General features: G+C 38.3%; 3 protein-coding genes across 4 annotated transcripts; 2 read left to right on the forward strand and 1 right to left on the reverse strand.

Annotated features, from left to right (window-relative positions):
- Positions 1 to 4,356: 4,356 nt before the first annotated feature.
- LOC146002551 (venom protease-like) lies at positions 4,357 to 63,906 on the forward strand. The gene is made up of 7 exons (XM_083140477.1): positions 4,357 to 4,447; positions 35,235 to 35,438; positions 37,439 to 37,554; positions 47,972 to 48,078; positions 50,493 to 50,758; positions 51,341 to 51,510; positions 60,616 to 63,906. Exons 1-7 carry the CDS (start codon positions 4,393 to 4,395, stop codon positions 60,811 to 60,813), a joined length of 1,116 nt encoding a protein of 371 aa, XP_082996603.1. The 5' UTR covers positions 4,357 to 4,392; the 3' UTR covers positions 60,814 to 63,906.
- An 8,971-nt stretch (positions 63,907 to 72,877) lies between these two features.
- LOC146002029 (cystatin-B-like) lies at positions 72,878 to 76,187 on the reverse strand. Of its 2 annotated transcripts, none has more exons than XM_083139742.1 (3): positions 75,967 to 76,187; positions 74,587 to 74,754; positions 72,878 to 73,596 (listed from the first exon to the last, which is right to left on the reverse strand). In XM_083139742.1, exons 2-3 carry the CDS (start codon positions 74,752 to 74,754, stop codon positions 73,474 to 73,476), a joined length of 291 nt encoding a protein of 96 aa, XP_082995868.1. In that variant the 5' UTR covers positions 75,967 to 76,187; the 3' UTR covers positions 72,878 to 73,473. The 2 variants fall into 2 exon arrangements, with proteins under 2 accessions (XP_082995868.1, XP_082995867.1); XM_083139741.1 differs by having other exon boundaries at positions 75,941 to 76,176.
- Positions 76,188 to 92,132: 15,945 nt separating this feature from the next.
- Positions 92,133 to 133,430, forward strand: dib (Cytochrome P450 302a1, mitochondrial). Its single transcript, XM_083140478.1, has 5 exons — positions 92,133 to 92,262; positions 109,556 to 109,762; positions 122,451 to 122,688; positions 131,306 to 131,487; positions 133,225 to 133,430. Exons 2-5 carry the CDS (start codon positions 109,576 to 109,578, stop codon positions 133,428 to 133,430), a joined length of 813 nt encoding a protein of 270 aa, XP_082996604.1. The 5' UTR covers positions 92,133 to 92,262; positions 109,556 to 109,575.
- The last annotated feature ends 6,894 nt before the right edge of the window (positions 133,431 to 140,324 follow it).

Below are 140,324 nucleotides of genomic sequence, written 5' to 3' on the forward strand. Positions count from 1 at the left end.
ACCGAAAACAAGTCAATAAGTCTCGTTTTTTTTGACTCGTCTCACCTTCCTCTGATCATGTTGATGAAGTGTTTTCTGGTGTTTCTTATCAGTTACAACATTTCAAGCATCCGCTTCCAGGTCAGTAGGAGGATTCTGGAGAAGTCTGCGTGCACCGTTCCATATGTTTACACGTAAACTGACCTTAGATTTTCCACGAAGGCTTGCGTATTTGTAGGGCGAAATGTGTGGCCAAATAAGAGAGCAACTGACACAGTTAACTTTCAAAACAAAAATATTAACATCAACTATGAGGAAGAAAACGCTAACATTTTAGTTAGCTGTATTCTGAAATTTTGTAAATTAGCAGAGCAAGTTCCTTTTACCAAGAAAGAGACGGATTACAGAGGAGAGAATTTCAGGGTCATCGAACTCCTCAAACCTCTCCTTCAAGCACTGCGTAGATTGTCAAACTTCGTTTTAAGTACACTTTACGCACAGATAGGCTAATCGCGACGGGTCTACAGTTTTAAAGTGGATGTTTCAACATTGAGGTTCGAATTCAGAACCTTTGATTACAAGGTGTGTTAATACTACACCACCCGGGAGCCCCTATTCCGTACAACGTTCGTAGTTTACATATGCATTAATCGTCAAACACTTGGCCTTCCCGATGGCGCAGTGGTAACGTCGTCGCCTTGTAATCAAGGGGTCCCGAGTTCGATACCCGGTGGTACAGTAGTTCGGATCCTACGTAAAACTGTAGGTCGAGTCCCGATTAGCTTTCTTGTGCATAAAGTGGACTTAAAGCAACAATTAAGTCGAACATCTGGAGCACACAAATGTCATCATCATAAATTGTAGCTGGTTGTTGCCAGTCCGGGGATGTGCACTAAATTTCGCATATACTTTTCTATCATTAGCAGATCCATTATGGCAACAGTGATAAAGTCAAAGTGTTTTTAGCCGATCCGGAGGTTTATTTCATGTATCAATTGACTCCTACACAGGCCTGTAGCCAGAATTTCATGTCAGTGGGGAGAGGGGGCTCAGCACTGGCGTAGCCAGAAATATTTGTAGAGGGAGTCAGGCCATACATAAAACTTGATTAGTACAAATAATAATAACAATAATAATTATTGTTATATTACAATAATAACTATTATAAGTTATAAAAATATACCAATTTCAATCCAAATTTATTGTTATTATTACATAAATGGAGAGACGTTGCTACTCGATCCACCGTATCAGTGAATATCTAACACAATTGTTGTCCATTATCTTTCTTATATTTTGCACAGTTCGTGTACTGAAAATCATAGTTATTTCATTTTGTTATTAACTTCTACACAATCGTTTAAGAAAAGGTTTTAACATTTAGTGGTAAATTTTACTCATAAAGTTTATACTCTGTGACACCTCACAAAGAAAACTGTAAGTTTTGGAAGTTGTGGATCTATTTATTCTTTGGATTAAATTGTAGAATATAAAAATATAACCTTGATCCTCTATTATACTAAACCTTTTTGGATGTAATGCTGTTTTTACTGTGGTTATAACTTTATTTATGTTATTCGCAGTAAAAATAATATTTAAATTAGATATTTGTAGGATTTCCAGGAAGGCTTCAGCTCCTTGGCCCCACTGGCTACGTGCCTACTCCTACACCAGTCCTTTATGCAAACATGTCCTACGTAGACAAAGGAGTGTAGAGAAAGACAATTTAGACGTGTTTGATTTCTCCTGTAATTCTTGCAAGTGCAGTGGAACCAGTGGCTGATCCAGAAGTTACAGTAGAGAGGCGAATTTCAGTCGTGCAACTCACCTCGCCGAGAAACCTTTCTAACCTCTTGTACTGTAAAGAAAATATCATACTGTAAAAAGGAGCCAAGCTGACTTCCATATTCTAGAGATTCGAGTATTGTTTCATAAAAATAGTTCTCCATTACTGGAATGGACGGTCATTATTGTGTTGTGTGAAAAGAAAATAAGTGTTCATGGAGTGAAAACTGGATTAGGTCTACACTGATTTATTGAACATGCGTATTTTTTTAGAGTGTAAAAATTTCTTTCTTCAGCTTGTTTAGATGGGTAATCTGGGGGTTATTGCTATTCTCTCAAGGGAGTCTCTTCCATTTTGAAGCTCATTGCATCATTGTTACGATCCAAATTTAAACTGTAGGTCCAGTTTCCATTGGCCTATCTGAGAATATAGTTGAATAAATCAAACATTGAAAAATATTCTCGACATTACACTTGGTGAAAAAAGACAGAGCATTTGAGCCTTCAAAAATATTAGGCAAAATATATCCAAAACCCTTACATTTGGAAGGGGCCATCGCCCCGATCGCCCTCCCCGTGGATCCGCGCCTGAGTGGAACTCCGATTCTACATTCTTGGATTTTACATTTTCCCGCATAATACATTCAATCTGGATGGTCTTAACATAACAAAATGTTGTAAAATTTTCCTCCACTTTAAGATTTTTCGCCTTGCTCCACTGAAAAAAGTAAAATCGGGGTTTCACTGCGTATCACAAATGCACGTGTGTGCTTTAAATAAACTAAAAGATTAAGCTCTGAAATTTAGTTGGCTTTAATTTACTTTTTTTTAAGTGAAGGGGGGTCATAAGCTCATCTTATGTCATTGTGGATTGAGAACTGCCTTTTCTTGTCCGTCCGTGTCAACTGTCGATATGGCAGAAACTCCAAGAGCCATAAAATTAAACAAACAAAAATCAACTCGATCAGTCTGGCCATGGGAAACAAAAATCCATCTAAAATAACCTGTCGCTGTCTCTGTTGATTGACAGAATTAGGTTATTATACGTCGCTTCTCTGCCACTTTCGGTTAATCGCAACGATGACGATGGGTAAGGATATGATGAAATTGCTGAAGGAACTCTCGCAAAAAGCACCCATGCCCATTCCGGGATTCGAACCCAGGACCCCTGATTAGTAACACGTTGTGATAACCAATCCACCACGGAACTCGGCCTGTCGATATCTCGGAACATAAATTGATTGTGACGTCAGTCTGTCCGGTGGTCAAACAATTGACATATTTTATGCTTCGACGTCTTCCAAACAATTGGAATGAAAAACAGTGCTGAAAATGAATGGATATGCGCGGATATGTTAACTGTACCCCCAGTAAGAAGAATTATGCAAAACATCCCTTGTTCCCATGTTAAAACATACCAGCATTCCCAGCTATACACTGTCGGGGCTATCTCCGTGCATGTAGTGATGCGAAGACGAAGATGGAGGGATAACGTTGAGATGGACCTAAAGGATATCGGTAAGAATGGAAAAGATTGGATTGATCTTGCCCAGCATAGGGACAGATGGAAGGCTTGTGTTGCTGCAACCAGGAGTGCCCACAGGGGGTATTTATGACGCGGCCGCGTCATGGGATTTTGGTGGGGGACAACATTTTATAGTTTATCTACCAATTCTATATATCTCCACACACAAATTAAAAACAGACTACGTTCGTGTATGGCTGATAGGTGGTTAATATCTACCTGAATTCCATCCTGGGAGTCTTGATATTTTAAAAATGGTGCAAAATGAGGAAATTATCAATAGGTTTGCTGCAACAACTTGCAACGTCAGAAGTTATTATCATTTATGTAAAATGTTATTTCAATCAATGTCAAAGTAATATGCAATATACAAATAAATGTCTATATTGTAAACAACACTTAAAGTAAACATATATTGCTTGTATATGTTTGTATGATATTCTTCCGCAAATTTTATCTGACCAAAAAGCGCCCCCCGTGGCGGAGTGGTTAGCACATCTCGCTACGATGCCAGGGGTCCCGGTTTCGAATCCAGGCTTGGGCATTGATGTTTGTGAGTTTCCATTCATCAATTTCATCATGTCATCACTCATTCCCATCTTCGCAATTAGCCAAAAGTGGCACAAAAAGTGAAGTAAAATAAAGCAAATCAATCAATCAATTGTCTGATCAAAATAATTTGAGTAAATAATTTGGCGGGGGGTGCGGGGGAAATGTTCTACCTTTTGGGGGGAGTGCGTCATAGGCCTTGGGGGGGGTGCCTCTGGCTGCAGCCATGAACCTTCGGGTTTAAGAAGGCTAGAGAGTTAGTTACTTAATATTTATTTACATTTTACGTATTTCTGTTCAGGTGGGTAATGCCCCTCCCCTTTTTGAAGAATTTTCGTTCAAACCTAAGGTTCTGCTAGGTCAGGACTCGACTGGATGACTTCGTTGGAATTCTCCGTAACTGGAAGTCGAGCGGAAAATTCGTGACGTAATGGGAAAAGGGGCGGAGCGAAATTTGGATCAGCGCGGAGGTTGTTGAAATACGCTCAGCCGACGGAGCGCTCGGCAGTGTTGCTTGTGTAGTGTGTGAAGGAGTGTAGGTAGCATAGTTATCAATGGAGTTGCGTGGAGACTGGTTGTGGGCCGTTTTTATTTTGGTGCTTGGAGCAGGTGAGTGACACTTGTCAAGGTCATACTGTGTGCTTGCGGTGTTCTATTTTAAAAAAGGAAAACGAAGAAAATAAATTTTGTAGTGGTGTCAGTACGGTAAGTGATTTTTATCATGCAACATTATTTTGTTTTGGAAACACAAAGGGAAGTAGTCCACGACATGTATTCTTGTTGGCTTCTTTCGCTTGGTTTGTTTACGTTTCTCCAGTTTCAAAACTGTCATTGCATGACTTTGAGGGAACTGCTTCGAATCTCGACTGTCGCATGTTTGTTTGTTCTGGCACCCAATTGCTCAGAGTGGAAAAATCTTGAGCAGTAGACGCTTGATTTTTGACGTGATTTTCGTTGCTCAAATCAAGATTGTGAAAGTAATGTGACGAATGTTTAGAGAAATCATATTTTGAATATGTATGCCACAAATATACGAATATGTGCATTGATTTTTGAATACTAGAGAAATGGCAGAAAATTATATGGAAAAATATATACTCCAAACGGGGAAAATGTAACAAACCTAAACAGTGGCGGCGATTGGGTGTCAAATCTGGGGGACAAGAACTCAAAACTGTATGGTCAAGAACAGTTTACTTTCTCTTGGTAGGCAAGAGATTATAGTGCGGGGCAAAAAGTTGGGCGGGAGGGCAACTGCCTCCTAATCTCCGCCACTGTAACTAAGAAATATGAAACGTTGCCCCGACTTTGTAATATTTGTTTGCCTACATAATATGGAAACAAATATGATTATATATAAAAAATATTCTTATCAGTATTGCCTTTTTCGAGTAGCAGTAACTGTACTTAAAAATATTTAAAAAGAGGGTAACTGCAAGTCAGTTACTTTTAAAAATATTTTTTCAAAAGGCCGACCTCCATGGTGGAGTGACTAGCACAGGGTGCACCGGGTTGGACTCCCGGCCTGGGCACTTTGTGAGTGTCCCTTCATCAATTCAATCATATCATCTCACATCGTCATCGTTGCAATTAACGAAAAGTGGCGGAAAAGCAACGCTAAATAACAAAAATCAAATCAAATCCATGAGAGATGGTTGCGGTGGGAAGCTTAGCATATCTGATCGCAGTGTCATCATGGGCGTCCGGAAGGGGGGGGGCAAGGAGGGGCCGTGCCCCCCCTGGAAAACGAAAGTCAACCAAAAATTACATATTTCACACATATAATTTAATTTCAGCCACAATAATGTGTGTTAATTATTGCACGAACATGATAAATTCAAATTTAAGCGGGGTGTAAGGGGTGCTCCTTCCAATTAGTGCACCCAATAGTCAACCTCACTTCCACGTTAGTACACCCTGGACTGCAGACTAACGAGGCTCTGGCGACTGGCCCCATGGTCAGTATAATTTTGTTTGTGTTGTCCTGTGTTTTGTCCTTATTCGTGCTGAGTGCTCCTTTACAGCCTCAGCTTTTAACGAAAGTCAGAAGATTTTAATATTTTATGATTTTAGTTATGCAACGTTAGAGTTGTTATGTGTAACAATAAGGGGCTGGACCCCGTATAATGTGACGGGTGCAAAATAGCCTTAGTGCTGACGCACCCAAAATTTTAAATTCAAATTCAAAATTCAAATGTAAGCAATGTTTTTTGAGGGGTGAACACTATTATTGGGGAAAATATGCCATGTTGGTCCCCCTGGATAAAATACCTTCCTTGCCCCTCCCTGGAAAAAAATCTTGCGGACGTCCATGAGTGTCATTAATGCTCCATTTCAGTTAGACGCGATGAGATTTTTTTGGGTCATCAACTTCAGAGCTCTAGTAGGTATGCGTTGCCATCTTATTAATACAGTGCAAGACCACAATTCCTGGAACTTTTTGAGCGCCCCATTTTGTTAATTGGGACGGGGGTAGAATGCATCCTTTGTGTTCCCTCACTTCGAGCACTGCTCCCATTAATTTTCGTTCTTTGTCATTCTCATAGAATCTAAAGACTTGGGAATTTATTAAAAAATAGTACCCCTTTGTGAGTGTCCCTTCATCAGTTTGATACAATCATCACCATCAATTATCATCGAATACAGGAAGTCCATAGATTTACACACACTCTATCTAGGGTAGTAGTTCCAAAACTATTTCGTTTCACGGCGCCCTTAGTGTTTCAAGATTTCTCCGCGGCGCCCCAGTCGGAATGTAGACCTATCTAACATTTGCAACGCTCAGTTACTGTGGTTAGTAGGGACACAAATTTATGGTAAATAAAAACTGAGGAGAGCGGTAAATAAAATGTTAGATCAGCGGTATATACCAGCGGTGAAAAAAAAATTGCACACTCTTTTTCATTATGAGAGGAGCAACATACAAAAGAGCTATAAATTGATAAACTACTTCATTTTTATATACTGTACACATGCACAAGTACTTAGCTGTCCAACCAAAAAGAAAACATCAACACAAAATCACTTCATTTCTAAATTGCATATCTCAAGTGATTTATTCATTGTATGTATTTAAAGGATATCCTTGCTGTCCAACAAATAAAATAATCACTACTGCACATACACAAACACATGTTGAAAATCACATGATGATAAACAAAATTCATTCATGACTGAACACAAATTACACCATTGTCTCCCTTGATGTGCGGGAAGATACTAATCTTATCGCTGCTACAGCTAGCAAGTTCAATGAAACTGGAAGTTGAGTAGACATTCGGGGGAAGAAAGGAATGCAGCTTGACAGGGAGCGAAGTTTTCGAACTGAGATTATGTGCATGGGAAATCCCAATTTGCAGCGTCTTCCTGATGTGATCGAAGATAAAACGTTCTTCAGCTGCAAGTTGTAGGAAACTTTAGGCAAACGTTTCGTTACAAATCGACAGTTCGCGCGCACAACCTCGATTGCCGGTTTTTGCGTGTTTTCTTCTTAATTTGATGATATTTCACGGTTATTTCGCGAAAAAGCGTTCATTTCGTTGAAAAGCACACATTTCGCATTACTTCGCGAATAAAACTCATGAATATTTCATCATTGGGGGTGTAGTTACGTGCAGAATGTTCAAAATTGAATCTTTTTTTCACATTTCGCGATTTCGCGCATCGCGAAAATTCAATGTCCCTAGTGGTTAGGTTGATTGCTGTAAGTTAAAAAATAAACACATGCTTCAAATTCAGAAACACGTTATATGTAAAAAGTACTAAATAAGCACACATTTGGAACAATCATATCATTTCAGTGAAAATATTGGAATATTTCGCGGAGACCCTGTGAGGCGGGGCGCCGCGGTGTACACTTTCGGAGCCACTGATCTAGGGGATATAAACTGAGTTAGAGTTTCTAGTTTAAGTTTACTTAATTGCGCAAATAGGCTAATTGGGAGTGGCCCTACAGTTTATGTGAGATCGGATTCACTGCGTGGTATCGGCAACATAGGTAAAGTTCTCGGTGCATATAGCACCGCACTATATGAAGGCACATTTAGGGGATGTGGGGGAAGGGCTCACACATTCTCGATGTTGGCATATTTTGGAGGTGATGTGATCAGCACCACTCTCCGGCCGGGCTTTATCCCCTCCCCCGGTACCTATTGGTTTGAGGCTGGGTGAGCCCCAGAGCAGTTTTATGCGGGGACAAAGCCAGAAAAATTCTGACTTTAGATCACCAACTCGAACCCAGTTTCCCGCGTGGCAGTCAGACGCCATACCGACTAGAACACCGAGGCTCTCACAGGGTATCGAACAGAGGAATATAAATGAACACATTATTATTATTAAAAGTAACAAGTAAACATCAAAATAATAAGAAACTACATATTCATTACTTTCGCAAATTTATTTCACGAGTACACACTTTCCACTGAAAAACTCAATATGCTGACCAAGGCAGAAATTTATTTTATTATAAAACATAAACTAAACGCAACGTTTCAACCTTCTAGCAAGGTCTTCTTCAGACTCATTACAAACATTACTCCCCTTAGTGTTACTTTCCACTGTTGGTCATACTGAATTTTAATGTGCCATAAATTGTGTATCGATTTTGCAATTCGTACATTAGCGAGTTTCTCATCTACAGAAAATATAGCCTTTTTTATAGAATCAATATTAACATAAGTTAACATTTCTAGTATCTGTATATGGAATTCTGGGAATGATTTTTTGGGTTTTGACGTCGATCGTACTGATGGCATTAAACGAAAATCGTATCGCTAGAAAGTATATTGGAAATATGTATGTTACAATAATTTACAAGACTATTGTCTTGTTTCTTGGGAGGGGAGGAACCATCCCTGGCAAGGACTTGGGTTTAGCGAGAGGGGGGCGGGGGCGATCCCCTTCATGCGCTGTGTCCAGTAGGCAAGGAACTGTTTTTGTTTTTGTTTCTGACATCAAACATCGAAGACAGGAGTTTGTGCTTTACGCTAGTATGAAAAGAGAACATCATACTTTCAAAGAGAGAAGAAAGTGTGGAGCTTGCCCCAACAATACACTTTCCAGAACTCATCGTGCTTTTTTTGACGTCATTGATACCTCATCAACGGACACTGGCGAAATCTGAAAAGTGGCCAAACTGGTTATGGCTGAATCTGAGAAGCGTTTGAGCCAACGCAAACTATCCCATAATTTACGGCACACGTTCTAATGACTACATTCTGTCTTACAGGAATCTCTTGTAACTAGCGTCTTTTGCAATTTTATTGCCATTGTTGGTAACTGGAAGTATGGATTCCTTTGTTTCTTGACGTATTTTTCCATTTGTTTTTCTCCAAACATTTCCACATTTTCCTCTTATTTTTTGTATCGACACAATTTGCTCGTGGATATTGAAAGAACACATCCTTGCACGATATGGCTACCTACATTGAGTTTGATATATTTAGACTAATTTACACATAAATGAAAGAGAGTTCAAATTTGGAATGTTTGTGCTTCTCGTCCCAATGTGTCACCCCATCACCAAAGATGACCGCCCCCCTTAAAACCTCCCTCACATGCACATACACACAGATTGAGTTTTAAGTCAACTTTATGCACATATAGGCTAATTGTGACGGGTCTTACAGTTTACAGTGGGATCCGACCCACTATGCGCCTCCATAGTGTATCGAACCCCGGACCTCTTGATTAGAATGCAACGACATTACCACTACGCCATCAGGGAGCGCATCACCTGCACTAATGACCGGCATTGTGAATTATGGGACCCTACCTCAACAACCCACTCAGTGCATGTTGCAATGTCCAGGAGGGAGTGTCAACTGAAAAGAAAACACCTTAATTTGTATTTGTTTCTTATCTAGAAAATTTCTGTTTGTAGGGTTGCACAAGTTTGCTGCAAGTTAGCACAGACCTATTGCTGATCTGCATATAATTTTAACTTTGAGTTAGTGTCTGTATACCTTAAGAAGAATAAGTCTTTGTGTCCACGTGCAGTCACTTATGAGCTCCTGCGAATGCTTTTCCACACATCTGCCTGCGAACTGAGGCCATTGTCGAACTACTGTATCTCCTCCATAGGTAAACTTGCTGGTGTGGTAAGCATGCACAGATATTGAATTTTCATTTGCCAAGAAATTTCTGTAAGTTTTAGGCTGACAGAGGGCAAGAAACCACTCCTCGTCACTGGTGCAAGTTTGTACATGGCGTTTTGAAGCTCACTTGATTAGTGTTGCAGTCTTGAGCTGGTTTTGTTATCATTTCTCGTAGTGGATCACACCTTACCTGAGCATAAAACAGGGGCGGCGCCAGAAATTTTTGACCGGGTGGGCAGAAGCTCCATATTGATAGATTAGGGTGGGCAGTATAAATGTAAGACCATATATAGTATATATGTGTATGTGAGACGTATGTATCCCCCCTCTCTCTTACACTCCCGATTTTCCTCTTACTTCTTTTCCCTTCACATTTCTTGTTTTCCTCTTTATTCTTTTCTAATCTATTCTCACATCTTGTTCCATTTCCTTTTGCTTCGTCTCTGATGGACACAATTATTTCAAGGAAGTGTTTAATCATGCGCAGCCATACATTCTAATCACATTCTTTCATGCATGTTAATACAGTGAATTAAATGTGAATTAGGTTTAAGCTTGTGTTGTAAATACAAGGCGCATACTTGATTTTATGCATTCGGCGGCAACACTACAAAGTGCGATGGTAGACAATCGTGAAGTCTCTCGTAATTTAAATGCATGTTACAGAGCATAGTACATAGTACATTCATCCTATGAGTTTTTGACTGAAAGAGTTTTCTTACTCCTTGAGGGGTCACTTTTCTTACAAGGTTTGTACAACTCACAAATCTATCTGAATATTTGTAGTAGCAGCGATTGGGTGCCAACATTTGAGGGGCAAGGACAATATACGTTTTCTTGGTAGCATAAAGAGGCCATAGTGCGGGGGCAAAAATTGGCAAAATGTGGCTCGGAAACTACATCCCCCACTTCCCGCTCCTCCTAATCGCCGCCACTGAATGTTTGGATTAAAATTCTGTTCAGAATTGAAAATATTATTAGCTAAGTTGCTATTCGTTTCCTGAACTGTCATGTTACTAATGTGGGAGAAGCCAGCAATACACGTATGGTAACATGAACATATTTTTTGAGGTAACAAAATGATTTAGGACACAAGGAATTCATCGAAATTGATCACCGTACCAGTAATAATTCATCTGTTTTTCATAGATGACGTGACCATTTCGAACACACTAGAATGTCAACCTCTATCCTATGCAGCATTCCCTGGAAACGTTATTCTTTCAGGGCAACGAGTCCCTGGCGCCTGGAACTACTGTCAAAGTAATAACACTGGGGAACAGTGAAATTGCGGCACAGTGTTTGAGAGCTAATTTAGGGTAATTTCATGCTGCTGAATAATGATATAATAATATATTTCCTGAATTGGCTCTAATTTATGAAATAAATGCAACTAAACCAAAATGGCGGAAACATAAGACATACATATAAATGAACTTCCTACAACAATTTAATATTTCTTTTTGTGATTACAATCATTAATATAAAAATAAATTTATATAGGCCTATGATCATAATAATTACGAAAATATGTACACAATGAAGTAACAAACTATGTGAAATGTTTTCTATACGATTTCCTGCTGTATTGCTTTTTAGGACAATCCCTCTGTAAGCTCCAACAGTGGTCGGCCATCATGTGGCGATCCCACCGTCCCTGGTACCTTTCTTCCATTATCCTTATATCCTGATGGAACCTTTCTCCCCGTTCTTCACTAAAATCACCAAGGTTCTCAGAGAATCTGTCAATGTGGCTATGTAGAAAATGTATCTTCACACTCATATTAGCTCCCAATTTCTCAAACATTTTCAACATATTTCCAACTATATCGGGGTACTTTTCTGCTCTGTGATTCCCCAAAAAGTTTTTGACGATGGACACAAACCTCGGCCAGGCCTCAGATTCGATGTAAGACATGTAAGTTGTAAAATTGGCATCATTTATAAGTGTACGAATTTGTGGTGGTCCGTCAAAGATTCCTGCCTTCAATTTTTCAATACTTAGTCCTGGAAAAGTGTGGCATATATATTTGAAACAATCACCACTTGTATGTAAGGCCTTGACAAACTGTTTTATCAACCCAAGTTTAATATGCAGCGACAGAAGGATGATTTTGTCCCTATCTATCAGCGGTTCATGAATGATATTAGCTTTTCCCACTAATATTTTCCCTGGGGGGCCAAACTTTTATCGTCCAATGCTTTTCTCTAGCACGACTATCCCACAAACATAGGATACAGGGATACTTTGTGTACCCACTTCGCTGTCCTAGTAAAAAATTCACCATCTTCAAATCCACACACACGAGCCACTTATGTTCAGCATATTCAATTTTTTTTTCTAAAACCATTTTTATGTTTTGGTATTCTTCCTTAAGCTTTGTTGAGTGTCCGATATATTGCCTAGCAATGCTTCATAAGTTGCCTAGCAACAATGTACAAATAAATAAATAAGTTTTTTAATGGGAATTTCAGACCATTATCAAATTTTGATATTACCGAGAAAAGCGTAGAGTAATTTTACCTTCTACATTTTCCATGGTGTGTTTATTTTTATAACTGGAGTCAATTCAATTGAACCAATCATACAATTGGCAATCACAGCTGTTTTGTGTGCTGAAACTGTTATTAAACTTTATGCCGCAAAATAAAATCTTTTTTTTGTTCCCCAGTGTAATTTATGAGGGCTTGTATTTTGAGTGTCAGCTGTCAGCATGTGTTTGTTTTCACCCCTTCGTTACTTTCATCTAATCACCATTGAACCTTATTGTCATCATTATCAAAATTAGCAGAGAAATTACTTAAAATAAAACAAATCAACCACAACTTATTCTTCAAAAAAATGGAGTTTCATTAGTTCATACTTCTTAGAAAGTTGAGGTGGTAGTTTCAATTTCACAGCGTTTCATTAGTGGATCAAGACAGCTAATTCCGTGAACAATGACGTTGTTTTCCGAAAGTCTCAAATATTTGTCTCAGGCAATCACCCTCTTAAAATGGACGCATCTTCTGTGGTGATAAAATGACACGTTTGGTGCGAGTTCTTTCTGTATATTTTATCCCCAAAGGCATAACGCTGTCGCATTATAATGAAGAGGTCATGTGTTCGACCTCCCCCCCCCACTCCTCTGGTGGAAGCAAAATGCACACTGGTTCGGACTACACGTTAAACTGTAGGTTTGGTCCTGTGTAGCATATCTGAGCATAAAAGTGGGCTTAGAAACAAACTAACAAAATCGTCTTCTGGATACTTCGTGACATTACTTTTTTCTTTCTTTACGTCAGCTGCATCTACATATTCTGTTGACATTTTCGGATGATTCATGTGGCAAAATTTATGTGTCGAACGAGGATTTCTAAATATGATAAGCCACTCATTAGCAATTGAATAATTCTGTAGCTTTTTCCATATATAACTGGTTTATTAACATTTATTCACTTTGGTATTGTAGTGATTATTGTGATTCCTTCTTATTAGTAGAACGAATATAAAGTTGATATTTCGCATACCATATTGATATTTGAAGATGACAGGTATAAAAGAATTGTAAAAAAAAAAGGGACACTTCTGGAATTTCAATGCAGAGCTAATTAAAATTATATTATACTCTCTAGAATACTTAAACTCGAAGGTTTATGGCTGCAGAAACACAGGCCTTCCACCTGTCCCTATCCGGAGCAAGATTAATCCAATATTTCCCATCCTTACCGATTTCTTTTAGGTCCATCTCAACGTTATCCCTCCATCCTCGTCTTATTCTTTCTACTGGTCTCTTACCATCAGGTTTCCCAACAAGAATCCTGTAAACTATTCTTTCCTCTGCCACTCGTGCCACATGGCCTGCCCATCTAAGTCTTCTTGATTAAATTATTCTGATAATAATAATTAAAAGGTCCAAATAATTTATTGTGTTGCTGGAGGAAGTAGCCCTAAGATGATATTTGCATCTGTTTATTTGGAGATTATTTTAACCATACTCAGGCCGGGATATATATACATGTACGTATGTGGAGACCCGGAGCTACAGTCCTCAAGTTCACCCTAAATTCTGATCTAATCTTGATCATACCCTGTATAATTTTGAGCCTCCTAAGCATACTAGCTGCTTTTAAACATGGAAGTATTCATTTGATCACAGTTTTTGCTTCAATAGCTCTCGTAATTACTTTAACCTTCAAATGACCAAATTGGCTTTTTATGTGTTGATAATATGTGAATATTTGTACTTATGAACACCAGAATACACTTATATATTGAATCATTCATATATCTACAAGTATATGTACTTATTTATTTTGATTGGGTGGGCAATCGGGTGGGCACAGGAATTTTTGGGTGGGCGCTTGCCCACCCGTGCCCACCCCTGTCGCCGTCCCTGGCATAAAATGAACTTAAAACAAACTTTTGACTTACTTGGGTGGATTAAGCAGTGGATTGATGCTCATTTATGTTTAAAGTAACATTAAAACATCAATCATTGTAAGAGTAAGATATGCGTTTTGAAGAATGAATGATGAACTCATAAAATATGTGATGGAACAAATGCAATGACACACCTAGAGTTCGAGACTGCAACTTTTGATTTAGGCCGTGTCCGAAAGGTACAAGACCGTACTTGAAGCGAACGCCCTCCGAGAATGATCTTTCAGTTCAGTATGGAAGTCTTGGAATGGAAGCGAAAATCTTTCGAATTGCACTTCGACTGCACCGCCAAACAACAGAACATGTTGTTTTTTCCGCTTCGTAAACACTAATTTTTTTCACCATAAAAATCACATAGCGTTTTTAAAAGTTCTTCTATTTACATTTCCACACAACAGAAGGACTACAACCAACACCTGACTGAGTTTCCAGTTCCACGATGTTAAGGAAACAAGCCAGCAAGTGTGCATTGAAGCGGCCTACGCACTGTGCACTCGATTGCTTGTTTTCCTTGGCGCTTTCGAACTGTACTATAGGTGACGTCACTTTCGACAAGACCATACTTCAAGTCTGCTCTTTGTACCTTTGGGACTCAAGCCTTTGTAACGTGTTGCGCTCGCCATTTCCAGGGTGACCATACGTCCCGTTTTGACCGGGACCGTCCCGTTTATTAAAAAACACTATTTTTCCCGTTTTATAAAAGTCTGGGAGTTATATTAAAAACCAAGTATAAATTTGAGACATTTCATGCTAAAAAAGATGTATTGTTTTTTATGTGTTCCGTTACTTGTAGAGCAGTAACATTAAAGAGCAACAAGAATTTAAATTTTCTGCGTCTTCACACAAACTCAAAAGAAATCTAGAGTTGTGTGTCTGATATGTGGGATAAGGTTTTCGGTGAGATCAATTAACGACTGTTGAGGAATGAAGCTGCTCTCAAGAAAATTAGTTCTTCTGCTAAATACTTCTGGCATTACTCAACTTCAGCATAAAGGTTGATCACAAAGGACGAGAAACGCTATGTAAGTCATACTGCGATTATAATAATTAATACCTTTGGACATTGGGAGATCATATTTCATTTATTGTTTATGATGTATCATTTATGTGATCCATCCTTTATTAAATAATAACAATACTTTTAGGATTAGACCTAACCGACTTTTCAGGTAAAAGGGGAGGGTAAACTAATCTCCTTGGGATGTCCCATAGACGGTAAACACCTATAACGGGATAAACGCATTAATGTCACCCGCCGCCGCTGTTTAAACACCACTGATATAAAAAAATAACAAATCTCAATCAACCAGATATTTTCGTATTTAACAGCAGCAAAGATTTCAAACACGCCACGACGTCATGAACTTCGATATACCGTTCCTTGCAAATATATCATGTCGAAAGATAATATTTATGGACACACACTTCTGAGAATTTCTTCCAAAGACTTCCCAGGGAAGAAGAACCCCCTTAAGCGCATTCGTAAGTTCCCGTAACATCAAAACACGCAAATGTGCTGCTCGGAAACTTTTAATACGAATATGACGTAACACGATTTTTAAGAACTTTGCAACGGGGATGGCAATTAGAGCAATTCTTGACTTGGAATATGTAAGCGATCCGTAGTTATTTCTGTACATTTTATAACCAACGGGATAACATAGTAGGAATTATTGTAGGAGGAAGATGAGCGATATTATCTAACGATTTCCGAGAATGTTTTCACACAGCTTTTTTTTAAACGTAGATATGATACTAACTGTCGTAATGGCCTTCTGGGTTTGAAGTGGGAGTGTTTGTGGCAATATTTATGTGGGAATCCTCGTTAAAGAAACACTGATACGTTCTCCTTTCGACTGTAAGAACAGTTAAAACACGTTGGAACTGTGTTTTTGCTATACATACATGTTTGAGTAATTTTATTTTATCATTCCCATCCAGGCACGTAGCCAGGGAGAGGACTAAGGGGGCTGAATCTGAATATCTAATTTAAATAGTGTATAGTGGTAATTGGCTTTACTTCCTTAACAGGATTAAACATCGTGTATAATAATGTGCAATATACTGAGAAATTCATCTTCAGGGCTTCTACCCCCACTTTTCCCCCTTTAGATGACGGCTGCTGATAAGGGATGAGCCCCTCCCGAAATAAAATCCTGGCTACAGGCCTGTTGCCATCATCTCTTGGTATTGTTCAATGTTGTTTGTTGCTTAGTTATAAAACTTTCTTATTGGTAGTGTTGGTGCCGGACGAGCTGTATATATCGTACGGTCAAAGCGCTTCCCGTATAAGATTTGCTCTGTAGAATATTTCCGGTATATTTAAATTGAACATTATGCAAGAATACAGCAGGTTAATGTATTTTACTCTCGCAATATAAATTAACACTTCTAGGATGCTATGCTATCGTGTGACATAGTATTGTCGAATGTAAGAAGCAAGCCCGGCTAGCTCAGTCGGTAGAGCAGGGTCTCCAAGGTCAAGTGCAGTTCCGGGAGACATATTGATCGTGTGGTGTCTTATATTAATACTGACCATGGAAGATATTTAATTGAATATTCTAAAGAAAATGAATTACTAATATCTTTGACTTCTGGTTGGTAACAAAAGACTTAGTCGCGATTACATACTATCTGGGGTCGAAATGGAGCGGAGTGGCATGTTCGTGAATGGCTGGAACCCAGGGGTTTATCCAGCATTTTTCCCTTGGGGGTGTTGGAAACTTTGGGAACGTCAAGTGCATATTTTGGACCAGTTTGCCCTAATTCAATTTGTTCATAGATGTTTCCAGAGATTAACCTCCTCCCTTCCCTTCACGTAACATTTCAGAAGAAAAAAGATGTCAAATGCTGGAAAAGATGGAAAATATATTTTTGTGACAACAAAAATTCACGATAGCCCCACGAACCATCACGGGGACGAGGTATGCCTACGAGGTTAGGTTAGGTTCCATTAGCACTCATTTCGTTCAATTTAGCATATACGGACAACATCGGTTTTTCTCGATGAAAGAAAATACCTACACGAACTTCTAAATACTACAGAAACTCATTTCGGTAAGTAGTTTCTTGTGTAAAAATGAAGAAATCCGTTGGGACGCTATCGAAGTTTTACCCAAATTTGCCCCGTGCCACTTGTATTTGTACAGTACAACAGAATCAAAAACCTATCTCGGGTCTCCAAGGTCAAGTGCAGTTCCGGGAGACATATTGATCGTGTGGTGTCTTATATTAATACTGACCATGGAAGATATTTAATTGAATATTCTAAAGAAAATGAATTACTAATATCTTTGACTTCTGGTTGGTAACAAAAGACTTAGTCGCGATTACATACTATCTGGGGTCGAAATGGAGCGGAGTGGCATGTTCGTGAATGGCTGGAACCCAGGGGTTTATCCAGCATTTTTCCCTTGGGGGTGTTGGAAACTTTGGGAACGTCAAGTGCATATTTTGGACCAGTTTGCCCTAATTCAATTTGTTCATAGATGTTTCCAGAGATTAACCTCCTCCCTTCCCTTCACGTAACATTTCAGAAGAAAAAAGATGTCAAATGCTGGAAAAGATGGAAAATATATTTTTGTGACAATGTTAACATTTCAGTCTACAGTTCAGTACTTATTTAATCAATCGTTAGACAAACACAAGAGATGACATTGAAAAACACAAAATTTAAAGATATTATTACCAGGGATAATTTCACGCAATTCTTAAGCTAAAACTAAACCCACAGCACTACAGCCCTTTGTAGGGCCTTGGCTTACCTACCGACTGCTGGTCTCCCTCCCACACTGTTCCTCCATCACCTGTTATAGCGTGGAGGTCTTAGACCAGTATTGGGGTGACGGGTGATCAGCCCGACGAACCCCCAGCCGTTGTTGTAGGTCTTCTTGACCGGGTTACGCTCACTCACTCGGAGCTTCCCAATTTCCTCACGATGGTGGGTTGCCACCGGCCCTATACGCAGGCCGAATAAATTCCGACCAGAGCCGACCTACGCCGTCCCGCAGCGAACGATCTCAAGACGAGTGAACGCCTTAACCCGCTCGACTACGGAGGAGGACAATTCTTGAGCTAGTTATAAAGAAATTAGGAACACTTGCGCAATATTTTTTTACTGTATTTGTGTGGTTCTTATCGTAGGTGTAACTCAGATATTATCTTGGGGGGTTTCCAATTCATCGATGAAATATCGGTGAGAATGCATTGCATGGGTGTGTGCGCTCTTGCCTGTCTGAAGTAGTAGTAATAAGTACATGTATCTGCAGATATAATATGACTCTTAAATGAATGACCACACTGCGAGCGAAACGAGTAAGAAAATTTTCAGAACTATTTACTTGCAAACTGATAATGCATATTATTAATAAAACATAGAAACAATACTTTCATTTTACAGTATCCTACAATGTGTACTATTTACAATCTTGCTTTGCTCGTTCGGTGACCTCTTTACCTCAGCACACGCCCCCTGCACCCTCCTGTTCTAGCTTCAGTTAGAAAATATGCATATATATAATTTTAATAGTTCTATGTTGCGAGTGAGTTCCAAATGCTCCTGGTGTTTTCAAATCTCTGTTTAAACAATGATTCACAAACTGAAATAAAATAATGAAACTCTATATAGAGCATGGCCATGGAGACTTTAAAATATAGTGGGAAGTTGAGATGTACGTTTGATAGACACCTGGGGCCTCCCACATGGGGCAGTGGTAGCGTAGTCGCCTTGTAATCAAGGGGTCCCGGGCTCGATACCCGGAGGAGGCTCATAGTGGTTCGGATCCCACTTTAAACTGTAAGTCCAGTCCCGATTAGCCTTACTGTGGATAAAGTGGACTTAAAACACCAACTCAATCAATCAATCAATTGATAGAACCTGGTATTGCTTTTGAATGAAATCGGTCAAGGAATTTCATATTGAAGTCTTTTTACCCTTACAAAACATTGGAAAATATGCTTGGCGCTGTTGAGAGTTTATCTTTCAAATACTGAACGAGAGACTCTAGGGCCTCTCTGCCTTAAAAGAAAATTAAATAACATGTGCAAATAAACGCATGGCATGTTTGCTGCAAAGGGAAGGCAAGGAATTTTCAATTCTTATTTGCGGTAATGCTTTATTTTAAATTATTTAAAAATTGAATAGCATTTATTTCTCTTTCCAACACAAAGAGCGCAATGAAAGAAGCTGCTTTTCTACTCGCCACTTTCGGTTTCTTTCTGTCTGGTTTCAATTTCTCTACCTTCTTCAGCCAATTTTGCAGTTAAGTTTTAGACATTGTTACACTAAGTAGAACGACAACACACGAACTGAGATGCTACACTGAGACTGACCTAAGGCATTTGACTGTTCTCTTCTCTACCACTCCAAAATCATACATCTCGCCCAAGTTACATAAAATAGTGTTGCTAACCATAGTAACACAATTCACTATAAGAGTCAAACCTGTATCTTTGAATTTTTCCCTTATTTTTATCGTAAGTACATTTTTTCACATGAAAGAATCATGGACGTCCGCAGGAATTTTTCCAGGAAGAGACAAGGAAGGTATTTTTTTTCCAGGGGGAGCAAACAAGGGACATTTTCCCCAATAATAGTATTGATCCCTCAAAATTATTGCTTAAATTTGAATTTATCACATTCATGCAATAATTAACGCATATTATTATGGCTGAAATGAAATTATATGCGAAAAATATATAATTTCTGGTTGACTTTCATTTTTCGGGGGGCGTTCCGGACGCCCATGGAAAGAATTAAAAGGAAAATGAAACGAAATGTAAATTTCATTGACTCAGGGGTTGAATTTACATACCTGTAACGTATTTAAGAAATATTTATTTAGGTATTCAAGCGCTGAACTGTCATCGCTGTGTGCGGTATGTGCTCCCTGTGCTAGAGATCAGTTTGACATTTTCCAGATGCCAGTGTCCGTTCCATAGCGAAGCCTTGTCAAGGGAGCTTGTGTTTCCAGGAAATCACCAGGGAGCTGGTGTTTCCAGGAAATCAACATGCTGAACATTCCACCCTCCTTCTTTGACTCTTTGGTTGTAGTTGATCGAAAGGTCCATTGGACTTCGCTTCTTGTAGAGCTACAAATGGTTCCTTTATGTTGAAGTATTGTCATTATATTTTTGATATAAAAATCCATATTTACACCCCCCTGCAGGGAGGGTGTTGGGGGGGGGGGTGTTAGAGGTGTGTGGATAAATCACTGCTGGAACCTATTCGTTCCGTTGTCACTGTTGTAATCGGAGACAAAAGCAAACAACAGCATGTTAATTAAGTAAATCGTTCAGTTTCGTGAAAATTCCCATTTTGAGTCCTGCTTACTTATCAACAAAGTTCAAACATTTCTTCAAATTACACGACAGAGAATAGTCAGTCATCAAGGACATTCTCGAGTAATGTAACATTAGATAGTTCTCCTCCGTGGCCGTGCTTTGGACTCCGGCTGCGGGACGGCATGGGTTTGAGTCCGCCTGGGTTCAGTCTCTGGGTTTTCGGCCTGTGTATAGGACCGGTGGCAACCCATCGTGAGGAAATTGGGGAGCTACGAGTGAGTAGCGTAACCCAGTTTCGGAAATCTCCTATAACGGCTGAGGGTTCGACGTTCTTACCCCATGTCATTCCCATTAGCGGTTGAAGTTCTCCACACCTCTATGTAAGATTGTGGGAGGGAGGCTGGCAGTCGGGAGATAGGCCAAGGCCTTCGAGGGCTGTCGCGCCATGGATTATTTACTTATTTAAGAAGGAAAAGTCTAAGGTGCTTTTCGAAATTAGCAGGTGAAATCATGGATTAAAAATGCATGTGCTGTGGTTACAGATTAAAAAAAAAAATCACTGTCTAAATGCGGATTCGAACACACACATGCCTCATTGGCAAATATATATATATATATCTGTAAACGCGCTCGAACACGCATCCTTCAGAGCGTGAAGCCGTAACACTAACCACTCACCTACACCTTTTATTGGTAGTTACTTATTTACTTATCATGTAAGTTTTCGAATTGTTTCACTACTGACGACGCGAATTTCTTTTCTCTTATTTTCTTTCAGAAGTAGCTGTTTTTCCAGACCGATACATTTTGTTACCTTCTGCCACCCATGGAGATGAATTTAGGTAAAAATGGCAAAGGGAAAAAATGGCAACGGTAAAAATGGCAAGAATAAAAATGGCAAATACAATAAATTACGATTTTTCATGAAAATTGAGAAATTATATGTCTTGCATTTCAGTTTGAAATTTAAAGTTAATATAATTTTGGTGTCATTATCACTAATTAGTGTTGCCCACGAGACGAGACTTTGGCCTGTCTCGTCTCGTGGAGCCTCGTGGAAATGCTGTCTCGTCTCGAAAATATTCGTTTGTCTTATGACACATGGTCAATCTCGTCTCGTCTCGAATTTTTAAAAGCCTGTCCCATCTCGTCCCGTGGGCAACACTATCACTAATTTGTCTTTGAATTGATACATTTTTTTTTTTGATGTTTCCAAAAATAATTATAATGCCGTTTCTTTTTTTATTTCTTCTGACAGAAGTTCCTGACGCTATAGAATCACATGTTAATAAAAGGTAACCTTTGTAAATAATTTGAAGCATGTGTGTTTCATGAAATTTAAGGGGGGGGTGTAGCATAGCATGGATTTTCATCTTGACTGAAAACACGTTTACGCCTCGCGCACATCTGCTGACCAATCACACGTGCTTCCAGCACTTATCTACCCTCGCACTAATTTGTGTCACTGATTTCTCTGAGGGAGACGAATTTGTACTTTTTATTGAATTTATTGAAACAAAAATCATGTGTGTTCTTACGACCATAATCATCCACCTGATTACGATGCTGTAATGATAGCCAAGTGTCCTAATGATATGAATATTCGAAATCAACATCCGTGCAATACAAGTGAACCTAAAAACACTAGATTCGATTTTGGACCGTATAAGAGAACAATTCATACTATATACGAGTATTTGACAACTGCCAAAGAAGTAGGATAATTTGTACAGACAGTGCTATACAACAAAAGACCAATGCACGATTTCTTACGAGGAGTAGCACATAACCTAAAGTTGCAATGCATGTAAAGTGACGATATCAAAGGTGAATAAATTGATTTGGTTAAACACAGCATCAATATTTTTCTTGTTTACAATTTACATACGAATTATTTATAACAATTATTTATCATTTTCTTTTGATTTCTGTTTGTGATTCCTACTTTCGCCATTTTTCCATTTGCCATTTACACTTTGGCCATTTTTTCCGTTTGCCATTTTCACTTTGGTCATTTTTTCCGTTTGCCATTTTCACTTTGGCCATTTTTTCCGTTTGCCATTTTCACTTTGGCCATTTTTTTCCGTTTGCCATTTTTTCCGTTTGCCATTTTCACTTTGGCCATTTTTTCCGTTTGCCATTTTCACTTTGGCCATTTTTTCCGTTTGCCATTTTTACTTGGCAATTTTTTCCGTTTGCCATTTACACTTTGGCCAATTTTCCGTTTGCCATTTTCACTTTGGCCATTTTTTCAGTTTTCCATTTTCACTTTGGCCATTTTTTCCGTTTGCCATTTACACTTTGGCCATTTTTTCCGTTTGCCATTTTCACTTTGGTCATTTTTTCCGTTTGCCATTTTCACTTTGGCCATTTTTTCCGTTTGCCATTTTCACTTTGGCCATTTTTTCCGTTTGCCATTTTCACTTTGGCCATTTTTTCCGTTTGCCTTTTTCACTTTGGCCATTTTTTCCGTTTGCCATTTTTACTTGGCCATTTTTTCCGTTGCCATTTTTTCCATTGCCATTTTTACCGGCACCATGAAGATCTTTATGGAATACATTATTGGGATGCAACTCACAGAAATATAATATTTTAGTTTAAAAAAAACTCGAGGTGGGAAAGATGTGTTCAGTCACACATTTGACCTCAAAATTTTTCATCTTTGAAGTTTTGCTTCAAACCGAGCATTTATTTCCTGGACATATAGTACAAGATATGTTTTACACATATGCAACATGGAGCGACATAAAATAAGAAAATACATATGCGACATGAAAACACTAAATTGTGTACGTATTGAAAGTTTATTCAATACATGCATTTAAATTATATGTGTTGTATATATGATATATACAACACATATCATTTAAATGCATTACAGAAAACAATTATATTGCGAGCGAAGCGAACAAGAAAATTTTTAGATCCAAATTTTGCAACTGAAAATAATATTGATTTGATAGGGCGCAAATAATTTCCTTTTATTTAGATCGCTTGGCGACCATGGCCGACTCCCACCGCCCCCTAGCTACTGCTCTGAACTTGACGAAGGTGAGAAACGCAGGCAGGAATTGCGATCGAAGCGAGCAAGAACATTTTACGAAATGTATTTTTATTTGCATACAATTTGAAATCGAGGGGGTTAATTACTCATCTGTGCCCCCCTGCAGGTGCCCTTGGCCGTCAATGTTTGCCCCTCCCTATTTTCCCCTAATAGGGCACAAATAATATCGCGGGGTGCCAAGGTATTATCTCTTTCCCAACTTTTTCATTTAGCTCATTCGGTGCCCATGGACGACTTCCGCCGCCCGCTATCGTTCTAAACTTCAGGAGACTTAAGAAACGCAGGTATTGCGAGCGAAGTGAGCAAGAAAATTTTTACGAAATGTATTTTCATTTGCATAAAATTTGAAATCGAGGGAAGCAATTGCTCCTCTGTGCCCCCTGCAGGTGCCCTTGGCCGTCAACGTTTGCCCCACTAGAATTGACTGCCGTCGAAGGTTAGGGGGGCAATGCCACCTGCCCCCCGTGGTTGCGCAACTGGTCGACATGCCATGATGAGTAAAGATAATACAAAATATAACTGATTTAAGTTTCATATTTAAATATATTTATAATTAAATCCGTCCCCTGGTCATGATTATGACCACCAAAGCATAGTTCACTTGATAATTCACTCTTCTATGTAGCAGCATTGCTTGGGGCTGATAGGGGCTCGTTATTGTTCGCCATGTAAAGTAAGGGAACTAATATTGGCGAGCTAAAAACAAAAGTCATGTTCTGCATCACTTCTCAACGGGAATCAAACTACGCAGTACAAATTTCTAGATGTTGACATTCACTAGCAAAATAAAATAAGAAAAACCCTTGTCCTTGTGGGAGTGCACTATAATTCGTGGTCAATGCTTTCTGCATTTGACCTTGGGCCTTCAGGAATAGATTCTGAATCACACTACGTAGACTGGGGGAGGGAGGATGGCAAGGTGAGGAGCAGTGACGGCGCCAGGGAAAAGTGACGGGGGGCGACAAAATATTGTTAGGGGGCAGTCACATTTAAACGCCCAAAAACACTACATATATATCATAGATATAGGCTACATATATAATAATAATTGTAATAATAATAATAATAATAATAATCGTTTACTGCCTAAATTTACTTCTTGATTTCAAGTTTATCTCCATATGATCCACTTTAATAAAGGCATTAATTCTTTTTTCTTTATTCGTGGGAACTGCCGCAAGTTGCGTTGTTTCTAGTGGCCTATTTCAGTATTGGAAGACATTTATAATTTTATAATTCATCGTCTTTCTTGAAATGAAACTACTGATATAAATATTCAAGTTAAGATAATGATATACGTAAATGACGAAAAAAAATGTTTCAAAGAGTTTAATTTTCTTGCAAAATAAACATGACGTTGGGAGAAATTAATGTTCTTGAGTATTAGAAACAACGAAAGTCACTTAGTGAAGTGCAATTCTTCTGTGAAAGAATTCTGCTGAATGTGCTTTGGAAAACACATTGCCCACCTTCGCTACGTCCAGGACTTCACATTTCTTCTCAATAACAAGGACAGCCAAATGAGGCAGCTGGCATCCAGCATCCTGTTTCGAGCAAGGCTTTTCAAAGGCTTCAGAGAAGAAAAGATTTTTTCACACGCTGCATCGGAAACTGGAATTGTTACATAGAATACAACTAGAGTGTGAACCTTGTGAAATGAGAATTTATACTTTCCTAGGATTTCGAAGAAATTCATTAAGTTGAGTGAGTACTTTCGTTCCATCTTCGTAACGTTGAAGAGTTTTGGACAAAATGGGCCTCCCCGATGGCGCAGTGGTAGCGTCGTTGCCTTGTAATCAAGTAGTCCCGGGTTCGATACCCGGTGGAGGCACATGGCACAGTGGTTCGGATACCACTTCAAGCTGTAGGTCCAGTCTCGATTAGCCTTTCTGTGCATAAAGTAGACTTAAAACAACAATTCAATCAATTTTGACAAAATCTGCGTTTCACCTTTCAGAGAAATGTTATCACAGGAATAAAAATCTGAAAAAGGTTACAGTTATCTCATACTTCAAGAAATATTCTGACCCTGATGCACCTCTCACTCTACCACTCCAACGTATGTTTGTGCTACACAATTACAGGCACCTATGGAGTTCTTGGGAAGAAGTTCTTCGATTCTGATATTTACGAGAAAGAGCGAAACTGCATCTAATGATTGAAGAGTGACAAATCCTAAAAAACGTTCTTCTACCTGCCCGCGATACAAATATCTGTCCTGTTCGTTTCTCGCAATGTCTTTTGTTTCATCTGATATCAGTGCGAATACTTTCGCCTCTTCCATTTCCTGGCTTATTTTCCTGAGAATAAGTGTGGACAATACGCAGTTCTGGAAGTTGCGCGACTTCTTTCATCTGAGATATGTAAATACAGGAGACCCAGACGCTCTCCTATCTTACAAATAATTCAGAAACAGAGCCAAAAAAGCAGTCAGAAACGCAAAATTTAAGCACTATAACGAAACGGTAAATATGAATGTAAAAAATGCTAAAAATTTATGGTCTAACCTCAGAAGCCAGAGACTTTTACCAAATAAAGAGAGTAATGCGCTCTCCTCAGATACATTTCGGCCGAATGCGGTAAACGAGTTTTTTGTTAAGCCGAGTGCACCCTCAGATAGCAATGCAGCGGTGATTGATGAAACTAACACTTATCTTGAGCAACCCAACAATGACACGTTCTTTTTTACCTCAGTAAGTAGCGAACAAGTACGTAACATTTTCAACAAAATGAAATCAAAAGCGTGTGGTTATGATGGCATAAACCTAACTGTTTTACAATATTGCATCCCCTTTTGCTTAGAAGCTCTTACGCACATTATTAATCTTTCCCTTTCCAAAGGTTGGTTCCCTCAAGAGTGGAAAAAATGCGAAGTAACACCTATACCTAAAAAATCCAACTCCACAGAAATAAAAGATCTACGACCTATTAGCATTCTATCCACAATGTCCAAAATACTTGAAAAAGTAATTTATGAACAAATACTTCCACATATTCAAGGTTTCCTACCACACTTTCAATCTGGTTTCAGAAAAATGCATAGTACTTGCACTGCGCTGGTAGATATCGTAGACAATAGATGAATAGATGAAAATGAAGTTACACTTTTAGTCTTGTTGGACTATTCAAGAGCGTTCGACTCGATCAATCATGAATTGCTATTGGCCAAACTGTATCACTATGGCGTTACCGGAAACGCGTTAAATTGGTTTCGATCATATCTCGGCAACAGGAAACAACGTGTGAAATATCGGGAACCGGAAGTCACATACTCTAAATGGTTAGTTGTTCAACAAGGCGTCCCTCAAGGAAGTATATTGGGTCCACTACTATACATGATTTACGTAGCTAATTTCGACCGCGCTGTCCAATATTGCCAATACCATCAGTATGCTGACGATTCGCAAATCTGTATTCAGTGTAATACAGAAAACTACGATAATGCGATGACCAAACTTCAATTCGATCTTGATGCTATAACAAATTGGTCACGGAGAAACTCCCTTCAATAAAATCCATCAAAATCTTGCTTCATGATCATAGGAACTCATGATACCCTTAAGAAACTTCACAAAAACGCACCTTCTCCTCCAACTCTTGGCAGTATACCGCTAAGCGAAGTATATACAAGCAAAAACTTGGGAGGCACAAGTCGAATTTATTGTGAAAAACTGTATGGGAAAACTTAAATCTTTGTATAATTTAAAACATACTCTGGACGCTAATGTTAAAGATCGTCTTATGAAAACACTCGTCCTATCCACATTAGACTATTGCGCTCCAGTGTACAGTAATATATCCCAGGGCCTAAACTATAAACTTAAAAAAAAATCAGAATTGTTGTATACATTGTCCTCCTCCGTAGTCGAGCGGGTTAAGGCGTTCACTCGTCTTGAGATCGTTCGCTGCGGGACGGCGTAGGTTCGAATCCGGCTCTGGTCGGAATTTATTCGGCCTACGTATAGGGCCGGTGGCAACCCACCATCGTGAGGAAATTGGGAAGCTCCGAGTGAGTGAGCGTAACCTGGTCAAGAAGACCTACAATAACGGCTGGGGGTTCGTCGGGCTGATCACCCGTGTGATCACCCTGAGACCTCCACGCTATAACAGGTGACGGCGGAACAGTGTGGGAGGGAGACCAGCAGTCGGTAGGTAAGCCAAGGCCCGTCAAGGTGCTGTAGAGCTGTGGGTTATGTTATGTTGTATACATTTCATATTTAACCTAAACAGAAAGGAACATGTATCTCCCTATTTAAAGAAACTTTATTGGCTAAACATTAACAATAGAAGAAAATACTTAACACTCACCTTGATGCACAAAATACTTAAGAGTGGCTCCCCAAAATACTTATCCGATAAGATCTGTTCTCGTAGAACATCAGCCGAACATAATATCCGCAAGAAGCACAATCTTAAAATCCCCAAACATAAAACCGCCACATATAACAAGTCCTTCATTGTTACAGGGATCAGGGAATGGAACAAATTGTCTGCACCATTGACTAACATTATTTGCCATCAAAGTTTTAAGAAAAATCTGAAGAAAACTTACTATTGTCCCAAGAACTTCATTAACTTTCATATGTTAACAATTGCACCTGCACTTATACATCATATAATGCATACCTAACCTAACCCCCCACACACATGAAACTACCGAAGACTTATTACTTATATTTACTCCACAGTATATATACTAATCTATTCAATGTAATATTTTATCATTGTATAAGGTGGCCGCGGTGGCTCAGTCGGTAACGCGTCTGACTACCATGCTAAAGGTCCCCTGTTCGATCCCCGGCCGGTTCAAATCCGGGAACTTTTCTAACGATGGAAGCGGCCCCGGCGCCCACCCAGCGTCGAATAACATGGGTACCTGGGGGAAACCCTGGGGGGTAAAGGCGGTCAGGGGCGTGATGCTGATCACATCACCCCCACTCACGACCGGATCAAGAAAGTGTGGGGCGTTACCCCCACACCCCCTATATGCCTTCATGGAGTGGTGCTATGCACAGGGGAACACTTTACATTTTTATAATCTTTATATTATCTTTATTGTATTATCATGATCATTGTTTTTTTTCTAATTTTTGTTTTTATTCATTTATTGTATCTTTGACAAGAGTTGGTTGTAAGAACGGCCCATGAGGCCGAAACACGCCTGCTTAAATAAAGACCATTCTATTCTATTCCATTAATTTGTTTTGAATATAATTTTGAGTGTAATTTGCATTTTAAGGTTCAAGTTCAATACATTTCCGAATAATATCCACTCACTTTGAAATTAACTTCAAGTAGTGTTGCCCACGAGACGAGACTTTGGCCAGTCTCGTCTCGAAAATATTCGTTTGTCAAAGGGACACATGATCAATCTCGTCTCGTCTCGAATTTTTAAAAGCCTGTCCCGTCTCGTCCCGTGGGCAACACTAACTTCAAGAGTATCGAAGAAATTCCCTTTAAGGTTTGCCTCAGACTCATCATCTCGAAAATCAAGTCCCTGAATAGTAAGAAACCGCGATGCATCCACAACAACTGACATGTAGCGTTAACATGATATTTTGAATATTTGTATCATATTAGAGCCCGTACACACATAATGTTACGTTCAAAATTATTCAAATAAGCGAACCACGTCGGCGAGCGCACGAGACGTGGCCAGAGGCCACGTCGAAAGTGTGCTAGTCCTGAACACAGGCCCGTACCCAAGGGGGGCAGAGGGGCCATGCCCCTCACCTTGAGCCGTGAAAATTTTTAATTTGAACATTAAAAAAAAACTACAAAAATTACGTTTATGGTTTTTCAAATTTTGCATGAATTTCGATTTTGTCCTTGCACAAATTAATAGGTTGTTTCTGGAGTTAGGGAGGCTCTAGAAGTCTGCAGTCTGCAATATTGGGCTATTTTAGTTCTACAACCATTGATGAAAGGCTATCAGACATTCCGATTTAGTCGGGACAGTCCATTCCTTTAAATCCATGTCCCGACTTGCTATAAGGGAAGAAAGACTCTTGCGCCACTACAGACATTGTACTGGTTATGCAGGACTTTCTGTAGAATACTGTGTACATTTTTAAAATTGTCTGAACTTTTTATGAGTCAAAAAAACAGTTGTTTGATGACATTCGACAAATAGGAACCCCCTTGATTATTGAATGGTTTCTTCTATTACAGTGTCACTAATGTTTCACATAATTAGAATAGAGGGGTATTTTCTATACTCTTTACATTATGGAAGAAAGGTTCCTCAATGACTGGAATTGAAAACCAACCATATAAGGAGCATTTAGCTCTCCACCCGCACCGCAAGGTCTGTAATCCCTTTTTGCTACCACTGAGCAGAAGGATAAAAAACTTTGTTCTCTTTCTCCAACATCAGGGGTTTTCTGCAACTGATGTCCATTCTGCCACTCAATGGCTTAGGGTTAATTAATATTATGTAAATAGGAGAATCCACTTCACAGCAGAATCGTTGCTAGATTTTGGGGGTAAAAAATTGTCTGAAGTACTTTAACATATATTGTTAATTGTCCAAAACACTCAAGAATTTAAGTACATTATTATTTACGAAATTCTGTCCATCAGAATTTGTTTCACTGCAACTTTTCTTCTTTTCTACTTGTAATTGTCTTGAACATAAATGCACAGTGGTGTGACCGTGCAACAGACAACTTTCACAGTGTGCAGAGGACGTCAAGGCCAAAAAATTCGATGCTACGAACCGTTGAAAATGGCATTTTCCATCCCAAATGTATGCATCCCCATTCAATAGCTTCTTGGTTGCCACTGGCATGTATCTTTACTGTCGAATAAGATTCTAAAAGCGAAAACACGACATGGAAACAATATTACGTTAGCAGACCCACTGCCTTGGTGAAGTCACTTAGCCGTTCCCTTCAGATAATTTATTTACAGGGTTCGCACTGACTCCAAAGTCCTTGACAGCTGGAGGAGTCAAGAAAACAAGGCTAGGACTGAGGTCATTGGAAACAAACAAATGATTTTTTAAAAAGCTTTCTAAACCTGGAAAAGTCAGGGAATTAAATTATTTTGCTTGACACGTTTCATTTTACCTTCCCAACAATCTTCCTTTTTGGGTAATATTGTTTATAAAAAGGTTCTTTCATTATATTTTTCATTTATTTTCAAAAATGTTTAACAAACGTGATTCATTTGATTAACTTATAAAGTTAAGTGTAACTCTTATTTTTTAGCATGTTAAATCATTACACAGTTGTGTAAAATACCTGGAAATGTCAGGGACTTTGCAAAATGGGTACGAACCCTCATCTATCAACCACACACACATATGTTGCTTTTCGTAGGCTATTTGAATTGTTTGTATTATGCATGCATACATGTAGTCTACCCGTATCATACATTTTTTTCTTTTTGCTCTCTGCAAATATTTGTCATGTGGTTGTAGAAAATGCTGTTCTTCAACATTTCATAGCAAAATGAGCAAATTTCTCTACCCACACTCTCCAATACACTCCCCCCAAACACACACACACACCCACACACACCCCCCCCCCCACACACACACACAATATTTATGAAAATTCGCCTCTGGGTCTGCCCCCCGCCCCTCAAAAAAATTCTGGGTACGGTCCTACCTGAACAACGCAACGCAGTACAGGGTCTAAGTTTCCACTAAGAAGTGATCTCGGTAACATCCCTACAAGGGGTCACAGTTGTGAGGAAATACAGGTGAAAAACGGAGAGAAAAATGACTTTTACCTTTTGCTTAGTCCCAGCACTTGCAAGCAGTTGGGCAAAACCAATGACATCACCGGACTAGGTTACGAACGGGCCCGATTACACCTCATTCTAATTCTTATGAAAATTTTCATGCCGTTTCATGCTTTCACTAATGACACATACATCGCTATATATTAGGGCTGAGCCGATACCACTTTGAACCGATACCGATACTCTCACCTATACCCACCGATACCGATACTTATATAATTTCAATTGAAAATAAAAAAGGATAATTTTATATTTTTATATATATATATATATATATATATATATATATATATATATATATATATATGTGTGTGTGTGGGGGGGGGTGTGTGTGTGTGTGGTGTGTGTGTGTGTGTGTGTGTGTGTGTGTGTGTGTGTGTGTGGGCGCGCGCGCGCGTATGTGTGTGTGTATTTTTTATTATTATTACATTTTATACGTATGCATTTCTGACGAGGGGTGATGAATAAATTAACCCACCAAACGATGCTCTCTTCCAACGATGCATCTCAACTTTGCGGTATTTTTTTTTTAGATAAGTGACAATCGATCAGATGTTTCAAATGGGGTGTAAGGGGTACCTTCCACACGTAGGCGCCCAAAAGTCAACCTCACTTCCACGTAGTGCACCCTGGACTAAAAACTAACGAGGCTCTGGCGACTGGCCCCGTGGCCAGTATAATTTTGTTCGTGTTGTCCTGTTCTTTTGTCCTTATGTGTGCTGAGTGCCCCTGTACAGCCTCAGCTTTTAACGAAAGTCAGAACATTTTAATATTTTATGATTTTAGTTCTGCAACGATAGAGTTGCTATTTGTAACGATAAGGGGCTGGACCCCGTATAATGTGACGGGTGCAAAATAGCCTTAGTGCTGACGCACCCAAAATTTTAAATTCAATTCAATTCAAAGATGTTTCAAATATGTGATAAATATTAAGTGCAGCTAAGAGCGAGGCAATCGTCATCGTCGTCCCCCTCCCCCAATGTTGAAAAATTAGATCATGCCTCTTCAACCTTCTCTAAAAGTAAGGGATCACTCTTCCCAAACTAACATTAAATCATCCGTGAATACAAGAATAATTGGAGATTTACCAGCCCTGGACACGACGTCGAAAACTAATAGTAAAGCTTTAATGTGAAACCAATCTTGTCTCTTTCTTGTCCTTTATTAAAAAGAATAAAAATTAGTAAACGAAATTTAAGGAGAGAATGAAAAATTACCAGTCTCCAGTCTCTTGCTTCTATATCAGGCGATCTACTTCAGTACAGTGATATTCCGACGTGACTTTGCTTTCGATATAATATACTATCGGAAAATAATTTCTAAAATAAATATGTGCAAAGTTATATCGCTTGGCGTGGAAGGAAATCCAAACACATCACTACACTTTCCAGAAAGTAAGTGCCATCATCTGTCGTTCAAAGAAAATTATTCCCTTGTCGAGTTCCCTGTGTCGCCAAAACACGCCTGTTTGAAACAGAGTTATCCAGGTCTGGACAAACAAAAGTCTAAAGCTGGAAAGGAAAAGGGGGTTTAGACCAGTAATATTTTGTATTTTTTGTATTTATTTACATTTTCCTTGTGCGAGCTGTACGCTGTACGCACTACATTAATTTTACATTACACACACTTTCTCTTCCCTCAAAGTTGTGTATTAATATTGTACCTTCTTTACGTTAGTATACAAATAACTCTTAGCAGTTGATCAGATACAAAAGAAAAAAATTAAACATAATTAGTATATTTTAACAATCGAAATATTGCACATGCAAATAAAGTTGTGTGTCCGGTTCATTCGTCCTCCTGTCTGGAGACTTACTTGAATTTGAATTTCTTTGTTGAATAATGTGAAAAACAAAACAGAACAGAACAAAACAAAACGCATATACATTGCACACTGCTAGACCCACAGTACACGTATTACACGCTCGGTTCACTTTGTGCGGTTTCTTCGTTCTTATCGCTGACCGCTAACGCCTTTCCTCGTCGCTCCCTCACTTCCCACAAATATCTCCCCACTCGTTGCACTATCTCACTTATGATTCCTCTTCTGTCTTCTACCACTTCCATTATTTCCCTCTCTGTTACGTTCTCAACCCACTTGTCTCGTAAATCACGCGTAGAGGGGCAGGCAGAGAGCAGATGCTCGCCCGTCTCTCCCTCCCCGCACAAAGAGCATATAGTTTCCCCTGCTTCATTCTTAATTTTTACTTGTTTCCAACCCCCCAGTCTGAACCATGCTATCCCTCCCCTTTCTTTTTTGCCTACCAAGTTTATGTATCTTGCTTTCCCCCAATCCCTTGATTTCAAATGATCTCTTAGTGAAGTCTTCGTCTGACAGTCGGCTAGTATTTCTTGTCTGTCTATGTCCATAAGTCTCCCTCTAATTTGATTTTCAACTGATGTATCTACCCTCCCTCCTGCTTCCCAAACCCACCCCATCCCAATAGAGTTCAACATGTTTTTTATATCCCTCGCCCAGTTCCGTGTATTTTCTTCTCTTACTTGCATTATCAGACATTGACCCTTAAGTGTCGTGTTACCCTCCCTTGCTAGCTGGAGCCAATACTTTAAAGTTCTCATCCTAGCTTGTACTGTCTCTTTGCTTAGACCTAATTCTTTAAGTACCCCACAATTGGCAGTACTTCTACTTACACACAACACTTTTTTGTAGTATTCTGTTTGAATGCTTGCGACTGTGCTCCCTCCTCTTGCCCCCCACAGTTCAACCCCATAGTTCAAAGTTCCTGTTATTATTGACTTGTACAAACCCTGAATCACTGAGAACGGCATTTGCGGTACTTTACTTATGGTACGTATTACTTGGTCTATTGCGAGCTTTGCTTTGCTTTTTCGTGTCTGTATATGTTGCGTCCAACTTCCAGTCATAGATAATGTTACTCCTAAGTACGTGAAACGCTTGACAGGCTCAATTACTTCCCCCCCGTAATTCCATTTTTCTTGTTTGCTGAAAGTATACCCATTTTTGAAAGCCATGATTTTAGTTTTTTTAATGTTAACTGTCATTTTGTGTTTTTGGCACCCCTCGTATATGCTATTTAGTCCCCTTTGTAGCCCCTCTATTGTCTCCGACATGATGACTATATCGTCCGCATACAAGAGTACAGGTATCTCTTGCTCCCCTATATGCTATGTACTGTGTCTGAGACACGTCCCGGGAGATCTCTAAAGAGAGAGATGTCCACAATACACCAGGTGCCTCGTCAGCTACCGGATCCTCATTGGGATTATTGTTACACGAGACCGCATCTGTAGGAACAAAGCTTGGTAGAATTCGAAGGAGCTCCTATGGGGATAATTTCAAGTTACCCTTAATTTGCAAGATACTTGACCACGAGTCTTATCTGCGTAAGGATCTTTGTGTCACGTACTTACTGTTCACGTAAACTTGAGTACAGGTTCACTTAACAAATCCACAACTATTTTTTTTCCAAATGTATATGAAGTTTAGCATAGTGCAAGAAAGTGGCGAAAAGTGGAGGGAGGGGGCAACTGCCGCCATGGTTATTATTAAAATCGTTGACAGCTGAACCCGAACTAACATAAATGTAAAAAAAAAAGATAACACAGAACAGTTCGCTAGCAATTCATGGACGAGTTAGGTATCTCTTATCTACGTAGATTAAAGCAACTGGAAAAAAGTAACTTTTAACTTTAACTCAGTTACTTTTAAAAAGTACCATTCCAAAGACTAGTACTAGTAATGAGACCCACCCCTGCCAACATAATGTTTTTTAGTTGATGCAATTTCCTCATTTCTTTCAGCTATTCCAGCAGGCAGCCAAAGAAACGTTTTCAACTCCCCATCCGCTATCAGGCTGATAAAGTGTCCTACAGACAGAGGTAAACAATATACATGCATGCCTGCGAAGGACTGTCCCTCCCTTCTTCCGAGAGGAAACAGGCATTACTGCAAATGGGATGGTCTTATACCTTATGTGTGCTGCCCACCAAGTAATCGTCCACAAAGTAAGTATATATGAATGTAACTGTGCTGTAAATGTGATATTTTATTTTTATAATTAGTACAATATGTATTATAGTTTAAAATAGTAAACTTATCTCACTTCCAGTAGCATGCGCTAACGAAAGGTGGGGCAAGCACCACTTATGTAATTTTTCATCACCCTTGTTTGCCCCAGGATTTCACACCCCATGTTAAACCATAGGAGCAGCACTCCAGCTAACCTGAAGCCTTGACTAAACATCCCCCCAGATAACATTTTCCACTTCACTTCGAATACTATAGGTAGCTTAGACAGTGGAGGCGATTAAGGGGGGGGCAACTGCAGTGGCGTATGCTGGTTATAACGAGTGGACAATCTCCGAGCCTTGATTCATCCACTCACTCCTGAAGTCTCTCTGCAAAATTCTCAGCATCCACACAGGATTTGTGAATATAATAATTATCATATTTATATGTGGAAAATTTTACCTTATTGTTGGGACCACTATCGATTAATTGTTGTGATTGCAGTTAATCTACGTTTAGAATTTCAAATAATAAAACAAGAAAGTATAATAAACCTATAAATAAAACCTGTAACATAGAATATGAAAGGAATGTGCTAGTGAAATAATCCATTTATTGGATTAAATTAATTAGGTTATTTTACGTCGCTTTTCTGCCACTTTTGGCTAATCGCGATGATTGATGATATGATGAAGGGACATTTACAAAGAACACCCATGCCAAGGCCGGGATTCAAACCATGGACCTCTGGCGTCGTAGGGAGCTGCACTAACACTCCGCAACGGAAGTCGGCGTAATTTCTTGAATTTTTAGTTTAAATTTTAATTTATTTAATTATCTTCATCTTCAATATTTAAGCTTTTTCCCTTTGTCAAATTCTGTTGAAATAGCCGAGACGAGGAAGACACAAGCAATGTAAATTGAGAACTAACATGGAATTGGTTTACAAATGTTATTCAAATTTCAGTTTTTCACGCACTTTCAGGTGTATTTTCCCTACTTCCCTTTTCAGTATGTAATATGTGAACCAAGAAGGGAGTTTCTGAGAAATTTCCCTGTCGTAAACAACACAGCTCCTACGATACAAAGGCCATCGGGGAAGAATGGCAGAAGAGGGCGCCAGCCGAGGGAACGGTAAAGACTCTGGGTTGGAGAGTGCGACTGGTGGACTCTCTCCACAAAGAGGTTACCCTGGCCACGGAATCATCCGCCTGAGAAGCAGTGTTTTATTCCCCCTCTCCCCTTCCCATCAAGGGATTTAAAAGGAGCCAGTGGAATCTCACCCTGCCGAGATTCCAGCAGCTGGAGAAAGCCTATAGGACATTCCGCGGCAAGCCTTTGAAAACATTCTCGCACTCTAAAGGAAGAGATGTATGAATCAAAGATTGGTTTGGAAGAATATTGTGAAGAACTATTTAAAACATTTTTTTAAAAAATTATAGCCGGGTCATCTCCGATTACCTAGGTGACCCAGAGTATACGCCGCTGGGCAACTGCCCACCACTTTTTGCCAGTTTTGCCCTTACAGTATGCTAAACCTTATGTACCAAGGGAAAGTAAAGTGTCCTTGCCCCTCCCACTTTTTTGGACCTTGCTCTCCTAGTTTTGGAACACAATCGCAGCCACTGGGTACCTGCAATTTAAAAAAGGAAATATTTAACCTTAGAGAGACCAATTTTACACAATCATAAGAGTTCTGAATGCTTCTAAATATGCTACTTTGTATTCCAGGTTTGAACTTGCATATCTATTGTGATGGTAGCTATAATTATTATTATTACATATTTGTTAAATTTGAAATTGAATCTTATTAAGTCACTTGCCTAACCCTAAATGCCACCGCATGGTCAGTTGTAAAGAAGTGTTTTGCCGTGTTCTTAGGGCATATTTGCAAAATTAATTATGAAAGTTCATACTGAGAAGTAACTTAAATCGATGTTAAAACTATACAACGGAGAACACGATTTTTGGATTTTTAACATTTATTATTTTTCAGAGTGTGGGCAACTAGATGAAGAAAATGGCAAGGTCATATTTCCAAAGCAGCCTCAAATCCTTGGAGCAGCTATAGGGGGAATCCCAGTCAGAACTGCCAGGAGTTCACCATGGATGGTAATTTATGCTGTTCTCGTCAGTTAGATTCACAATACATGCATAAGCTAAAAAATGTAGCAGAAGTAGAATATAATTCCTTAATATATACAGTAGAACCTCAGTTTTACGATTTTCAGGGTACGAAGGTGAAAAAACCTACAATCCAACAATTTTTTATACCATTTTGGTCTATTGGCACCATGAAGATTGAATGTATAATGCGAGGAAATGTAAAATCCAGGAACATAAAAATCAGGGTTCCACTATATTTATAATTACCATTGTTGTAAATAATAATAGAACTTTTTACTGTACTTTAATAACAGAAACATTCCTTTTGATTGTCGGATTTCTCCGATGGTGTAGTGGTACCGTCAATGTCTTATAATCAAGGGGTACCAGGTTTGATACCCGGTGGAGGCACATAGTGGTTCGGATCCCATTTAAACTTTAGGTCCAGTCCCGATTAATCTTTCTGTACATAAAGTGAACTTAAAAAACAAATCAAACGATCCTTGTGATTGCTAAAAACTAGTCTAATGCTGTATGAGATCCCACTTTAAACTCTAGATCCAATCCAGATGTGAGAATGAAACAGATTTAAATAGAAAATTAATTGGCTAATATTTTGATCCCACACTACTCCCTTGAGATGGAAATTTCAAATATCTCTCAAGCAGTAGCGAAGCGTAGTCTTACGAAGGAGGCAAGCAATGTTTCAGTACAACAAAACATGTAGTACAACGACGACATGCCGAGGGGAAAGATTCAAGGTTTATATCCTCATTTACCCAGTCGCTGGATTTGTCAAAATATCGTAATAAAGTGACTGTACTAAAAATAAACCATATGATCCGCAAACGTCACATTTACTTTTTAAAAAAAATCCAGGTAACGTTATTCATATGATATTAAACGTTTTGCATATGCGAACTTTCCGCATACGACTAAAGGGAGACGGAATTTCTTACTTACTTATTAGTACCTTTATTTGTTCATTATTATTTAATATGGTCAAACGGTGACCAAACCGATTTAGATAAAAAAAAAAATGGGAATCATTTGTTTATTTTACGCTGCATGATGTAATTTAGTATTTTTGGGCACCCTAAAAACTGCATTGGAGTAACTTAAACACTAAATAAAAAGTTAAACACAAACAATAAAAAATTCATTTCAAAGCAAAGAAACACATGCATAGACGATGTACTCACCACAATAAATTTCAAACTCTTGGTGTTGGTCGACCCCCTTCCACGATTTTCATTTTAACACTTATCTCTCTCGAGCTAAACGAAGCAATTTTCAATTGCTCAATAATACACCCGCACTTCACATCAACCGTTCCTAAATACGCGTTCATTCCGATAAATTCACAGCACAAAACACGAAGCAACAAACACTCACACTATCCCACGCGCTTTCCACAACTGCAAATGCAAGCATCCACACAAGATCACTTTGAAAATCTCTGAAACAACAGAAAGTGTTACCAACCTATTTCCTTAATTTTATCCGTCACAAAGGAGAGATATATCAGTTTGGAGATAAAAATTATGCGGAGGAATCAGAATCATTTCAGCAGAACGAGAATGTACATTAATATTTAAGTAATAAAGTGTCATTCAATGGCGTGCCCGGGGCGAAGGGGGGGGGGTGGATGGTAGACATAACCCCCTTTTGGCCCAGTATATCTAAGAAAAAACGTCAAAGGAAGGAAAAGATGACAAAATGGGGACCGTAAATAGACCCTGGGAACACCACTTGCGTCATAATAATAGAACTTAAAACATATTCGGGCCTCCCCGATGGCGCAGTGGTAGTGTCGTCGCCTTGTAATCAAGGGGTTCCGGGTTCGATACCCGGTGGAGGCACAAGTGTTTCAGATCCCATTTTAAACTGTAGGTCCAGTCCCGATTAGCCTTACTGTGCATAAAGTGGGCTTAAAACAACAAATCAATCAATCAATCATTAAAACATATTCTTGTGCTCATAATATGCAGAATGTATACGATTTACTTCTATGCCATGTACAAATATCAGTAGATAGTTCTTTCTCAGATAGCTTTATTTTCACCCCAAGTTTTATTCAAAAGCAGTCAATTTATTGATTGTAAAATTTGTGAAAGCTCACTTGAATTACTGCGTAAATAATTTGGCAGTTGCAAACACTGGTAGCGGTCAACACTTCTGGCGTAATTTGAGCTGGACCGACCAGGAAGCAGGGTGCGGGACGAAGGTCCGTCCAATCTTCCCTCCCTCCCTGAGAAAACTCTTCACGGGGGTGCAGAAATTCCACTGCCCCAACTCCCAATGTCAACTTTTTTTACGCGTTTTACATTTCGCGAAATCTAAAATAATTTGTAATATAATATGATATATATGGAATTTAGAACAGTGATAATAACTTCTTTTAGTTATTTTATGACTAACAATTATTATTATATTTGCGATCTTGTTTACGTGTTCATGAAGACAAATATTCGTTACTAGTTTTTTGCTGGCAACGTACCCATAGATGAATCCTTCTGCTTTCGGTTGAACTCGGCTATTTTCGGGAATCACGCAAGCTCGGAAAGCACAGCTTTTTGTAGAAGCTTTGTGGACGGGTTCCACCAGAATTTCACGCTTCGCCATGTGACTCCTTCGGAGGCCTTATTTTCCCGCAGAACGGCTGCAAGCATTGAGGCTGGTGCTTGCTACAGAGCTGCTGGGGGAGTTTGCGGCCGCATTTTTTCGCGAAATCGAGTGCGATGGAAACTAAATATGGTTAGAACATTAAGTACATTAAATGATATTCGAATTATGCAAGCAGTGCTTGCATTGCTTGTACTATATCTTCGCCTCTGCTCTCAAGGCATGTTGCAAAATGAGAATGGAGGTCTTCCAAAAATGTTATGCAAAATGTACTGGGAAAATCATAAAGCACCAAATTACCGAAAAATTGTGGGCAAATCCTTGCAGCTATTCAAAGGTCCCTATCCTTAAGGAATATGTCCTTAAAATGGAATCCTTGGACTCAGTGGCGCAGGAACGTTTTTCATTTGGGGGGGTACAAAATTCAGCCTCCCATATATATGTCCAATCAAGTGTCGCAATAATAATAATAATTAGGATAATTATATTTAATTAAATTAATATATTAATTAATTAAATATGTACATTAATTAATATTGTATTGCTATTATTACATGAATAGGTAAAAGATAGTAAAAGAATAGAAATATAACAGCAAGTATTCATTATCTAGCGCAGTGGTTTCCAACTTCAAAAGGTCCGAGGGTCAAAATTATATCCAGCAGTTGATTGGCGGGCCGCATTTTTTTTGGGGGGGGGGGAATTAAAAATTACAAAGATTGTAAGTACTGAACAGAAAATTGAGGCCGATCTGCTTCTTTCATTAAAGTTGGAATGTCCACTTCAATTTCTGTATTTGAAAGTCTCAGAAGGTGAAGCAGTGAAGAATCTGCCAGTCGGCTTCTGTAAAAAAAAACACTTTCACACATGTATGTACTGCCAAACTCGATGTCATTATTTGCCCAAAACTACGAAGGTTTGGAAAGCGTTCCTTTGAAAGGCATTCGAAAAACTCGGGCTCCTTTTCTTGCCTAGTTTGAAGGAGATCGCCTTGCAAATCACACAATTCAAGTAGGAGAGAAAAGCTTCTTGTTCTTCGATATTAACGCCAAGAGGATTACTAAATAGCTGGATGCTGCTTTTAAGTTCTTCAAAATCTTTAAATCTGGAGTCAAACTCGTCCATTATTTCTTTAATATTTGCACTGAATTCAGAAAAGTCCAGTGTTTCTTCATCTTCTGGTAGCCGCCGACAGCTTGGAAAATGGACCAGGTTATTCCTCTCCAAAGTAACGTTGAAAATCATCAGTTTATTACGATTCCCTGCAATTCCGCATAGTGAAGAGGTGTGAAGCGGGCAAGTTCATTCCGCATAGCGAAGGGGTTGAATGCATGGTGTGAAGAGAACGTTACGTCACTTTAGATTCTTCTGATGACCATTATTGACTGCAAAATCAATTCTACCTGTGATATTGTCTTTCTTCACAGAGCTTCCGTTCATTTAACAGCAAAAATAGAACGTATTTTAATAAAATTACATGAAATTAATGTATTTTGCAAACAGGCTTCGCGGGCCGCCAGTTGGAAACCCCTGATCTAGCGTACGTGTAGTTAAGATCGCCAAGATTTGCACAAAAACAACTGCCCTGGCAAGGAATTTAATGTCAGATAGAAAAAGAATTGAATATTTATTGAATAACAAAAAAAAAAGAGTTAGATCCAATTAACGAAGAGTAAAGTTCCTGATTAATATTTTATGGATATTATCATTAGTAGTGTGCATAAATCTTTGGAATCCTTCAAAGCCGTATGAGCCAAATTCCTTGTCTTCCATTAAGTTCAGCGGAGAAAACCATCGAGTATACAGGGTGCAGCAGAAACAACTCCCGGATTTCATTCGTGAATAACAAAGCAACGATAGATGTTATGCACAATTTTATTTCACAGTTGGAAAGAACAAGAATTACCATTTTGTTTCCCATATGTACCGAGACAACTCCATGAACGCCCCTACTTTTTTGAGGAAGACGGCACGTAGTTAATGTAACGTCTGACCGTTATGTATGGAAGTTACGCAACTTCCTGCAGCCGCAATAGAACGAACGTGGCAAATTGGCTGTGTGGTTCCAACAGGATGGTGCCACAGCTCGCGTATCGATGAACGTGCTACGTGAAATGTTTCCAGGGCGTCTGATCTCACCTTCCATGGCCAACTCGTTCCCCCGAGTTCGCACCCTGCGACTTCTTTCTGTGGGAGTACCTGAAGGCTAAAGTTTACCAAGGAAGGCCAAGGACAGCCAATGATCTGAAAGATGGTATCCGACAGGAAAGAGCGGCAATACCGACCAGACATGACTAGGAGGGTAATGCAGAACTTCAGGGCGAGAATTCAGAAATGCGTACACTGTGCAGATCGGCATTTGGACGATATCATTTTAAAACAAAGTCGACAATATCACACGAAATGGTGACTTGTGGCAATTTTGACAAAAAATAATTGGAACATTTTGTTCTTTGCAAATGTGCAATAAAATGGTAAACCTTGTTCTTTCCAACTGTGCAATAAAGTTTTGCATAACATCTATCGTTGCTTTGTTATTCACAAATGAAATCCGGGAGATATTTCTGCCGCACCCTAACTTTTAATTGTTACGCTGTTCAAGCATGGTATTGGCATTGATGGAAATTGAGTATAACAAATGCTAAACAATTATATTTTGATAAATTACTTTTACTACTTGGTAAGTCTTTCGGGGGGAGGGGGTCCGGACCCCCTGGATCCCCACAAAAACGTCCTTGATACCTAGGTATAATGTGAAGCCATGAGAAATATTCTCTTTTAGAACAGCACACACGAATGTCCTGTTATTTAATGCAAAATATGCATAAATATTTTTCATTGTTTTTGTTAGAATTTAAGTTTTCAACAACCACAAAAAAAAATTGATTTTAAAATCAGATAACAATTCTGAAATATATAAGGCTAAGCTCTGGACCTCATTCTGGGCTTATTTGAATTTCACGGAACGGAAAATCAGGAGTGAGGGGGATCTTGAGCCACCCCAACCAGGAATAATCATCTCCCACCCACTGGATATAGAAACTACATTATATAGAGTTCTACTTCAGTTCCGTTCATTCTAATTTTAAAAGTCCCATAGCTACGCATAAAAATATCTTTAAACAATTTATGGCAGATGTGTACCACATCCAATGCCTTTTAGAAGCCATGTATTTGGTATTTTCTCAGACATCTATAGGGTGTTGTATTAAAAAAGAAAAAAAAATGAGTTCAGATGGTTCCCAATCAACTCATAAGAAGTCTAACTTTGAAATATTTGTGAAAAAATTTGACAAATCATTTATTTGTAATATAATTAGCTGTACCTAATGACGCTCTTCAAGTACTGAAAGTAATACCATTCGGTACATTTACAAAACCGAAATCCTTCAGCTCTCAGAAGTAGCAAGGAAAGCCATACGCTCAAAAGTTTATTCTTTCTTTTCAATTTTTGGTGGACAATGTGAAGAGCCGGCCAAGGTTTATTTTCGTATGTAGTGGTATTAAATGCAGATACATGCGTGTGTTTTAGGATGACATGTCAATTTCTCGTTTATGTGAAAAGGTAAACTTTAATGTAAGCAGAAGCATGTGCACGTCACAGTTAAAGATTTTCGCATCTACAAAGAAAATCCAAAACACATTCCCACCTCGCCGGACTCCGTGGCGAAGCGGTTAGCATAGCGCGCTATGACGCCTGAGGTCCCAGGTTCGAATCCTGGCCTGCCCATGCGCGTTATTTTTGAGTGTCCATCAATTTCATCATATCATCATCACTCATCCTCATCTTCGAGATTAGCCAAAAGTGGCAGAAATCAGTGGCGGCTGGCCAAGTGCAACAAGTGCAGATGTTTTCACCTAATTTTCAAATTAATATTGACATTTTTAATTTGCTTGTTAAATTAAACTATTTCCCAGCAGAACGCACACGATAATACTCAAATAATACGCCGCTCGGCGCTACGCACGTGAAGAGTTCGTCGTAGCATAAAACAACCCAAGAGCAAACGCCGCCAGGTTGCGGAAAACTTAGCCGGTTGTCATGGCAACGGTGACGTCACCTAGCGTTGGCCTTGAACGGGTGTCGCCTTCTAGGTGCAGCAGTTCTCTCGTCGGAGAAAACATTGCATCCAGTGGTTGTGGCAAAATCTTTGCGTTCTCGCGAGATCTTGTTCCGCGTGTGTGTTTCGCGTTTCCTATCGTGTGTTGTGTTCATGTGTTGAGCTGTGGTTTCTACAATGAACCCAGTAAATGACTTAGTGTGTAATTTGTTGCAGACACCATTTTCCAGATGGATGGATGAAGACAAAAAAGACGTTTTAAATTGGGGGGTGGGGGCACTGGCACTTACTATTTGTTTTTCATTGCCTATGAATATACTTCTTCACCTGTTATTTTAGGCACGAGCCGCTACTGGCAGAAATGCGAAGTAAAATAAACCAAATCAATCAATCAATCAAATATTCCCATCTTACTCCCAGAGACCTTGTAAATCCAATCCAAAATATACCAATAGAACCTGCAGTGAGTCTCATTTATCTCGTGCATTCATCTGACTAATGTAATTTTCTTACAATTTGACTTTAGAGTTTAACATAAAATGGCGTTGTGTTTGTGTTGCATTCGATATCACAATTAGATTTTAAGCAATTAATGTCCAATTATAAGTATACCTAATACATAGGTAAAAAATAGTTCCCCCTCTGATAAAATCGCAATTTGCACCCTGTTTAAATGTCTAGGAAAGATTTCATGTCACCTAGGAATGATATCGTGATGCGATGAGTCGAGAATTGTTACAGCCTCATCTCGTCTCCTGTGTGGTGAGCTCCTTCTAGTTCTTGTTTGTGCTTATTTTCCTTTCGGTTTCTACTCTGAAGTTATGAAAACTTATTCCAAATTCACCTAATTCTCAGATAGGCTAATCGGCACTCTATTTTTTTAAAAATATATATCTTAATGTATAGGTTTAAGTATAGTTTTCGCAACACCCTCTTACAAATTTATGAAAAATATGGGTGAGGTACAGGAGTGCATTGTAACCCCCCGCCCCCAAGTTGGTCTGTCGTGTCTCGTCTCGTTCGTGTAAGTGTTCCGTTTCAGAAAATTCCATTATAAATATTCCAAAGAAAATGGGGTCAGTCATATACTCTTCTGATGAAGATTTGTATCTTATCTTCGAATCGACGCGACCACTGCTTTAGAAATGTGTACCCCCCTTTACGCAAAGCAGCAATAGTCTGCAGCGTAATTGTCTGAGAGTCAATCTGATTCCATCGTTCCACACACATTTTAAACAATTTTCATCTCCTTAAAGAGGTTTCCAAGAACTTAGGTCAATGAACTAACTAGTAGCAAGCACAATGTAGTATAATAAGTTTACAATTAAATGTTTGGAATTTCTGTGGTAAGGACTATAATGCTTAAAATTTATAAACAATAATACATTTTTTTATTGGGCGAATTGATAATAGGTAATTTTAACAGTTGCACCTTCCGTCTGCTGTCACATTACCAAAGGGGGGTACAGGGGGTACAACTCGATTTACGGATTTAAGGGGGTACAGTACCCCCCTTCAAAAATTTGCGGGGGTACAATGTACCCCTGTACCCCCCCGTTCCTGCGCCACTGCTTGGACTCCCGTCTGGATTTCTTCCCTGAAAACATAGTGCAATGCATCTACATGGAGCATGTTTCCAACGAGATATCTTAGTCATGGAAAACAGGTACTATGGAAAGTCAAGTGCAAAAATGCTTGGTGATTACTGCTGGACCTTCAGGAGGGATATTCCAAATACCAGAGACAGCACAAAAACAACAAACTTCGTATTTTAGATAAGATGGATAGACTCACGAATATATGTAAATACAGGGTGATTTAAAAGTCCCAGGACACCCTCTTTTCTCTGAAACGGATGCGGTAATGGCAGATCCAACTTCACCTGGGTACATCTTGTTAAGGGGTCCATGTGTGAGGGTGCTTCCGGGACATGGCCGCCATATTGGATCGAGGTAAAAATTTTCAAATGGCAAGTTGGCCATGTGGTGTATCACACATTAGAATTTTCCAAGAAATGCAATGTAATGTAATGTAAATGTGATACCCACTGGAATGTCCTAGAGGATGTGCTCATTGTGGTTCCCATCATACCGAACACACCCCCTGGACTTTTTTTATATGGGGTTACTTGAAACAGCTTGTGTACTCGGAGAAAATCTGCGACGGACACCACCTTCGCTACTGCATCATGGCGGCCAGTGATCAAATATCCCCACAAATGCTCATGCATGGATCTCATGCCTCGAATAGTGTGTGGGTACAGCAGCACGTGGTTGCCATCTTTCAGTTTGATAACTTTTGTACCGTTACAGCTATCAGAAAACTACATTGCATTTGTTTTGGCTCTGGGCCGAGATAGCGTGTGACATGGTGAAGATGCCGGAGTTTTCGTCCCATAACTTCTTGCTTATTTATGCACATATCTTTAACATGTAGACAATTATATTTATATTGCATAACGAGTACTAACCTGTGTTATAAGAGTTGTTCAAAGTTGTTCACACACTCTCTCAGTCCAGAGCCAAAATAAACGCAATGTAATTACAGCATTGCATTTCTTGGAAAATTCTAATGTGTTTTGATACACAACATGGCCCATCTTGCCATTTTAAAAAAAATACCTCCATCCAATATGACGGACTTCAAGATGGCGGCCACGTCCTGGAAGCACCCTCATACATGGGCCCCTTACCCAGATGTACCCAGGTGAAGTTGGATCTGCCATTACCGCATCCGTTTCAGAGGAAAAAAGGGTGTTCTGGGACTTTTGAATCACCCTGTATATACATTTCACTTGGGTGAAAAAAACCCTAGACCTCCCAGATAGTATCTGTCACCTTGTAATTCAAGGGATCCCAAGTTTGATCCCCGATGGAGGCACATAGTAGTCTAGATTCCACTCTAAATTGTAGGTTCAGTACCAATTAGCCTACTTATGCAAAAAAGTGAACTTAAAACAAACTTTAACGTAATAAAAAAACCTGTGTGTGATTAAGAACTCATTAGATATTTGAATTCTGCATGAAAAGTTCTATTAAGATAAGGTATTTTCACTTGTTTGAAAAAAAAAATGTTGACCAGTGTTTTTGAGAAGCGTACTCTGCTTCTGATGCAGGTGATCTCATTGGGGGGATCCCCCATTGTCTATAAATAACGTATCATTCTAAAGAAAAAAACACGATTCGGCATGGAGGAAGAGCTCCATGGCCTAGGGATATAGAGGTGAGACAAGCTGAGAGGTGACTGACTTTGGATTGCGATTGAGGAGGGAGAAGAGGTTAGGAGCGCAGTGGAGCAGAAGTGAGACGACGCGCTGGTCAACGGATAGAGAAGCCAACAGGACTTCATATATTTTATTCATCGTAATTATCTTCATTCGTCAGATAGACTGGTAACTATCCTAAGACCCAGCCATGATTCAGGTTCAAATGTTCAAAAAACTCAACGAGTGACCATTGTCTTTTCTAGCTGTTTAGTTCCTAAATCTTATTTGTACCTTTCGTATTGCCAAGCGTTAACTCGTCATGCCAATGACGAGTGCTCTCATCAGAGGATGAATGATGAATAGCTTACATCACCCAGCAATTAATTGCAAAGTGACTGGTTCTGATCCCATCATTCTTTAGAATGATATGATAAGAGGAACGGTAATGTGTTACTTTAGGAGCAATCTAAAGGTAACTGCAATTCATTCCATTTTTGAGTAATTTACCCAAGTGATTGTAACTGTGTTTCAGGTGGCAGTAGGTGAACGAGATAAGAGTGGAAAAATGGATTGGTACTGTGGAGGATCTTTGATCAGTGAGAATGTTGTGCTTACCGCAGCACACTGTGCACTACGCAGGTGAGTAAACTGCTTTTCTCTCTTAATAAACCCAACTGAAAATTCTGTCTACTGTTTTCAGTAGATCAATGGGTGTTTTGAAACATCTACTGTTTTCAGTAGATGAACTGTAATGCTACTGTCTTCTACTGTTTTTAGTAAGCTACTGTTTTCAGTAGATGAACTGTAATGCTACTGTCTTCTACTGTTTTTAGTAAGCTACTGTTTTCAGTAGATTAATTGTAATGTTACTGTTTTTAGTAGGCTATTGTTTTCAGTAACTGAACTGTACTGCTAAATGTTTTCTACTGTTTTTAGTAGCCCACCTGTTTCTACTGTTTCAGTAGATGAACTGATCTGCTAATGTTTTCTACTGTTTTTGGTAGTCCAACTCTTTCCTCTATCTTAAGTAGTTGAACTGTACTCTTAACGTTTTCAGTAATATAATTGTACAACTAACATAATTTATTCTCAGTATGTTGCTGTCTGAAAACAGTACTCTTGTCAGTAATGAAAATTTTCTTATCTATACAACTGAAAATGCAATGGAAAAATCATATAAACAACTAAAATAATTGTATAGTAAAGCATGTGGAACTCACTACTTAGGAATGTGTTCACACAACAAAGACATCATATAAAGTGAACACGATTTTAAGTGTGTAGCTTCATTGTGGTTAACGCACTTGTAGAAAATTGAAAAACATACTCTTTTGTACATAAGTTGACATATTGTTCTTCCTATATTCACACGAAAACAACAAAACATTAGTTTAAATGAAGTCCTGACCCCCAATGCTTCAAAAATCAAATCAAGCAAACACTGTTGACTACGTTGATCAAAAAGTAGATCCTTTCTGCAATTGCATTACACAGATATAATAATAACCAAGGAAATTCTATGCTACAAAAAAAATCAATGGATATGATCAGGTATTCAAACTGCTAGCTGCTTTAAGGTTGAGTTATTTCTTAAGAAAGAATTTAGTAACTTATTCATTACAATATATCCGACTTCAGTGGTATTCATTAGAAAAACAGTAGAAATTCAGTTCATGTACTGTTTTTCCAATTCACTTAAAAATCACTGAAAATATGGTGCCAAGAATTAATTTGTCTATTCTTGGAGTCAATAAATAATATTATAATATATTGTAGCAAGTATTATGCATTATTCTTGACATTGTTTTTCAGTACAGGAGTCCTACAGTATAGTACAGTAGCTGTACAGTATATCTTCAATAGGATTTCAGTATATTTCACAGTACACAGTAGAAGACATTTGAAAACAGTAGAAATTTCCAGCAGGGAAGAACCGACAAAGATGTGCATTTCATTCTTAACATTTCTTTGTGTAGCATTTATCATGAGATTAACCACCAGACTACTGAGGACAATACTCTTGCTTATTAAAATAATAATGATACAATATCTGATTATCCTGCGCTTACATCAATACATTCTTTTTTGAAATTTTGCATTTAAGCATTGTATGCAACGCTTGCCAATAAAAAGTGATATTATATCCTGGGCCTAGTACGCAATGCCAACAGAAGTGGAGTCAAATCCTTTTACTTGCTTATTTCATGAAATAAGGAGTAGCCGCATTAGCTTCAATTGAAACAGGTCCTCCAATTGAAACCCCTAAATTAGAACCACAAGTTGAGACGGCTCTGAATTCAGAAAAAAATGGATGCGACGCTGTCGACCCTCCTCCAATTTCGCATGGTGAAGTAGAATCAACGAGTAAAATAAATCTATCTGAACCTTCCTTGTGGTTAATAACTTCCGATGACACTGATTACATCATTTGCCAAAAGAATGAGACATCAATAACTTAGAAATAATTCTTGAAGCTTTCCTGGCAGCAAATGATGAAGAGGTTTTCTCGGAATATCAACCAGGTGATTGAAGCATGGCTTCAATCCATGAAGGTGAGAGTGGTGTTAGCTCTTGAAAACTCTGAAATCACTTTGTTCGTATCCCAAGAAAACCTCTTCATCAATAACTTAGATTTTTCGAATTCGAAGCACGTTTACCCTGAGCAAAGGAGGTATGCTACGAAATATATGTTTTTCAGTAAGTTGCCTGTTAATAATAATAATAATAATAATAATGAGAAGAAGAATGAGAATAATGTCAGCAGGGTCAAAAACAAAGGATAGCCTAGGGGTCTACATTTTATAAATCCTCCGTCACAACCCCCAAAATTTTTCACGAAGACCCAATTTATGGTTATTTTGGCTGTAAATATAACTTCTCACTTCTATAAACATGAACTATGAACAGGTATTCCATTTGTGTTTCTTATCATGTGTATCACCATAGTAAAACAAATAGTAAAACAATTTATGAAGGATACAGGAACCTTTTCTTCCAGAAAAAGCACTGTTGCTTGCAGATATCATTGATGATATTGCACTATATATTTTCAGAAAGGCTGAAATGGTACGAATTGGCGAGGTGGACTTTTCAAGGCACACAGACAGAGCTGCACCAGAGGACATATCAGTACAGCACGTAGAACTCAACCCCTCATATCATCCTCCAAGCTACTACCATGACTTGGCACTGCTGATATTATCTAGACCAGTGAGACTATCATCATATGTGAAGCCTGTATGCTTACCACCCGCTGGCACTACGGACACCTTTGAAGGATATAACGCAATGTTAACTGGCTGGGGGCATCTTACTTTTGGTATGTTTATTTTGTTTTTAATTGTTTATTTCTACATTAAAAAATATATGAGATTACCATATTTGCCAGTGTATAACATGCAAGTTTTTTTCTTCAAAAATTGGTCTGAAAAACAGGGTTCATCTAACTTTTTACAATCAGCAGTGAAAAAAGAATGGTTCACTTGCAATATTTCATGGAACATTGGAGATGAGTTGTACCTCATCTTGAACCCTCCTATGATTACAGCCTACCCCCCTACATCAGGAAGCAATGGTATGTGACAGTAAACATCCATACACCTTTGTCTTGCCTATAACAGTCAGCATCAAACTGTTATCTCCATGTTCATTCACCTTGTTTATGTGATGCCAAGTTTGAAAATTGAAACAGAAGTTCCAACACAACAGAATACAGAATCCAGTATCAGTATAATGAAAAGGTCAATGGATAATTTACCACTAGTTGTACCATTCTCCTAACATCTTAACTCCTCCATCCAAATAAAGGTAGGGGGAGGGGTGTCTCATAGTCACTTTCTTAAGATTTGTAAATCTCTCTGAGAAAAATACATTCTTTACTATGTTGTGTATATCTCAACAGGTGGAGAAAAGAGCCCAGTACTACAGGAAGTTAGTGTGGAAATCTTCAACAACAGCTACTGCAACCAAAAGTATTCCAACAGTGCTGTGTCACAGAGGAACTTTCCAGATGGTATCATAGAGTCTCAACTGTGTGCTGGTGATCCAAATGGTGGAAAGGATGCATGCCAGGTATATATATGGACATATAGTGTGTTTTAAATATCATGCAGGATTCTAAAAAGCTATAACTTTAAAGTAATAGGTTTATTACAATGGAATATTGTTTTTTTACACAAGAGAAAATTTAAAATTTTGTTCTGCCCACACTGCTGAATGACATGTGTGCAGATGATCACACGATTATGTGATTCCAAGATGGCGTCAATGCAGGGAAAAGCTCAGTGCATGATATGGCTTGCCGAGTTAAAATTTTGTGTTTTGTCGTGGAGAAGGTTACAAACAATATTTGGAAAAAACCCTCCAGCGGAGACAAGTATCCAGAGATGGTACAAGAAGTTAAGGCTATGGGAAGCGTAGCAGATTTGCCACGTAGTGGGAGGCCAAGAACGAGTAACGATGTGGTGTATACAGTGCAGGAGAGTATGCAACTGAGTCCAATGAAATGTCTTAAAGAAAAAAGTGAAAGCCAGGCCCTACAAGTTGAGATTTGTGCAAAATCTGATAGAAGATGACTGTGACGTGAGGAAGGAATTTTGTGAATTAATGTTAACCCAATTAAATGGTGATGGTGGCGATGCCCTTCAGTCTCTCATTCTTTTCTCTGATGAGGCCACCTTCCATGTTTCGGGAAAATTGAAGATACACAATTGACGAATTTGGGGCATTGAGAAGCCACATGAGATTTACACACATAAGCGGGATAGGCCCAAGGTCAATGTGTGGTGCGCAGTTTACATGGACCACCTCATTGGTCCATTCTTCTTTAAGGAGGACACTGTGAATGGTGCGAGCTACCTGAACATGTTACAGACATTCCTTGTCGTGGAACTTCAGAGGTTAGGCATCATCAATGAGGTCCACTTCCAGCACACTATGCCATTGAAGTTCGTGAGTTTCTTGATGGTCAATTTGGGGAGAGATGGATTGGCCCCAGAGGAGCCATACATTAGCCTGCAAGGTCACCAGACCTTATGCCTTGCGATTACTGGCCGTAGGGACGTCAAGACCCAGCTGTATGCACAGAAACAGACAGATCTTGACGACCTGAAGTTCAAGATATGTGATGTGATTCAGAATAGGGATGGCTAGATCCGGATCCTGGCTGTTCCGAAATCCGGATCCGGTTGGTTCCGGATCCTAAAATTTTTCGGATCCGGATCTGCAATTTGGAAAGTAAGAATGTGTTTATAACATATTGTTACCTGCTAATATATATATAATATACATACATATATAGGTATGTAATTAATTACAAATTGTGCGCGATTTGTAATTAATTAATACACTTACAAGGGAGGTCTAAGTCTCCCCCTCCGATTTCCATGAAACTTGGCAGGTGTATAGAGCCCCCCCCCCTCAAATGTCAAGATGAGGAGAAATTGAAGTGGGGATCTGACCCCGAAACCACGTAAATATGGCATAGGAAGAAACAGGGGGCATAGGGTCTCTCTATACACCTGTCAAATTTCATGGGAATCGGAGGGGGACACAGGGTTCAGATGATCCCCACGTCAATTTGTCCTCATCTTGACATTTGAGGCGGGTTTTGCCCCCTAAAACAGCTTTTTAGCCGAAACAAAAAAAAAAACACGTATTTCTTCCTTTGGGCCCCTCTATACACCTGCCAAGTTTCATGAAAATCGGAGGGGGACACAGGGGTCAGATCCTCACTTCAATTCGTCCTCATCTTGACAGTTGAGGGGATTTTGCCCCCTAAAACAGTTTTTAGCTTAAACAAAAAAACACGTAATTCTTCCTTCGGGCCCCTCAATACACCTGCCACGTTTCATGGAAATCGGAGGGGAACACAGGGGTCAGATCCCCACTTCAATTTGTCCTCATCTTGACATTTGAGAGGAGGTTGCCCCCTAGAACAAATTTTTTGCCGAAACAAAATAACACGTATTTCTTCATTTGGGCCCGTTTATATACACAACTGCCAAATTTCATGGAAATCGGAGGGGGGCACAGGGGTCAGATCCCCACTTCAATTTGTCCTCATCTTGACAATTGAGTGGGTTTCGTCCCGTAAAACCGTTTTTTTAGCTGAAACAAAAAAAACCACGTATTTCTTCCTTTGGGCCCCACTATACACCTGCCAAGTTTCATGGAAATCGGAGGGCTACACATACGTCAAATGCCTACTTAAATTTGTCCTCATATTGACATTTGAGGGGGGCTTGCCCCCTAAAACAGTTTTTTAGCCGAAACAAAAAAAAACACATATTTCTTCATTTGGGCCCGTTTATACACACACCTGCCAAGTATCATGGAAATCGGAGGGGGACACAGGGGTCCGATCCTCACTTCAATTTGTCCTCATCTTGACATTTGAAGGGGTTTTGTCCCCCTAAAACAGTTTTTTAGCTGAAACAAAAAAACATGTATTTCTTCCATTGGGCCCCACTATACACCTGCCAAGTTTCATGGAAATCGGAGGGACACAGGGGTCAGATCCTCACTTCAATTTGTCCTCATCTTGACATTTGAGGGGGTTTTGCCCCCCTAAAACAGTTTTTTAGCTGAAACAAAAAAAACAACACGTAATTCTTCCTTTGGGCCCCAATATACTGCCAAGTTTCATGGAAATCGGAGGGGGACACTTAGATAACCTCCCTTGTTGGTCTTACACTTTGTAATTATTTAACACTGCATATACTATAATGTTTTATTTTAATTTATAAAACTAACGTAGAACAATTGTATAATTTTTGTATAACATTTCTATCTTGTTATATGTGTTAAAGGTTTCATCCTGGAATGGAATGTCCCACATTTATGTGTGTTTTCATTTCCAATACATTCGAATGAATACATATTCGTTTCAATGGCATTTACAAAATCACCTCTGACATTTGTGCACAAGTGTGTTAGCCGATGCGTAGCAAAGTATTTTAGGAACAACACTTGAAAAAAATTGTTGTAGGACTAACGAAAAATTTATTTGTAATCGAAGATCATAATACTTTTAAGGTGTTGTAATATTATAATAGGATTGAGATACAAAACTATTGGATCCGGAACTCTCAGATCCGGATCCAGATCAGGAACTTTCGGATCCGGATCCGGATCCAGATCCGAAACTTTCAGACCTGGATCCAGATCCGAAACTTTTGGATCCGGATCTGGATCTGAATGGATCCGGATTTTTCGGATCTGGATCCGTTTGGCCAGCCCTAATTCAGAACATTCCGGATAAGCACCATCAGAATGCAATTCTCGGATTCAAACAAAGATTGCAAGAGAGTTTGGACATGAATGGTGGCCAGTTGGAGATCTGGTGATGAACCAAACCACATCAAACATTAATTTTAAAGTTTCCTCTGTGTAACAAACAATATTTTGTTGTAATAAACCTATTACTTTAAAAGTTATAGGTTTTTTTAATCCTAAAGGACTTTTAAAATGCACTGTATATTTTGTAGAAACTGATGACTTAAATTAAAAAAAAAATCATTTGCTATCTCTGTGCATTGCATGAAGACATGAAGGCACATAAGAGGTATGGAGGTAGATCCCCTGCACATACATACATTATAGATCTCAGCCATACCAGAGGTGATGCAATCAACACCATGGTCTGGCTGCCTTTTCTCCCAATGGTTTGATTGATTGAGTTGGTGTTTTAAGTCCACTTTATGCACTCTAAGGCTAATCGGTACTGGACCTACAGTTCAAAGTGGGATCCGAACCACTATGTGCCTCCACCGGGTATCTAACCTGGGACCCCTTGATTACAAGGCGACGACGCTATCGGGGATGCCCTTTCTCCCAATGGGTGCCATCAGATAGATACCTGTTAGTTATAGAGGCTGGGTGACCCCTAGTCACTGTATGCAGGCAAATAGGAAAAAAAATAGATCTTCATCAGCGGCATATTCTCCCATGTTAACTGGTGTACCGCTGGTAAACCAACTTTTTTCATATATGTAGAAATTACAGGAAAATTTTAAGTCCGACTTTTGTTTTACTTATATGCCTACATTGGTGATTTATTTCTATTATATATAATTAATATATAAATAAGAATTGTTGTGGTAAACCAGATCAAATTTTCAGAATACACCATTGCTTTCCATGTGACAGTATGCTCTAATGACTGTTATCACTGCAGCTCTGAAATATGTCACTTGATCATGAATTTATTGTTGGTAAACTGATCTCAATTTGTGCTTTTATGAAACACAAAAGATTTAAAATAAGAATGTAAGAATACACAGTAAAGATAGCTGGATGTTACAATAACTCCTTTGTACATATTTTTGACACATGTATACTGATTTGCTATTGTGCTTCAGGACATCACAGTCACTCTTATGAAAGAAGTACGTGGGTTGTACAATTAAAAGTGGCAACACTGCCAGGAAGAGATGATAATATCATGCATGTGCTATCAGGCAATGAGCATTGCCAATTGGAACTCATGCCCATGTGTGGAGTACCAAAAATGGTCTGTGCAGCGAGTATTGTTGTGTATGTACGAGGTTGAAATGAACACAATTTTGAGTACTGTCCTAAAACATGTTTGCCAAGGTGAAATATCTATATTGGATCAAAATCCATGTGACCTTTGGCAAAAATGCATGAGAATGTCATTAACACTTGCATGAAGCCTGTAGCAACAATACCTACTTGTATCTGATAGTCGCACAATGGGTAAGTGCATTTCTTGAGAAGGTTGGGATGTCAGTGAGAACATGAGGGAAATTGCATCATGTTGGGTTCCCTATATTGTCATCATTGTGCAACCATCAGATACGGCTAGGTATTGTTGCTACAGGCTTCATGCAAGTCTCGTGCATTTTTGCCATGGGCCACATGGATTTTGATCCAATATCGATGTTTTACCTTGGCAAACATGTTTTAGGGCAGTGAACAAAATGGTGTTCATTTCAACCTTGTAAATACACAACAGTACTTGCTGCCCCGACCATTTTTGATACTACACACATAGGCATAACCCCAACTAACTAACAATGCTCACTGTCTCATAGCACATACATGTTGTTATTACCTCTTCCTGACAGTGTTGCCACTTTTAAATTTACAACCCACGTATGTGTTCCTTGCATGTCTTCAATAGATATTCAGTAAGTATTTAAGAAACACCTATAACATACTATGTGATTAGTTGAAGAGGTTCAACATGCTACAAATAACATGTCATGATGGATGCGATAAACACGGTTTTAATATTGTGTACATGAAATTTCGTGTTTCCATGTTGTGAATTGGATACTTTTTTTGCTGATTAATTTCGAAGGTTTGATGCCTTCAAGCAAGCCTTCGATCACTGAGGATACGAAATCTGGGACATAGCTGGTAGTGCATCACTTCTTTGTTCCCAGGCAGTGGTAGTTCCATTTTCTCCTGTCTAGCAGTACTGGTGTGTGTTTCTTGGTTTGTGTCATCTGTTGTGCTTTCTGATGGCAGTTGTTTTGGTTTCCGTTGTCTGGTGGCGTTGCCGGGTAGTGACTGGGGGTTGGACCATTTGCTGCATTGTGTTGCTGTGTGGTGTGGTTTTTGTTCTTTGGCTGAGTGGAAGGGGATCGAGCCTGGGGACTGTGTTTCTTCTTCTTGTGGTCTGCATGGAAGACAACCTCCGAGATGAAATAGCATGCATCACAGAAATAGGACTAAACAATCGATACACCAATCACTATCAATAGCTATCAACGTGGATCAAAGCAGAAGCCCAGTTTAACACACAGCACAGAAGTAACCCAGACCAAGAGCCCAAACTGAAATGGATTGCTTTCTCATACCACCCCACCATATCAGGCAAATTATCCAAGGCTCTCAAGCCCTACAACATCAGACTTGATCAAAAACCTGTATCCCAAATCGGAAGAGCTCTATCTAACTTCAAGAGATCCTATCTACTCAAACTTGAATCCCCTGGTGTCTACAAGGCCACATGCCAATGTCATGACAACATCATCAGCAGAACCATCAGCACTGTTCAAGAACAGATTGACGAACACATAAAAAATTCCAAAAAAAGACACACCTGGCCTTTAACAACACCTCCACACCACAAACCACTCGATCTTCTCCAAATCCATACTTCACCCAATTGGCTCCAACATAGAAAACACCATCAAAGAAACTCATGCTATCATCTAACAGAAACCAGCACTGAAACTAGACAATGGACAGGTACACCCAACTTGGCACCCTGTCCTTCAAAAACTCCCAGGCCTCGAAAATAAAAAATGCAGCTCCCTTGCTCTTTCTCTTTCCACCCACGCAAGGAACATGAACTACAACACACAATGCAGCACATGGCACAACCCCCCGACCACGAGCTGGCAATGCCCCCTGACGACGGAAAGAAGAAAGCACAACAGATGACACAAGCCAAGAAACACACACCAACGCTGCCAGACAGGGAAAATGCAACTACTACCATCTGGGAACAAACAAAGAAGTGACACACTAACAGCTCTGCTGTATACTAAGTGAACAAAGGCAGTGAGCCCTCGGAAAAAAAAAACAACAACAAAAAAAAACTATCCTATCCACAATGTAGACACACAAAATTTCACGTGCACAAATAGCATGTTATTTTTGCTCATATCTCCTCAAGCAAGCAATTCAAATTGCAGCATGACTAAATAATAATAAGCGCCGGCCCCCATGGTAGAGTGCTTAGCACATCGTGCTATGATGCCAGGGGTCCCGGGGTTGAATCCCAGCCTCGGTATGGATGTTTGTGACTGTTCTTTCATCATATCATCACTCATCCCCATCTTCGCAAATTAGCCAGAAGTGGCACAAAAAGCAAAGTAAAATAAAGGAAATTAATAAATAATAATAATCAATAATTTTCTTGGTGAGATTTTATCAATCAGTGTTCCCACAAAAATGATGGAATGTACGCATTTAAAAGATATGATAAAAAAATGATGGAACTTCTATGTTACATTAATGACCAGAATAATCCTCAAATATCCTTATTTCATTCATTAAGCCAGTGGTTCCCAAATTGTGTGCTGCGGTGCCCTGGCTGGCTTAAAGGAGGGCTGTGAAATGTTCCAATATTTTCACCGAAGTGACACTTGATTCCAAATATGTGCTTATTTAGTACTTTTACACACAAAATGTTTGTGAATTTCAAATATGTATGTATTTTTTAACTTCAGGCAAGCAAGCAACCAACCTAACCACACTAACTGAACTTTAAAAGTGTTAAGAGAAGCCTAACTTAGGTGCAGAAAAATTTTGAAACAATGAGGGCACAGTGATACAAAAAAGTTTGGGAATCCCTGCATTAAGCAATAACCCCACTGCATTAACTGTAACGACCATGCTAACAATATTATAAGCATATCTCCACAAGATACATGCACTGTGAACAGAAGCGTGTGGTAAAGGAAGGCAGAGCAAGCGCCGCTTGCGTTGTTTTTTTTAAAAGCAATTTTGATATCTTAAGTTCCTGATTTTCAATTTAATTTAATTTATTTACTTTAGCATATTTACATATGTAGACATTTCATTTCCTGTCATATTGGCTGTAAACATAATGCGGCTGCAGCCTTCATGAGACAGGCAACGTGGCACAGCTGATCCGCATTAGAAGGAAGAGGACTGTTTGCCTTTCTCCCCATTTTTTGAGCGACTTATGCAGTTCTTGCATGGTCACTGTCCTTCCTCCTTCAAGGAAAAAAAAAGGTTGACCACAAACGATCTCCGGCCCACTTCGTCTTTGGTGTTAGAAACACCTCATCCACGCTGGCCACAAGTGTTGCTAACTTCCAGAATTGTCTATGCATCCGTAGCACCACCTAACTTGGTATGATTATTCATGTGTGAAACATAACAGTAATGAACAAATTAGCTTATGAAGTTGTCAATGAGTACCGGTCGTATAGTATTTATTTATAAGAAATAAAATCACCAGCCAATACTTGGACATATCCATCATGTGGTCAGTAACTCCGAAATATAGAGGGTATGTAACACTGCAAATAGATTGAGGAAGAGGGTGCATTTGAAAGCGTGGGAGCTGCAGATACGTGTTTTCTTTACTGTGGCCATCATCCTGTGTTATTCTGTTCTTTTGTGTGGTGTTTTTGCTGTCTTGTGTTAAAATATGATCTACATTGAAAATAACCACCAGGGTTGACAAACGAGACGAGCCATCGATTTGCAGTGGTGAAAGTAAGGACTCAATTAAGGATCTTCTTTGAAAAGCATTTAGTTCAAGAACTTGTACCAAAAAGTTGGAGGTGGTGAATCAAGGGAGACCGTGTCCTGAACTATGCATAACCAAACAAGTCAGAAAAACGGGAAAGTTTTCATTAAGTAGTTAAAAATGTCTCAGTAAAAAAACAATATTATGTTTGAATTGGTTTAAGTCCACTTTATGCACAGAAAGGCTAATTGGGACTCGACCTAAAGTTTAAAGCAGGATTCGAACCACTCGACCGATTATCGAATCTGAGGCCCATTCATTACAAGGCAATGAAGTTACGTAGTGCGTGGTTGTAGCAATGTTATTTATAAATTATTTTGTTGGAACATGGAACTTTACAGGCCAGAATGACATCAGTAATTTTCATAGTGCAGTGCAAAGACATGAACCTTCCCAAAATCACACTCGTGCAGTGACATACAAAAGGGGGATTGGTGGGAGTATAACCCCTATTTTGGTTCAATATTCCTAAAAAAAAGGCTAAAGGCAGGAAAAATGACAAAACATACATTGTAGGGGCTGGGTTACTGGGAGGAGTCCCCCTTCTGTGTGTATACCAGTGATTTATCCACACAAAACTTACAACCCTGCCCCCATTTTCCTCAATACCCTCCTAAAATTTTGGTTCCAAATTTATCCTTACCCCCCCCCCCCCCCATATTACATTTGAAAATGTTGTAATTAGCCAAAATTAAAAACTGACCTATCGCTTACCTATCACGAAAATTCACAGCATGCCCCTGCCTGTGAATTGATATTAACTCTACTTGGTAACTGAACTGATTGTACAGATTACAATATTGTTATTGACCCAACCATTTTAATTACATAGTTTCAAAACCTGTAGTCCTTGGATGCAAATAAATCAAATCAAATTTGTTTTCATTGAATCATAACAAGTCGTATATTTTTCATAGGGCGACTCTGGAGGTCCTTTGGTTATTCGTCGGGGAAACATCCACACGCTGGTAGGAGTGGTTAGTTCAGGTGTTGGCTGTGGTTCCAAGAACTTCCCAGGAGTATATGTGAGAGTTTCAACTTATGCAGACTGGATTCAAAACAACCTTAACCAACCATATGGAACAGTGAACAGATATTATAAAGAACGACCTTGAAGAATGACATGAATGTGAGCAATTGTCAGTGTGAGGAAACATCTCAGAACAAACGAGTGCTGCATCACATTTTGGCGCAGAGAAAACATGAGGAGGACATGTGTAATAACATTGTGTGTCTCACTTAGAATTAGACGTGACAATTTCCAGAGGCACCAGAATGGTATCCAACTCAAGGTCTCATAGAGCAAGGCCCGCTTTACACGAATGCACTTTCCTTAGCATTAGCGTTAAAAACAAAATTTCACAAGTACCGTAATAACTAAATATTAATTTTCTAAACAAATTTTCATTTCTTTATGTCATTTTCAAAATTATCTACAAATTATTATAATACTACAATTCTGCTGTCAGCAAAAGTTAATTGTTGATATGAAAAATGAATTACGTATGTACGAGGCTGCACAATATCAGGGTAGATACTCAATTCCAGGAATTACACGCGAATTATTCGCTCTGGGAACTATTCATGGTAAATGGGATGTTTTCTCTATTCACATTTTTCTTCCCGGAAACGTGAAAAATTGCAACTTTTATTAATCCAAATCCCATTAAATTTATACATGTTTATAAATGCCCTGAGGCAAGTTTCTCTCAGTTTAACTTTAATTATTTTAAGGAAGAGAAAGAAAGCTATATGGAAAATAAAACAAAGTTTTCTCAATCCATTTACTTTGTTAGTGTCTTTTGCAGAACAATCTATATGACAGATGGAAGACTATTGCAAAATAAGACATCTTGAAGTTGATTAAGTACATTTTTGGGTACATTGGAATCACACAAACCCTTTATATTGTTGATACTTTATATTGGGGGAGGGGGTAAGAGTCTGTAATAGGTAAGGTTGGAATAGAGAAAATGTCTGCTTGTATCCTTGAATTTTTGGAATTATACTTGAATTTTATCATGGTTCTAGTAACCACCATATTTTTGCATGTTATCCACAGTCAAACTCCACCTTTTATCTGTGAGGTTCATTTTAGTGCTGAAAATGATCTTTTAACAGAAACATAGTCAGTAGTGCAAATTTGAATGCTGAAACATTTCTTCGCAAGGCATGAATGCCAAAAAGGACCAAACGGATGTGAAAGTGAGCAAGGCCACACAGATCAGAAGTTTACACTTTGGACTGTGCAGGCAGTAGAGACGATTGGGTGCCAAAACTGAGAAGGAGAAGGGAGGGGGGGATAAGGAAATCGACACAGAAAACATGTTTCAAAAATGCCAGTCATTGAATTATTTCACCACCAAACCTAGTAAATACGTCTGTGCGATATAAATATCCTGTAAAACCTAAAAAATATATATATAAATCTTTAAAAAGGGTATAATTTAGGCACATAAACCTAAAATAGGTTTTAACAAGCAAAATAGGTTAGTTATTTTAGGTACTATAAACCGTCGTCAGTTGTTCCGTTTTTAATGAAATGTTGACATAACTTATTTCTTATTTACCTGCAAAGGAAAATTAGGTTAAAAACCTAAAATCCGAGGTCCATTTATAACGTATACAGTACACGTGTCGAAGTATAGTTGTTTCAATTGTAAACACCGTGCACTCACCATAGATGGTTTAACTTGGTGCACCTTTCATGCTGTACATATTATTCATTGCAATTGCAAAAGCCAACCAAAATGTTAAATGAAATGCTTCTGTGTAAAGGACTATCTGCTATAAGATTTTTGGAAGCATTTACATAGCATTTATGCTAGCAATAATGCTAAAGGAAATGCTTCCATCTAAAGTGGGCCTTATTCATTTTATAACAAAAATGCAAAGTGCTATTACATGTAAAAAAGAGGCATTTAAATAAAAATGAGTATTAATTTATCACTTTTGATAATACAAAGCCCATTACAGACATGTAAGAACACTTCTCTTAATTGCTGAATGAATAATCTTCATATTCTATAATGCAGATTTTCCTCGAAAATGCAGTGATTACATCTAAAAAAGTGTAAACATAACATAACTTGTAGTTTCATATTAATTTTGATGTACATGTGCTCAATATAGATGGTATTAATATATCGAAATGAAGTACTTATTTATCCATGAAACTAGTTTTTATGAAGTTCTATCAATTTCGGTGATCACTGCCAGATAAGAGAGTACTTCATTTCAGTGTATTAATTTGCTAGCTACTACATCATTTCTCCTCGCTGAAACAGAGAAGATGGAATGTTAAATATTTCTCACATAAATTAGTTCATCACAGTTTCTTGTTAAATTTATCTTATTAGATAAAATAAACATGAAAGAATAAAGCTCGAATGAAATGTATTTTAAGATGGTTGGACTTCAGATCAAGTGTATATGATTCATACCTACATATTATGAAAAGTTACTCTACCACAATTAAGAAAATTTAAAAAATTGGAAACAGTCACAAGTGAAGTATTCACAGTGAAAATAAACTTTATTTTCATAACTGAATCTCAATATTTTTTAAACTTTTTAATGTATTTTACACTAGAGATGGACTATTAAGAAGATTAGAAATCCAATCATGAAACACATTATAATGATAACTCTGATATTCTTGCCATGTCATTATTACTTTAAAATACTTTTGTGTAAATGGTTGAATGTAGTTATATGTGCATTTAAGAGTCTAAATTATATTAGCAAGATTGTGTACATCCTTATTGTGTTAGTGTTGGTAAATGTATTATGCATATAGCGAAAAGAAATCTAATATTGTTATGAAATACTTGTACAGTCACGGACACTTCTGGGTTGTAACAATCTCAATGACTTTCAATGGAATCATTACAATGTAGAATTGTTCGTGACTGTACATTGATCCATACTTCTTTCTGGTAGACAACTGAGGTAACAGTAAAAAAATTAAAGATTTTCAGTCAGGAATTGCAGTGTTCTTCAATGATTCTATAATACGAAATTTCTTTTAACTGTATGAAAAAAATATTTATATGGAAGTTCTTAAATGATAAATAGATGTACACAATAAAGTGAGTGAATATTTGTTATTGAAAGTATTTTGTAATCTCACAAAACTTTTGTTTCTGAATTTTACATGTGTAAAATATATTTATAAAAATATTTTTTGGCAGTTTTCTGTTTACATATAAAGGTGAAACAATAAGGAAGGTGGGAGAATTGTGAGGGGTGGGTAATAGTGTGAATTTCTTACTAAATGATCTTAACTAAATTTTTACAATAGTCTTGCGTGCTTTTCTTACACTTTTATTTCAAAGGCGAGAGTGGAGTGGTGGTGCATGATTTGCAACATTGTTTGTATGGAAAGTCGCAGAAATATTTCATACCTGAACACTACTCAATATATAGAGATAACAAGAGGTGATGTACAAGACTCATACACAGGGCTCGAAAAATCCTGGTGGCTAGGTCGCCGGCTACTAAAAATTTCAACCTGGCGACTGTGATCTTTTGCTGTAATATGTACGAAATGTTGATGATTCTAAGTTCAAATTGCAGTACAGCGTAAGTTAGCAAAATATTTTTTTAAATCAACATTGTGAACATTCCAGAGGTACGTAACAATTTTTTACCCTTTGTCTTCCAACACCCCATTTCCTGCTTTCTCAAATAATTTAGCGATGTTTTGAATACTGTGATCCTCAGCATCTTATACAGTGTGTTTCAAAAGTCGCACAACCCGAACTTTGGAAATGTATATCGTGAAAACCGTAAGAGATATTTGCACCGGGGTTTCTGCATTATAAAGCCTCATCCATTGAAATATTTTTCAATGCTTAAAATTATCAGTTCACTCCGTACAAAAAAATATATAAATTAATAACTGACTGAAAGCAGTATTAATTTTTTTCCAGAAGTGAACTTCTGAGTAAGAAAAAATATGTAAGAAATTATCGAAGGGTCATAATTAGACGTTTGATGACTGATGCCATGTCAGTCTGTCATTTGCGACCAATATTGGTCATGTGCAACATTTGATGAATTTTTGATTGGCGATTTTATGGGTTGAGTTAAAAGTGCCATTTCTGGGACATATATCCGTATATGTCAACACTAGCAGGTCGAAATATTGCCAACAGTTGCATGCAATATGTGTCTAAGTATTGGCTATTCATTTACGTGAAAAATCGTAAATCAAGAGAGAATCCTAGGCTACCCTTGGCTCACTTTGCTGATACTGTGCCTGTTTTTTTTTTTAATTAATTAAGCATGGCGTATTCATTGGAGCAGCGCATGTGCATTGCTGAAGAGTATTTTACTACTCATTCTTACACTCATGTGCAAGAGATTTTCCAATAAAAATGCCCTGCTTCTGCTGAACCTCACAAGGCAACTGTTTTACGACAAGTCAAACACCAACAAATGATACCACAAATTGTTTGAGTTGGTATTTATTGTTGAAAATTAGTTCTCAGATGTTTTCAGCAAATTAACAATGTTTTTTTAAATAATGTAATTGCTTTTATTTAGATAAATGCTAACATAAATTTATCAACCCAGTGATAGCCTACAGGATTAGTTTAGTGCAGAAAATGCAGTGTAAATATCTCTTACGATTTTCATGATATATATTTTCAAAGTTTCGATTGTGTGACTTTTGAAACATACTGTAGTATTGGTAGTAGGTGGTTTCCTGGCACCTAGCTTTGAAGAAAATTTTTCGAGCACTGCTCATACATGAGGATAGCCACGATCTCGTAGAACTTGGGGAAATTTGGTGATGAGGATGCAGATGAGAAACAAAAGGTGGTCTTAAAACAGTATATTCTTCCTCTTTTTTTTTATAATGTGGATGTTACATGATGCAGTAATAGATATCTTGAATTCGGACTCCTGATAAACAACTTCGACCCAGTGTCTTGATACTGCACACAACTACCCTCCTATGATGCAGTTATGTGCTCTTGTTTTTAAAATTAATGTTGCAAGTAAACTATGTATTTGCACAAGAAAAAGTATTAGTGGGTTGAATGCAGGGTTGGCATTTTGCCCAGTTTTTTTTTTCCCGAAAAAACCCAACCTGGGTGGGTTTTTTCAGGTAATGTTTACAAATATATATATTTTAAAAATGAAATACATTTCTCCCTGATAGTAATATATTGGAACATTCAATTTGTATTGTTTAGTTCCCTGAATCAAAAACTATTTAATATTTTCTGTTAACATACTTAAGAATTGACGATCAAGGTCTCGCACCTTGAAATGATTAAACCCAAAACATACATAACCCATGCCGCAACAGCCCATTGAGGGCCCAGGCCTACCTACTGACTGCTGGCCCCACTCCCACCTGATCCTACTCTGAGGTGGAAGATCATCCAACAAGTTACGGGGTGACGTGTGGTCAGCACGAGAAACACCCAGTCGTCGTCCTAGGTTTTCATGACCAGGTTACTTTACTTATTCGTAGCTCCCCAATTTAATCATGATGGTGAGTGTTCACCAGTCGCATTCACAGGCCAAAATCTCAGGAGAGACAAACCTGCACACCCCCATAGCCAGAACAAATGATTAAATTATCTAAAATACTATGTTCTGAAAATATTGACCAATAGTTTGATTCTACTTTTGCTGGATGGTGTAACAGTTAATAGATCTGTGATCAGTTCTCAGTGTTGCATATTTGCAATCATATACTAATACTTGATAGTTGTGGTGGTTTAGACAACCTCCGTGGCAGAGTGGTTAGCACAGCGTGCCGAAATGGCAGGGGCCCTGGGTTCGGATCCTGGTTCAGATGTGGATGTCTGTCCCAATGATAATACAGAGAAAATAGAGAGAAAAAGGGGGATACTACTGCTTAGTGGTATTACTTTTATTACAAATGTAAAAAAAAGTAGACAGACTGGCTGACTGCCATGCAGAAGACCCGGGTTTGAATCTCGGGGTGGGTGATCTAAGGTTGGAATTTTTCCGGTCTTGTCCCTGCAAAAAGCAGCTCTGGAACTCACCCAGCCTCAAATCAATGGGTCCTGGGGATAAAGGCAGTTGGAGTTTGGTTGTGATCACATCACCTCCAAAATGGCCGAGATCAAGAATATGTCAGGCCCTACCCCCATATCCCCTGAATGTGCCTTCATGGCGCGGTGCTACATGCACGGGGAACTCTACCTTTACCTACTATACAACATACGGTAGCTGCACACTAACTAACTAACTAACTCTCTAGCCTTCTTAAACCCGAAGGTTCATGAATGCAGCAACACAGGCTTTCCATCTGTCCCTATCCTGAGCAAGATCTATAAACTCTTTTCCATCCCTACCGATATCATTTAGGTCCAACATTATCCCTCCATCTTTGTCTTGGTCTTCCTACAGGTCTCTTACCATCAGGTTTCCCAACAAGAATCCTGTAAACTCTTCTTTCATCTCCCATTCATGCCACATGGCCTGCCCACCTAAATCTTCTTGATTTAATCATTCTAATAATATCTGGACATGAATACAAATTATGTACTTCTAAATTAGTAACCTTATCCACTCACCTGTCTCCTCATCCCTTTTAGGTCCAAAGATTTTCCTAAGGATCTTATTTTCAAATACTCTCAATTTATGTTCCTCTTTCAATGTAAGGGACCAAGTTTCGCATCCATATAATAATACAGGAAAAATTACTGTTTTGTATTTGGTCTATGAATTAATTCGTGCGGCTGGACAAGAGATGGCATAATGAGCGTATCATCCCACAGTTCCGTGTAGCCACACATGCATTGAAAACTCCTGTCAGCGCACATCGTTCGTAGTATAGGGCAGTTGATTGACGCGTCAACAACAGCATTTTGTAGTCAACTGAACATGGCGCAGTTCATGCCAGATAAAGTGTTTTTGCGGGGTGTTCTGCTTCATTACTTTAACATGCAGAAAAGTACTACCGAAAGTCATTGTATTTTGGTGGAAGTGTATGGTGACCATGCGCTAGTTGAGCGAACGTGTCAGAAGTGGTTTGCATGGTTTAGAAGTGGTGATTTCAGAAGACCAAGAGTGACCTGGACAGCCAATAAAATTTGAAGACGAAGAATTGAGAGCATTGCTCGATCAGGATTCGTGTCAAACGCAGGAAGAACTTGCAGAAGCATTAGGCGTTGATCAAACAACAGTTTCCAAACACCTCAAAGCCATGGGAATGATTCAAAAGATGTCACATTGGGTTCCACATGAATTGAAAGACAGAGACGTTGAAAGACGAAAAACCATTTGCGAATTGCTGCTTCAAAGACAGAAAAGAAAGGGGTTTTTGCATTGCATTGTTACTGGCGATGAGAAGTGGATCCATTACGAGAACCCGAAACAAAAAAAGGCCTGGGTGAAGCCAGGTGAACCAGGTCCATCACAACCAAAACGAGATATTCACTGTGCAAAGGTTATGCTGTGCATATGGTGGGATATGAAAGGTGTGGTGTACTATGAGCTGCTGCAACCGGGTGAAACTATTAACGGAGAACGTTATCAACGACAATTAATGCATTTGAAGCAAGCTCTGGCCAGGAAACGACCAGAATGGGAGAACAGACATGATAAACTAATTTTTCAACATGATAACGCTTGTCCACATGTCGCAAAACCGGTCAAAAACTATTTAGAAAATGTTGGATGGGAAGTTTTACCCCACCCGCCGTATTCACCAGACGTTGCTCCTTCGGACTACTACATGTTCGATTGCATGAATAACGATTTGATTGGACAGCGGTTCACTTCTTCACAAGATATCGAAAAATGGGTCTCTGACTGGATCGCTTCGAAGGATGAGGACTTCTTTCGCCACGGAATCCGTAAGTTGCCTGACAGATGGGCGAAAGTGGTGGCTCGCAATGGACAATATTTTTCTTAAGGTATTTATGTATTTTGTGTTTGAACTACAGCTTCAATGTGTGCGTAACAACCACACAAATTAATTCCTAGACCAAATTTATTTTAACTTTTAGTTTCTTAGATATTAAACGAGAAGACAAAAGTTTGTGAAGAGAGAAGTAACATGCATTTCCTGAATTAAGCCTACTTTTTATTTCCTCTTTAATATAATTTTCATTTGTTAATATTACTCCTAAGTATTTGAATTTGGAAACTGGTTCAAACGAGTTGTTATCAATAATTAGATTTTGATTATTACCTAACACTTGGTTTCGGCCTGTAAGCATATATTTAGTTTTCTCTTTGCTAACTTCCAAACCTACCTCTTTAGCTGCTTTGAAACATATTTTAGCATTATTCTTAATTGTATGTATATCATCCCCTAATAAGTCTACATCATCTGCATATGCTAACAACAGAGTCACATCATTTAATTTTAGTCCTTCGTTAGTTTCTTTTACCTTCCTAACAGCATATTCTAAGGCAAAATTAAAGAGCAATGGAGATAATGCATCTCCTTGCTTTAACCCATCAAGAATTGTAAATTTGTCAGACACATTAATATCCACACGAATTTTACTTTCTGCTTCACTTGTGTATACTTTTATCATATTAGCAAGCTTCTTAGGTATTCCAAATTTGACTAATATATTATATAATTTATCTCTTTTGGCCGAATCATATGCTTTCTTGAAATCACCACTCCTCTCCTAAATTATGAAATATAATTTTAAAAGTTTTACTGCAAAATTGAGGACCGACGGATCTTCAATGACTGAGTTTAGTTCCTCATACTCCGAAAATGCATTGTAGATGGTTTAGGGGAAAAAGAGAGAGTATGGTATAGAGCATGCGTGCAACATGAGGAAAGTCAGTTTTTCATTCACCATCTTGAAACACATTGTTCAATTTCACTCACATGTAATACCATAGCAGTCAAGTTTTCTAGCTGCAGAAACATGTTATCATGGTCACTAAATAGATGACTTGTCTTTCTTTATCCATCCAACCCAACCATGCTTCTCGTAAATCCTGCATTATGTTTCGATAATTTTATTATGAATTTACAGTGAAGTAATGTCACAATGCTCCTGAAAGTATTATGCACAAATCTCGAAATTGTAGTCTCTATAAAGGTTTGAAAATGTCAAAAATGGTCAAAATATGAAAGTATACGTATGCATTGTATTTACTTGAGTACCACACACCCCCTATTTTTAAGAAAATAAGAAATTGTGGTAGATTATGAGCATGCTCGACTTCTTGGGTATAGAGCTCCTAATCACAAATAACATTTATGCTACATGAGCAAGCAACCCATTACCTTCAATCAATGCACTGAACTGGAGGGAGGGAGGAAGGGCTCACTGTCTCGATGCATGGCATTGGAAAGAAAACGGAACATTTGCACATATACTAAATTTTGAGAAATGAAATGAATCATTTGAAAAGTGTTTGATTTAATTAAACCACAGTTAGCTATATTCTACTTTCATGACATTTCAATAAAATGTACTCAATTCTCTTTTGTAATGTTTTATACATGGAAAAAATTATTGTAAAAGTTGATCGTCACAGGTGAAAATATGTAGCTTACCCATATACGGCAGTGACTGATATCTAAGGTGCTACCACATTTTAAAATTATAAGCTTTGTTCGTTCAATGTTTTATCTAAATATTTCAGACACTTTTGATTTTTTGTTTCTTCGTTATATGTTCGTATTATTTCTGTTAAAAGTCTATTTCTAGCATGATTTGAGAAAAATATCCTGAAAAAACCCACTGTGGCTTGTACCACATTAATTATTTTGAGTATTATAAGCTTGGCTAAGCCTTTATTTTACAAGTTTTTTCAAACTGTTGACAATTCTAGAACCTCACAATCATTTAAAGCAATAATTTACAACATTTTCTGGAAAAACCCACACTTTGAGTGGGTTTTTCTGAAAAACCTGCATGGGGAAAACTCGGCTGGGCCCACCCAGGCCAACCCTGGTTGTTAGAGGTCCAGGAATTTTAAACACTTCTGGTACAGGAGAGAAAACCTACAAGTGTAAATGGGTTCTGAACCGTAAAGAACCTTGTTATCTGTAAACTATTTCAATTGGGTCCTGGAACCTTTTTCTCGGATGAATTTAAATACGGGCCAGGAACCTTTCTTTTTCTGGATGAATTTAAATACTCCGAATCAATTTAAATATGGTCCAGCAATTTTTTTTCCCAGAATCAATTTAAATATGGTTCAGAAACCTTTTTTCTGAATCAATTGAAATACAGTCCAGGAACTTTTTTTTTCAATGAAACCATATGTAACTTGGACTGAATTTAAATTGTGCAAGAAAAAAGGTTCCGGTCTTGTTGCGGAACCAAATAAAACCCATTAGAATTAATGGGTTCCCGGGCCTTTAACAACCCTGATTTTTTTTTTTTTTTTTTGTATGTACGCATTGCTTGCATTATAGAATTATTTTCTTGTAGTTTACGGTTATTACAAGCATAAGAAAACAGTTTTTCTTTGTGACGTTTCAGGAGAACACACGCTCCTTTCATCAGACATTTATTTTCATTTTGACTAAAGATACAGTTATAACAATGGTTAGTAATTTTTAAACAAAAAGAATCCGTTATATAATGGACGTTGTCAATGTTACATTGTTGTAATATAGCAACTTAACTGTGAAAAAAAAAAAAAAAGCAGTCTGTTGTATTTTTATTTGAGATTTTTTAAATTATGAATCCCAAATATCATCAGGTAATTCAAATTCATCATTGTTTTCACACAGTCTCTTGATGTTTTCTGTTACATTAAATTTCAAAGATGGTGGCTTACTCCATTTGTGAAAAAGAAAACTCCATACTGGATCTACATTACCATTTTCATTATTTAATTTATTCCAGTGTTCTTCTGCAATGAACGAAGCTTCCCAGACATTCAACTCTGTGTTTCCCGTTAATCTTTTTAAAACCCTTCTCTTTTTAATCAAATGTTTCTCTTCGATGATATGAGTTGACAAACCTGTTCTTGGGTTTAGATTTATAATGTCCAAATCGTGTTCGTGCCATCTTATTGCCATTTTCCTTGCTGTTTGTCCCACATAATCCTTTGAACATGAACAACTTATATTATATATTCCTGTGGTTTCCGCATCTGGTAGAGAGTTTCTCATTTTGAATTCATTAAATGTACATTCCAAACTTCTTGGTGATTTAAAAACAATTTTGAAATCAAAACTTCTGAAAATTTTTGCAATTTTATGTGAGAATCCCTTGTGGAATGGAATGCACACAAATTTCTTTTCAACAGATTTTTCATCTTTGTCTGTATCTCTCTTTTCCTTTAGTTTTCTTGCTACTTGTTTTTTGATTTGGTTTATTCTGTTAGTGTGAAAGCCATTTTCTTTTGCTATACTAAAAAGCCTTTCTTCTTCATTTTTGATATCCTCATTATTAGAACATAGTCTTTGTGCTCTCAGGAAAAAATTTAAAAATATGTTATCCATTGTTATACGCGAATGTTCTGAATTGGCATGGATGTATTTTTCACCCGCTAATTTTTTTCTATGGACTGATGTTTGAATTGTTGGGAAGCTTCGTTCATTGCAGAAGAACACTGGAATAAATTAAATAATGAAAATGGTAATGTAGATCCAGTATGGAGTTTTCTTTTTCACAAATGGAGTAAGCCACCATCTTTGAAATTTAATGTAACAGAAAACATCAAGAGACTGTGTGAAAACAATGATGAATTTGAATTACCTGATGATATTTGGGATTCATAATTTAAAAAATCTCAAATAAAAATACAACAGACTGCTTTTTTTTTTTTTTTTTTCACAGTTAAGTTGCTATATTACAACAATGTAACATTGACAACGTCCATTATATAACGGATTCTTTTTGTTTAAAAATTACTAACCATTGTTATAACTGTATCTTTAGTCAAAATGAAAATAAATGTCTGATGAAAGGAGCGTGTGTTCTCCTGAAACGTCACAAAGAAAAACTGTTTTCTTATGCTTGTAATAACCGTAAACTACAAGAAAATAATACAACCCTGATTGAAAGTACATTAGTTGAAGTTTGTATTGTACAAGTGTCTTCATAATTCATGTATTTCTATTCCATGCTCAGCTATGAGAATAATTATCTTTGGGTGCACACAAACCCCCACCTTCCCCTACGCCCTTTTCCAGTGTCAGTTTTCCTTGTTTATTTTATGAATTGTTACAAGAAAATAAATACTCATTTCAATATAACATATATATTTATTTGGTTTGACAGTGTTAGTTTAAGCTCTGTAATGTGTTCTTATCTCTAACATACATGTATTAACAAAGTAAAGGATCAGGTTACACAGTTTAGTATCTTTCACTGATATTCTATAACTTTTTCTTTTTTAAAACTGTACTATTCATTGTTGCAATTCAGAAGATTTCAAATTGTGTATTCACAGTTCCAATACAAAAGTTCATTCTCTCCATATACAACACCTAAATATACCTTCTCTATTTGAGAAAGGGGCCACATAAAATTATCTTTTCAAGCTTTTACAGTGTGTGAAGCCATTTCTTTCAGAATAAATATTTTGTGAGATACTGTCGCACTGTGCTATTTCAAAAAAGAATAGCTTCATTTTTATTTAAAAGATCACAGTCATTTGTCAAATCTGACATGCAATGCAATTAGATTTTATACAGAAAACTAGTATGAACAATTAAGTAATTAAAAATATATGTATATAACAAAAATATAACTCTTATACAAGCACTTTCATTTTTGAAAGTAGATATTTAATACAATGAAACATATTTCCCTCATAATACATCTCATGCACTGAGGTGCAAACTACTGGAAGTAGGCAATATCTTCAGTCTCTGTTTTGTTTTCTTGAAGTCCATGAAGGATGACTTCCTGCTGGATGTTTTTGTAAATGCGTAAATGAATATATTTGCCTTCACCAACATGAACCTTCAAACAAAGACCTTTTGCATTAATCTTAAGCACAATCAAAAATTTACACTGTATATCAAAATACTCTAAAATTACACAGGGAAATGATAATACTACTGTTGGATTAAAAATTATTATAGATACTCAAGTTTGGACTCCAATTAAAAATTAACTTATTTAATTCTGCGTTAATCTATGCTAACCAAATTCTTTTCGAGTTTGCCTTCTATTCTTTATCATGGTGAGAACAAAAAAAGTGCCAGTTTTTTGTGTTTTCCAAACGACTGCTTTCTTTAAAATTCTATAAATAAAAACCTGGTGGTCCGATCCTGGTGGTTAGAACAGTACAGGCAGAAAGGTTCTAAACACTGTTCTAAATTTACAGAATTGTAAAATTTGTCAAAAAACAGTTTTTATCAAACTTGGGAAACAACTTTTTCTTAGTTTTGGGTAGTCCTACAAATAAAATATTGATCTTGTTTTGAAGCTCTTTGTATTTGTTTTTAAAATCCATTATCATTGTCAATTTGCATTACGAACCCAATTCCCTACAGATTTTTATTCAACGGAGAAAGTTGTGTGTTGAATGTGGTGACACCGCACGCACTAACTTGCAGTGACAGCCTGCAGTTTCCACAGTTCAACAGACATTGCTGTGTGCAGTGTTGCCACATTCCATGTTTGATAGAGCTATCTTGAATCCTAATTGAATTAGAAACCTCCAATTATTTAGTGAATTTTTAGAATTGGCGTAAAAGTTGGTTTCTGACACAAATAACAGCAAATATGTAACAAACTATATGATTTAAGTCCTGGACCAAATTCATAACTCATTATTTGCTCTAGAAAATGGAATGAACCCTACTGAAAAATTAAAAAATGCAGTGACTTCAAGGTATTTGCCAACCTATACCAAGGGGTTTGGTGGTGGTCACACCCCCCCCTCTTTTGGCCTAGTATTTCTAAAAAAAAAAAAAGTAAAAGGCAGGAAAGATGGCAACAACTTACCTTAACAAAATAATTAATTCCTGCAACAACTTGTGACTTAAATGTCTTTGCAGTGAATTCTGGGAATGGCCGCCCTACTTTCTTCTCTGCATCCTGTTTGACCTGAGCACACAGTTCCTGAACTTCATCAGTTGCTGGTTTCAGATCACTAGTACCACCACATATCATCTATAAGGAACAAAATAAGATTTTTTTTATCTCCGTTTGCCTTCATATGCTGTCAATACTTCTTGGATCATAACAAGTTTTAAGACCAACAAACATGCTGTTGAAACACATACATTGGATCAAATCATTCCTCTCTGCAAGCCTTCACTCCACCTAAGTATTAGGATGATGTAAAACTGGAAATAAGTTGAAGAATATAAGTGTACTTCTAAAGTGACATATCTTCATCAAATACGAAACTCAAAAGAAATAAATTTAAATAAGCTTCAGGCGACCCCCGTGGCAGAGTGATTAGCATATCACGCTACGACACCAGGTCCTGGGTCCAAATCCCAGCCTGGGCATGGATGTTTGCGAGTGTTCATTCACTGTATAATTAACTATGTTTGCCTAACCTAACCGAAACTAACCTAACCGCGTGCCAATGGTTCGTGGGGCTAGCGCCAATGGTTCGCAATTCCTAGACTTTTCCAACAAATTTTAAATTCAGATTCGTGATTAGGAGGCCTCAATTAGTGACTATGTCAAATATGAAGAAAATCGGAGAGGGGTCCGGTCATCTCAAGTCATACCATGGTGTTGAAACTTTTAAAAATTAGTAATTGACTTCTGAAAAGTTTATTTTAAGATTCGCTTTCACCAAAGTAGTTCAGCCTTTACCGTGGATGTGTATCGATGTGAAATGCTTTTACTTTTCAGTAAAATGCATGTGCAGATGTATCATGTAACCAGAAAACACTATCTAGGAAATAAGATGAAGCACAAGCAATAAAGAATACATAAGTACAAATGATTGGGTAATTCTATTGCAAAAATTTTCTTGAAGTTGATCAAACACAAACTAGTCATGTAAGACAGTCTGTTATTCATATCTAAGATGACAGTGCTGTTCGAGTTTCTCTCCAAATATTCCGCCAAATCTAACCAGAAGTTCTCAGGTTACATTCAAATGTATATATTCCGTTTTAAATGTACTTTCAGGGGTATCTTGCAGCATTGCACTTCTTCACACATCAAGTATTATCACGTACAATAAGTAAAAATCACATAATATAAAAGGATATTGAGCCGATATTTTTTTCCATGGTATTTCTTTCACATTCTTTTAGGTGTATCATTCGACATCGGATGCCACATATGCAAAATAGAACTAACACCATAAATAAAAGAATTAGTTGATACATACCTTTGCTAGTGTGTGTTTCAGATTACCTTAATGGTAAATCAAGGCAGACGTCACAACTCAAACAATATCAGATTTAATTAAGTCCGTCACATGTACTACAACACAAAGGATCTATTTCTAATCTGTGAAAGTGAAAAGATCACGGGATCACTTTCGCTATTAACTTTGCTTGCACTTTCGTCTGTTGTTCTAGTTCTAGGGGGCGGCTCCTGGGACCAAGGATTGACAAATTGTCCACCACTAGATTCGTTCATTCTGTTTGCCGCAATGTGGGTGTACGTAACAAGAATTGAAACAAAATAGGGTAAACGCTAATTCCATAAAAACACAGAGAAAGGAGAAGTAAAAAAGAAACGACAATAGGAATAGACAATTTGCCTACTGCTTGTAAGTATAAACTGCGTTTGACTGCACCCGCGCTCAACTATTAACAAGCAATTCTACATGAGATTCTACAAAAGCCACGGTGATCTAGTCGGAAGTCGACCCCGTGGCGGAGTGGTCAGATCCATGGAGGTAAGAGGTCAGAACAGCACGCTACGAAGCCAGGGGTCTCGGATCGGACATGGATGTTTGTGTTCGTCTGTCCTGAAAAAAATGAAATAACAGTGACGTGCGGTGACGTCGACACGTGGGGTAGCAATCACAGGCGTGCTCAAGGGTGTCGGGTGGGTGTGGCTCATACCCGTCCCCCCTTTAGGACACAGTATTCCTAAAAATAGAACGTCAATAACAGGGAAAGATTGCAAAATGATGAATGAGTACTAAAAAAAGTACACGTAACCTCCACCCCCATTCGAAAATAAAAAATATTTGATTTGACTAATAAGCCAGAGATCCTGGGTTCGAATCTCGGCTTAACCATGGGTATTCTTTGAGTGTGTCTCTTCATCAATTATATTGTATCATCTTCGCGATTAGCCAAAAGTGGCGGAAAAGCGAAGTAAAATCAACCAAATTAGCAATCAATCAATGATTTGACTTGATTTTTGTTACTTAGCGCCGCTTTTTTCTCATATTTGGTTAATTGCGAAGATGATACGATAAATTAATGATGGGACAAACACAAAGAACACCCCTGCCCAGGTCGGGGTTCGAACCCGGAACTCCTGGTGTTGCAGCGCGCTGTGATAACCACTCCCCCACGGTTGGAGTAATTTGGTGTTTTAAGTCCACTTTATGCACAGAAACAAAACAGATAACAAAACACACTTTTTCTTCAATAATATTTATTTGGCTTCTTGAGTTCTGAGATACAGTTTTCATTTCAAATTATTTCATTATTCACTGCAGAGTACAACACAGGAACAAGAATGCGCGCTCATCACAGGTTCGAATCCCGGCCTGCATTGTTCGAGGTCCCTTCATCAATTTCATCATATCATCACTGATTCTCATTTTCGCGATAACCAAATGTGGCAGAAAAGCGAAGTAAAATAAATCAAACCAACAACAATATGAACGTGAATTCTCTTGCCCAAATAAATACATCCGTTGGAGGCCAAAAGATTAGTATATTTAAATAAAACACTACTAAAACGAGAGCGAGAGAGAGCCTGAGCAAATATTTGTAATTTAATCACTATATATATAATATTTGGGAAAAAAAAATAATAAAGAAAGTATGACATTATTGTCTGCAAATAACACGTTCCCATTTCATAAATAATAAAACTACATCCCATAAGGTTTTGTAAATACAGAGAACATACGTAAGTACTGCAGAAAATTTTCCCTTGAGTTCTTTAGAGGATTTACAAATAATCAAGGGAAACCAATCCCCTATCTGTCCTATAGGACATAGACTGGGGGACCTGAAACCACGGGCTTTCAACCATTGCAGCAGGGGCGAGGGACAAGGCAGGGGGTGCTATTCCGGCTTCCCGCGCTACGGCGGCACGTGAAGGTCTTCTGCTAGAGTGACGTCAAAAAGGGGATCCCTCAGCTGCGGGCCGCTTAATAACATGTAAAATCATACAAGTTTATCGCCTCATAGAGGCGATTATAACTCTTGGGAAGCAATGTTTATAACATGTAGTTCTTCTTCACTGCTTTCCCGTACCTTCTCAAGTTAACTGAGGATGGCAAACGAACAAATTCATGCTGAATTCAGCAAAAAGGGAATCAATGTCTTTGGTTCTTTAACACTATTTGTCTACACTTCTACACGCAGCAATAAAGTTGGTTGGTTGGTTGATTGGTTGATTTGGTGTTTTAAGTCCACTTTATGCACAGTAAGGGTAATCGGGACTGGACCTACATGTTAAAGTGGAATCCGAACCACCATGTGCCTTCACCGGGTATCGACCCCGGGACCCCTTGATTACGAGACACAGCAATGAAGTTAAATGATTATTAGATGAGAGTCTCATGTTGAGACGAGCACAATAGAGAACACCAGAAAAATCGTAAAGTGAAACAATTTGAAATGCCTGTGTGTGCTGGAGGGGGGGTGGGAGTAGAGTCTCGTGCGCATATTTTCATGCAAATAGTTTACTAACTTAATTAATTATAGCGTGGACATAACTGCAACGGGATCGAGAGAGTAAGATTGAACGGAAAGGATTAAGTAAGTCCCTCTACATGTATATAACGGGTCTCCATGACAGCATAACGCTTTAGGAAGCCAGAGGCCCCAGTTTGAACCATAGTAAGGCATATAGCAATGTTTGTCTCATTCTCCACTCATTAGTTCATCATTCATCCTCATAGTAGCGATCAACCCAGTATAAATTCGTCTTTAAATGAACGACACATACATACATATTGATTTATTATTATTTCGTTTTTCTGCTACTTCTGGCTAATCGCGAAGATGAGGATGAATCGTGATAAGATGAGGCGGATGAAGGGACAACCATAAAAATGTAAGGACAACACAATACGAGCCCCACCAAGGATTATAATGGCCACGAGTCCAGACGCCAGAGTCTCGCTAGTCACTAGTATGTAAAATGCAGTGGTATGAGTCCTGTCGAGTTGCATCCACGGGAAGCTCCAAAATTTCGGTGTTGTGTGCGTGTGAATAAAACTATTATTATTATGAAGTTACAGTTACGCAATAATAAACGTCTAAGCCGTATGAATGCAAATATTGCCATCAGTTTCAATAATACGAATGTCTATAACAGTATCCTTCTTATTTAATTTTTATTTAACACGTAGTGTTTTTTTTTTATACGGAAGAAACATGCATCAAATTATGTCAATATATTGTACATATATTCAGGTAGTGTTGTATTTTAAAAATTTCCAGCAGTAGAATTTCAGCAACTTCTTTGCAGGGGCGACTTATTGTTGACAAGAATTAATTGAAGTTACTGCTGCATAACATAATAAGTACGAGTAAATTGCAAAATCATAGACAAAATGCAGTGGGTGGAGGATGTCTATGCAATTTATCCTAGTGGGGGAATTTTCTTTAAGAGGATATTCTTAACTAGAGAGATAGCATTCCAAAACCTTTTCCTCTTTGAGCACTGCTGCCTCTCCTGTGAAATCATCTTGCGGGAGTCCTTGTCAAATTGCGTCATTACGAGGCAAATATTTTTTTCTTATTTTTGGGTTGCTTTCCTGTAACTTTTACCTAATTGGAAGGCGAGGATGAGTAATGAATAGATGAAATAGATGGACACCCGCAAAGGGACACAATGTCCAGGCGGGACTCGAGTTTTAAACCTTCGCTGGGTAGCGAGATCGTTACTGAACCAATTAACGTTCTCATCTATTTCTATTTTGAGGGCCTCCCGGATGGCGTAGTGGTGGCGTCATCGCCTTATAATCGAGGGATCCCGGGTTCGGTACCCGGTGGAGGCACGTAGTGGTTCGGATCCCACTTTAAACTGTAGGTACAATTAGCCTCAATGTACATAAACTGGACTTAAAACGCCAATTCAATCAATCTGTTTTATTTCACGTCGATTTTTGACATATAGAGTTGACTAGGGCAATGTAATGAAAATGAAAAACGAAATAGATAAGACACACAATGATACACACCCATGCCTCAACCAAGGTTCGCTTCTGAGTTCATAGAGCGTTACGCTAGCGATTCCTCCAGGTAAGGGATATACGATAGACGATTTGACGTACACCGAGGGGGTTCATACCTGCAGTTGGGAACATTCAAATGGAAAGTAATTGCTTCCCGTTTCCGAAAGTGACATGGCTTTCATTGTTCGGTATAAGCCAACTTCGAGGCACAGATTTCTCCCAGATGTCAGAAAAATCTGCAGGTCCAGTAGTAGCGATCAGGTATTCGTTTACAGAAGTGCTTGTGCTGTTTGTCTTGAATATTAAAGTGAGTAATTTTAGGTCGTATTACGTGTATTCGGTGTCTGTACCATGAATAAGCGTGCCAAAGGTAAACATTCTTGTGCTGTTGCAGAGTGTACCAATTGGGGCTGTAAGGAATCTGGCACCACATCTATTTCTATTTTGAGGGCCTCCCCGATGGCGTAGTGGTGGCGTCATCGCCTTATAATCGAGGGATTCCGGTTCGGTACCCGGTGGAGGCACGTAGTGGTTCGGATATGGAAAAAGTTATTCAATTTGAGATTGTGTTTGCATCCTTCCATGGGTCAACTGTATCCAAGCAACATAAAGTTATGGACACTCAAAAGACAGTACTTCAGTCAAAATTTCCTGAAGTTAACGAAAAGATTATTTCCCTGTATGTCAGAACAAGAACTTTTATTAGAATTCGACATTTGAATAAACTAATGAAACTCAAGTCCATGGAAGCAAGTGCAGCGAGAAAAAGACGACAGTGGGTAGCATCGTCTTCAAAATCATAAGTTCCAGGAAGGGTAAGTTGTAATGAATTTTTATTCTTACTGATATTTATTTCCGCCTCGGCCTCCACCGTATAGTGATTAACAAATCACATTGCTAAACCAAGACAGAGGCCAGGCCTATTGTTCATGTATTTGTTATTTGACGTCGCTTTTTTACCACTTTTGGTTAATCGCGGCGATGAGTGTTGATCACATAAAATTGATGAAAGGTCAGGCACAAAGAACATCAATGCCCACGACGTGACTCCAAGTCGGGAACTTCAGTGATGGGATTCAAAGTCGAACACGCGGTTGACCAGATTCGCCATCGAGCTGGCACGAGTTTCCTTGAATTTATTAAGGGATTACGCTTTCCCACGACATTGCATTTTATCCATTTATTATTTATTTATTAATTTCTAAAAAACATATTTTGATGTTACGGTTTTTTAAACACAAATCAGTTTAGGTAGAATATTTCTGCAATTTTACCATAGTGTAAACTTTAATGTAAGCGAAAGCATGTTTGCATCACTAGTTAAAGATTTTCACATCTACAAAAAAAATATCCAAAACCCATTTCCACCTCACTCAAGGATTATGTTAATTCAATTCAAATTGTACGCGGGTTCAGTGCCATGAATCTAATCTTTACTGAACAGAATGAGATTGGTTCATAGAATGTATCGCCGAAAATCAATTTCGCTGATATCCCGTTGTCGCTGTTCTATTTTCATTAAATACGAGCTCCAATTACCATTTTAATCCTTCGTTTTAAAAGTTATTCAAACACAAAAATAGTTATTGGGGGTCATTTTAAAGTTGTTTTTTTTTTTACTTCATTACTGTCTTCATTTGATTTTTTTATTTTCTAAGAATTTCGGCGGGCTGCAGCCCCTTAAGCCCACCCTGCGTACACCAGTGCTTGCCACACTCATCTAGCCCATCAAATTTATAATTTCATCATTCATTTTTATTGTTGCGGTTACCCTAAAAACGTAGAAAAGCGACGTCATATAACAACAGCGACAGCGACATCCTATGTATACTAGATATATAAATTATAATGAACAAATTATTAATAACAAACATCTGTGAAAATTTGAAGGTATGAAGGATAATAAGTATTGGTGTGGTAGCGAAATATTTAATACGTAAAATTGTATTTATTTACCCATACGCAACTTCAGATTTCAATGTAGGGACGATATAAGAGGATAGTCGTGATTACTTTTTGTTTGATTTGTATAACGCCATTTATTGTAAATGCGTGCTGTAAACTTCTTCATATTATTGCCTAGGTCTTATTCCTTGCGTTTTGCTTATTATTCTGCTGCAAATGGTTAATAGAACCAAGATATGGACAATTAAAAATGAAAATATTTCCCGTAAGCTTCCATTGCTACGGGAGCCACGCCCCTTGACAGATCCCCTTGGTCACGTCAGAGCTCGTTGCGGCTTCTCACCAATGGGAGAGCTCCGTGTCTCGGAATGCTCTTCCTAAAATACTTCTATATTCCTTGGGACAAGGGAGGTAGAGGCAGAAATCTTCCCTTTTCCTTCGGGCGACCGTTTCTACCTGGAACTCGTATGGCGGAAGAAGAGCGAGCTAGGCCAGTTTTGCCCGCGGATCACACCGAGGGACGAGAAGCGCGTGAAAAAGAAAGTGTTGCAAATTAACTGTGGCTTTAACAAGACAATAAATATTGTGATTTGAAAATAATTATAGATGAGAGATGGATTAATCTATCTCTGCTAGACTAGCTACTCCTCAGTGCACGTCAATGTGAAATAGTGAATTGAGTTAAAAATTATGTGAGTGAATCAAAGTGAGATGTGGAAGCTGCCGCTTTCCTTTTTATATATAATGCGGGAGACCCTAATACGATTCCCGGCCTGGGTGATCTAAGGTTGGAACTTTCCTTGCCTTGTCCCGCATAAAGCGGCTATGAGGATCACCCAGCTTCACATCAATGGGTGCCTGAGGGCAACCTGGGAGGAGGGCAACGACGGCCGGAGAGTGGTGCTGATCACATTACCTCCAAAATGCCAGATGGCCGAGATCGAGAATGTGTGGGACTCTACCCCCTAAATGTGCCTTCATGGTATAGCACTATATGCACGGTGAACTTTACCTATGCGTTACACCAAGAGGAAATCGTACCACAATAATATAATTTTTGTTAATTGCCTGTTTTTAAATGATTTGCATCACACAGGCGTAGATATAGTCCGACTGCGAAGTGGTCCGGTTGTATCGTATCAGTTTCACGCGCTGAGGGTTGTGAGATTGATTCGCGTTTGAATGCGTCTATTTTTCTTAATTGATTTTGATTGTGTTGGTGTTTTAAGTCTACTTTATGCACAGTAAGGCTAATTGGGACTGGACCTACAGTTTAAAGTGGGATCCGAACCACTTTGTGCCTCCACCAGGTATAGAACCCGAGACCACTTTATTACAAAGGGACGACGCTATTTTTTCTTAACTCGAATTATTTATTTATACTATTTAATTTAATAATTTATTGAAATGATGTTTCATTTACCTGTAATTTTTGGGGAAAATACTCCTTTTTAATTATTCTCAATTTTTTTTTTTTTTTTTTACAATACTTCTTCGATTTTCTCATTATTTCACACACACTTCCATATTAAATTATCCATGTATTATATTTGACAAAATTTTATGCATTGCGAAATACATACATTTTTTTTGAGAAAATGATCAAGATACAAACACGAGATTGCTATTCACAATCAATGCTTTTATTTACACTGTACACGATCCAGAATAGTGATGCAAAACAACAAATCTCACGACACTGCAAATTAAGTACCAATTTTCATAATAAATAAAATGCAAAAAATATTTGCCCGAGTTAATAAAAAAATATATGGGCAAACGAAAGGGAATCGATCCTAGAACCTTATATACATCAAACTGGTACGTTTCAACCTGGCCATCGTGCCACTCCACAGTCAGACAATATTTTCTCACGAGGAGCGCTTTGAGAGATTCGAAGCTTTGAACGACTTTTTGTCGAAAATGGCTGGTTAGTGAATGATACTAACTTGGTATATCAATACTAAGGCCGTGCCCGAAAGGTGCAAGACAGTACTTGAAGCGAGCATCCTCCGAGAATCATGATATCATGTTTATGATTATCTGGATGGACTTAATAATTATAAAGAATGTTGAACGGTCAAACATAAATCTACGTACCCTACCAGCATAGGCAGCGATTGGGTTCCAAAACCAGGGGGGGGGGGTGCAAGGTGCCAAAAGTTGGGGGGAGGGCAAAGACGGTATATTTCCCATTGTAGATAAGGTTAGCATAGTGCGGTGGCAAAAGTGGCGAAAAGTGGGGGGGGGGCAACTTCCCCCCTCGCCCTCCTTATCGCCGCCAGTGCCTACCAGTATACAAAGTCTCATTCCAAACTTCATTTCCAAAGCCGTAGCATCTCCTTATATCGTGAGGCCTATTCTATTTACACATTTGCTGGAAAGAGTTAATTACGCTCTGCAGCTAAAGGGTTTATTCAGACCGGAAATTGAAGACTAAAATTGTTAAACGATGTAAGTGCCACAAGAATTCAAACACCGTTTTTCACGTTAAACTGTGAAATGTGCCATGCTGTATAATGTGGCAAACGTGAAAAGTGGCTGGTAGCCCATTAAGTAGTTCAAAGGGCGTGTGAAGAGGTCACTCGTGTGAACGTTCTTACGGGCTGATGTGCGGAACGATGCGATTTCCAAACACTTTCGCTTTTGGCACTTACAACGTTTACCACTTTTAATCATTCTTTCTGCTATATTCATCGCGATTAACCCATATACGTAGGTAGAAGAGCAACGTAAATTAACTACAATAAAACACATATAATTATAATACACATTCCTTCACTTTTGAACAGACATTTTAGCCTATAGATCAATAATTATATGGATTTATAGTTCACTTATAATAATAATAACAAAAACAACAACAAAACCATTTCTAAACTCTTAAACATGGACATTAATTTCACGTGCGCTGATCTAATGCTCATAACTAGGGCCCGGGACTTTATGTCCTATAAAACTGTAAAATATGTATGTAATTATGTCATATAAATTGGAAAATATGTCGTGAAAAATTACAAATATGTCAGAAAAATGCAGAAATATTCCCAGCAAAGCCAAAAATATGCACAACAGCTCTCGAATTTCTCCCATACCCGATAGAGTAGAGTAGGGGCTGTAATGTACCTATGTTTTTGTTTTTACTTTTGACTGTTTTTTGTAAAAAGGCAAAGAAATGAGAACGAAACTTCTTTACTTCCCGTGTAACAATGAGAGAGAACATTTTTCCTCGATAATGTTTGCATGGTTATCAATTGTCGGCGGGATAAAAAAAAGTGGGGGTATTTTTGTTCTGTTCCAAGAAAAGACGGCACCTTTCTTCCTCCGTAATTTCCATATCCTGTCATCGACAATATGAAATATCCGTTGCGCTAAAGCTACGATGAAAAAAAAAAATGAAATAACCGATTATGTGCGAGAGAATTACGAAATTATACAGAAATATGTCTTTTTACAACAAAATTGAAGAAATATGTAGTAAAAACGCGAAATTGGTAAAATATGTCAAAATATGCTTTGTGAAGTTTGTCTATTTCGGCTGATTTTCATCAGATATGTAAAGATCTCTCCCCAATAATAGATCCGAAGCCAATTGAAAAATATGTTATAACTAGTGTTGCCCACGAGACGAGACATGTCTCGTCTCGTCTCGTGTCCCGTCTCGAAAACGAGACGAGACATGAGACGGGACAAGCGTTTCAAAATTCGAGACGAGACGAGACTGACCATCTGTCTTGTCTCGTTTTCGAGACGAGACACGGGACGGAACGAGACGGCTCGTGAAAAGTCTCGTCTCGTCTCGAAAGTCTCGAAAAAAATACAAACAAAATAATTAATCAGTTGCGAATATTTATTTACTCGGAGTAAAGGATATTCTTTGAAAACCCAAATCAGCGTCTATTACATAAAAAAAGGCTATCTTATTTAGTTTTTGTACTCTTTTGAAATACATTATTACTTCCATTTTTCAATGTATTCAAGCTTAGTAATTTTAAGCTGTAATAGTACTTCAGATAGAAGTACTTTACTAAAATACCGATTCAGATATCTATCTGTATAAAAATATTGTGAGACAGAAGTATTCTCAATAATTTCTTTCCTTAAAACAGCTTAAATATATTTAACGCCTTGAAAGTAAAAACTACTGCTATAACGCGCAGGATGGTATTCCCCCCCCCACTGGGTACTTGTATCCCCCCTCGGCTTGATAAATTTTATCCATGGGGGGGGGGATGTTATATGGCAAAAAGTCATTATCTCATGCTGTCCTTAGACAGTCAGTTCAATTTCCCCCACTGGAAATTTCTTAAATACCACACTGAATAGTTAAGTGAGACATACAATAGTTGTTATCTTCACAACACGATTATTCCCGCGCAAGGAATAAGGAATAATCCACATAAAATCGTGCCATCTAAGGAAGGACCTAAAGCAATTTTTGTAGTCTTCTCATGGAAGGAAGTGATATGATTTTTGACATTAACCTCCCTTGCTAATTGTAATATTTCCCCATCCAAACCCCCTCGCGGTCAGTTATCATTTTCACTAGGTATTTCTCACCTTTTAACTTTTTATTAAGCATTCTGTCTGTTTAAACATGACATTTCCCTCCCTCCCTTCAAAATAATCGGCGAAACGGGAATTCCGCTTTCGCCGAAATTTTTACTTGGATGGGAAATATGATATAATGCACCTCTGGGTAATTGGGGGAAACGGGATTCGGCAAAAAGGGAAGACATGGAAACTAAAATTGGAGCAAGAAAACACCTGAATTCTGTGGGGAAATGTAATCAATTTGTGGCATAACTTCCCTGGGTGATCGTTATCCTCTCCTGCTTGTCGCGGCACTTCGGCACGAAAGATTGCATTTATTACTGTTGGTTCGTTCGCAAGCGAGACTTCTCGCTTTTCGCCTGTCCTGTGTTGTTTGTCGCCTAGGCAGACCGAAGTAATAAGTGACCAGACCAAAGTAACAACCTATGTCAATTTCCGAACCTAAGTAGCACGACCAGCTGCACGTGTCGCTGGGAAAAGGTATTTTTTATCACTGCCCATATCAACATCTCATTTGTAATTAATTTCTTGCGTCAGTTAAGCATTCTCTTATTTCTCCATATTTCTGGATGTTCCAACATTTCTTCGATTCTTTAGCAAGCTGTTTCGAGTTATTTCTGTAAGATTCCCCCTCGCAAAACGTAATTCGCCACACGATGCCCGTAACGAATTTGCCCAGTTGAAAAATCCTGAAATTTTCTCAACAACTGCTACCCCAAGGGCTTCCTTCCATTCATCTTTGCGCCAAACGATGTGGAGGTAGCCACTGCCATTGTTTAGTGTAGGTCCTCTTCCAGCCTTATTGGGGACAATCGTCATAAAATTCTCGCCAGCACAAACAGTTCATTCATTGCGACCCCTCTTCTCAACATGAACAGCTCCATTCTCAGTACTGGTTGCAAACTCTAAGGATTTCGCACCAAAAACATGGTAATAGGCCAATATATTTTAGTTAGATACTCTGCGTTTACGTATATTATTTGAAGTCAAAGAAGTAAAAAGCGACAAGCAAAAGGCAAGAAACAACGCCCGCCACTTGTAAATGAACCCTCAGTGATAAATATAACCTTCAGAACCGAAGCGACATGACGAGCGGGACGTGTCGCTAGTCGCTTTCGTGTCGCACGGACTTGACAGTTTTCTAATGTAGTGCATGGTGTCGCCTCTATCCGTTGATAGCGCGTGCGTGGGGAAAGCCTGCTCAGAGACTAAAGGAATGTGTCGCTTGTCACTTCGGTGCGAAACCCTTGTGTCGCTTGGAGATTCCACAGATCGAACGCAGGCTTGAACGGCGTCTCATGCCGCCACGGTGTGCAATACTGCTGTTGATGGGCTAGTTCCCAAGCAGCGTGTGTCGCGTGTCGCTTCGGTTTGAACTCTCCCTTACATGAAACCTTGCAACCGAAGCGACGCAACAAACTGTTCGGGGTCGATTGTCGCTTACGTGTTGAACGGATTAGACCATTTTCAGAATACCGTGCGTCATGTTGTCTCGGACTGTCAATGCTTGCTAATAAACTGAAGTTGCCTGTGTCACACATTTAGGCATGCAGTAATAGTTTGTATAATTAGTGTAATCCCTATAGATAGCGGATGTTTTATATATAATATTATTAGTGCTAATAATAATATAACAGTAATTAGTATTAACTGTATTTTAATATCAAGGAGTAGTTTAATAAAAATATTGGCTTTGGGAGCTAGTGATGATATAATTATGTCTTCCTTGATGTTTTTAGAATTATTAATTCATTAATGATTTACAAGACCATTGTTTTTATTAAACTATAAAAACTTATGTTAAGAGTATTATTTATATTATTTATTTTATTTACTAGATTTTTATGCTTTATTTCTCAACGTAGGCACTTACTAGTAACTCTATTAAGACTTGAATTTATTGTGTTATCCTTATATTTATATATAACTTATTATTTTATTAATAATCAGGAAGAAGCTTATTTTTGTTTATTATTTATTTCGTTTTGTGTGTGTGAAGGGGCTCTTGGTCTATCTGTTATAGTGTCAGTTACACGCACTCATGGTAATGATTATTTTAATTCTTTTGTATTATTGAATATTAAGTATATCTTCTTTTAATTTAGTAATATTTGTTTTATTATGAGTTTCTACGGGTATAACAATAGCTTATAGTTTTCGATTAAATTATTATTTAGTTGGTAAATCTTATAGAGGTATATCATTTCAATTCTTTTCAGATGATGGGGGATGAGGTATATTTAAAGGTATATTAGGTCTATTATTTTTATCTATTGTAGGGGGTTCTGGATTAATATGATTAATATTTCCTTCTGTTTTTGTTATTATACCTCAAGGGAGCTTGCAGACCAAAGCGACACGCGACAGGCGAGAAGCGACAAGCAACCGCTTGGAATCGAACACTCAGTAAATGTGACCTCCCGAACCGAAGTAACATGACAAGGTGTTCGTGTTCTTTATCGCTGAAACTTAATTTCGTGCATAGTGTAGCCTCGGTCTGTTAGTTGGTAGTGCATACCATGTATGGGGTGAATATTTGCCTATATACGGAAAGGGCTCGTGTTGATCGTAACTTCGGTGCAAACTCTCCGTGCGGCTTGTCGGCTGGCGCTTGTTGCTTTGGTTTGAAAGCTCCCTTAGTGTACGATGGATAAAAGAGTTGATTGAAGGCAGAAAAACAACAAAGTAGATTTCATTCTCTACCTATTGGTAATTAACAAACAGTATCTTAAATACTAGCTGATTGCCCGTCGTTGCTCGGGTATTTATTTATCCCAATCTTCTATTAAACAGGAAAACATTGAATTCTAATCATAGTGTAAAATGAACTTGGAGTTGAACGGCATTGGAAGTGTCACTATTCATCTTAGCGACCCCGAAAAACTATGGATTCTACACTAATATCGGTCGTTTTCGATTATTTTTACATGTCACCCCCTCCGCACCCCCACCTCCAGGGCTATCTTACCCCCGCAGTATTTCTTTCGAGATTTCAAGTGATACGCGTACCAAGTTTGGTTGAAATCTCTCCAGGCGTTCGAGAGTTATGCCCGAACAAATATATATATACACACACACATACATCCATTTTTATATATTAGGTTAATGTCCTTATGGTTAACGAACCTTATTTATTCTCACTATACAGTGAACAAAATATTTTAAGGTTTTACCCACTTTCCGGAATAATATTTTGTGATGTCTTCCAGTTTTAACTTTTGTTGGCATAATATCCTGCATTACTTTTACGAGACGAGACAAAACGAGACGAGACGGGACGAGACGGGACGAGACGGGACAGAACCCTTCGAGACGAGACGGGACGAGACGGGACGAGACGGGACGACACGAGACGGGACGAGACGAGACGGGACAGAACCCTTCGAGACGAGACACGGGACGAGACAAACGTATATTTTCGAGACGAGACGGCATTTTCACGAGACGGGACGAGACAGACCAAAGTCTCGTCTCGTGGGCAATACTAGTTATAACATAAAGTCCCGGGCCCTACTCATAACACTACAATTTGACATGTAGTTTTTCTATTTCTAAGCTTATTAAATTATTAGAATGTTAATCTAGAAAAATCATAGTTTCATTATTGCACAGGTATTTCCAATGCCTTGTGCAGTTGTTATTTCAGTCGAACAATAAATGCCAGCATCTACAAGACAAATACAAATGCTCAGATAAACCACTGAGAATTATTGAAAATAAGATTAAATTATTGAAACTGTTATATCGCTAATAATTTTTCAAAACCTTTTTGAAACGTCCCAATTCTTGATTCTGGTCTATTTATTACTAGAGCCCGGAAGTTTGGCAAAGTGCCTCTTTTTATCTACTGCATATATTGATAAATTTTTTCCGGATATACGTTTCTTATGTTGTTTCGAATGTTTTGGAAACCTTTTCATTTTGCCTATTTGAGACCCCGCTGCCTATTTTTAATTACAATGCCTTTTTTTGCCTTTTTCAATGAAATTTGACCATTTTTTTATAAAAATGTGTATATAAATTATTTTTCTCCCAAAAAACGTTGCTGGCATTTATTTTTCTTCCGTTTATTGTGTGAATAATTTTCGCCTTATTTAAGTAATATTGAACTCATGCATGTTTCAACATTGCTGAAGGAGAAAAGTGTGAGAAAAATGTATTTCATGCTCAGTTAGGATATTGCCTTTCGGTTAACATTTCCTTGTGCATGATTGACTGGTTGATTTCGAACACAAATAAAATATTTCTGAAATCTCCCTCTCGAACCCGAAAATTTAAGCAAGTTGCGTCTGAGCTTAGTTTACCTCCGCAACCAGTCTTGAGCAGATGGGAAACCTGGATATCAGCGCTATATATTATGCTAACAACCTTCAAAAAATCAGTGAGGTGATAGATGCTCTTCCAGAAAATGAAGCGGCTTCAATTCTTGAAGTGGAAAAACTCCTGTGCTATTCAAGTTTATTTTTGCACATTATGGTGCATTGCCAGAGACAATTACAATTATAGCATCCATGAAAATCTACGAGGAATCTATGCAGCAGATGATGGAAGTGCCAGGAGAAAAGGGGTCAGCTATTGCGGAAAAGTGCAAACGGGTAGTGAGTGCAAATGAGGACTTGAAACAATTGAAAACCATTTGTGATATTCTAAAAGGTGAAAGTGCTGTTACCAAAATGAGTCCAGCTACATTAGCTTGTTTTATGTATGCTCCAGTAACTTCTGTCGAAGTAGAAAGATCATTTTCTATTATGAAAAACATTCTCTCTAACAGACGACTATCAATGAATGTTGAGAACTTAAAAAAACACCTTGTAGTTATGTGCAATCAAGACGGAGAAAATTGAAATGCTCTTCCCAATGTAGATTTTAAGATTTTGCCAGAAATTATAGATAAAAGTAAACGACTTCCAAATGTGCCTTTTTTCGGTTTATTTTGCCTTTTTTTCATTTTTAGTGCCTATTTTCCACATTATAAATGCCTTTTTGCCTGCCTATTTTAACGAAAATAAATGCCTAAACTTCCGGGCTCTATTTATTACATAATTAATAGGAAATGTTTACTAAACCCTTCCCTTGAATGACATGGGTACCTGGGGGAAACCCTGGGGGGTAAAGGCGGTCAGGGGCGTGATGCTGATCACATCACCCCCACTCACGACCGGATCAAGAAAGTGTGGGGCGTTACCACCACACCCCCTATACGCCTTCATGGCGTGGTGCTATGCACAGGGGAGCACTTTACCTTTTTTCCCTTGAATACACCTACGTCCTTTCGCTTAAAAACATAGAATGTGAGAGAAAAATTAATAAAAATAGTCATGGACAATTTGCACACTAATACTGATGGATCCCAGTGTACATAGTTTCTTTCTGTGGAGACCATAAAATATTTAGTACATTTAGAATTTTCTATTCTCAAAAATGGCAATCGGGGGTCATTTTAAGGAGAATTTGCATTTACCACTCTGGTTTTTCCCCGAGTTCTTCACTGCTTTTATTGGAAAATGTTGATTTTCTCAAAATTTAGGAGGGGGATGTAGCCCCATGAGCCTTCACTCTGCGTACGCCAGTGTTGGAAGACATGCGTACTGACACTTTTATTTCACAGGGTTGAACCAGTCCCCACCAAAATCCCTTTCATCTAAATCCGTTTTTCCAAGAAGCATTTATCGCTTTCCCCATCTTGCAGGCAGGAAAACTAACGGCTGTGACCTTGAACGTTGCATTGTAGAATCGTCCAGACAAACATCAGACTTTAGTAGCGTGCCCTTTTCAGGTGTAGCTGACACAGTGACACTGCTTACACGTGAACAGCCATTTCGTTAATAGAGAGAACTGAGAAGCTACATAACGCGGTCGCACAGAAACAGGTACGTGATATTCTATTATATTTATGCACGTGTAACCGTCTATACTCCTTACGCACGTCCACACTATTTGCCAGACGCTGAGTCGGGCGCGTAAGTCAAGCAGTGTTGCTAACCAACAATAACTGAAAGGTTCTAAAATATGACGCTTCAACCAAGAGAGCTGGAGGGGGCAAAGGAGCGATGTCGGCGCAGTGTGCAGAACTTTGAAAAGAGAAAAAGTCTGAATAGAGTAAACGCCGTGGCGCGCAGGGAAATAATTGGCGCACTTTATTAAATTTATATTATTGTCAGTTTGAAAAGAAATTGATCTCAAAATTGGCTTGCCAACTTCGCTCGCAAAACTACCGTTTCTGCAGGAATAATTTAAGTTAATACTTATTGCTTAAAAAAAGCAGCTTGAGTAAGTGATTTATTGAATGATGATATGTAGGATACCGAGTGATAGGCTAAAAGAATACGCAGTAGTGTTTTGAAAACAGAAGACTGTCAAAATCTGGAAAAACCTGTTTGACGTTTTGATCAAGTAATTATGAAGGTAGTAACGATATAAGGAGAGATGTAAATGACATTTATTGTAGTCGTAAGAGAAATAAATTGAAGTTAATTAATTACTATTCTAGTAGACCAACAAACCACACTCGAGGTGGGGATGTTTATATATTATAGTACAGTGGGATCCATGAGTATTACCGTTCAAATTGTCCACCACCATGTTCGTGCACTTTATTTGACCCAATAAGAGCTTCAAGAATTAAAGGGAAGCTCAAAACAAGCTTTTGACAACTTCTGCAACAGCATACATAAAAATCCATCGCTTAAAAACACACAGGATGTAAGAGAAAAATTAATGAAAATACTCATGGACAATTTGCACGGTAATACTCATGGATCCCACTGTACTATGTTAATGGTTCGAAAACTGATATAATATATACATAGTGGTTCGGATCCCACTTTAAACTGTAGGTCCAGTCCCGATTAGCCTTTTTGTGCATAAAGTGAACCTAAAACACCAAATCAATCAATCTGATATAATATAGCATAACACTTGTGTCATGTATTTATCGGGTGATTCGAGTATAAAAACATAAAATAGTAAAGAAATAAAAATACTAATAATACGAGGGCCATTTTTCTTGTAGTGGCAACATGTATGAGAAAGGTACATGAAAGAAGATACATACCTGGAATCATTTACAATCTTTCAATGTAATCTCCTGCTGTTGCCTGAACACGTTGCCAAACATCTGAGTCTGTGCAGAGACCGCCCTGTGGCCGAAATGACGCTCGGGACGTCTGGAAAGCGTTTCCACCTCAGCGATTCCTTCATCTTGGGGGGGGGGGGGGGAATCAAAGTCGCAGGGAATCATGTCAGGAGAATAAGGTGGGTGCTCCAACACCTCCCAACCCCATTGTTGCAGTACGTTCTGCACCACTTGTGCTATATGACATCTTACTTTATCTTGGAGATCTGTTGCCGTGCGAGGATGCCCGCTACCAAGTTCTTTCGCAGCTGATTCACGATCACTTTCAAATGCCTTGGCGCATCTGGCAACGGTACGATATGGTAAAGCGTGGTCCCCACATGTCTCTCATAAGCCCTTGTAAATTTGCCGTGCATTCCTTCCACGTGCAACCTGAAATTTGATGAATTTTTGCTGCTCTTCACGCGTGAACATTGTTCAGGGCGGTATTATATACACACTTCACTTTAACGTATTCTAGCTACCACACAACAGTACTCTTCACCACCAAACACCTACACACGATCCGTAGTACAAAACTAAACAAGACCCGATCGTCTCTTGTCCCAGCGACAACTGACAAGCGTATACCAACAGTGTTGCCACTACAAGAAAAATGGCGTATTAACGTCCTGATCTCTCGTACAACAAAATCTGGCGATGCACATTCATATCGCTGACATCAGTGACGTGACGTAGTTGTCAGTTGAACACGCTGTGTACCAGAAGTTCCATGTTCGAATCTTGGGTGAGGCATGGATGTATGTATAATTGTGTCATAAATTTCACCGCTCCATAAGAGAGCATACATCTTCGTCCAGTTCCTGCACCATTTTCCACAGTTCTTCCTGATGAGAGCAGAGTTGAGAACTACGGAAGTAGTGAAACCCTTCATTCATCCATTCATCCTTCCCGATTAACAAGAAGTAGAAAAGATACGTAACGTTTAAGTCCTGATATTCCAACGCCACTTTACTTCAAAGAAAGTTCCCTTTGACAACCAAATGTCAAGTTCGCGTGGAGCCCAGTATACTCCTCCCCCCTCAAACCTTTCCCACCAATAGCGTGCGTTTTAGGAACTGACAGTACTTGTCAAGTCCACGTGGAGTAAAATAGATGTTGCCAAATCATATTCTTTCGAGATTTCATAACGTGAGGTTGCGGTTGTCTTTGCTATGTTGTGTTATTGTGTTGTGCTATTTATTTTCATACAATGCGGAGAACTATGGAGTGTAACGTCGTCGTAGTTCGTGTTGGATGCCTAAGCACTGCAGGTAAAAGTGACAACAGGGCTTCTCAGAAAAACAGGTGCTGGCTCTAAACCAAATACGCGTCCGGTCGACCTCTCGAGCTATGTCAAATATAATGAACTGGCGTTCGAGTCAGGACTTCAACTATACCAAAGTAGATACGAAAAGAAAAAAACCCGGCAACATCAACATTTGACTTCGTTCTTACTCTGTGCAAATGTGCCATTCAAAGCCTTCCAGTTCTGATCATTGTCTGGAACTGGTTTGCTTTGGATGTAATGAAAGTCAAATGCTGTTCATCTTGCAAGTCGAATGAACTGCATCTCAAGTTGAGGGTGGATTGCGTTGTTCTTCGGTCGCTCCTCCTGATTGCTAAACGAGTTCTGAAAATAGCTTGTGACCCGTCGAGGAAATAACACATGTAAGTGTTTCGAGAATGTGAAATCAGTGGGTAGCATAGGATGCTAATGTTTCATTTTATAACAGTTGTAAAGGTCTCTACAGGGCCGGCGGAAGGCGGGGGGGGGGGGGGGCGAACCGTGCCACTGCCCAGAGCGGCAAATTTTCAGGGCGGCAAAATTTGAAGAGGAGAAAAAAATAAGCCTATTGAAAACTTGAAAGTTATAATTAGAGCCCGGATGTTCAGGCACTGAAAAGTATTAAGAATGGCAGGCAAAAAGGCAACGAAAAATTGAAAAAGGCAGTGTATGTCGAAAAAAAGGCAGTGATGTTTCAGAAAGAGGCATTAAAAATTGAAGAGAAGGACTTAAATTCTTCTTAAATCTTTAAAAATATATTTACAAATAATAATTTGAATAACAAGGGTTATTGAAAAACGAAATCAAATAGAAGAAGAGAAATATAATTTAAAAAAATGCCTTGTCGGAATGACAAAAGAGGCACAAAAAGGCAGCGTGAGGTGAAATAGGCAAAAAGGCAACATAATGCCTTGTCGGAATGACAAAAGAGGCAAAAAAGGCAGCGTAAGGTGAAATAGGCAAAAAAGGCAACATAAAGTATTGTTCAGAATGTTAAGAACCTTCAGATCGGTGTACTTTTGTGTTCAATTTTTGCCTACCAGCGTCGGAAACGAATAAGTATTTTGCCAAAAATTCGAGCTCTAGTTGTAATATTATATTATATAACTTGGAAGTTAATATATGCCAACCCATCGTTTTGAAGGAACATATCAGTAGTCTCACTTTAAAACCACTGAGTGCCACGGCCTCCCCGATGGCGCAGTGATAGCGTCGTTGCCAGTAGCGAAGCGTAGTCTTACGAAGGAGGCAAGCAATGTTTCAGTACAACAAAACATGTAGTACAACGACATGCCGAGGGGAAAGATTCAAGGTTTATAGCCTCATTTACCCAGTCGCTGGATTTGTCAAAATATCGTAATAAAGTGACTGTACTAAAAATAAACCATATGATCCGCAAACGTCACATTTACTTTTTAAAAAAAATCCAGGTAACGTTATTCATATGATATTAAACGTTTTGCATATGCGAACTTTCCGCATACGACTAAAGGGAGACGGAATTTCTTACTTACTTATTAGTACCTTTATTTGTTCATTATTATTTAATATGGTCAAACGGTGACCAAACCGATTTAGATAAAAAATAAAATGGGAATCATTTGTTTATTTTACGCTGCATGATGTAATTTAGTATTTTTGGGCACCCTATAAACCGCATTGGAGTAACTTAAACACTAAATAAAAAGTTAAACACAAACAATAAAAAATTCATTTCAAAGCAAAGAAACACATGCATAGACGATGTACTCACCACAATAAATTTCAAACTCTTGGTGTTGGTCGACCCCCTGCCACGATTTTCATTTTAACACTTATCTCTCTCGAGCTAAACGAAGCAATTTTCAATTGCTCAATAATACACCCGCACTTCACATCAACCGTTCCTAAATACGCGTTCATTCCGATAAATTCACAGCACAAAACACGAAGCAACAAACACTCACACTATCCCACGCGCTTTCCACAACTGCAAATACAAGCATCCACACAAGATCAATTTGAAAATCTCTGAAACAACAGAAAGTGATACCAACCTATTTCCTTAATTTTATCCGTCACAAAGGAAAGATATATCAGTTTGGAGATAAAAAATACGCGGAGGAATCAGAATCATTTCAGCAGAACGAGTATGTACATTAATATTTAAGTAATAAAGTGTCATTCAATGGCGTGCCCGGGGCGAAGGGGGGGGGGTGGATGGTAGACATAACCCCCTTTTGGCCCAGTATATCTAAGAAAAAACGTCAAAGGAAGGAAAAGATGACAAAATGTGGACCGTAAAAAGACCCTGGGAACACCACTTGCGTCATAATAATAGAACTTAAAACATATTCGGGCCTCCCCGATGGCGCAGTGGTAGTGTCGTCGCCTTGTAATCAAGGGGTTCCGGGTTCGATACCCGGTGGAGGCACAAGTGTTTCAGATCCCATTTTAAACTGTAGGTCCAGTCCCGATTAGCCTTACTGTGCATAAAGTGGACTTAAAACAACAAATCAATCATTAAAACATATTCTTGTGCTCATAATATGCAGAATGTATACGATTTACTTCTATGCCATGTACAAATATCAGTAGATAGTTCTTTCTCAGATAGCTTTATTTTCACCCCAAGTTTTATTCAAAAGCAGTCAATTTATTGATTGTAAAATTTGTGAAAGAGCTCACTTGAATTACTGCGTAAATAATTTGGCAGTTGCAAACACTGGTAGCGGTCAACACTTCTGGCGTAATTTGAGCTGGACCGACCAGGAAGCAGGGTGCGGGACGAAGGTCCGTCCAATCTTCCCTCCCTCCCTGAGAAAACTCTTCACGGGGGTGCAGAAATTCCACTGCCCCAACTCCCAATGTCAACTTTTTTTACGCGTTTTACATTTCGCGAAATCTAAAATAATTTGTAATATAATATGATATATATGGAATTTAGAACAGTGATAATAACTTCTTTTAGTTATTTTATGACTAACAATTATTATTATATTTGCGATCTTGTTTACGTGTTCATGAAGACAAATATTCGTTACTAGTTTTTTGCTGGCAACGTACCCATAGATGAATCCTTCTGCTTTCGGTTGAACTCGGCTATTTTCGGGAATCACGCAAGCTCGGAAAGCACAGCTTTTTGTAGAAGCTTTGTGGACGGGTTCCACCAGAATTTCACGCTTCGCCATGTGACTCCTTCGGAGGCCTTATTTTCCCGCAGAACGGCTGCAAGCATTGAGGCTGGTGCTTGCTACAGAGCTGCTGGGGGAGTTTGCGGCCGCATTTTTTCGCGAAATCGAGTGCGATGGAAACTAAATATGGTTAGAACATTAAGTACATTAAATGATATTCGAATTATGCAAGCAGTGCTTGCATTGCTTGTACTATATCTTCGCCTCTGGTCGTTGCCTTGTAATCAAGGCGTCCCGGGTTCGATACCCGGTGGAGGCACATAGTAGTTCGGATCCCACTTTAAACTGTAGGACTAGTCCCGATTAGCCTTACTGTGCATAAAGTGGACTTAAAACAACAAATCAATCCAATCCACTGAGTGCCACAAGGTGGGAAAGCAACTTCTATGCCTTTTCTCCGTTCAGATATCAAGTGGGAGAGGCCGCCGGGGGGAGGGGTGTGTGCGTGGAGCTTAGAGAGAGAGAAAACAGAAAAAGAGGGGAAGAAGCAGACAGACATTCTTCTCTCTCTCTCTCTTCTGCTTCTCTTTCTCTTCTTATTTTTCTCTTGCGAGAGAGAAAATGAAAAAAAGACAATCCATGCTTAGGCCGGGGAATATCTCTCCTGTTTTTACCTCTTCTCTTCTCGGTTTCTTTTCTCTCTCTCTTTCGGGGGGAGAGAGGGAGTGAGGGAGGGAGTGAAAGAGAGAGATATCCATTCTCTACCTCTCCCCTTTTTCAGAGGAGAGAGAGAGAGGACGAAAAAATCCTCCTCTTCCTCTCGGGGGGGGGGCTTTCTTTCTTTCTTTCTTTCTCTCTCTCTCTCTCTCTCTCTTTATTCCTTTCTCTCTAGGGGTGCCAGGGGTGTACTTTGTTCTCTTGTTTTTTCCCCCTTCTCCGCCTCCTCCATGGAAGAAAGGAGTTCTTTCCCCTTTCTATCCATTTTCTCTCTCATCTTTCTCTCTCTTCTCTCTCTCTCTCTCTCTCTCTCTCTCTCTCTCTCTCTCTCTCTCTCTCTCTCTCTCTCTCTCTCTCTCTCTCTCTCTCTCTCTCTAGGTCTATGATGCGCTCCTTCAAATAAATGGCGATAATAAAACTGTCCAAATGGTCGCACATGAGGCTCACTGTATTGCAAGCCAGTTGCGTGGCTTTACATTCCTTTGCTCACTAGTTATTATAATAATAATAATAATCATTCCTTTATTTAGCGGGTGAGGTTCAAGGACAAACAAGACAGGGTAAGTTTGTGTGTTCGCTAACAGCACGCACCTGCAAATCCTTTCCTTCTGGTGTTCGCTGAGAGCACGCGTTCGCTACGAGCACGGAATCTCTACCACCTAACCTATCTGGTATGACTTCTTATTCCACGTAATGTAATGAGCAAATGCCTTCAAAACATTAATCTAAAATGTGTTAGATGATTTCTTGCAAACATATCAGCGTTTTGAAAAAAGCAGGAGTGATGAAAATTTAAAATTTCTTAGATGCCAATTGGCAGCCTGGCAGGGCCTCCCTCTCTCCATTCGTGGAAGCGTCGGGGGGCGGCGACGTGAGAGTCCCGGTTGATGAGAAAGAATTGAAATCGAATTTATCGCGGCCACATTTTACTTTTTACATTTTTTGATCCAAAGATAGGCAACACTGTACAGGGCCGAAATCGAAAGAAGAAGCAGTTTCAGTATGATGAAACTGTTGAAGATCCACAAAAACGGTACAAAATTGATTTTTTTTACCAGGTACTAGACGATTAATTTAGCTCTAAGAGAAAGATTTAAGCAGCTTAAACATCATAGTGAGTTTTTCAATTTTTTATGATATTAGTAAGCATAAAGACATGCCATCTGATCTTTTGTCTGAAAAGTGTAGAAACCTTTCCGGAATGTTAACACATGAAGGCTACTGAATTAAAAGATGATCTAAAAGTGCTTTCGGCTATAATAAAACAATCACACCAAAGGAAAGGGTCATGATTTTGCACCTAATGTGAGTGTAGAACTTCGACTTTATTAACTTTGTCGGTAACCGTGCCCAGTTGAGAACAAAGTATTTTTTTTTTTGGAAATTAAGACTAATAAAAATACTACCTTGGGTCAATCATGTCTGAAACACGCTTGTTTCCATTTTATGCAAGATAGCTTTATACGAAAAATAATATTACATTCGAAGGTAAAGATAAAGTTTCCTGTGCATATGGCACCATGTCATGAAGGCACATTTAGGGGATGTGGGGCCACACACATTCTCGATCTCGGCTATTTTGGAGGGATGTGATCAGCACTACTCGCCGGCCGCCTTTACCTACCAGGGTTGCCCCCAGGTACCCATTAATTTGAGGCTGAGTGAACCCAAAAGCCGCTTTATGCGGGGACAACACAGGAAAGAATTCAGACCTTAGATCACCCAGGCGGGAGATCCGAGAATATTACATGTAATTCTTTTAAAAATCCAATCATATATCACAGAACTACAACGGTAAACATATGAAGTCAAACCTTCGTTTCTTTCCTAATATTTGTTACATTTAAGATACGTCTGAGAGAGAGAGAGAGAGAGAGAGAGAGAGAGAGAGAGAGAGAGAGAGAGAGAGAGAGAGAGAGAGAGAGAGAGAGAGAGAGAGTTTTCATAAAATATAATAATACAATAAAATTAGTGTCGCATTTTTTAAAGTTTAACTGTGGTCTAGCGAGATATCTTTCTTTTGTACTTTTTGCACTTAATAGTATTGAAATACGTAGCGTAACAAGTCTCATTATTTATTTTATAGTTTGATGGTTTACTTAGGAATATATTAATTTTCAATTTCCCGTTGCTGCGCAATGACAGCGAGGGGGGGGGGAAGCAGCAGTGCACAGATTTTCCAAAGAACAATGGATCAAGTACTGTTAGATTATACATTTGCCAAATGATACCTGGATGATTTGATTATAACAGGCCGTGGAGAAGTATAATGTTTCAATAACACAAAACTAGTTTTGGATAGATTGACACATTACAATATAAAAGTTAATCTCGATAAATGTCAGTTCTTCAAAAAAGAGGTAGACTATTTAGGGTAGTGGGATCCATGAGTATTACCCTACAAATTGTCCATGACTATTTTTATTAATTTTTTTCTTACATCTTGTGTGTTTTTAAGCGATGCATTTTTATGTATGCTGGTGAAGAAGTTGTCAACAGCTTGTTTTGAGTTTTTTTTAATTCTTGAAGCTCTTATTGGGTCAAATAAAGTGCACGAACATGGTGATGGACAATTTGAATGGTAATACTCATGGATCCCACTGTACAGGATATCTAGTAATGGTTTTCAACCTTTAATCAAGAATAAGGCAGCAATATTGAATTGTCCAGAGCCAACAAACGTTAAAGAGTTGAAGTCATATTTAGGAATGATTTCATTTTATCATAGAAGCATGCCAAAGTTCGCTATGAAGATAACACATCTTTATGAATTGCTAAAGAAAGGAGCAGTGTGGTCGTGGACAGATCGACATAAAGCGGAATTTCTTGAATTCAAAGAAGCATTGCGAAAATCTGAGATATTAACTCCATACAATCCAGATTAAGATATTGTATTGATTATAGATGGAAGTGGTGTAGGAGTTGGGGTTCAGTTGTGTAATAAGATTGAGGGTGCATTGAGAACTATTGCCTGCACTTCGGCGACACTAGCGCCTTCAGAGAGAAAAATTACAGCCAATTTGAAAGGGAAGCGTTAGCTTTAGTGACCGGTATAAAGAAATATCATAAATATCTGTATGGAAAACATTTCATAGTTTATAGTGATTCTTTACCTGTAAAATATATTTTTAACGAGACAGCAGCAATTATATCGTTAGCATGTTCACGTTTACAGAGATGGGCCTTGTTATTATCACAATACTCATACACAATTGTTTACACAAAACGTGTTGATGTAGCAGATGACACAGGTGATGCTGAGGAATCTTTAAATTATATTGACACCTTTGAAATGGAATCTCTACTGTTAGATAACATAGTAAAGCAAACAAAAGAAGATGACATTTTACAAAAAAAAAAAAAGTGCAATGGGTTGATGTTGGGTGGCCTAATTCACTTCCAAAAGAGTTTCAAAATACTGTGATCTTACATTATTACAGAAGGAAGAATGAGATAGCAAAGAATAAAGAATGCCTTATGTGGGGAAGACGCATAATAATTCCGAGAGAATGCAGAGAAACAGTTTTGAAGTTGCTACATGCAGAACATGTAGGTACACTTAAAATGAAGATGATGGCTAGAGAATTCTACTGGTGGTCTTTAATAGACGAGGATCTCGACAGATTGGGAAATCAATGTGTAGAATGCAATAGTTTTAAAAGAAATACATCCAGAAACAAATATGTCGGGTGGAAACAAACAGAGATTCCTTTTCAGAGAATACATGTTGATTTTTTTGAATACGGAGGAAGGAAATTTGCTAGTTGCTCTAGATGTACAGAAATGTGGCAGGTGCGATCGACAACAGGAGAAGAAACTATAGAATGTTTAAACAAAAAATTTCCAGATCTTTGGTTATCCTTCTGTTATTGTGTCAAATAATGGACAGCCTTTCAGGAGTAATCAATTTGAGAGATTTTGTGAAAAGCATGGAATATGATTGGTACATTCACCGCCTTGGAATCCAGAAAGTAATGGTTTAGTGGAAAGGTGGGTGCAGACTGTTAAAGGCTTATTAAGAAAAAATATTTTCAAAGTAGAAATGAGGGACGTAGAATTGACTGGGAAAAAATGATAGATAGTATCTTATACTATCTAAGATTTTCGAAGTGGCAACGATTAGGAATGTCTCCAGCAGAAAGAGTTATGAGTTATCAGCCGAGAAGTATATTCAACTTACCAAATTGCCAAATAGATGAAAAGATAGACAATAATAAATATGAGACAGAATCTTGGATGCCTAGATCAGGAGAGTTAGTTTGGATAAAAAAAATCCATCCTTAGTGCCTAAATTTATAAAAGCTCAGGTGATTAAGAGAGTAGGAGCAAGGCTTTTAGAAGTGAAACTCAGAAATGGATTGACAAAAAGAGTGCACAGACATCAAGTGGGAAAGCTTAAGAACAACTATAAAGGTCAGAGATTGGAGGTTGAGATGAAAGAAGAGGAGTTGGATGATTTTTGGACGTTTCCAAGGTATACAGGGGCAGCACCAGGCCATGGAGAACCGGAGGCAGCTGTAACTACACAAACGAGGAACATAGAGAACAGAGAATTTCGAAGATCTTGTAGATACAAGAAAGAACCAGATAGACTACAACTTACCTTTGGTAACAAGACCTATGAATGATTTTTTTTTTGTTAGAGGGGGAGAATTGATAGAAGTTGAGAAAAAGATAAAGGATTTAAGAAGATATACTGTGAACAAGGCTAGTTGGAGATAGATTGTGTTTTGTCTTTGTTGAATGTCATTCATGTAGTTTTTATAACATGAAGTTATAAGTTAAATAAATGTTTTTTTTTCTGTTAACGGTTTGCTTAATTGAAGGTCATTACACATACGTCTGTTTTTCTCAGTTGTTTCCATTAGCTTGTTTGTACAGTGTTTGAGTGCTTTGAGTACTAATGTACACTTCGCAACATCTTATTTGACCGCCCCGAAAGAATTCTAAGTCCCAAAATCGTAAACTTAGCAACATTGCACTTCAGCTCCAGGTGAGAGTAGCCAACTTTGAGTTAGTCCTTCCACTAGACGAAAAACGCTGCGGTGATAGGTTTTCAATTTAACACTTTCCATGAACTTAGAAACTATAAACCGCTATTATAATACGCAATCAAACAGAAATAATAAATTGGAAAAAGAACCTTGAAGGATATTTACGATTCTGCTTGCTCGACTTGAAATTTGGGGGGTTTGAAACACTGAATAGAGTTTTTCTCCACCTGGAGGAAATTGCCATCACGTTTGTGCAGAAAGAATCAAATTTGTGAGGAGTTTATGCGACATTTTATTTACAATACCTTGCATACAGTTCTCAAAAACATATATTTTGCACGACTTGTCGAGAAAATGAACTTGAAACACAGGATGGTGGGAGTCTTCATAAACGTCAACATGTTTTTAAGGGTATAACGTCGCTACGTTAACGTAGAGCAGTCGGTTAGGCGCTGCTATCCTTACTTTTCATCAAGCGTAAAAGGTAACGGGTTCAAATCCCACCCTCTCCTCTTTCTTTTTTTTCTTTTTTTGTTTGCTGAACAGATACCGTTGATATTAGAATATTTAAAAAATGAATCCGATGCACACTTGAGGGACGTCCCTTCTGCACATATTTCCCCTTAGAAGTTGGAGATTTCCAGGATTTAAAGTTAAAACTTTTCTTTTTTAGTTATTGTTCATATGTTGTGTTAACACACACATCATGATTAATTCACACATCACATATATGTATTCAGGATGCAAAATGTAATGTTATTTAAGTTATGTTATTGTTTGTTTTTCACTGACACCTAAAATATTGATTATTTGATTTCGATATTAAGTAGTGATGTAGTGCAGTACTGTAACGAAGGAGAGCGTTTAATGAGTTCAAATTGCTAAGATTTGTAATTTTATGTCCGTTCCTTCTTAATGACTGTTGTCAATCCCTTCACCACCATCTTACCATGCGTCTAAAAATAATAGTAAATCGCCAATTAACATAAGTAAATGGTTATTGCGACGGAGGCCGATTCGATAAGAAACTACTAATAAGTATTTATATAGTGAATGACAAACAAAAAATTCAAAACCTCATAATTATCGTTAATTCCTCACTGCTTTGTATCTAAAATGTTTGTCTTCTTTGAACAGAAAGTACGAGTATCAGATATAACAAACTTTCCGCACTAGCTTTGCAATATTCGAAACCACCATTACAGACTTAACTCTATGTAACTTGATTCTGCGCATTCCACGTGGCATGTGAGTTCCTCCTATCATCGAAATAACTTTCTCTTACTATTTCCTTTCACCTCGTGAAATACAGAGACCAATGTTAACTTCTTAGCACGGTGGATAAACTTTACACCAAACGATATACTCCTGAAAAAAATCCTGCCTAGGATGAGAATCGAACCTACGACCTCCCTCGTAACAATCAAGCACGTTACCTCTTCTCCAGGCAGCTCATGTTGAAATTTGCTACCAGTTTGAAGAAACCAATTCACACATAATGTCATATCTATAATTTCCTCATGGCAACGAATTCAGATAAAATCGAGAAACGCTGAAAGGGAAAAATGATGAACATATCTATTGTTGTTTTGTCAAATTTTGTAAATTGTGTAAAAATTCCGTGTTTTGAGAAGTATTTTGTTGTTTGTTTAAAGTAGGAACAGGAGAGCGGAAAGGAGTCATTTGAACCAGACCCCGTTTGACAAGAAACTTCAGCTTTTTTCCAAAGACTGTATGAAAAGAGAGAGGAACGTATGAAATATAAAATATGTGTGAAATTAAAACAATGGAAACCTTGAAAGATAATACTAAAACTTCAAACTATGAAAAACTTTTCGTGGTGGAAAACTCCAAGTTATTTTCGAAATATGAACTTGATGTTTTTCTATATTATGAAGTGGAGATATGGGACGATACGATCCCTCAGCAAGAAAATTTTAAGTAAGCTACCTCCAACATTTTCAATGGTCATAATTACTAATTAGAGTCCGGAAGTTGATGAAAAATCAACTTTTTTTCTGACCCTTAAAAACAATGCTAAACCTGATATCATGTCCGTTTCCCTTCAGTTAGAGCCGGAAAACACTTTCTATTTTACATTTTTGTTTTGCATTTCTCGGACATTTTTGGCTTTTAGTTTATTTGTCAGTATTTTTAACAGTTTTTGTTGCATTTTTACTTATTTTTTTTTTATTTTTCTCTTCCCCTGTTGTTTCGTTCATTTTAAATGCATTTACTAGTAAAACTTACATATTTAGTTTTCTTGACATGGTCCATTTAGCAAATTCACCATGAATCGAAAATACGGTCAATGGAAAAGCATAATATTATTCTTAACTGAAATGTTTGGCAATGGATTAAAATACTTTGTGTGAAGATCTACTTTGAGGTTCTTTTTCTGGACACTATTATCGCTTTAATCTGTAGTTTTAAAGTAAAATTAGTCACAATATTAAACGCAATTACACTCTGGTATACGCGAAGCAGAACTGTATTTTCGGATGCTGGCCTACTACAGTATCATAGAAGGAGATGAATTGGTTGATTTGGTGTTTTAAGTCAACTTTATGCATAGTAAGGCTAATCGGGACTGGACCTACAGTTTAAAGTGGGATCCAAACCGAGTGCATAAAATAACGTGAACCGTGTGGTGTAGGGGGATCGTTTGCTTATGGAATGGAAAGTCATGGGTTCAAACCTACTTCTTTGCAAAATCTTTTTCAGGAAGTAAACGGCTTTGGACGAGAATGCTTATCTACGTTTCTTGGATATTTCCGTTGATATTTATGCGATTTATGTCCAGCATTTCTGGATGGAGAACGTTGACATGTAAGTTCTTAATATGTGTTAACTTATAACAGCTGAAAGAAAGGAAAAGTATTTCCTAAAATCCTGCCAATCACTGAAAGATTAAAAAAAACATTAGTAGAAGCATTACTTGAGGCATGCACGATTATGGAGTGTGGATGCTCAGATGACCCAGCATTATGCTAAACATTATCTACCAAGGGAAAGAAACTGTCCTTGCCCTCCCCCTCCCCCACCGTACCCCATCAGTTTTGATACCCAATCGCCGCCTCTGAGCATGCATCGCATAAATATTTACAGTAATATCATATAATATTATTAGAGCACTTCGTACTCGGTAAATAAAAAGGAAAAAATAATAAGGAAAGGGTGGGATTTGAACCTACGATGTTTCTATCTTGACGAAAACAGTAAAAAAAAGAACGAAAGTGCTGTCATCTAACCAACTACTCCAGGAGATTGCTAACAGAAAGCTCAGTAAAACACGTTAATCTCAGTTGAAGCAACATTGTGCCGGAGTTTCGAACCATTTTTCGCCAAGAACCAAGGAAATGTCACACTTTGCAGAATCGTTTGGTGTTATGCAAGGTATCTTTACTAAACATTTCGCATAAAATCATCATAAATTTGCTTTCTTGCATTCAAATGTGACCGAAATTCTTTTCAGGTGGTTGAGAACCTGTTCAGTGTTTCACAATGCACATACATTTTCCTATTTTCAAATTCAGAACGAAGAATCTTGAAATATTTTCAACATTCGTATTTCTACTTAACATTTTTTTGTCTACTCATATATTTTATTACTGCTTTAGGGTATCTTTACTTTATGGAATGTGAAAGAATGAAAAAAAAATCACGAGCGTTTTCATTCAGGAAGAAGAAATGTTGCAAAGTTGGCTACTCTTAGTTGGCTCTGAAGCGCTAGGCTGCCAAATTTACGAATTCCGGACTTTAAAATTTTTCAGGGCGGTCAAATAAGATGTTGCGAAGTGTACAACTCTTATCCAGTAAACGCGCTGATCAACCATCTCCCGTTTTGTGTACCCGACGCTCGCTCGAAAATGCCCGATGTCAGTCGAAGAGAATTCAACTGATCGCTGATTCGTTTTTTCCCAGCCGCCAGCTGGAAATTCGATCAGTATAGTGTATACACATTATAATTGCAAAACAATCAAATTAATGTCTGTGAAGCTAAAGGTTCCAGGTTTGAACCGTAGTAAAGGCATGGATGCATGTTTGGGCCATCGTCCATTTCCTCTCTTCACCATTTACTTCCACTGTAGAGATTAAACCAATACCACAGATAAACTTGTGCCAATATAACCAAAGTAGAAATAGAAGAAAGAAGCAAATTAAACAATTCAAATTTGTTAGAACACAACGGTTTTTACATAACTCTGTTCTGTTTACCTGTATATTTGTAAATTCAAACTGTTATGAAAATCCTTACTTTTTGTCATGCACTAAGTGCGCTTAGTATTGGCAGTGGTCGGTGGCGGCGATTGGGCTCCAAAACTGGGGGGGGGAGGCAAGGTGCCAAAACTAGGGGGACAAGGACAGTTTACTTTCCCTTGTTATATAAGGTATAGCTATAGCATAGTGCAGGAGCAAAAGAGTTGCAAGAAGTTGGGGAAGGGCAACTGCCCCCTCGCCCCCTAATCACCGGCACTGGCGGTGGTTGTTGTTTAGAGGGTTTCCACTTCTCTTATTGATAAATAACATAACACCTCGTACACAATCCTCAAAACCTTCACAGAAACAACTGAGGAACGGAGGGCTTTTCACATAGACCTACGGGCAGTGGGCCCTGAGCATATGACATGACATGGCTCTAATGCTTATTATGGATACAGCTACTTATGCCGTCGTGACACAGGCAACTTGTGTAAAATTCAACATGGTGTTCTCGCATTTGTTAACGTGAAAAACAAGCTCTCTTCTTCATGTGTTAAACATTTACAAAATATGTTTCTATGGTTGGGTTTTTTACACGTTGACTGCTTCGTGGTTAGTGGGGATCTCACGTCTTCCTTCATAGTAGTGAGTGAAGTTACTAGTAGGACCTACTTACTTGTAGAAACCTTTAGGATATTATCATTTTTTTGCGCATGGTATGTTTACATGTTCGAAAAACATAGATCATAAGGTGTTTGAACAGTTGGGTTTGTTATACGAGTGATAACCATAAATGCATTGGTTGATTTGGTGTTTTAAGTCCACTTGATGCACAGTAAGGCTAATTGGGACTAGACCTACAGTTTTAAGTGGAAACCGAACCACTATGTGCCTCCACCGGGTATCGAACCCGGGACCCCTTGATTACATCGGGGAGGCCCAACCATGAATGCAATTGAGTGTTGAAGTTTCAAGTGTTCGTAACCTGAAGCACATTTCTGATTGTTGGTGACATATGTTAATAATGTGTTAAATGGAATTCATGAGGTTGGTTGCTTTATATAACGTCGCGTTGGTTAAGGGTATCAAACCAGCATTTATCTAGATTTGTTGAGGGAAATTCCTGGAAGAATTCGATTAGTGCTCCGTATACGACTAAAATAGGTTCGCTAATCTACCTTTTAATATAGTCACGTGCACTGGCGTGCGCAGAGGGGGACCTGATGGGGCAGCAGTCCTCTCCGAAATTTTGAGAAAATCAACATTTTCAAATAAATGCAGTGAAGAAATATAAATTCAATCAGTCCATCACAAACCATCACTAGACTAGAAAAAGACAATTATTAGAAAATCACATTATGTATGACTGATCCTCCGCCTCACAAAATTTTGCGTACTCACTTTCATTTTGCTGGCAACATTAACATAACAACTTACATATATTTCTCACGCTGAAGAGAAGAACATATATCTTGTAGCATTTGTTTTTCATAAAAATGAGAGCCGGACCCCGTGGCGGAGTGGTTAGCACATCGCTCTACGCCGTCAGGGGCCCGGGTTCGAATCCCGGCCTGGGCATGGATGTTTGTGAGTGTCCATCAATTTCATCACTCATCCCCATCTTTGCAAATTACCCAAAAGTGGCACAAAAGTGAAGTAAAATAAATCAAATCAATAAATCAATCATGAAAATGAGAGATGTAAACAAAAAATAACTTATTTTGTTTGTTTTAGATGTGTTGATACGAGGTTCGATGTCACTACATTCGATGATGATTTCACTGAGAGCCCGAACTGTCACTTCGCAGCTCGTGAGGTCCATAGGTGGCGTTGTTCACGACCTGAAGAAAACAGAGGAATGCGTGAAGCCGTTTGAGGAGATCCCAGGACCCAAGTCTCTCCCATTGGTTGGGACTCTTTGGAAATATTTACCAGTCACAGGTAAATTCAAATGCTTATTTTTATCATGACTTTGTGTGAATCCCCGAAAGAGTTCTCCCACTTATGCAACTCCATCAGATTTTGTCCTGATATGCAGCTTTTACCACAAGAAACAATTGCACTTGTCGACATGGGTCGACAGATGACTGTCGTCTCTGAATAATTTCAGCATGCTGATTCCAAAAATGAAATATATTTTTACCCACCACGTCTAGTTTTTTCAGTAAAGCAGCAACTGCCCAAAAAAATGTGTACTTCCATTATTTCCCCAAGAGATGGCTTTGTTTAAATGGTGGCAAAGTATTGATTTTCTACAATAGAAATCCTCCAATTTTTACCAATAAATGATTTAGAATTGTAAACATTTAATCCATCTTCACGTGACAAATTGTTATAAGAATTGTATGGAATTCAATTACCTAAGTTTTATTTTCGAAATTCCTCATGAAGAATTTCTTTCACAAAATGTCCAGAACTCAATGTTATAATATGGTGGGTTGATTGAATTTGGTGACGTGGTGAAAATCCTGACCTAGGAAAAAATCCTGACGGAAGAAATGGATGTCATTTCCGTGATCAACATTCAATATACTTCCAGAATCACCTATTTGTTTGGAAACATCCGATTTTTATTTCAAAATGTCGACCAGTATTATAAAACTCCGTGAACTTGATTTGACTACAAGGAAGATAATCCTAAAGGCATTTGTCTGGTGCATGGCAATGGACGCGAAACATGGTCAGTGTCTGAAGCTGAAAGCTGGTTCTGGAATTTTTGTGTCTTATGACGACGGGAAGTAATAAGAATCAGTTTCCTTGACTTACTATTTATTCGACAGAAACACGTAATTGCAGGTATTACACCCCGTACAAACGTCAAGGCACTGCTCGATTCCCAGTCCGACGTCAAGCGATCTGCCGTTTCAACTACTAGCACCGCCCCCTTTCCACCTCGCTCGAGCCACGAGGCATGAGGAGTTCTGAGGTAGTCTACCACGTCACAGCGACGTTCCTACCTCAATACACTCGAGTACAAAATTAATCAAATAATACAACTGTCATAACTCCCCTCTCTTGGGAGAAAAATTTCCTTCAAGTGAAATTTTTACAAAATAAAATACCCATTTATAATTTACACATTGTTATCTTATCTACACTCATACTTTGTGTAGTTACAGTTAAACTGGTATACATCATGATCAAATATACTGGATATAATCAATACAACAACATTTATGTTAAAGAAAATATAAAAATAGCAAATAAATATAAATAATTTGAAACAAAATCTAAATCTTTCTTTGATCTACCCAAAACAAATGTTTGTACAATTTTGGATTTAGTTTTTCCAATTGGCTTAAATAACAACTTCTCTTTTCAATGGTACAATTCCAGATTTTTAGATTATCACTGTGATGGTTACCACTGATTTTGCCAGTTTTCAAATCTATTACAATGTATACATTAGTTGCTTGTTTGTCAATTACCATATACGGACCTTCATAGACCTCGCAGTACTTTTTAGTGCGATTTTCTAGGAGGCTGCTAAGATAATGTGTTTTTACAAATACCAGGTCTTTTATTTTAACTTCAGGTCTATTTTCTTGTTGTAAGTTGTACTTGTCATTTTTTTTCTTCCTTGCTTGGAAACCTTTTACAAAAGCCATGTATAGTTTGTCTTTCCACAGAGAAATTTCATTAGGCGGTAAATTAAAATGATTCAAAATACATGAGTTAAGATCTCTGTTTAGTTGTAACTCTGAGGGAGCAAATCCTAGCTGTGTGTGTACACTATCATTTAATAAGCTTACAACTACATCTATATATTTCGGCCAATCTTTGTGGTTGTTTTTACAAAACACACGCATAAGCCGGTTGAGTTCAGAATGAATTCTCTCAACTAAATTAGAACTAGGGTGATATATTGGGGTATACGCCAATTTTATACCTAAGCTTGTTAAAGTGTCCACATATTTGTTAGAATGAAACACCGTGGCGTTATCACTAACCAACCTGTGTGGAATGCCAAAATGCCTGACATATCCTTCTAGCAAGGCTTTTACAATACTGTTGGCTGTACTTGACCTCATTGGATAAGCAAACAGATATTTAGTGTTAGCATCTTGTAAGGTTAGAAGAAACCTTTCTCCTTGCGAACCTTTAATTAATGGTCCTTGTATATCTAAAAACAAAATAGTTTCACCTTGGTTACAATGTTGTTGGAATATGCCCTTGGGCGGATGTCTACTCGGCTTCGTTCTCATACATAGTTCACAATCTTTGATATAACTCAGAATACCTTTTCTCATACCAGGCCAAAAGTACAGTTTCCTAACTCTTCTGAGTACCTTTTCACAACCAAAGTGGCCCATATTGTCATGATAATTCCTCAGTATTACCGAAACTAAAGATTGAGGTATACATATTTTCCAGATGTTCTCAAAGTGAAAATCTCTTATCATCAAAATTCCATTGCATACTTTATAAAACTTTTTCCAATTTCTACACCTTTGAGGTAAACTTACATTTACATTTTCACAATTGTTCAAATAATCAATAATAGGTTGAAATAACTTATCATTGTACTGTTCTTGGACTAACAACTCTACAGGTATATCTAATACTTCATTTTTAAACCTTACATTATTGTTGATGTGCATCAAAATCGGCTCTGATTCTGAAAATTGTCTGGACAATAAGTCCGCTAGGCCATTGTCAGATCCTTTGCAGTATTCTACAATGAACTGGTATTTTTGAAGTTGAAGGGACCAACGCAATAAGCGAGGGTTCCAATTCTTCGAATGGTTCAGCCAAGTGAGACACTTATGACCACAAACTAAAGTAAATTCTTTACCCAAAAGATATTGATTACATTTCTCAATACAAAATAAAAGACTTAAACATTCTAGCTCGGTTATGGTGTATTGTTTCTCATAACCTTTCAGTGTACGACTTACATAACTTATTATTCTTTTCTCGCCATCAATTATTTGATACAAATATCCTCCGATGCCAAGTAAGGAAGCATCTCCTTGGACATAAAACCTTTGATTAAGATCAGGATGAAATAGTTTAGCATCATTAGAAATTTCTTGTTTGAGCAAATCAAAACTCTCTTGTTCCTTCTTAGTCCATATCCATTTCTTACCTTTCCTTAACAATTCATATAAAGGTGCACATATGGTAGCAAAGTTTGGAATGAATCTTCTCATCCAAGAGAAACAACCTATTATTTTTTGAAGTGTCTTTACATCCTTCGGAGTAGGAAGATTGAGAATAGCCTCTACTCTTTCTGGATTTACTCTTATACCTGTTTTGTCAATGATGTGACCCAAGTACAATAACTTTTCTTTACAGAGGAATGTCTTTTTGAGACGTACAGTCATACCAGACTGTCTTAATTTAGAAAATACACTTCTTAAATGTTCTATGTGACTTTCTAAAGATTCACTTCTAATGCATAAATCATCAACATAAATGATAACATTCTCTGACAGAATGTCGCCTAATACCTTGGTCATTGCCATCGTAAATGCTTGTACTCCATTACATGTACCAAATACTAAACGTTTGTATTGGTATTGTCTACCTTCAAACAAAAATGCAGTATACTTTTTAGATGACTCTGACAACAAAATCTGGTGAAATCCAGAGGACATATCGATCAGTGATACATATGGTCTACCAACAAATCCTTGTAATGCCTCTTCAATATTAATTAGTCTAATTTGACTAACTTTTTGGTGTTGATTAATATTCCTGAAGTCAGTACATACCCTTACACTTCTATCAGACTTAGGAACTATTACTAGTGGATTTAAATAAGGTGAATCAGAAAGTTCTATAATGTCCCACTCAAGTAATTTTTGAATATGATCTCTAACATTTTGTCTGTAATGATAAGGTATTCGATATGGCTTAGAAACTAAAGGTTCTGTTGTATCTAATTCAATATGATGTTCATATTTAGTACATAAACCAGGTTTTTCATCAAACAACATCCTAAATTCAAGTAACAAATCAAACAGTTGCTTCTTTTCATCTTCACCGAGTATTTCAGCTTGCATAGCTTTTAATTTAAGATCTTCTACACTAGCAACAGTTATTTCCTCCTTTGACTTTTGTGTTACATTAAGACAACTACTCTCTGCCTCTTCACTCACATCAAAAGTTCGACAAGATATAGGTAATAATTTAACTAACCTTTCACCTTGTTTGGTGTGTAACAATAAAGAATTTTCCTTAAAGTTTACAAGAGCCTCTACATTATACAAAAAATCTAAACCTAAAAGAATGTCTACTGTCAAATCTTTGACGACAACAAACTGAACAAAAAACATAATATCTTCAATTTCTATATCCACACAAAATTTTCCAAGTACTTTCTGTTTTCTTTTTCCAGAATAGTCAACCAAAATAATATCTTCTATTGGCTCTAATTTAGGTCTGGTGACTTCGCTAGTAATACGTTTCCATTTGTTCTCTGACATCAAACAAATGTCACTACCACTATCTACTAAGCATTTACTCTCTATCCCATTAATATTTGCAAAGATAGAAGTTGTATTCTTGACTTTGTTCCTGAGGTTTACGGGTAACATTAAGTTATTAGAACTATATTTCGCTTCATCTTCTAACAAGTCTTCATAAAAATTAATATCTACCCTACATACATTTTTAAGGTATGATTCACAGTTTGATTTACTAGAATTTTCATTACAAAGTTTGTTTCTTAAATCTTCAGTATTAAGATTGGCTACTGACACAATATTCTCATCTTCGTCTATGCTATTCTGTGTCACAATAACAATAGACTCACTATCTAGTTTAAAGTTTGTTCAGGCACAAACCAGGGCGCAGACCCACCATTACCATTTTCTATTTCTTCCCTAGTACTAGATCTAGGTTCACTTCTTTGAGGATTGTTTTGAACATCATCGTGTGACACAGTGTTTGTACTAGTATTTCTATACCTAGGTCTACTATTATCAGCATTTATACGATTTTGGTTACTATAATTGTATCTACCTCGAAAGTTACTATTTCTATAGTTATTACCCGAATATGGAAAACGGTTTATTCTCCAAGACCTTTGACCAGATCTACTATCATTACTACTATTATTACACTGGGGAACAGTGAAATTGCGGCACAGTGTTTGAGAGCTAATTTAGGTCGATTTCATGCTGGTGAATAATGATATAATAATATATTTCCTGAATTGGCTCTAATTTATGAAATAAATGCAACTAAACCAAAATGGCGGAAACATAAGACATACATATAAATGAACTTCCAACAACAATTTAATATTTCTTTTTGTGATTACAATCATTATTATAAAAATAAATTTATATAGGCCTATGATCATAATAATTAAGAAAATATGTACACAATGAAGTAACAAACTATGTGAAACGTTTTCTATACGATTTCTTGCTGCATTGCTTTCTAGGACAATCCCTCTGTAAGCTCCAACAGTAGTCGGCCATCATGTGGCGATCCCACCGTCCCTGGTACCTTTCTTCCATTATCCTTATATCCTGATGGAACCTTTCTCCCTGTTCTTCACTAAAATCACCAAGGTTCTCAGGGAATCTGTCAATGTGGCTATGTAGAAAATGTATCTTCACACTCATATTAGCTCCCAATTTCTGAAAATTTTTCAACATATTTCCAACTATATCGCGGTAATTTTCTGCTCTGTGATTCCCCAAAAAGTTTTTGACGACGGACACAAAGCTCAGCCAGGCCTCAGATTCGATGTAAGACATGTAAGTTGTAAAATTGGCATCATTTATAAGTGTACGAATTTGTGGTCCGTCAAAGATTCCTGCCTTCAATTTTTCAATACTTAGTCCTGGAAAAGTGTGGCATATATATTTGAAACAATCACCACTTGTATCTAAGGCCTTGACAAACTGTTTTATCAACCCAAGTTTAATATGCAGTGGCGGAAGGATGATTTTGTCCCTATCTATCAGCGGTTCATGAATGATATTAGCTTTTCCCACTGTAATATTTTCCCTTGGGGGCCAAACTTTTATCGTCCAATGCTTTTCTCTAGCACGACTATCCCACAAACATAGGAAACAGGGATGTTTTGTGTACCCACTTTGCTGTCCTAGTAAAAAATTCACCATCTTCAAATCCACACACACGAGCCACTTATGTTCAGCATATTCAATTTTTTCTAAAACCATTTTTATGTTTTGGTATTCTTCCTTAAGCTTTGTTGAGTGTCCGATAGGAACTGAAGGATGTTTATTACCATTGTGTAGTAAAACACATTTCAAACTTCTTTTAGAACTGTCCAGAAATAAACGCAAATCCTCTGAGTGATATGTTGATAGACCTAACAGCAGCAAAAGCTGAGGAATATTGTTACAATACACAAGATCATTCTCTTCGCTAAAGTAAGGAAGCATATTGTGTTCTCTTGTTCTATATGATGTTACAGTAACACCAGGTTGAAGACAATGTTTTTCTCTTAGTCGCGATGCTAGAATCTCGGATGATTTTTTTGACAAATTTAGGTCACGAATCAAATCATTCAGTTCGCCTTGGGAGAATGCTTGCGGTGTAGAACTACATCCTTCAAAATCACTTTCGTTTTTATTGTCACTAGCACTTTCATCTGATATCTCAACGTCATCGTCGATATTTTGCGAAAAGGTACATACTGGTAAAGGTAAATTTTCGCTGTGCAGTATTGGCGGCTTTGCTGACTCTACATTAGGGTACACCCAATTACGCTTTTTGAATCTATTCATGCCTTTAACATTCACAGCACAAAAATAGCAATCATTAACATGATTTTTTGGTTCACTCCATGTCATGGGCACTCCAAATTTGAGTCCCTTTCGTCCGCCTTGGCCCCAATAACGAAGTGATTCCAAACAAGTTTTGCAAACTATATGTGGGACCCATTTTTTATTCTGTTGTCCCAGATTTTTGGCAAAATAAGCCTCATACAAATCTCTCACTACATCTGTGATATTTCTTCTCTGTGATGGTAGACAATATATTCCACATATATAGCAAAAAACATTTGGGTTATTGAAACACTTACTACGTGAGGAACACATATTTCCAATATTCACATTAAACGCATTTCGTTTAGTTATACTACAAAATTCAACATTAAGAGATATATTGCCTAGAAATGCTTCGTAAGTTGCCTAGCAACAATTTACAAATAAATAAATAAGTTTCTTAATGGGAATTTCAGCCCATTATCAAATTTTGATATTACCGAGAAAAGCGTAGAGTAATTTTACCGCCTACATTTTCCATGGTGTGTTTATTTTTATAACTGGAGTCAATTCAACTGAACCAATCATACAATTGGCAATCACAGCTGTTTTGTGTGCTGAAACTGTTATTAAACTTTATGCCGCAAAATAAAATCTTTTTTTTGTTCCCCAGTGTTATCAGTGGCATATCTCCTGAAATTACCAGAATTCCTTACATTAGTCTCATGGCTTGTATTAGAATTTTGCATATTGCTTACTCTAGATTGATTATTTCTTTTAGTTTCATTAACAACTTGTACTTGTCTAATACCAACAGGCCTTCCATCTCTCCTACTTTCACCTTCAGCACTTGCATACAAAGCTTCATGACGCGCAACCAATTCCGCAGCGGTACCAAGACTAATATTAGGTTGATTTAAGATTGCTTCTCTAACTCTATTTGGTAACTGTTGGGCTACTAAAATAGTTTTTTGCTGTTCTGGCATGTCTGGCTGAATGGAATTTAGTAAATTAATCTGTGACCAGAAATAATTTAACAGAGTTTGTCTACTTTCTTTGCTGTATCTCTTGCACAAGACATTTGCAAGACATGTTGACTTCCACGATGCACTTTCAAAGGCATTAAGGAAAAGAACCTTAAAAGAACTATAATCTACAATGTGTAGTTTCTCTTGAGAGAACCAATTTTTAGCAACACCTTTCAAAAGCATTGGTACATACTTCATGTAATCTTTTTTGGGAACATTTAACATATCCAGGCGATCCTCAACCTCTTGAAGAAATTGTGACGCTAAATAATCCATCCTAGTTGCAGTAAATTTAGGTAACCTATCTAGATCAGAGTACTTAAGTGTACTAGGTACAAACTTCCTTCTGTAACTACTACTTTTGTGATCAGTTCCACTTTCCGAACTACTATCATGAAATTTATCTCTTGACATGCTTTTCGCAACTCTACCTGTCTTATAGCTACTTACAGATTTACGTTTAAGCCCCCTTAACTGAACTTTAGTTTCAGAGCTAGAAGATTTTACATCTGAATCAGATTCTCCTTTACGTAATGGTCTTTGCTTTCTAAACGTGATATATTCAGTTTTTTCAATGGGTAAAGAAGCTTTCCTTGCTTCCCTTTGCTGTTCAGACAATCTAGGAACATCAGGACTAACTAAGCCTTGTACTCTAGTTTCTAATCCTAAAGAAGATTTTACAGGTTCAGCACTTACACTTAACATGGAAAAATCATTCGTTAAATCTCTAACTTGATACCGAATATTCTCCAGCTTATCACCTAGAACCTCATATTTGTTAGTAATCTCTGTAAGTTGTTGTAAGCAACCCTTAACAGTAATGTCATTACTAGATATTTTCTGTTGAACGGTTTGAACGCTCAAGTTTAGATCTTGAATAGTTTGTCCAGACTTAACACTAATTTCGTTAAATTTACTATTCAACTCATCAATAGCAACTTCATGTCCACTAATGTTATTAAACAACTCCTTCATACTACTTTCATTTCCATGTACAAGGTTGACTAAACTTTCAAACTTCTTTTGATTTATTTCGAGTGTTTTCTTAATTTCTACACATTCATTTTCTACCTGTTTTACATGAGAATCGAAAACCTCTCTCAATTTTTTATGTTGATTTACACACGTAACAGAAACCTCGTTTATCTTCTCTTCCAATTTCGTGCTCAAGTTGACCACTTGTTCCTTTAGTTCATGGGCGCTTTCTTTTGTTTCGACCAAATTATCAGACACTTTCTTTTCGACTCGTGCTTCCAATAATTCGAAGTCTTGCCTTAAGAGACCTATACTGGTGCCTACATTACTTACACTGGCCTCAACACTATTAATATTCGCTTTGACGTTCCTTTCAACACTGTTAATATCAGCTTTGACATTAGCTTCAACACTATTAATATCAGCTTTGACGTTAGCTTCAACACTACTAACTTGTTCCGCGAGTCTAGCTTCAAATTGTTTAAAGAGAAACTCCAATTCCTTTTTTGTAGCCATTTTCAATTTCAGTTACTGCTAGCTAAGAATTTTAGTCGCCGTATTCAGTAGAACTATTTTATAATTTCGGTGCTACAATCACAGCGCGATAAAGTTATTCGTCACTCTTCTTTTCCACATAGAAAAAGTTCAGTACTTACGTTCCAACATCACAGACGAAAAAGTTGAATTCTTCCATCTAACAGCTACAACCAGATTCTAACGACGTAGACGATCGAGTCCTCCTGTTCGTGCGCCATACTTATGACGACGGGAAGTAATAAGAATCAGTTTCCTTGACTTACTATTTATTCGACACAAACACGTAATTGCAGGTATTACACCCCGTACAAACGTCAAGGCACTGCTCGATTCCCAGTCCGACGTCAAGCGATCTGCCGTTTCAACTACTAGCACCGCCCCCTTTCCACCTCGCTCGAGCCGCGAGGCATGAGGAGCTCTGAGGTAGTCTACCACGTCACAGCGACGTTCCTACCTCAATACACTCGAGTACAAAATTAATCAAATGATACAACTGTCATAGTCTCCAGCAAGTGCACTCCATCGATCAGGATCTGTTGCACTTTGTCTCATAGTTTGGGGCGTGTGTGGAGGAATTTCACTTCTAGGTGCCTTAGCATTTGCCGAGCTAGGAACAGTTGTGCCCTAGTCGGGAGCAGAATGCACTTATTTCCAAGAATCATTTGGGTCACTACACAAAGATTCTGGGGGCCGCTTCCTAGTTCCATCTGTTCAAGGATCTACGTCGTTGTGCTGAGAGACCAGCAGAAGTAGCAGTCATCACCCTTACATTTGCAGAATACGTCTGCCAACCATATTCTTATTGCCTTCAATCTTCAGGCCCTAGCACGGTAGTATCCCGGTGTATCCCGGTGTCAGGCTGGTGCAAGGAAATAACGTTCAACCAAGTAGACGGATAGCGGTGTTCAAGTTCAGAAGATTCAACAAATGCCTGTCTGCTGCTTTAATCGTTCATTTGATTAGTTAGCACGCACCACGTGATCATACACCACACATTACACCGCTCCAGGACGTAGTGCAAACGGCGCAGACACCTAATACACTACTTGACACCAAATGAACGAAGTAGACGAGTGGGTGTTGCACCGTGTAACCAACTAGACGCGCGAGTGCAGAGAGAGTCAAAGAGTGCAGCGAACTAGACGGGGCTATTACCACTTGATACCAAATCCACGAAGTAGACGAGTGGGTGTTGCACCGTGCAACCAACTAGACGCGCGAGTGCAGAGAGAGTCAAAAAGTGCAGCGAACTAGACGGGGCTATTACCACTTGATACCAAATCCACGAAGTAGACGAGTGGGTGTTGCACCGTGTAACCAACTAGACGCGCGAGTGCAGAGAGAGTCAAAAAGTGCAGCGAACTAGACGGGGCTATTACCACTTGATACCAAATCCACGAAGTAGACGAGTGAGTGTTGCACCGTGTAACCAACTAGACGCGCGAGTGCAGAGAGAGTCAAAAAGTGCAGCGAACTAGAGGGGCTGATAGAGTAACGAACATGCTTTGAGACGTGCACAGGGCAAGATAAGCGGGTGTAAATGGATCGTCCAGTGGAGATGTAGGATAGTAAAGGTATCTAAATGTCTAAAAGTACCTAAATCAGTGTAGAAAAACAAGGATGGCAACAAATCTAATTTCAGAAGGTAACATCTGAACAACTCCAGGAAAAATTACACTATACTGTTCCGGGAAACTCTGGAGCCAGCGGATGAATACAAGTCTCTGCACAGGTAGTAACTCTAGGCGGCTCGATGAATGAACAAGTTCGAGGGAACGGGATTGCGTGGAGAGGAAAAAGCGACTGAAGTTAAAGTCCCAGTCCTCATTCGAACGACACCTTACTTCAGAGAAAGTTCCGAAAGATCAGTTTCCCTCTGAGAACTATATGTCAAGTCCACGTGGGCGCAGTATATCCTCCCCTCAAACCTTTCCCACCAACAGCGTCCGTTTTAGAAACTGACCGTACTTGTCAAGTCCACGTGGAGTAAATGAGATGTTGCCAATATAGTTTCTTTTAGAGATTTCATAACGTGAGGTTGCGGTTATATTTGGTAGCTTGTGTTATTGTGTTGTGCTATTTTCTTCGTCGCAGTTCGTGTTGGATGTCTAAACACTGCAGGTAAAAGTGACGGCAGCGCTTCTCAGAAAACCAGATATGCGTCCGGTCGGCTTTCTCTCGGGCTGTGTCAAAGATACCAAACCGACGTTTCAATGAGGACTTAAACCATACCAGCCTTTGCAGCAGCAGCAGCCTCTCTTCCGTTTTACGCGGCCTTGCTCCAGAGATTCCCGAGATAGAGTATACAAGCAGCATCATTTGTGCTTCAGTTACTGCTTCCTCATTAAAAGACCTACAACTGAAATTGTTCCTGATGCAAAGCGGTCACTCTCTCAGTAAATTCTCAGCCTAATTTACAGTAATTCTGCTAAAAATATATGTAAGAAGATTTTTCAGAAGACATTTAAAAATATATGGACGGGTTAAAGTTAGAGTGGTGTAAGTCACTTTCTTAAAAAGAATAAAACAGTCTGACTCACAGCACTTTGCTGATCAACACAGCAGCTGTTTCCTTTATCACTAGACCTTAAACTGTCATCTGTTGACAGTTGAATGAATCTCTGATTTACTTCACGCACGTTTTCTGTTAACAGATTGACTTATATAGATCTGCTTTCTGTGTGTAAGTCTTTTTTTTTTTTTAAAGTGACTTACACCACTGTAACCTTAACCCGTCCATATGTTACTCTCAGGCACATATCTTGAAATACATTTCGGGGTGGGGGGCGACCAAATGTCTCAAAAATAATAATAAAATAATAATAATATAATTTGAATAATTATATTACATTAAAATAACATATTATTAATAATATTAATAATAAAAAATAATATTAAATTAATTAATATTGTATTGCTATTATCACATGAATACGTAAAAAGAAGGTAAAAGAATAGCGTAATAATTATATAGCTTACGTGTAGATATGATCGCCAAAATGTGTATAAAAGCAACTGCCCTGGCAAGAAAATTAATGTCAAGTAGATAAAGAATTGAATATTTATTGAATAACAAAATAAAAGGAATTAGATTCAATTGTAATAGGCAAAAATAATTGTACGGTGATCACTTTTAATTGCCTATTACATTTGGCGATAAGTAAAGTTCCTGAAATCTTTGGATTCTCCTTCAAAGCCGTGTTCCCAATTCCATTGCCTTCCTATAAGTTGGGCAGAAATAAATAACCATCGATTACATAACAAATGCAAAACAATTCGATTTTGATTATTTAATTTTAGTACTTTGTAAGGTTTTTTAGGCGCTGGCTTTCAAAGGGAAAAAATGTGAATGCGAGGCTCTGATAAATTCCTGACACTGATTTTTGCTCTTAGGAGAATACAAGTTCCACAAACTCCATCACAACGGAAGGAAGAAATTGGCTGAATTCGGGAAGGTGGTGCGTGAAGAGATCATCCCAGGGGTGCAGATCGTGTGGCTCTTCGACCCTGCGGACATCGAGAAGCTCTTCCGCTCGGAGGGTCGCTACCCCAATCGCAGGAGCCACCTGGCCTTGGAGAAGTACCGTTCCGACCGCCCCCATGTGTACAAAACTGCAGGCATCATACCAACGTAAGTAAATGGAATAACCGTATGTGTACAATACATCCATTTTTGATTTGGATGAAATATTCATATTCCTTACATTCAAGTTTACAAGTCCCCAATGTACCTCCCCCTAATGATAGCCATATTTATAACTAGCTAAGAAGTTGACAAATTATATTTTTTTCTCGGCCTTGAGAACAATGTTAAAACTGATAGTAGTCAATTTCCACTAATTAGAACCAGAAAACATTGTTTCTAATGTGCATTTCCTGGCCTTTTCATTTTGCTTTTACGTCATTTTTCAGTATTTTTGGTCCCTTTGTTGCATTTTTATCATTTGTGAGGTTTTCCTTTCTCCTCCCTGTTGTTTCGTGAATATTAATAGCATTTGCTATTAATAATTTATTGTGGTAAATTTATTTTTACTCCAGCAAACTTAAAATAAAAATACTTTGAGTGAAGCCTACTTTAAGGTTTTGTTGCTAGCCTCTATTATCGTTTAAATCTGTGCTTTTAAAGTAAAATTAGTCACAACATTAAAACATATAGAATGACTTACACAGAAAAACCTTGCAGTGTATATAATTTAACATTGAAGTAATAGTAAAGAAAACTACATTATACCGCTCGCAATTCCAGCTGGCGCCTGGGAAGCAACGAATCAGCAATCACTTAAATTCTCTTCGTCTGACATCGGGCATTTTCGAGTCACAAGGTACCGAAAGTTGCTGGCGCGACGAAACAAATGAGCGTCGGATACACAGCATGTTGCCAAACGTACTGTAAAATGGGAGAGAGTTGACCAGCGCCGTTACTGGATAGAAGCTGTACAATAGAATACAAAGCACGGAAAATTAGTAGAGAATACCCAAACATTGTACAAACAAGCTAATAAAACAACTGACAAAAGCAGATGTACGCTTGGCAACGTTGCAACGGGAGAGCGAGCGATGCTACCCCTACAGCTTCTTATTTCGCAACTGAATTTGTTGCCACTCATCGAGACACACACACCCGGAGACAGATGGAGCTATGTAGCAAGAAGTAGGTCAGCGGCCAGTTGAGCCTGTCATCAGTATAGCACTTACCTTTGTTTCGGTCGTTTAAACCACCAAATATCAGGTTGTATTGAATTATTGAACTAATCTCTTGTAATTTATGAAAAAAAATCAAGGTTTCATTGTAAGAGCGAAATTTGTTTTAAGTTATTTTCAAATTTTTTAGGTCATTTAACTCATTTTTAATAATTTTAAGGTCATTCTATACGTCATTTTCTGATATTTTTTAGGTAATCGACTTCCGACCTCAATTTATGACAAACGTTCGCATGAAAATAAAAATAGTTTCTTACAAGAGTAGCTACAATCGCTGACAATACATCTAAATATTGCAAAATTGACAGTACCGTATGTACCTAGTAAATCAGATCAGGGCAATCGTCTTAGCTGTAAGAGGACGTTCTCCTATGCACCTGTGAGCAGGCACGGCACCAGCCTGAAATAAGTGCGGGGGCTAAAGATTTCGGTTTCAAATTTTCGATGGGCTAACTAAGACCGGCTTATTTATATTTACTACTGTACCCAGTAGCATACGCAGGATTTTATCAAAGGGGGGTTATATCTAAAACTTTCTCCAAATTCACATTACCATTGTTTTATTATACTTTAATTAAATAATAATAATAATCACAATTAATTAATAATACTTATAATTAATTAACTAGCTGAATTACTACTAATAATACTACTAATACCACTACTACTATTAAGTAGTTGAGATCTACATAAATATAGTATTTACGAAAGCAATAGAACAATATCACTTTCCAGTCATTCGATTATTATCAAATTCTGGGAGCATTTTTTTGAAATAATCAAAGTATGGAACTCATCCAAGGAGCTGCGGTGGTCTGGTCAGTAGAGCGTCTCACACCCATGCGGGAGATCCGGGTTCGATTTCCTGACTTGGTTGGAGTTTTGCCGGCTTCTTCGCTGTATAAATGTCCCCCATAATTCACATCTGGATTGTGTCTCTGTTCTTATCAACAAAACATTTTACAATAGTTAAGCTTATTGTCGTTTGAATAATTGTCTAGTCAACAAGGTGAGACATTCAAACTCTGCGATAAACAATGGGAAGGCGGACTGGTGACTGTATTCTTGTCCGCCTATAACTTGACAAGTTTAAAAACAAGACGCTGCAATCCATTGTTTGCGCACCTCACATCACATTTCCCCACTCCATTGTCTGCGGCGACGTTCATTCGCAGTGTTGCAAACTGGGGGGAGCTGAATCCGCTGAGAATTTTCAACGAAATTTGAATGTGCAAGGCATGAATTAGTATCCCGTCACCTACGTTACCTATTGATTGCGCTAAATTCTAAATACATTTTGATATTTTCCCTTAATGAATTAAGTTATATTAGGGATATTTCTTACCAGCATAAGAAATGTATGAAATAAAACGATAGAAAAATGAAAAATATGTAAACGATAGAACTGAGCTCACCTTCTAAATGTTTTCCAGTTCTCCTTCTTCAGAGTCATTCCATGCCAAATCAACACAGATATGTGCAATTTCTAACCTGACCATCTCCGATTTTCATGAAATTTGGGGAGTTGAAACAATGCATAGAACTTAGTAACTACGAAAATTTTTAGCTTCGTGCGTCTTGTAATTGTTAAATTATTCAAGGTCAAAGTTAGCAGAAATTGCCCTTTTTGAGCCCGCTTAGCTATACTAAATGTGCTGTATCTCCGTCCCTATTTTGCCTAGGAAGCTCAAATAAAGCTTATTGTACAGGGAAGTAAACAAGCTTTCCAGTGATATATAACAAGCACACCTTTCAATAAAAATATAATTTTGTCACGTGACCTTGACCTTTGACCTTGAATATCTCAAAACATGTCATCACCAAAAATCGTGAAAAAAATATATTTGGTCCCTCATTCCATACTATAAAACATATCAAAAACTCATTCTGGGACTGCAATGGGATGAGAAGATACAAAATAATATGTGTAACTATGTGACTGTTAAAAGCCTCATTACATGAACTATGACGAGTCAAAAGTCCTTTAACACCCCCTACAAAATGTAAAGGAGTTATCCTGGTCATGAAAGAAATAGGTTAGGCACAGGGAGATCCCTAGCTGCGTGTGTCAAGCGCAGGTCCAGCACATTTTTGACCGCCATATTGAATTCAACGCAAAAATTTCAAAGGAAAGGGGGTGATGTGATATATCAAATCAGGCTAGAACTTCACGAGAAATGAAGCAGTGAAGGTTTATCGAAAGTATCTTTAACCAGCAAAAAGTTATTACTGCATGCTTGTAACTATTTTCTCCTTTTCGAGGTGTTAAAAACAAAGTTTTAAGAATGCTCCTAACGTGTTAGGAACTCGTCGAGATCACGCTGACATCTTGGGAGAGAAAGAAGTATACGCACCATTGCATATGATTTTAATCAGCGACATTCACCAAATACTTGATTAGTGGAGAGAATATTGGGAAAAGTATCTCAAACAATTACGTGACACTTCCTTTGGAATGAAAAATTCTTCAGTGACGAGGCTAATTTTTATGTTCACGGTAAAGTTAATAAAAATTATATGCAATACCTGTGATTTGATAATCTACAGTAGACAGATCCCAGCCGAATGGTTGTTGCTGGTAAGCTAATGATGTGGTATAGTGTATGGAGAACGGGAATCGTTGGTCCATATTCAACAACGGAACCTTAAATGGTGAGGGCTTCTTGGATGTGTTAAGTGAACAGGTTTTTCATCCTTGCTTACGGGACATGGCACTTTTTCCAAAGTTTTGAAACAGGACAGTGTGTGACCACACTCTATGTGAACATTTTGGCAATTTCTTCATGGTAAATTTTTAGGTAGATTGATGGGCAGACGGGGATGTATTAAAAGGCCTGCACATTCCCCAGATCTAACATCTTAGGAGGACTTTTACCTTCCGAAACATTTGAAGAGAACGGTGCATGCACTAAAAGTCCCTGATATTGACCATCTGAGAGAAGGCATAGTTGCTGCTTGCGATGATGTTTCACCTGCTACATTGCCAAATTTTCTATGTGAGTGTGATAGACGTCAACGAGTGTGCTCACAGGAATATTGACAACACCATGATGTGCATATATCGTAAGTGAAAGATATGCGTATAACGTTTTGCTGCCTACAAATAAGTTAGAAAAACCTTCACCATTTCATTTCTCGTGAAGTTCTAGCCTGATTTGATATATCCCTTCACACCCTTCCCTTTGAAATTTTTGCGTTGAATTCAATATGGGGGTCAACAATGTGCCGGACTTGCGCTTGACACACGCAGCTAGGGATCTCCCTGTGCCTAACCTATTTCTTTCATGACCAGGATAACTCCTTTACATTTTGTAGGGGGTGTTAAAGGACTTTTGACTCGTCATAGTTCATGTAATGAGGCTTTTATCAGTCACAGTTACACATACTATTTTGTATCTTCTCATCCCATTGCAGTCCCAGAATGAGTTTTTGATATGTTTTATAGTATGGAATGAGGGACCAAATATATTTTTTTCACGATTTTTGGTGATGACATGTTTTGAGATATTCAAGGTCAAAGGTAGTATAGCTAAGCGGGCTCAAAAAGGGCAATTTCTGCTAACTTTGACCTTGAATAATTTAACAATTACAAGACGCACGAAACTAAAAATTTTCATAGTTACTAAGTTCCATGCATTGTTTCAACTCCCTAAATTTCATGAAAATCGGAGATGGTCAGGTCGGAAGCTGTGTTGATTTCGCATGGAATGACTCTTCAGTTTCACTCTCCCACTCATCCGAGTCTGTGTCTACCGATGAATCTGTGTCCGTGTCTGAATCGGCTTCACCAAGTCTAATTATCAGTTCATCTACACGCTCGTCCATAAGTTCATCTCTTTCAAAGTAAGAATCTTGCAGCCAAGAGTAAAGAGCATGAACATTTCAATGCTTTAGAAAAGAACACAGGCAAGCGTGTTATCAGATTGCCTTCTCGTAGTGATTGTTGTACGATAAACAAACGAACCACCACCCCACTCGGTTAAAAAAAAAAAAAAAAAAACTGGCCACTGCTCGATGTCGCATTCAGAAAATGAAGTCATTCACCCAGTAGTTTCTCTTCGGTATAAAGCTTAACGCACGTGCGTAATACTACAGTTTACGATCGGCGCACCGCACGCATTTTCAAAGGCCGGATTAAATAAAATGAACCACTGATATAATAGGAGCCTGCATGCACCGTCACGCTAACAGTGAAAATTGTTTGTCATATTTGTTTTAGTTTAATTTTGCTGAGTTGGCACCACTGGTACTCTCAACGCCAGACCAGTGAGTAGAAGAGTGGTGGGGAGGATGACGTAATACGAAGTGCTCCGCAGCGATCTGCGCATATCGGGACTTAACTTGTCAGGCTATAGCCTTTGTCTATACATTAGCCGCATACAACGAACCAAGAACTTTCTTTAGTTAATTCTCATTGTTAACACAAAAAAATACATGTTCATTGAACACTGGCGTACGTAGAGGGGTGGCTGATGGGGTTACAGCCCCTACCGAAATTTTGAGAAAATCAGAATTTTCAAATAAAAATCCGTTAAGAACTTGAAAAAATCAAAATGTGTAAATGCGAAACCTCTTTGAAAGTGAGTCCCGATTACCATTTTTGTCTTTGAATACAATTTGAATAAACTGAAAAGCTAACATTCTTTTAGCAAGACTAACCCCATATGCTAATGAAATTATAGGTGATTATCAATGTGGATTTAAACGTAACAGATCAACTACAGATTAAATTTTTCACATCAGACAGACACTTGAAAAAAAGTGGGAATATAATCAAAATGTCCATCAGCTATTCATTGATTTCAAAAAAGCATATGATTCGGTCAAAAGAGATAAATTATATAATATATTAGTAGAGTTTGGAATACCTAAGAAGCTTGTTAGTATGATAACCAGTGAAACAGAAAGTAAAATTCGTGTGGGTATTAATATGTCTGACAAATTTACAATTCATGATGGGTTAAAACAAGGAGATGCATTATCTCCATTGCTCTTTAATTTTGCCTTAGAATATGCTGTTAGGAAGGTAAAAGAAACTAAAGAAGGACTAAAATTAAATGGTGTGACTCAGTTGTTAGCATATGCAGATGATGTAGACTTACTGGGGGATGATGTGAATACAATTAAGAATAATGCTAAAATATTTTTCAAAACTGCTAAAGAGATAGGTTTGGAAGTTAACAAAGAGAAAACTAAATATATGCTTACAGGCCGAAACCAAGTGTTAGGTAATAATCAAAATCTAATTATTGATAACAACTCGTTTGAACCAGTTTCCAAATTCAAATACTTAGGAGTAATATTAACAAATGGAAATTATATTAAAGAGGAAATAAAAAGTAGGCTTAATTCAGGAAATGCATGTTACTTCTCTCTTCATAAACTTTTGTCTTCTCGTTTAATATCTAAGAAACTAAAAGTTAAAATATACAAAACAGTAATTTTGCCTGTAGTATTATATGGATGTGAAACTTGGTCCCTTACATTGAAAGAGGAACATAAATTGAGAGTATTTGAAAATAAGATCCTTAGGAAAATCTTTGGACCTAAAAGGGATGAGGAGACAGGTGAGTGGAGAAGGTTAAATCAAGAAATCTTGAATAATTAAATCAAGAAGACTTAGGTGGGCAGGCCATACGGCACGAATGGGAGAGGAAAGAGGAGTTTACAGGATTCTTGTTGGGAAACCTGATGGTAAGAGACCTGTAGGAAGGCCAAGACGAAGATGTAGGGACAACGCTGAGATGGACCTAAGGGAAATCGGTAGGGATGGAAAAGAGTATATAGATCTTGCTCAAGATAGGGAAAGATGGAAGGCCTGTGTTGCTGCAGCCATGAACCTTCGGGCTTAAGAAGGCTAGAGAGTTAGTTAGTTAGCTCCAAAAATACGAAATATTATATTATGTAAGCATCCTGCCCTCCAAAACGAAGGCATGTGCTATCCACATTTACTATTCCAGCCCATCCCGAAAAAAAAAATCCTGTGTACGCCAGTGCATTGAACATTGTTGCAACTGAGATACAAAACAAGTTCTCTCTCTTTTAAATCATAGTTGCCCTCATATTTTATTTTCAAGAATACGTGTTAATTCTCAAGGCTTTCTCTCTGAAAGACGCGTGTGTTAGGAATGCTGTGCTTGGAAATAATAATTCAAATTATTATTATTTTTATTATTATTAGTAGTAGCAGTAGTAATAGAAATAGTATTGTCTCAGATCTTTGACTGATAAAGTGGCCATTTTTTTCCACAGCATTTTTCATAACATTTCACAAGGGGTTTAAACCCCGTAAGCCCCCCCCCCGTTGCGTACGCCACAGACTGTACCATTTTACCAGACATATTTTACACACCCAAAGGCAAATCGCTATGAAATATTGACTAGTTGATTTTGTTTCTTTTTCTTCGCTTTTCTGCCGCAATCGCGAAGATGAGGTGAGTATTATGATGGAATTGATGAAGGGACAGTCATAAAGAACGGGTGCAGTCCACTAGCGCAGAAAAAAAGTGTGCGCTGGTGGTATATGAAAGGTGCCACGAGCGCACAACATCCAATGCTGCGTTGCCATATGATTGTGTAATGGCTGGCCTGTGTAGAGGATAATTTAATTGCATAAAAAGTCAAATATAAAGACGTATTACACATGTTTATTATAACAAAACTTGCATGAATACAATGAATGACTTTGTTAAGTTAGGAAGGTTAGTATGGGTTACGATAGGTTAGGTTCGGAACTATCCGCGTAAATCGTTGCATCGGGGTATTCTGTAATCAACCTGAAAGAAAGAATTTAACAGTTGATACAACGTGGGAACATCGCCATGGATTTTGTGCGCTCGTGGTATACATTTTTAACCACAAGCGCACGCAGCCTTTTGTTTGTGCGCCCCCGGCGTACGGCCTTAAGAACACCCATGCTCAAGCCGGGATTCGAAACCGGGACCCAGGCGTTGTAGCGCGCTATGCTAACCATTCGGCTCACCGTGTCAGAAGTTGCATTCTGTTCCACCATATACAACAGAAATATTAGGCACGAATCTTTTTTGTCAAATAAAATGCAATAATTATTTTTCTTTTCTTAAGCCAATATTTTGTGAAATCATATCATATACTTAGGTTTTTAGAAATATTCTTTCAATAGCAAACATTTTTGATCATCTTGTTGCTATGACAGAATTTCTTTTTCTTTCTTTTTCAACGAAGATGAATGATGAAAATAATAAGTCATAGATGGAGTTCGAACCTTTAAGCTCTGGCTTCGTAGAGCGTTTTCCTTCTCCTGTCACTGCTAGCGAAAAAAAAAATCAGTTGATATTTATTCGATAGGCAAGAACAGAAAAAGTTCTAACCCAAACTTTCTCCATAGGTGTAACTTGGCAGGGGCAAGGGTGGGGCACTTGCCACCCCAAATCTTCATGTTTATGAAATTTTAAAAGTTAATGGCATTTTTGTTAACCTTATAGAACTGAGGAGTAGAGTGGTGCGTATTTTTTATGATTTTGCAAATGTAACAGTTATTTATCAAAATACCTTTGTGTCTTTTGCAGAAACGGCCCTGAATGGGGTAAGCTGCGAGCTATTTTCCAGAAGGGGCTGAGTCGCCCCCAGAACGTCCGCTCCTATTTACCAGCGGCCGATGTCGTCATGCGGGAGTTCCTGAAGAGAATCCACAGGCTGAAACAACCCACTGCTGACTTTTCGACCGAACTTAGCAGGTTGTTTCTGGAATGTAAGTAGGTTGTTTGCCCACAACTACAAGTTCTTACACTCTGTCTCAGTTATCTCTGGAGCTAGCGAACGAAAAGAAGTCTCTGCGCAAGTAGTGACGCTAGACGGCTCCACCAATGAACGAGCCTCTCCGATGGCACAGTGGTAGCGGATGATGACTAGATGGAATTGATGAAGGAAGACTAACGTGCCGCCTAGGTCATGATTCGAACTTCTGTGGCGAGATCGTGACTTTTTCTCTCAATACCCTCGCTCACAGAGTAGCTCCTCAAACATACGTTTTATGTAATTAATACAAAGAGACTGTCCCGCACTGTGGAAATGTGGCCTAAGGAGTCATGCTTTGGGCTCTGGCTACGGGAGGCGCGCAGGTTCGAGTGTCCTGGGGGAAGCGTAACAACTGTTCTCCTGACATTTCTGCCTGTGTATGGGACCGGTGGCCACCCAGCATCGTGGGGAAATTGGGAGCTACGAATGAGTAGCGTAACCCGGTCTGGGAAATCTCCTATAACGGCTGGGGGGTTCGTCGTGCTGACCACACGTCACCCCGTAACTGGTTGGATGATCACTCATCTCTGGTTGGAGCGAGGCCGGCAGTCAGTAGGTAAGCACTGCCCCTCACAGGCTGTTACGTCACATGTTATTATTATTATAATCAGACTAGGCTTCAAGTAACGATACGTAGAAGTTTAATGCATTGGTTGTAACATACAGTCCGCAAAATTTTCCAAATTTGTGAGAGAATAAGTATCGAACATGAGACCCAAAGTCACTTAAGCGAAAAGTAACAACACCAACATCATAACAGTAGTTAGTTTTGGGGTGTCATTAATATTATTATTCTATTTTTTATATTATATATAATAATAATAACAATTAAATGTTAAAATAATCTTTATTAATGGTATATATCCTTGTCTGTGTTAATATCCAGTGCTTTTTGTTTGGAAAAAAAGGCTCCGGTACTCTTCAAGTTAGTTAGTTATTGTTATTCTGTTGGTTAGAAATTGTGGTTATCATTAACATCCCCAAAATATTGTGGTATGTTCCTAAATAATCGTGCATGAATGTTGTTACACACACACAATTTCCGTCGTTAAAATAAAATGTTATTTGTCATTTTGTTACCTATCTAAAAAGGTGCCTCTACGGCGTACCATTGCATACAGCAAGAAAAAAAATAAACGCTGTTGATATCACTATTGGAGCTGCAGTTGTCTAGTCGGTATGGTGTCTGGCTGCCACGCTGCACACCTGGGTTCGAATCCTAGGGTTGGTGATGTCCCCGCAATATGCGGTTCTGGGACTTGCCCAGCCTCAATTATATGGGCACCTGCTGGGGGATAAAGGCGGCCGGAGCGTGGTGTTGATCACATCACCTCCAAAATGGAAGTGATGATGTAATGTGTGAGGCCCTACCCATAGATCCCTCAATGGCATGGTGCAAAGTGCACGGAGAACTTTACCTTTTAAATGTCACTATTATCTCCGCTATTGCCATTTATATTCTCCCCGCTATACAGGGTGTCCCAAAAGTACCCCATGACGTGGAAAATACAGTATATCTGTGGAAATTCGACGAAGAACTTATTGTACACTTAGCAGATCTTGTAGTAATTTCTATCCTGATGCGGTGCTTTTTGACACCTTGCATATTTTTAACTGTGTTACTTTAAAATTATATTATGTGACGTTCTGTTATAGTTGTTTTCTTTCACATATTGTTTCGATGTTGCAGTGATATGCCTCGTGGCTTTCGACACGAGGATGAGCAACCTGGAGGAAGATGAGGAAAGGGACTCCCGGGCATCGAAGCTGATCGACGCAGCCTTCACAGCCAACAGCTGCATCCTGCAGACGGACAACGGACCCCAACTGTGGCGGCGGTTCTCTACGCCCCTGTACAGGAAACTCAGCCGATCCTTACAATGCCTGGAGGAGTAAGTAGTAACACTTCCCCAATGCTCGAACTAACTAACTAACTCTCTAGTCTTCTTAGACCCGAAGGTTTATGGCTGCAGCAACGCAAGCCTTCCATCTGTCCCTATCCTGGGCAAAATCAATCCAATCTTTTCCATCCTTACCGATTTCTTTTAGGTCCATCTCAACGTTATCCCTCCATCTTCGTCTTGGCCTTCCTACTGGTCTCTTACCATCAGGCTTCCCAACAGGAATCCTGTAAACCAACTTTTTTGACTTGCGGAGCCTTTTTAGAATCAATATCTATGACGGAGCCCCTTAGGCCTACCGTACAGTGGCGAAGCGTGAAATTTTTGCGTAGTCATCGCAAGATTTGCCAAACGTTAGGGTCGATCTTTCAACGGAGAGGGAAGGGCACAATATATCTCTGCGATAAACGCCAAGGTCACTGCCAATTCAATGTAAAAGCTCATACCATAGATCTTACGACTAGACACATAATTCTTTCCGATACGACGAGAATTATTAAATATGATGGAAACTGAAATGCAAACACCTCAGTTGTCGCGTTTAAAGGTAAGAAGAACCTTTATGGTTCGCCGTTAATTGTTGTTTTGATAATGAAAAGCATATTCATATCGTTCAATGTGTGCTTTTCCTCTTAACAAGTGGAAATAGCAGAGAATCGAGTGGTGTGCCTAGGATTTTCGAAGGGAGGGAGGTTACGTGTACTTTTTAGTAGTCATTCCTGAATTCCTCATTTTGCCATCTTTTCCTGCCTTTTCTTTCTTATTTTTTTTTAAAGAATATTGAGCCTAAGCAGAATTATGATCCTCACCACCCCTCCTTGAGCACGCCACTGGACACTCGGAAGAATCTTGATGACTCCAGACAAACCCTGCCGTGGCTGTAAACATGGGGGCTAAAAAGGGCCTGTTATGACCCAGACCTTCAAGAGTGGGGGAAAGTACAGGTCGTTGGACCTGTCTGCCTGTTCGGAAACATTCGGTGTTCTCGGCGCTTGCAGAGAGAAAAACCAGAGAGATTCGCACCATTCTGCGATGAGCTGGGCCGACAAACACCATTGCCTTCAATAGAAAACTTGGCGGGAGGGTTCGGCGCGAGGGGTAGTACTGGGGCCACATTTCGATGCGCTAAGATTAGCGAATATCTTGCGTATTTCGAGCTTTTTCATGCTGTCGCTTGGCTTATTAAGCACAAATATGCGAGTATTCTGACTTATTAATTTTACTGCATCTCTAAAATATATAAAATGCAATATTTTCATTATTTTGCTTGGTCATCGCTGCATCTCCCGATGCTACCATACCCTATGTCTTACAAGCTAATGGTGTTTAGAAGTAATGTTACGGAGCGGAGGAAGAGGGGGTAGATAGTAAGGGAATGTGAAGTATATATATATCTAAACACACCCAGTCTTCATCATTTAAAACCGTCGCCAATATGTTGCTACCTCTGCACGCAGTTCCATCAAACGTGTCAACGCATTTTCCCGAGACAACCACCATACTTCAGTGTGCAGCAGGAGGGACTGATGGTGGATTCCCAAATCTTCACACATTACTTTGAAGAACCTGCTTTTAAGAGGTCGTGATTTTATATAGAATAAGTCACACAGGAATATGAGAAATTCAAGTTGGCAAATTTCCGTTCAGAAAGTAATTTCCAATTATTTTATTTAGATTCTACTTTTTGATTCTTAATCTTTAATTTCATTCAAGGTTGCAAATCGCTGCTGTAAACTATTCTTTCCCCCATTTGTTAATTGATTGATTGATTTGGTTTAATTTACTTCGCTTTTTGTGCCACTTTTCACTAATCACGAAGATGTAGACGAGTGATGATATGATTAAAGTGATGAATGGGCACTCACAAACACACATGCCCAGACCGGGATTCGAACGAGGGACCCCTGGCGTCGTAGCGCCCTCTCCCATTTGTGCCACATGACCTGCCCACCTAAGTCTTCTTCATTTAGTCAGTCTAATAATATCTGGACATGAATACAAATTATGTAAGTAGAGATATTGGACCGGTTCTGCATAATACTTGGTACGAGGCCTATTAATTTTATTAATTTAAGCACAATAGAAAACCTATTTTGACGATGTTTTTGTCGATTTTATACTATTGCAACTCTGTGATTTTTCACCTCGTACTTGGTACGAGTGGTACAAGTCTATTATTTTTATTAATTTAACCACAATGGAAAACCTATTTTGATGATGTTTTTGTTGATTTTATACTATTGTAAATCTGTTTTTTTTCATCTCGTACTTCGTACGAATGTCATAATTTCTTACGAGTTAATGTACGTAACGCCTACACCCACGCACACCTACACCCACCTACACTCACCTACACCCACGCACACCTACACCTATTTACTTCCGGTCTACTTCCGGTCTACTTCCGGTCCACTTAACAGACACTTGTGAGTTTTTTTGTTTTTTTAAGTATACACCCACGCACACCCACGCCCACCCACGCAAATTTACTTTTGGTCTACTTCTGGTCTACTTGGTTGGTTATGACGTAATGCGATGACGTGTTGTTTTCTGATTGGTTGGATTATAACGTAATGCGATGTCGTGTTGTTTTCTGATTAGCTCACTGTTTCTGATGTTTTCAACGCGGTCCGCGCTTAGGTTATTTAAATGCGAAAGCATTACAGATCAGTCAGTATCGTGAGAGTGTTTGAAGAGTGCGGACGTGTTGTTGCAGTGCTGCTCATAATTTTTTGTTAAAAGTTAAGTATTTAATTTATTTTAAAGCTACATAGCTCATAGTAATTTCGATCAGATTGAGTTTTGATGTGATCAGATGTTACTTGTTGTCTCCGGAAATTTTGTATAAATAACATAGCTGAAAATTTTATCGTAATAGCTACAATTATTTTATTTTGAAGAGGGTTCAAGTCGTTTTTTCACACAGATTGAATTTTCTCTGAGAAAATTTATATATAAATGCTAAGAAACTTCTATTTAAATAACACTTTGTAAAAATGACAACTTGTATAACCGACTTACCACTTGAACTGCTGCACAAGATTTTTGCGTACACATTCGATGGAGGTGAGGATGTCGTAAGGCTTGTTGAGTTAAGCAAAATGGTGCCTGAATTTCGTCCACCGTGCGAGATTATTTTTATGGACAATCTTCGCAAAATAACTGGTATGAAAAACTTGCAGAATCCTGATTCTCTTTTTCGGGCTGCAGGCAAAAAGTTGGCCGATAGGATGGACGAGCTTCATGAGGCGAGGGAAGGAAGGAGACGATATGCGTACGATTGGTATGAGTCAAACGCGGAAACAGACAGCATCATCACACAACTCATTGCATTGGTTGAGGCGCAAACTTTCTTCCTAACCTCGCATGATATATAAATAAAATACTATCACCATGAAACCCAAAGGTGTCGTCTATCAGGTACCATAGGCGGACCTCAAATCTCTCGGAGATTCGAATCCTGTTAGGTTAAACAGCATAAAAATTTCACAGCAAGAATTCTCATATGGACTGACGATTTTTTAACAGACTTAATAATGAGTTATAACCTGTGTTGTGATACCACTATAAACTGTATACAAAATATGCAGTCCCTGGAATGAGATGGACGAGGCTTATGAACCTCGACCTATACAGTTGTACAATCTTGCAATGAATGGATGTTTCTTTTTATTAAGCATAGCAGTGTGTTTTCGCTTATTTTAATATCAGGCAACAATGTTAGAAAGTGTGTGCATGGCCCCAAGAATAAAATTTAAAATCACTAATGTGATATGAACTTTTTTTCACTTGTGTGTATTTGAATATGCGAAAATAAGGCACTTTGAATAATTGAGGAGAACAATCACAAATAAGCTTGCAACGGTATTGGGAGGGGTCACGAGTTCAAACTTCAGACGATTTCTGTTAATCTGCTAAGACCCAGGGTGTATGGATATCAGTACGAAAATTTGTAAAAAAGAAGAGGCAATTTTGGTTAATGGCAACGATGAGGATGAATAATGATAATTATGATGAAATTGATGTGTGGCACTTAGAAAACAAAACTTCAAAGTGTATTGCACCAACAGCTACAATTGTCCCCCCTCCCCCACACAAGGTAGTTAACAGAGGTGTACTTTTGTTGGTTTACGACTCTGATGGATTAAGTTACTATGTTCACCTATAGCTGTACATATTAAAAAAAGAAATGACCTGAGCAATAAAATATAACAATACTGATTCTGGCCTTTTGTCGGATGACGTAGTGGTAACGTTGTTGCAATCACACTTCTGATGGTGTATAAACTTAAATGTTTTGCATAACATGAAATACTGTTAATGGAAATGTGTTCTTTCTATATTCTATATAGAAAGCAAATAACAAGAAAAAGAAGAAAAGAAATATTTCGGTCAGATACGAAGCTTCAACCCAAACACATATACGATCAAACAGGATGTCAACGATGCGTTTATAACTAACATGTGATTATTCAAAATTCAAATAGTGCAGTGGGAAACAACTAACTAACTAACTCTCTAGACTTCTTAAACCCGAAGAGAGCAAATACAAGCACAAGTGTAAATAATTAAATAAGTTACAAGGGGCTGAGACATGGTTCGAATCGTTTGATCTAGGTATGGATGCAGACAGACACTAAGTTTTGTGTGTGGACACAATTGATAATGGAAAAATCCCCCTTCAACACAATAACATAGTGGTAATGTTGGTCTTGCCTTGTTCCCATCGATAACATAGCGGTTACACGAAAGAAGAAAAAAAGAAAGAAAAACACTGTGCCCTATTAAGAAATACTTCTCGAAATTATTCAACCACTTTTTTCTCTTCCTATCTTCGTAACTATAAAAATGTTTTGTTAAACGTTTGGATGACTATGGATGTAATAATAAAACGTTGTTGCATTGTAATCAAATGAATTTGTTGAATATGTAGAAAATGGTATGATATATCTTAAAAGTTTAGAAGCTATTTGTTATGGTATTCTCTCTCTCTCTTTCTCTCTACTCTTTCTTAAATTCTCATCCTCATAGTTAAAATTAATCCAAGAGAAAATAAATATTTTGTGTTGACATGGGGAACATGCAATAAAAATGCATGATGAATAGTTAAGGTCAAAAGCTGAATAAACAGTGACGATGATACACACAAGCTTCCAGGCATGTGATTTGCACAGAATTAAATACAAAATTGAGAGATGGAAGGCTTTTGTTGCTAAACCTTTAGGTTTAAGAAGGCAAGAGAATAAGTTGGTTAATATGGAGCTAATTAGAAACTGCCATCCTCGAGACTTCATGATTCAAGCCTCGCCTTCTGCCTTCTACAAGTTTATTTTCGACATGAGCATTGCTCTTGTTATGCTTTTTGCAGATAACATCAAAAGCTGTGACATGCGATTTTTTGGCTCTTCTACTTACAACACAGACACTCATGTTTCTTTTTACATCGCAACGATGAGGATAGTTAGTATTATATGGGTTTTGGTGAGTCTCAGACCTCTAGGAAAAATAAACTTCTGTAGGATTTTTTTGTGTAGTAGTGAGACATGCTAGCACCGTAAATTGAACAGCACATAACTTACATTTTATTGAAAAGCAAGCGGAAGTCGTTGGAAGCAGTTTGAAGACTGAAATGGCTATGCAAGGACACTTATTATAATGTTAATATTTTAGTATAATGTTTTGAGAATTGCTTCTCGATAATGTTTGGTATTTAATTTAATCTAAGCGTGTTTCAAAAAGAATATACGTATTACAAAGTATTATTTTGTCCAAACTATCGATCGCTGCGCCCCAGCTCGGCTATTAGAGAAACGAATACATAGTCTAGTTTATATAATAGCCGCTAGATGTCAGTTGTGTTCTGTTTTGCTTGGTAACCGTCAGTTGTTTGAAATGGCTACTCCGCAGCATAAATCATTTTGTGTTCTCGAGTTTGCGAAGTGCAATTCCGTGATTACAGTGCAAAGACGTTTCAGGTTGAGATACCAAATTGATCCTCCGAATGGGTGGAACATTCGCAGATGGTATCGACAGTTTGTAGATACAGGATGTGTATGTAAAGGAAAGAGTCCTAGTCGCCCTCGTGTTCCTGAAGAAAATGTTGCACGAATTCAAACTGCTTTCCAACATAGCCCTTCAAAATCAACTCGTCGTGCCAGTCGGGAGTTACAACTTCCTACAACAACAATTTGGCGTGTTTTGAGACGTCGGCTGGTTATGAATGAATATGTCCTCCAGCAGTGACACGCTCAATATCACATCGATACTCAAATTCCTCCCATACTCGGGCAAGCATGTCCTTCGTCACTGATGTTACGTCATTACGGATCCGGTTCTTCAACTCTTCCAGGTTCTGTGGGAGTGGTGGTACATAAACATTGTCTTTAATGAAACCCCACAGGAAGAAGTCACAGGGTGTCAAATCCGGTGACCGTGGAGCCCAGCTGATACATGCTAAGTCGCCAGCTCCTTGACGACCAATCCAACGGTTCGGTAGAATTTCATTCAGATAATCACGCACTTGGCGACTCCAGTGAGGGGGTGCCCCGTCTTGTTGAAAAATAAAGTTGTCTTCGTGCAGCGTCGGAAACAACCAGTTTTGTAACATAGAGAGATACTGCTGACCGTTAACCGTGTTTCCATCAAAGAAGAATGGGCCGTAAACAGATGATCGGGATATCACGCAAAACACATTCACTTTGGGCGAATCTCGTACATGTTCAATGAATGCATGTGGGTTCTGTAGGCCCCAAATGCGAACATTATGTTTGTTTACCTGACCACTGACATGAAACGCAGCTTCATCACTAAACACGATGCATTGTGCGAAAGTGTTGTCATTGTCAATAGCATCAAGAATCTCGTTACAAAATGCCACACGTTTGCGTTT

Source organism: Lepisma saccharinum, chromosome 18, assembly GCF_977018435.1.
Source record: "Lepisma saccharinum chromosome 18, izLepSacc3.1, whole genome shotgun sequence".
Classification (NCBI taxonomy): Eukaryota; Metazoa; Arthropoda; class Insecta; order Zygentoma; family Lepismatidae; genus Lepisma; species Lepisma saccharinum.

Coding starts and splice junctions, on each gene's coding strand:
- LOC146002551 (XM_083140477.1), top strand. CDS start 4,393: ATGGAGTTGCGTGGAGACTGGTTGTGGGCCGTTTTTATTTTGGTGCTT. Junction 50,759..51,340: donor CTGGGGGCATCTTACTTTTG/GTATGTTTATTT, acceptor ATATCTCAACAG/GTGGAGAAAAGAGCCCAGTA. Junction 51,511..60,615: donor GTGGAAAGGATGCATGCCAG/GTATATATATGG, acceptor TATTTTTCATAG/GGCGACTCTGGAGGTCCTTT.
- LOC146002029 (XM_083139742.1), bottom strand. CDS start 74,754: ATGATATGTGGTGGTACTAGTGATCTGAAACCAGCAACTGATGAAGTT. Junction 73,597..74,586: donor GAATTAATTATTTTGTTAAG/GTAAGTTGTTGC, acceptor CTTTGTTTGAAG/GTTCATGTTGGTGAAGGCAA.
- dib (XM_083140478.1), top strand. CDS start 109,576: ATGTCACTACATTCGATGATGATTTCACTGAGAGCCCGAACTGTCACT. Junction 122,689..131,305: donor ACTGCAGGCATCATACCAAC/GTAAGTAAATGG, acceptor TGTCTTTTGCAG/AAACGGCCCTGAATGGGGTA. Junction 131,488..133,224: donor TAGCAGGTTGTTTCTGGAAT/GTAAGTAGGTTG, acceptor TCGATGTTGCAG/TGATATGCCTCGTGGCTTTC.